The sequence below is a fragment of the Rhinolophus ferrumequinum genome, chromosome 12 (genome assembly GCF_004115265.2).
Source record: "Rhinolophus ferrumequinum isolate MPI-CBG mRhiFer1 chromosome 12, mRhiFer1_v1.p, whole genome shotgun sequence".
In the NCBI taxonomy this organism is placed as follows: Eukaryota; Metazoa; Chordata; class Mammalia; order Chiroptera; family Rhinolophidae; genus Rhinolophus; species Rhinolophus ferrumequinum.
Genome location: NC_046295.1, coordinates 65304728 through 65448230, shown reverse-complemented (window position 1 = coordinate 65448230; position 143503 = coordinate 65304728). Strand labels below are relative to the sequence as shown.

The 143503-nt window shown below is 50.7% G+C and overlaps 1 protein-coding gene across 12 annotated transcripts; it reads right to left on the bottom strand.

Moving 5' to 3' along the window:
• Nucleotides 1-28502: 28502 nt before the first annotated feature.
• On the bottom strand, nucleotides 28503-139329 carry RGS3 (regulator of G protein signaling 3). Of its 12 annotated transcripts, none has more exons than XM_033124068.1 (23): nucleotides 139103-139293; nucleotides 128777-128827; nucleotides 126774-126832; nucleotides 126381-126475; nucleotides 125293-125361; nucleotides 117400-117460; nucleotides 116206-116296; nucleotides 115539-115594; nucleotides 109054-109135; nucleotides 108155-108260; nucleotides 107025-107376; nucleotides 106110-106149; nucleotides 101202-101398; nucleotides 98701-98784; nucleotides 93314-93425; nucleotides 87682-87725; nucleotides 82252-82374; nucleotides 41737-42696; nucleotides 34121-34185; nucleotides 31448-31549; nucleotides 30998-31059; nucleotides 30235-30401; nucleotides 28503-29460 (listed from the first exon to the last, which is right to left on the bottom strand). In XM_033124068.1, the coding sequence occupies exons 1-23, from the start codon at nucleotides 139179-139181 to the stop codon at nucleotides 29275-29277; spliced, it is 3243 nt and encodes a 1080-aa protein (XP_032979959.1). In that variant the 5' UTR covers nucleotides 139182-139293; the 3' UTR covers nucleotides 28503-29274. The 12 variants fall into 12 exon arrangements, with proteins under 12 accessions (XP_032979959.1, XP_032979961.1, XP_032979962.1 ...); XM_033124070.1 differs by having other exon boundaries at nucleotides 107184-107376; nucleotides 139103-139291; XM_033124072.1 differs by lacking the exons at nucleotides 28503-29460; nucleotides 30235-30401; nucleotides 30998-31059; ... (1 more) ...; nucleotides 34121-34185; nucleotides 41737-42696 and adding an exon at nucleotides 77132-77895 and having other exon boundaries at nucleotides 139103-139329.
• Nucleotides 139330-143503: the final 4174 nt, after the last annotated feature.

Genomic DNA, 143503 nt, shown 5'->3' with positions numbered 1-143503 from the left:
GGAGAAAGCTCTGTGGCAAGGCTTTGAACATCCTCAGGCTGAGTGGACGAGCCAGCAACTGAGAACAGGGGTGCTGGGTAGACACGGGGAGGAAGGGGGGCAGCGGGTGGAGCTCAGATCTAGGAGCCAAGAAGCCCAGATCTGACTCCGAATCAATGTAGGACCCAGAATAGATCCTGTGCCCTCTCTTGGGCCTCAGTTTCAACGTCTGTCAAAGTAGCTGATTTCTACTTCTCATCGCAGGGTGAATATTTGGTGTTTCTATGACATGAGGGGTAAAAAGCATCTTAAAAAAAAAAATCTGGAATCTTAAAAATCCAATAAGCCAACAACTATTGTCATCATTTGTTTAAAAAAAAACACCACATTAAAAAATTCAGGTGATCAATACAATTTTATTTTTTAAAATCTGACACAAAAAAACTATACACAAGATCAGGGTATTTGAAATACTGGGCTCTGAGGGCTGGTGGGAGGAGAAGGGTTGGGTCTACTGGTAAATGTCTGTCTCAACACCAAAAGGGCACTCTCTCCTCTGAGATCGGAAGAGCATCAGTTTAAATCTCTCAACATTCCAGAAGGTCAAAAGAGCCCAAGATTCTGAAAGTGCTCCAGATTTTAAGATTCCAAAGGTTCGAAAATTTCCAAGATTTCAAGACTTTGAAAGATCATGAAAGCACTAAAGTTTCCAAAATTCTCAAAGTTTCAAAGATCTCAACTCCCCAAATTCTAAAAGCCACCCTGCCCCCCCGCCCCACCAGGGCCTCGAGGACCGTGAAAGGAGTAGAGTCACCATCTTTATCTTATGCTTTCTCTGTGACCAGGTGCTGGCCACCTGTTTGGGCATGGCTATCCCTGAGGGTCAGGGGATGGGGCAGGGTTTTCTGAGTTCAGAGTAGTCTCCATGACAAGGAGCCCAAGAGGTCCCTGAGCAGAGTAATTTGGATCTTATTCCTTCTCCATTAGGGCCCCTCTGGGCCTAATCCTTCTTTAGGAACAGTGCTGTGGGCCATGAGCTGAAAGTGTCCCCTCCGCATTTATTCCAAAGCATGCTGCCCTCACAGAGCTCACAGTCTCGCTGGGGACAGATGCTCAAGCACTAAGGAGCCCTGGATGGGAGTTAACAGGACAGTGGAATGGCCAGCTTTGACCCCCTTATGGAGGCCTGATTTCCTGCCCTGCCACTGACTGCCTCCCCACCTACCAGCTGCACCCAGGTCACATCCCACAGGTGCCAGTCCTCGGCTCCTGCTGCAGGAGGAAGCCTCTTGGAGACTCCGGTTGGTGGCAGGCCCCCTGAGACTGCTGCCTGCCTTGGCTTCTCATTGGCTGGGCCTGCTGCTGTCCTCCCATCCCAGCCTTGGTCTCCAGCTCTGCTTCAGCTCTGGTTCTGCTGCTCCCTGAGCTGGCCCCTCCTTTCCATCCCTGCTCCTCGTGAGATGACCAACCTCTGAGTTTCAGGGAGAGAAGAAAGTCTGCTCAGGACAGCTTCCCTCCCCACCCCCAAGTCAGCATCCCTTCATAACGGGCTGTCCCATGGCAGCAGCAGGTAGAGGGAAAGACATTTTGGGATGAGACACAGATCCAGAGCCTTAATTTAACTATATACCCCCGGCTGTGAACTCTGGAAACTCCCATTTCTTCCACATGAAGGAGATGTCCATTGCTACCGCGCCAAGTTGTAGGGGAACTGGGGGACATGTTCCTGGCTCCTGATGTGTTAAAGGGGCCAGCAGTGCATTCCACCGCCGCTCAGCCCCTCCACTACCACGCACAATCCCAACCCTGAGTGCGTCTCCCCAAGAAGCAGCACAGAAGGGGTGGTGCTGAGGGACAGGGGTGTACAGCCAGAGATTCGGTTTTAACACAAACACTAATTGTGGGGCCTAGAATAGCCCTGCTGGCTCCATTCATGAAAGTGGTATTTTTAGCCCAGGACCGGCTGCCTCCGGTCACCATGCGGATGGCCAGGCCATGTGTCATGTCTGAGTGATCATGAACTCACTCTACCCAGGAAACAGGCCCACAGGGACCAGCTGCTGGATCCCCGGGCTGCCGCGGCCGCTGGGAGGAGATAGATATTCCGCAGGCCTGGAAGCTTAAACCTCTCACCCCCGAGGGGTACCTCAGGGTGTGGGCGACGGAAGCAATTAACACACATTGCACATTTACTAGTGCTACGCACTGTTCTGACTTTACATGTATTAACTTATTTCATCCTTACCACGGGGTAGATACTATTATTATCCCCATTTTATAGATGAGGAAACCAAGGCTGAAGTCAGTAATTTAACCGACTTGAGCCAACATGGTAGTAGCGAGTAGAGTGGGATTTGAAGCCAGGCAGTCAAGCCCCAGAGTCCCTGCTCTTACTGTCTGTTCCTTGGAATCTGGACCCTGGGTGGACAGTCAGCTACTGCCAGCAGGTCCTCCCGCTTCAGGTTTCAGAGCCCGGTCCCCCTCTCTGTCCACAGAGCTCTCTGGGATTGCAGAGAGCATCCAGTCCAACCCTCCTTTGGAGGTGAAGAAATTGAGGCGGAGAGAGGAGCCCCAAGGTTATGGAGCCAGGTGGCTCTAATTCCCAGGCCAGGCCTCTTCCCACTGAATGATTCTGGGGGACATGTCCATCTTGTATGTGCCTACCTCCTCAGCCTATCCCTGGCTCCAGAACTCAGCACCTGTGCTCTTTAGAACAAGGAGACTCGGCTCTGGAAGCAGGTTGGAGCCCTGCTCCGAACTTGCTGTGTGACCTTGGACAAATCACCTCACCCCTCCGGGCCGCAGTTTCCTCCCCTGTAAACTGGCAGTGATGGGTATAAATTGCCTGGAGAATCAATAAATGTGGGGTTCCTTATCTTGGGCTTTTAAATCATCACTTAATCCGTCCTGTGAACAAGACGTGTGGTGCTCACCTGCCCAGCGCTACTTCTGGAAGTGAAAGTTGGTGGAATTGTAGGCACTGTGACCAGCTATTAGGGAGACATTTGGAGCAAGTCATGCCATGCCACGGCATCTGCCTCATCCTGATTCCCAGCGGAAGAGAACGTGGCAGAAGAGAAAGAGGAGACATGGCCTGTCCATCCTCTGAGCCAGGTACCTGGGTAGGAGAGCAGAACAAGCATGGCAGAATTCTGATTCGGCTTAGCCACATCCTCTCTGGGTGACCCTGGGTCAGTCTCTGCCCCTCCCATAGTCTCAGTCTCCTGAACTAGAGAGAGGCCAGGATTCTTTCGGGGTTCTCCTTGCCCTGATTTTCTGTGACTTGACCAGGGCAAGCCCCTATCCTCAGGTGCCTATGACCCATGTGTTTCCCCACCACACACACACACACCCTGCACACCCCACACACCCTGCCTGCATCTCTGCTCAGGAAAGCTCCACAGCCTGCCTTCTGGGCTCACTCTGGGCTCGCCTATGACATGTGAGGGCAGCTCCCCACAACAGCCTCAGCCCCTGAGTCACATGGCCTGCAGGTTCAGCGCCCCATAGGTAACTTTTTCCAGTTCTGAATTCCAGGGGTAAATTTCCTGGCCAGAGAATCTGATTGGCCCATGTGAGGTCAGGTGGCCAGTGAGCGGAGTCCTGCTCAGGGGCTGAAGGGTGGAGCAGCTTCTCCAAGAACAGGGCGTGGATGAGGAGGAAATGAAGGCATCTCTAATTCAGAAACAAAACAAATCCACCTGGAATGTAAATTAGTTACACGGAAAATTTTACCTATACTAATTCATTTTCCCAGAAAGCTATCAGAGGCATCTGGAACTGGGCTTAAATTTAGAAAGAAAAAAAAAATACCCCTTATTCTCAGATGCCAAAATAACAGTAAAAAGTCCATATCCTTAACTCCTCAGAGAATCTTCTCATTCATTGCTTATTAACTCTTACAATACAAACAATTCTAACGCATATGAGCTATTGGTTTTCCACTAGAGGGCATTGTTGTGATGTTGAAGAGAACTAAATGCTGACATGTGAAGAAAAAATATTTTAAAATATAAAAATAAAAGCAAAACAAAACTTTTAAAAGCAAACAAGGATCTAGCATCTTGGGGGACATTAAATATCTCCCAAGGCACAGTGATCATACAGGTTAGGAGTCCCTAAAAACATCATGTATACAGTAATTGAGGCTCACCATGACAGCCCTCGGGCATCAGTAATGAGTAAAATTGTGTTCTCTGACCTCCATTTAGGATGACATAAATACGTAACACATTGCAAAAGACTTCCATTTAATATAAAAAGAAAGAAAAAATTTTTCTTTTAGTTTTTCACAGAAGGAATAGACCTCATCTGGAAAATGCATTCTTGTGGAATAATGCAGTTATAAATGATGTATGACTACACAAGAGTTTACAAGCCAATCCAATCAAAATAATAAATGGCACAATTTTGAAACCAAACTCTGTAACTAGCAGCTAGAGTTTCATCATTGCAAGAATAAAGTGCTTTAACAGTGACTTCAGCTGGATTGAGGACCCCAGGGACCTTGCCAAGGGCTTGAGAGCAGATAATTTTCAGGAGCAAAGCCTCGACTGGACCCTCCACAGAATTTTACCCTCTCACCTCAGGCAAGACCCTCACACTGGTTACGAGGGGAAAAGGGGGTCCTGTATAACTGTAGTATGTTCAAACTTGAGGCCTGGAGGGGAAATTTTGGATCCTTAAGGCAGTGGGTCCCAAAAGTTAAGCACATCAAAATTACTTGGAAGCTCATAAAAACTTGAGGACACCTGGGGAAGGAATCAAGAATATGCATTTTATACACATCCCTTAAGTGATTCTGATATATGTGGTCCATGGAAACACTATTCCTCCCACTTCACAGATGGGGTAATTGAGGCCCAGAGAGGAAAAGAGCAATGACTCGAAGTCATACAGCAAGTCAGAAGCTGAGCTGGCCTCTGGCCTGCCCAGGGCTTCTTTCCACCAAATTCCACCTACCCACAAATTGCCTCCCAGGGCTGCTTGCATTCCAAGGAAACTTGTAACAGGAAAGGAAATGTCGGCTGTGCCTGTTCCGATGTTTGAGCGCCCATCGTGACTCGAGATTCCGCCAGACACAGCCCTCAGAGCTCGGGCTGCCAAGCTGCGTGAGCCCGGTTTTTCCAGATGGGACTGGGGATGGGATTACAAAAAAACAGCATTTATTTTTATTTCCCTGAGAAAATAAATTGGCAGTTTTGCTCTAAGAAAAGTGGTCAGAGGAAGCAGTGTTCCCAGCCAGGAGGAGGTCCTGGACCCGTGCCAGACCCTTGCAGCCCCCTGCAGGGCTGCCTTGACACCCTGAAGGTACTGGGCATGGATTCGGGTCCTCAGACAAAGCGCCTGTGGGCTTCAGATTCGAGAACTCTCTCCTGCTGACAGCAGTACCTAAAGGCTCTGAAGGTGAGGGTTACTTATTCTGGGGGACAACGGAATTTTTCCTATTGCTCCCACCCCAAAACACGTCTAAAAATGGAGGGTGGTGGGTATGTGATTGCTGCCAGTCTCCACAACTACGGTAGTGGTTCGCAAGGGGGAAGTTTTTGCTCTCTCCTGGGCGCAGAAGGGGGCATTTGGCAATCGGTAGGTGTATTTTTTGGTTGTCCCAATTTGAGGGAGATGGTGCTGGCATCTAAGGGATGGCAGCCAAGGATACTGCTAAACATCCTAAAACGCACAGGACAGCGCCCACTACAAAGCCCCCCTTGCCCAAAATGTCAATAGTGCTGAGGTGGAGAGACACTGAACTACGATATGGGCAAGTGGCCCAGGATGTTAGGAGTCTGGTGTGAGTTCAGGGGTCGCCTCTCGATGCTGTGTAAGCTCGGGCAAGGCCCTGCTCTCTCTGGGCCTCAGACTCCCATCTGCACAAGCAAGAGGACAGGTTCCTCTCTGGGGCCCTCGCAGTTTGGGTCATTCAGGGCCCTTCAGGGTTCAGGAGACCAGGAGGCCTGAGACAGTGGGCCAGCAGTCCGCACCTCAGATGGGGCTGTCGGGTGGGGGTGGGGGGGTGGGTCTATTCAGCTCCATGCCAGGGGGAGGGGAAGACAATCAGCTCTCCTGAGCCCCTCCCCCAAAGCGCAACATCTAGAACTCCTGCTCCACCAGGAACGGAAAAACCATTATCTGCAGATGACCTCACCTTGCAAAAATGCATGTGGGTGGTTGCAGAGTAGAGCTCCAGGGAAGGGGTGGGAAAAAAGGGCTGGATGCTCAGAGTGTGCCAATCACTAGCAGTGCCAGCATCGAGCACCTTCACGAATCTCAGGGCCACCCTGGACTGCAGTCCGTCCTGCCATCTCTGCAATGGGAGTCTGGACATGGGGATGGCTAGGAGCCCTTTCCATTGGGAGAACTCAAGATCCTGTGACTCTTGTAGGTCAAGTCTTAGAGGATCTCAGAGCTGTAGGTGAACAAAGGTGTCCTGCAGGCACCAGGAGCCCAGGGCTGGGGGCTGGAAGGAGAGGAAAGTGGCCACCCTGCTCAAGATGATATACTAATGTCCAACAGTACGTGAAAAGATGCTCCACCTCGCTAATCATTAGAGAAATGCAAATCAAAGCCACACGGAGATAGCACCTCATACTCATCGGGATGGCTACTAGCAAATAAAATATCAAATGAAATAACAAGTCCTGGACAGGATGTGGAGAAATCAGAATCCTTGTGCACTGTTGGTGGGATAAAATGGTGCGGCTGCTATAGAAAACAGTATGGTATTTTCTCAAAAGATTAAAAATAGAACTATGTACTACATAATCCAGCAATCCCACTTCTGAGTATATAGCCAAAAGAATTGAAAACAGGGTCTCGAAGAGATATTTGTACACCCATGTTCATAGCAGCACTATTCACAATAGCAAAGACGTGGAAGCAACCCAAGCATTCGTTAATAGATGGATGGGTAAGCAAGATGTGGTATACACATACAACGGAATACCACTCGGCCTTAAAAAGGAAGGAAATTCTGACACCTGCTGCAACATGGATGAACCTTGAGGACATTACACTAAGTGAAATAAGCCAAACACGAAAAGACAAATTCCCCTACTGGGGTCCATCTTCTTTCCCATCTGTCCATCAGGGCATCCTGACCCTTCTCAGCACCGGTGTTCCAGGGGAAGATAAAGACCTCATCATTCCTTTTTGCAGCGAGGAAAGTAGAGGCCCAGGAAGGACAGTGATTTATTCAAGGCCACGCGAGTCCACAGCAGAGTCAGAACTAGGAGCCAAATCTGACTCCAAGGCCCAGCACCTCTCCACACTCTCCTCCAGAGGGGTTCGTGCCATGGGGATGGACCAGGATACCAGGAAGTCCAGTTAGAAGATGCAGCTCCCTCTTTAAGAGACCCCCCAACAAAACCTCAATGTTTTTTGTGACCAGACTTTCCTTCTAAATATCCTACGAGCAGCCCACCTCTAGACAAGTCCCTCCTCTGCTCAAGCATCTTACATGGCTCCCTGTCACCCAATGAACATCTCATCCAGCATCCAAGGTCCCAACCTACCTCCCTAATCTGATCCCTCTGTGTCTGTGTCCCCCCCTTGCCTTACATTCTGACCACCACACAGCAGTAACCACTGTCCCCACCTCCAAGCCTTCCTTGAAGCTGGCCCCTCCTCCTGGAACACCCTTCCCCGTCTCCTACTTTTAAGGTCATCCCAGTGTCACCTGCTCCAGGAAGCCTTCCTGCTTCCCAAATCAGACATGGCCTCTCTCTCCCTCCTGTAGGCTATCAGAGGCCTCCCTCAGGCTGGCTGTGGGTACCTCGAGTGCTCATCTGTCTCCCCCAGAAGCTGGGAAGATACCTGGGAACAAGGTCCAAGGTACACTCACCTCAAGTCATCTTGTCACCCTCAGCACCAAGAATTAAAAGAGGAAGGCCTAAGTGACCCCTGGTGCCCTGAGCCCACACCAGGACGAACAAATAGGAACTGTTTGGTGGCCATTTAGGACACAATTCCAGGTGGGAGGTGGCTGGAGGCTGGGCCTGGCGCCTAGACAGGCATTGACCCCGCCTCCACGGCTGTTTTTCTTTGCCTGGGCAAAGGCTGTGGGGCCGTTCTGAGCCACAGCTGGTTTTTATTGCATTAAGGCTCAAAAAGGCCTGAGCATATTTTTAGAGAAAAGGGGGAAAAAAAGAATATTTTCTTCCCTGACCCGAGATGAGGGCTTGCTCCAATTTTCCATCTGCTCTCCCTTCGGGGTGGAGAGGGCGGGGAAGTTTCTCTGCAGGAGGATCCTTCAGGACAGCGGTTTATGAGCTCATAGATATGGCGGGGAAGGCTGCTGGCCCAGTGCCCACCGCCCTCTTCCCACACACGCAATTCCAAATGCACACTCCCACTGCAGCCCTCACGCATGCACACGACCTCGGGCCTGCGATTCGGGGAGAGGGAAGCCACGCACTGGATGAAAGACAGTGGAGGAGCAAGAGGGACTGAATGGTAGACTAGGCCCGGGGTCCCCACTCTTGCACCCCAGAGTCCTAGGGTGTGAAGCATTCCCACTAGTGGGGCTGGATCCATAAGACCTGGGCACTGTTTGGAACCAGGATAACGAATGTGTCTGATGCATCTTTGAATGGCTGGTTTTCAATTATCTGAAGATACTGTCGGGATGAACGAAATACCAAATCATTTCAAGCATCACTGAACTCCTAGAGCTTTTGTTGAAACGCATTTTCTCCAAAAGATGCTAAATGTGCCACAGTTACGCCATGGTGTGTGTATAAGTCTATGTGACGTGTGTGAATATGGTCTGCATGTATGACGTGTGGTGGAGTGTGTCTATGTGTATGTGTTGTGTGTTTGCATGCTTATTGTGTGTACGTGTGATGTGTTTGATGTGTGCTCTGTGTAGGGTGCGGTGTGTGTATATTGTGTGTATTTGATGCGTGCTGTGTGGATGCTGTAATCAGGCCAGAAGCACTTCTGGAAGGTAAACTGTGTTGGGGAGGGTGTTCCTTTTTTCACCCAGCACTCTCTCCAGTGTGGTACCTTTCTGAGATCTTTCCAGGGCAATTTGTTAGGGAAATCAAAACAGGTAGAGAAGACAGTAGAAGGGCCTCTGTACGAACTTGCTCCCCACCAGCCCTTGTTCCTAATGTAAGAATTGGACTTTGTCTCTGGTGATACCCAGTCCTAAAATCCCCAGCCCAAAGAACCGCAGGCGACACAGCTGAAGTCCCAAGAAGCCGGGGCCCCATCTTTCTCCCCATGGCCTGATGACCTTCAGTGCCAAAGAACCAGCAAACAAAGAAGTGGCAAGGCTGTGACAACAGTAAGAACCACAGTAGTCCTGTCCACTGTGCCGAGCCGGCACTCAGCATCCTGGACGCTCTACAAACATGGCTGCTCTTCCCTCTCACACCCACTCATCAAGGGCGATCATTGCCCCTTTTATCAAAGGAGGGAACAGGCTCAGCGGGAGCCAGAGGTGAAGGCAGGCTCCTGGCAGCCACACAGAGAGGGCCAGTCCCTGGAGGCTTTGGGGATCAGGCAGGAAAGTCAGGCTTGTAAGTGTGAGCTCCATGAGGGGCACTGGCTTCTTTCCTGTCTTCCGGGATGCAGGCCCTGGTCACGAGAGGCGGGCAGTGGGTGGAGCTGGGCACAGCAGGGATGTAGGCCTTTCCCCCACCCGGCTGTCCATCCTGGCAGCTCAGCCAGGCCAGGTCCCCTCTTCCCCACGTATTCCCTCTATCCTCAGACAGCAAGGGCTGCTAGAGGTTCACCCCCTACTTCTTGGAAACTGAAGGAAGCGGCCCAGCTCAGGACAAGGGGAGCTTCTGGGGAGATGGTCTTTTGCTGTAGAAAGACAGAGATTCAAGACCTTCTCAGCGTGGGGACAGGTTCTTCTTCCCTGAGGCTCCTCAGTAAAATGGGAATAACAACAGCTGCCTCCTGGGATGGTTGAGGCACCACGTGCCCGTGTGTGGAGTACTTGGCACAGGGAGGTACCTGATGGATATGTGTTCTGTTCCCATCCTGGGCTGCCCTGGTCAGAACAAGTGACAAGCGGGGCTTGACTGCCCTAAGGCTGCTCCCCTCCTGGCCCTGGCAGAAGCTGCAGGGCAGAAAGAAAACAGTTCTTGGAAAGCCACCATCAAGCTTTCCCTGGAAAAGGCAGGCCATTCGTCACGATTTTACCTGGCAGCCACACCAACCGCCAGGCCCGGAGTGGCCCTCCATGCTCTCTCAGCTGCCTTCACTGAGTTCCACGGTCCTGTTCATTACTCCGTGTATATCTTACACCAATAAATGCCATCAGGAACTTTCCTCCCTGACATCATCTCACCTGACCCTCCCCTGCTCAAAGCCTCTCCTGGCTCCACACTTGAGACATTAAGTTCTTAATCGGCACCTGAGCTTTCCAGGCCCCTCTCGGTCTGGCCAGCATCCCTATGCTCTCTCCTGTACCTCTTCACCTAGAACCCTTCACACCAGCTATGGCCAGTCCCGCACAGCCACATGCTTTCATTACCTATGGGAAGAGCTTAGTTCAGGGCCTGGCACACAGGGGACTGTTCAGGAAGCTGCGAGCCAGATTCTGCAGAGACACCAGCATCCAGCAGGATCCTTTGCTTGGAATGCCATTGCCCTCCTCTGGTCATCTCTGACTCACACTTAAAGACTTTAATCTTTACCTCCTCCAGGAAGCCTGCCTGGATATCCATCCCCAACCCCAGGCCAGTGTTGGTGACTTCTTCCCAAGTAGGGCTGCCTGGTGTCCCCAAATTTTCTGCCATTGCCATCCTATCTGGATGAGGTAACTCCACTCCCCACCCTCAGACCTGGCACGTCCTTCCCCCAGTTCCTGTGGATTTCCGTGGGGCGTATGTCTGCTTATCAGTCCTCCTTACTCTCAACCCCTACAGCTGCCCTCTGCCCCAGTGGCCCACTGGGCTCCATTCTGGAGACATCCCACCCTCCACCTTATCCCAAAGGCCTTGCACTGAAGAATTAATTTGGATAAGAGTTTGCTGACATTCTGGAGACAGCAGAGACCAATCCCAGTGATGAGCACAAAACAAGTTGAGACAGACAGCGCAATTCTTAGGAATTTGTCAACCATCCTCACCCAGATAATCTCTCACCAGCTGGGGTAGGGGAGACCTGACCTCTGGGAGTGTTCTGGAAACTCCTCCCTCTCCCCTCTCAGAGCCCCTCTCTCTTCTCATGTACTGATGGAGAACTATGTCTGCCTGGCTCTTTGAAGACTCAGGAGGGAGGGGCCTCTGCTGGACAGATTCACTCTCTGCCAACAAGCAAAAGCAGCTGCTGTCAATTATTTTAAATAGCCATTGCTCGGGACTGGATTGTGTCCCCCGCCTCAAATTTATATATTAGGTCCTAAACCCCAGTACCTCAGAATGTGACTATATTTGGAGATGAGCCTCTAAAGAGGTGACTAAGTCAACTGAGGTCATTAGGGTGGGCTCAAATGGAATAGGACTGGTGTCTTTGTATGAAGAGGAAATTGAGACACAGATGAGCACAGAAGGAAGACGATATGAAGACACAGGGTGAAGGGGGCCGTCTGCAAGCCAAGGAGAAAGGCCTCAGGAGAAGCAACCCTGCCGACACCTTGGTCTTGGACTTCCAGCCCCCAGAACTGTTAAGAAAATAAAGTCCTGTTGTTTAAGCTACCCAGTCCGTGGCACCCTGTTATGGCAGCCCAAGGAAGCTAATACAGGTGTTTTGACGCATCTCTCCCATTGCACTGTCGTCACCTGTTTATGGGCCTGTCTCCCTTTCAGACTGTGAACTCCCTGAAGGCACTCAGCCGATCTGACCTGTCCACCCCTTGGAGCCTCGTACCCTCCAACCTCGAACCTCCACACCCCCGAGAGGTTCGGAGAGCATGGCCTGGGTGAACACCTTCCACAATAAACAGAATTCGGTTCATGGGCTCTTTAAATCATCAACTGCTGGTAAGGAAGGAGACCTGACAGTGCACGGCCCCTTCCCCTCTGTGCTCCTCCCCATGTGGCCCCTGGTTCCACCCTCAAAAGCCTTGAGAGAAACGCTCCCCTTCATTTTACAGATGAGTGAACCGAGGCCCAGGGAAGGCAAGTGATGTGCCCAAGGTCATTCACAGATTCAGAGCTGGTAGAGAGGACAGACCAAAGCCCACAGGTCCCAGGGAGGGCCTGAGAGGGGAAGGCTGGAGTTGGAATGTTCTGCAGAGTCCTGCCCCTGGAAGGAGACAGGTCCTGGATTCAAATCCCGATGCTCCTCTTGCTTGTTGTGTGTGAGCAAGTTACTGACGTCTCTGAGCCGGGGCCTCAGTTTCCACATCTGTACAATGAGACTGACAAATATGGGACAGGACATGTAGTGCTTAGCACAGTATCTGGCCCACAGAAAGGGCTCGAGAAATGGTGGTGGTGGTGGTGCTGCTGCTGCCAATGAGGACAGGCTTCTGGAGTCACCCAGCTGGCCTAGCACCTGGCCCCACAGGAAGTCTGACACAAAGCTCATGATAGAAGCTTTTCCTGCTGGTCTACATGGGGGACAACCTCGGTCCCCTGCTTCTGAGCAGTGCTCCAAGCCCTCAGCACATACACTGTCATTGCCTCCACCAGCCTCACAGGGCACAGCGTTGGATAAGGCTCAATGGCCCATTGTCCTCCCTGCCGGCCCAAACCAGGCCAGGCCTGCCGGGAACCAGCAGTTAAAAATAGCCCCAGCGGAGTGTTGGGGTCCAGCTGCTTATCTCACTGCAGGGGTCAGGAGCTGTCCCACTCTTCCTGGTCACTACTCTGGAGGAAGTCCAGCTTGGCCGGCTCACAGACCAGCCTCAGGGGAGAGTCCAAACTCACACCCGCAAAATCTTTCATGGAAAATTCAAGGCCGGCTCTATAATTCCCTGAGGGTAGAGCCTTGGTGTAGACTTTCAGACTTGGTCTGTGATGGGTCGGGAGGAAGGGCCTGAAAGAACAGGCCAAAACTGGCAAAGCAAAGAGAAGCAGGGAAAGGCATTCCAGGTGGTAGGAACAGCAGAAGCAAAGGGACGAGTGGTGAGGCTGAACAGAACAAGGAGAGACTGTGGGACGTCTACTTGGTGGCACAGAAAGTGAGCCTTCGAGGGAGGCTCAGTCAAGCAGGGTCCTGAATGCCAGGCAAGGCTTCCCTGCCCTTCAAGGCAATGCCCTGTCAGCAGTGGGTCCCATGGCCGCCTTTACTTCCAGGGCCTCCTGTGAGTGCTCCTGCCTAAGGAGCAGCCACAGCCTTGAGGGAGGAGCCGAGGGCTGGTGACACTGAGAGAGGTGACTTTAGCTGCCCCTCCAGGCCTCAGGAATGGGGTTGCTCACCAGAGACACATCAGGTGGACTCCGAGACTTTGACGAAGTCAGCCTGCAGACATTTAGGCCTTCAACAGGCAGTTTTCCAGCACCTGCTCTCCACTGGGCCCTGGGCTAGGTGCTGGGGACATAGACGGCCACTCATTTCCTGCCTTGAGGGGCTCACAGTCTAGGGGAGAAGCAGACACGGGAAGAAGCAACTCCAGGCCTGAGTCACCTGAGCACAGTGCTGGGACAACCCAGGCAAGGGCCCTCCTCCAGACTTGGGGTGTCAGCAAAGGGTTCCTGGGGACACAGCCCCTGAGCGGAGTCTCAAAGGTTAAAGAGGAGATGGTCAGGTGAGAAGTGGCAGGAAAGGTGTTCCAGGCAGAGAGCAGTATGCACAAAGGCTCCAGGCTGCAAGTGAGCCTAACTGCTGTGTGTGGGGGGAGGCAGGGGCGGGGGTGGGGACAGAGACAGAGCAGAGATGGAGTGTGGGGAGGCCAGATTCCACCTTTCTCTGAATCCCTCATGAACACAAATACAGTTGTCAGCCACAAAAAGGCTGGTGAATGAAACTGTTGGAAAAATAGGAATCAACCAAATGAAGTAGATTAAATGCTATTTTTTAAACTCAGAGCCTGGGAATTTGATCACTAATAGTTCTATAAGGAAGGCCTTGTGCTATTTGTACATTGGGGGTTTGATTTATAAGCTGTGCTTAAACTGAGGGTTCCTATATTACACAGACAGTGTTCTAAAGCCCCTCTTGGGAAGGTTCAGTCAAGCAGATGGGGTTCCAGGAAGGCCAGATTGCACTGGCCTGTGGGTGCTTGCAGCCCCGAGTGAAAAGGTCCCCTCTGGTGAGTTCCCAAGATCTCTGTGATGTCACTAGTCCCAGTTCTTCAAAACTCCTGCACCTACTTCCCTTTGCCTAGTGAGCTTATAGTTCTGCCTTTCCTGCCCTTGACTTCGGGCAAAACCATGTGAATAGTTTTGGCCAATGGGTTATTAGCAGACAAATTTCAAACAGAAGCTTAAAATACACTTGCATCTGAAAGAAAAATTTACACCAATTCTACATAATCTCTTCCAGAAAATAGAAGAGGAGGGAGCACTTTCCAATTCATTTTGGGAAGCCAGCATTAAAGACAGCACAAAATACAAACAAAATAAAACAACTACAGACCAAAATCCCTCACATAAACAATGCAAAAATCTTTAACAAATTATTAGCAAATAGAATTCAGAAACATACTAAAAAAGTATATACCACTACCAAATTTAGTCTATTCCAGGGATGCAGGACTGGTTCAATACTTGAAAATCAATCAATGTAATCCACCATATTCACTCACCGGCCAAAGAAAAGTCACATGATCATATTAATTGATGAAAAAAATTTAACAAAATTCAACCCCTACTCATGATAAAAAATTGTCAGAAAATTTGGAATCAAGGGCAACTTCCAATAATAAAAATGAAACTTCCCATAAAAATATTTATGTAAATATACAAATAAAATGCTATATAAATAACTACATAAATAAAATAGTTTCCTAAATAAATGAATAACATCTACCAAAAACTGAGAGCTCATATCATACTTATTGATGAAAGACTGAAGCCCAATAAAGCAAAAAAGGGAAATAAATGACATACAGATCAGAAAGGGTAACATAAAGCTATGTACCTATTTGCATATGACATGATTATTTATGTAGAAAAATCCAAAGCATCTACAAAAAAACTCCTAGAATTATTAAATGACTTCAGCAAGGTCACAAGCTATAAGATGAATGTACAAAAACCCAGTGTATTTCTCTGTGCACGTGTTCCAATGAACACGTGGAAAATGAAATTAAAAATAAAATATCATTTACAATCATTAAAAAAAGAATAAACACTTAGGTGTAAATCTAACAAAACAGGAATACACATTTTCGGAGATCCAAGATGGCGAAGTGAATAAACACTGTGCCTGCTTCCTTCCATGAACAAATTAAAATTACAACTAAAATGATAGAATAATCAACCTGGAGAACCATCTTAAGTCTACCTGAACAGAAGTTTTATAGCTAAGGACATAAAGAAGCCATGTTGAGACTGGTCTGAGGGGCGGAGACACAAAACTGGCTGACCCGAAACCTCTGCGTGGCGGCTGAGATCCAGTAGGGATCTCAGGCCTCAGAGGTTCCCCCCAGAGGAGCGAGGGACCCAGCCCCACGCCAGCATCCCCAGCCCAGAGTGATGGTGCTGAGAAGAGGAACGCCCACATCTAGCTGTGAAAAACAGTGGGGATTCTGACCACCTGGCTGGGATGGAAGGCAGCAGGAAACCCAGGTGTCCTCTTACAGGGCCCGCGCACAGACTCTCTCACTGCCAGGCACTCACCTTGGGGTCCAGCGGAGGGACAGTAACTCAGGGGCTGTTGGAGACATGCGAAGTGCAGACTGAGTTGTGTGGCTTCAGGACAACAGCTGGAGGGCAATCGGCATTTTCCCTGTGCGGAGTCCTGCTCCCACGCAGCTGGGCAGGCAGCCGCCATCTTTAATGTGTTAAGCCCGCCCCCTATGCTTGCAGCCAAATCTGAATCTGATTGGTCTGGTGAGCTCCGAAGCTTGGCCTTGCTCACTCACTGGGACCCAACACCTTCAACATCAGAGGCACTTTCTCCAAGAGCTGCCAGCTTCACCCTCATTACACTTTCTTGGAATACTACTGGAGTCTGACAGACCACAGGCAGGCGGCAACTGGCCTCTATGTGCTCTGAGACTTTTGCTGAGTATCTTCAGGCTCAGCACTGGCACCAAACCAGAATTTCCATTAACTTGGTGACCATAACTCTTTTCACTCTAGTGACACCCTGAGACCTGGCCTCACCCAACTCCCATACAGCACGAGGCTCTATCAGCGGCTAAACCTTAAGGGAGCCAGCAGGTGTCAGCGGGCCTCGGGGTGTCCTGGCATTTTGCGGAGCTACCCCAGGCCTTTTACTGGTGGCAGATGTCCTTGGTTCTCAGTGTGGCCTCTCCCATGTGACCCCAGCTACAGCACAGGGAGCAACAAACTGTGGATTGCATTGCAGGTCCTACCACGTAATCCCTGGCTGGACACAGGCAGTGGGTGACCTGGGCCTGCACCAGAACCCCTCCCAAGAGGCCCCAGAACCAACATACTTGGAGGTTAGCTTCAGACCAAAGCAGAGCACTGCTCAATTAGCCCCACAATCGGCACACCCAAAGGGTGGTCCCAACAGGCACCAGAGCCCTCTGGGGTGAATTCCACTCCGTGGGATAGGACCCCCAAACAGCAGTCTGTAAGCTGTAGACATGGCAAAATCCCACAACCAATCAGCCTGAGCGTCAATTCCACCCACTAACATGCCAGTAGCAACCAAATCTCAACTATAACAGGAGGACACATGCAACCCACACAAGGGACACTCCTGGAGCACCCAGTGCAGATGACCCATGGGGTACCGGCTACACAAGGCCACCTGGCTAAGACGGGGGACGTAGCAGATCTACCTAATACATAGAAACACATAGAGAGGCAGCCAAAATGAGGAAACAAAGAAATACATCCCAAATGAAAGAACAGAAGAAAACCCGAAAAAGAACTAAGCAAAATGGAGACAAGCAATCTACCAGATCCAGAGTTCAAAACAATGATTATAAGGATGCTCAAGGAACTTAGAGAGAACATAAACAATGAGATAGCAAGCATAAGAAAGAACATAGAAACCATAAAAAAGAACCAGTCAGAAGTCAAGAATACAATAACTGAAATGAAGAATGCACTAGAAGGAATCACCAGCAGACTAGATGAAGCAGGGGATCGAATCAGTGATTTGGAAGACAAGGTAGCAGAAAACACTCAATTGGAACACCAAAAAGAAAAAAGAATTAAAAAAAAAAAAAGTGAGGATAGTTTAAGAGACCTCCGGGATAACACCAAGCTTAACAACATTCGCATCGTAGGGGTACCAGAAGGAGAAGAGACAAAGCAAGAGACTGAAAATCTATTTGAAGAAATAATGACAGAAAACTTTCCTAACCTGATGAAGGACATCAACATACAAGTCCAGGAAGCGCAGAGAGTCCCAAAGAAGATGAACCCAAACAGGCCCACACCAAGACACATTACAATTAAAATGGCAAAGGTTAAAGACAAAGAGAATCCTAAAAGCAGCAAAAGAAAGGCAACTAGTAACTTGTAAGGGAGCGCTCATGAGATTGTCAGCTGATTTCTCAACAGAAACTTTGCAGGCCAGAAAGGATTGGCACAAAATATTCAACAAATGGAAGCAAGGACCTACAACCAAGATTACCCAGCAAAGCTATCATTTAGAATCAAAGGACAAATAAAGAGCTTCCCAGACAAGAAAAAAGCTAAAGGAGTTCATCATCACCAAACCAGTATTATAATGAATGTTAGAGGGACTTCTTTAAGATTGAAAAAAAAAATCAAAATTATGAAAAATAAAATGTGAGTAGCTACATATCTATCAGCAATTGCTTTCAATGTAAATGGATTAAATTCTTCACTCAAAAGGCATAGGAGGGCTGAATGGATAAGAAAACAAGACCTTTACATATGCTCCCTACAAGAGACTCACTTTAGATTGAAAGACACACACAGACTGAAAGTAAAGGGATGGAAAAAGACATTTCATAAAAATGTTAATGAAAACAGACAAACAAACAAAAAGCTTGGGTAGCAATACTTATAGACAAACAAAATAGACTTTAAAACAAAGGCTATAACAAGGGACAAAGAAGGACCCAGTAATCCCCCTTCAGAGTATTTATCTGAAGAAACCCAAACGCTACTTCGAGGGGACATGTGCATCCATATGTTCATTGCAGCATTGTTTACAATGGCCAAGATGTGGAGGCAGCCTGGGTGTCTGTCGATGGATGAATGGAGGAAGAGGAGGTGGTACATATAGACAATGGAATATTGCTCGGCCAGGGAAGGGAATGGGTTCTTGCCATCTGCGGTGGCATGGATGGACCTGGAGGGAATTGTGCTGAGTGGAGTATGTCAGACAGAGAAAGACAGATGCAATGAGATTCTGTTTGTATGTGGAATCTAAAGAACGAAATAAACAAACAAAACAGAAATAAACTCATAACTACAGAGACCATTTTGATGGTTGCCAGATGGGAGGGGTGTTAGGGATGAGTGAAAAAGGGGAAGGGATTAAGAAGTACAATTTGGTTGTTACACAGTAACATGGGGATGTAGGGTATAGCATAATGAATATAGGCCATAATATTGTAATACCTACATATGGTGTCATATTGGTACTAGATTTGTTGGGGTGATAGATGGGAGGGAGTTGGGGGCAGGGTGTAAAAGGTGAAGGGAGTAAGAAATACAAACTGATAGTTACAAAATAATCATGGGGATGTAAAGTAAAGCATGGGAATATAGTCAATAATATGGTAATCACTATATATAGTGCCAGGTTAACACTAGACTAGTCAAGGAGATCATTTTTTAAATTATACAAATGTCTAATCACTATGCTATACACCTGAAATTAATGTAAAATAATGTTGAGTGTCAATTGTAATTGAAAAACTGAAAAAGGAGGGAAAAGGTGAAGGGGAATAAGAAGTTCAAATCGCCAGGTACAAAACAAATAAGTCATGGGAATGCAATGTACAGCACAGGGAATATAGTCAATAATACTGTGATAGAAACTAGGTGAAGGGTAGTTGCCCACTAGGTGAAGGGCATCTCTGTGCTATCTTTGAAATTTCCTGTGGATACATAATTATTTCAAAAATTAAAAAGAAAACCAATTTAATTTCAGTGAGAATTTTCCCCAGGTGTATGGTGTCAGATGGTTGCTGGACTTATCATGGTGATCACTTCTTTAGGCACATAAATGTTGAATAAGTATGATGTACATTTGAAATTAATATAATGTCATATGTTAGCTATATTTTAAGAAAAATCTTTAAAAACTAATAATAATTTTTAAAAGTCTATCAAAACAGGACTTGTGTACTGAAAACTACAAAGTGCTGATGAAAGAAATCTAAAATCTAAATAAATGGAGAGACACACCGTGCTCATGAATTGAAATATTCAGCATAGTAAAGATACCAGTTCTCCACAAATTGAAACATAGGTTTAACTAAATTATTATCAAGATCTCAGGAAGATATTTGTAGATTAGGCAAGATTATCCTAAAATTTACACCAAAAGGCAAAGGAACTAGAATAGTTAAAACAATTTTGAAAAAAAGAGAATAAAGTGGCAAGAATCATTCTACCTAATTTCAAGACTTATTACATAACTACAGCAACCAAGACTGTGTGGCTTTGGTGGAGGGATAGAAACATAGATCAACGGAACAGAATAGAAAAATCTAGAAATAGACCCATACGAGTATGGCCAACTGATTTTTGACAAAGGTGCAAAAGCAATTCAATGATAACACGTTACACCCACCCACTAGGAGAGCTATAATAAAAAAGACATTACGACAAGTGTTGGTGAAGAGCTGGAGAGATTGGAACACACACACTGCGGGTGGGAATGTCAAATGGTGCAGTTTGGCGATTCCTCAAAAGGTTAAACATCGAGTTTGCTTATGACTCAGCAATTCCACACCTAAGTACAGACCCAAGAGAACTGAAAACATATGACCACATAAAAACTTATACATGAATGTTCATAGCAACCTTATTCATAATAGTCAAAAAGCAGAAACAACTCAAATGTTTATCAACTGATGAATGCATGAATAAAAGGTAGACTATTACGTGGCATTTGAAATGGGATATACACAATGGAGTATTACTATCAGGCAATAAAAAGAAATGAAGTACTGATACATGCTGCAATATGATGAACCTTGAAAACATTAGGCTGATTAAAAGAAGCCAGACACAGAAGACCACGCGTTGTATGATCCCATTTACATGAAATGTCCACAACAGGCAAATCTGTAGAGACACAAAGTAGATTAGTGGTTGCTCAAGCCTGGAAGGTTTGGGTACAGAAAAGGGAGTGACTATTAAAACTTACGGAGCTTCCATAGGGGGTGATGAAAATGTTCTAAAATTGATTGTGGTGATGGTTGTACGACTCTGTGACTATACTAAACACCAACGAGTTGTACACTTTAAACAGGTAAATTATATGATGTGTGGCTACTTCTCAATAAAGCTGGCTTTTTAAAAAAACAATTCAATGGATGAAAGATAGTCTTTTCAACAAATGGTGCCTGAGCAACAGGACTACTTATGTAAAAATACGAACCTCAACCTAAACCTCACGTCTCACCCAAGAATTAACTCAAAAGGAACCATAGATTTAAATGTAAAACTACCAAACTTTTAGAAGAAAACCTTTAGGATCTAGGGATTGATGAAAAGTTCTTGGACATAACACCAAAAGCATGATTCATAAAGGCAAAATATGATAAATTGGACTTGTTCAAAATTAAAAACCATTTAGTTTGCAAAAGACACATTACGAGGATGAAAAGACAAGCTAGAAACTGAGAGAAATTATTTGCAAATCACATACTTGATAAAGGATTCATACATAGATTATATAAAGTGCTTTCAAACTCAACAGTAAAAAAGCAAACACTCTAATACGAAAATGGGCAAAAGACATGAAGAGACATTTCACCAAAGAGGAGATGGCAAATAAGTACATGAAAAAAACGTGCACCATCCCTAGCCATTAGGGAATTGCAAAATAAGACCCGGATGAGCTCTCACCTCATACCTATTAGAACAGCTAAAATAAGACATAGGGACAACGTTAAATGCCGGCAAGGATGCAGAAAAACTGGATCACTCATGGTACAGCTACTCTGGATGATACTTTGGCAGTTTCTTAAAAATGAAACCTAAACTTACCATACAACCCAGCAATTGCACTCCTGGATATTTATCTCAGAGAAATAAAAATTTGTGTCCACTCAAAACTCTCCACACAGTTGTTCATTGTACCTTTATATGTAGTAGCCGAGAATTGGAAACGATCAGAATGTCTCTCAGTAAGGGAATGGTGAAACCAACTGTTTGCCCCCATACCACGGACCACTCACTACCCAGAAATGAAAAGCACTGAACGGCCAATCCACACAACTTGGACGGATCTCAAGGGTGTGATGACGAGTGAAGAAAGACAATCTCATAAGGTCACATACTGTATGATTCTCTTTATATAACATTCTTAAAATGACAAAATTATATAGATGGAGAGAAGATTAGTGGTTGCCAGGGGTTAGGGATGGTGGAGGGCGGGGGTGGGGGTGACTATAAAGAGGTGTTGGGGAAGATCTTTGTGGCGAAATAGTTCTGTATCTTGGTTAAAAGTAGTGGTTCCATAATCTACACATGTGATAAAATGACACCGAACTCTCCACACACATGATACCACTGTCAGATTCTGGTTTTGATATTGTACTATAATTATCTAAGATACAACTATTGGGGGAAACTAGGTGAAGGGTAGTTGCCCACTAGGTGAAGGGCATCTTTGCTATCTTTGAAATTTCCTGCGGATACATAATAATTTATAAATTAAAAAAGAAAACCAATTTAATTTCACTGAGAATTGTCCCCAGGTGGGTGAGACCCTTCTGCCTAAGGGGAAGGGTGACATGGAGCAGATCTGAGACCAGTCCTCGGTGAGGAGCTGAGTCTAGCTGGCTCCCCCGGGACCAGTTGGCTCCCGCTGCCCTGTAGAAGCATAAGGGAAAATACATGATTATTGTGTTAAGCCGCCAAGCCCTACAGAGTTTGTTTTGCAGCACTGGTGTGACAATAGATACCTGTACATGCCCCTTGCCTCACCTCCTCTCCACAGCCCTAACAGAACGGATGTCTGTCACTGGTAACTGTGGCAGGGACAGCCAGCTGTCCTCCAACATCTGTTCTACCCTTCTGTTACCCCAGAGCAACAGCATTTCTGATTTTTATCTAGTCATAGCTAGATTAAGACTACATTTCCAGCCGCTCGTAATTAGTTGCCATGTGGCTAAGTTCTGACCAATGAAATGTAAGGGGATGTGTTGTGTGACAGGTTCCAGGAATCTTCTCTAAGAAAGAACTGATATTCCCTTTTCCCTCTCTTTCTTAGCCCCTCCATTATTCCCACAGATTGGAATGCAGAAGTGATGGTTGGAGCTCAAGCAACTATGTTGGATATAAGGTGGAAGCTACATTTTGAGGATGGCCAAGCAACAAAATACAAGGAATTAGGGTTCCTGTTGATGGAGATGCCACACTAGCCCCAGGCCGCTTATATCTGAGTTTCCTTTCTGTGAGAGACATACATACTTCTATTTTATGTTTTCTGTCACTCACAACAGAACTCAGTCTTTACTTATACAGTGGCTTCTTATCTAGAGTACCCTTTTTCATGAGTTTATGCTGTGCAACCAACTGTGCTAAGCACTATATGCCTTCCATCCACTAAAGCATTTATTAAGCACTTACTACATACCAGGCAATGTGGTAATGCTGGGGAAACAGTAAGGAACAAGACAGATGTGGTCCCAGCTCTCAACGACGTTATAGTTGAGAGGAAGAGACAAACAATAATGAAATGAACACATATGTATATGTACTTGCAACCTATGACAAGTGCCACAAAAGCAAAGCACAAAACACTTTGTGACCAGGCAGCAGGGACCCTTCTCTAGGTAGGGCTATCAGGGAAGGCTTCCCAGAGGAAGTGACATCTCAACCGAGCTCTGGGGAGCAGGGGAAGGAAACATAGCTTAACTCTCAAGAGCATAGTCCTTGAAGCCAGCCAGTCTGGGTTCAAATCCCATCTCCCTCTTGTCACTGTGTAACCTTGCACAAGGCCCAATCTCTCTGTGCCTCAGTTTTCTTGCCTGAGAAATAGAGATTCAGTTAAGAAAACTATTATATCATATTTACAATGTGCTAGGCACTGTTCTAAGCACTCTATAGATATGAACTCTTTTAATTCTCATTATAGCTTCCTTATGATACAGGTACTATTCTAGCCCCATGTACATATGGGTAAACCGAGGCCCAGAAAGTGAAGAAACTTGCCCCAGGTCAAGGGACAAGAGCTAGAAGTTACCTCAAGCAATCTGACTCAATTGTGTATTCTCAGAACACTACGCTGTAGTGGTTCATAAAACCAGCGTTTAACTTGTGGGGTTGTTGTGAGCATAAAGTAAGAACACGTCAGTCAAATACTCAGCATAGTGCCTGGCAAATATTAAGTGTTCAATAAAGGTTAGCTATTATTATCATCATCAGTATTATTAATCACTAAGGGAGCGGGGAAAGAGTGCTCTAGGTGAAGGGAAGTACACATACAAAGACCTTGAGGTGGAAGGTGCATTCAAGGACTTGAAGGCAGACCAGAAGGTCTGCATGTATTTATTCTTCACAACAATTCTATTAGTGGGAACTATTACCCTCTCTTTATAAATGAGGGCACAGTGGCTCAGAGAGGTTAAGTGATTTGCCCAAAGTCACACAGTAAATAATCTGAACCTGAACTCAAACCCAGGTCTGTCAGCCTGCAAAGCCCACGCTCCTAGTCACCATCCTCCACACCCCTGCAGTAGACACACTGCAGGGATAGAGCCAGGTCTTGCTGGGAGAACAGAGGGAGAAGCTCTACAGCCTGAGGTGTCAGAGTCAATGGCTCCTCGACAAAACTTCGAACACCCATCCACACATTTTTCAGATGGGGAAAGTGAGGCCCAGTGAGGGGAAGGACTTACCACAATTGGCAGCAGAACCAGGCCTGGGGCTGGGTTCCTTCCATACCCTAATCCAGGGACCATCAGCTTTGCCTTTTCCATCCCCTACATATTTTTCTATTTTTCCCAGGGTGCAAACTGAGCCCTCCTCTGCTCCCAGGGGCTCCTCTGACCTGGGCTAAGTGTCTCAGCGTGTGTGACCGAGATAGGTTGGGATGAGGACTTTACCTCAGGGGCAGAAGTTTGTAAATAACCAGCAGATCCTTCCTCAGCTGGCCTGGCTAGAGGATATGCAGGGCAATGTCCCCAGGGGCATGAGCCACGAGACATGGGGCAAGTAGTAAATAGACGCTGCATCCAAGCGGGCCCCTCAGTCCTCTGGGGAAGTGGTTAAACTCTGTTTTTAGCCTCCTCACAACTCATGTGTACACACACACACACACACACACACACACACTCCACAAGAAACACAGTTGGCCTGAGTCCCAGCCCTTCACACCACACAAAGCACCATCTGCCCCTTCAAAAGGTCCTCAGACAGGAGGAAAAGCTTAATTCTCCTTGTTTTCCAGAAGAAACCAACAGGAAGGGGGAGGGGCCTCATCCAAGGTCACAGGGGTTTGGGACAGATGGGAGCAGGCCAGCTGCCTGACAGTGTAGGTGCTGTTCTGTTGCCCCTGAAACAGCAGGTAGGACGCTGCTGAGTCCACGTGGGGCCTGGGACCCAACCCCACCCTCTCGGGGCCTGTCCCTGTCATTGAGTCACCAACCATCTCTTTTCAGAAACTGGCCATGAGGCAAATGCGGGGGCAGCTTCCTCCTGTGCAGCTGGTTGGGGTTTGGCCTGACCTGACCTCACCTCATGGATCACTCAGTCACAGCCCAGGCCGCCCTCCTCTGTCCCCATCCTCTATGGCTGACCCTGTGCTGGGGGTTTACACATATTCGTTAGCTCACTGAGTCCACATGAGTCCGATGAGGTGGATGACTCTTCCCATTTTACAGATGAGATGACCAAGGCTCAGAGAGGTAAAGCAACTTATCACACAGCTCTACCTAGAACTGAGATTCAACTCAGGACCGGATACCTCCACACACTTCCGCTCCCACCATTCCTTGGCCTTAGAAAAGCTCTGCCCTCGAGCCAAGGACAACCTGGGTGACAGCCCCTAATCGAAGCCACTAAATGCCTCACCCTCAGACTGGCTGAAGGCGAGGCTGCCTGCAAATTAGGGAGTCCCTGCTTAGCTCTGGCATACGTGTTCACTTTCTCTGATCCTTAACTTCGTTATTTGCCAAATGAACACAATACTCAGAACTTCTCCAGGCCTGTTTTGAGGACTGACAGACAAGGCATGGAACAACACCCTTGGTGTGTGTGGCCCCCGCTATTATCTTGTCTCTGCAACCTGGCAGGTCCTCCCCCACCCCAGCTATTCCCTCACTGAGCAGACGGGGATCAGCCTCACACGTCTTCCTCAACCCCCACCGTCTCCTCCAATCCAAAGAAGGGGCACCTCCGCGGCAGGAGGCCCAGGGTACCCCCTTCCCTCCCTCCAGCCGGCCAGGGAGAGGACAAAGCCAGATGTTTCCCAGATGTTGCCGACTGTCAGCAAAACAAGAGCACAGGAGCAGCGCCTCTGAAGCCCAGTGGCAGTTGCTTGAGGCCTCAGCACTGAGGGAGTCACAGGGGCCTGAGGCAAGCTTGGGGAAGAGAGGGGAATCAGAGAGGCTTGCTAGGGTAGAATGTCAGTGGGAGGGACCCAGAGAGGGGACAGTAAGCATAGGGACCCAGGAGCAAGGCAGGGAGGTGGGGGCAGGGAGCTGGAAGGAGTCTGCTGAGGGGGAAGCGCGGAGGGAGCCGTGAAGTCTGAGAACAGAGCTGACCTGCCTCCATTGCCCCATCCCCACCCCAGGACTCTGACTTCACAGGGAAAGAACTTTAGAATTCCCTGGAGCTTCCCAGGGCTTCCCGAGGTGCCTTGGGGAGATAACGAGCTCCCTGTTACAGGAGAGGTGTAAGCAGAAACCCAAGAAGGGACCCAGGCACCAGGTCGCAGTTTGGACCAAAGGAAGAGTCTAGGAGGCCGTATCTGCCCCCAGCCACGCCAAGAGGCTGAGCGTTAGGAGTCAGCTGAGGTTGGCACAGGCAGGCCAATGCTGAATCCCTTCCCACTGGCACCCAACCAAGCGGCACTGTTGTGCCCTCTCCCCTTTCCACCCTTCACACCCTATTTGCCAGCTGACCCCAACTGTACCCAGCCAGGCCAAGACTGGGCAGTGGCACCGGGACAGGCTGTTCTGACTTACTCCCTGGAACAGGCTTGCTTTGTCCTCCAGCAAAACTGTTCCTGGAAGGCCAAGGATGTGGGGTCTGAGAGTAAAGTCTTCCTGTCCACTCTGACAAGGGTAGAGCCCGGGCTTGGGCAACTGGAGAACGGGCTCTGCCACCGCCCTGTGACGGAACAATGATGTTGGAGGATCATATCCCCGGGCCAGGCACTGGGCCAAATTTGCCTCAGGCCTGACCTCGATCAGTCACCATGACTCTGGGGTAGGTGCCAATATGTACAATTTATAGATGAGAAAACTGAGGCACAGAGAGGTCATGTGATTTATTCAAAGCTTTGCGGCCAGTAGTCAGTGGGGAGCCAGGAGCTGAATCTTAGACCCAACTCCAGGCTCTGGACCTCTCCGCTCACACTGTGCTGCTCCTCTCCCTCCACCTCTGTCTACCCACCTGTGGGGTGGGGAGGGAGCTGGGCACACTGGCCTCACAGCTCTCAGATCCCCCACTGACAGGTCTGGCGTTGCCAGACAGAGACTACAAAGCCTGTTCCTTCCCCTCACCTATGAAAGAAAAACGGCCCAAACAACGCTGCACAGGTGAGGGGACTGAGGCCTAAGGTCCCCAGGGTCGGGGGGGGGGGGGGGGGGGAAGGGCTGTGTCCAAGGCCCCCAGGAGCCCAGGTGGGCCCAGCACAGGAAGATCCAGGCGCCTTTCCAGGCTGTTCTCCAGAGTAGCCAAAGCCCCTCTGAGGCCAAGGGACCAGGGTGTGAGTAATGGAAACCAGGCAATGGGGCCTTCCAAAATGGGAATTCCATCTGCCTGACTTTGTTCTCCTGGACTTTGGTTTCTATGGCAACTTGGGGATGGGAGGCTGGAGGGCCTGGAGGGGGGCTAAATCCCTGGAATAAAGAAAGGGGAAGGTGAGTCTCCCTGTGGGCCGTGTCTCCTCCAAGCAGAACATGCCCTTGCTCCCATCAGGAGCACATCTCTGTTCCCTCCCCTTCCAGCCTCATTGAGGCACTGGTAGCTCCACGGGGCCGTAGGGGGCCAAGGGGATCCCCTTCATTGTTTACACAGCGAAACAGGGCTCATGGGCCAGGTCCGGTGCCTGGAGGTACACCCAGTCCATTCCTGGAGGAGCTCACACTCTGGTGCTAGGCAAAAGAGGCTGTAACATGTATTGAGCACCGACTGTATGCCTGGCCCCCGTTAGGCCTCCAGGAACCACCACTTCTGATGTTCTCCTTATAGAGAAAGCAGGGAGGAGAGGACTGCACAGCCCTGTGTCCTCAGTGGCGGACCTGTACCCAGGACCCCCAAGCAGGGACCAAGATCCAAGGAGATGGGGTCCAACCGCTCTGCACAAACTCAGCCCGGCTTTACCTAAGTCAGCCTATCGGGGCCAGTCCCCACCCCAGGCCCTGCCCTGGCCCCAGAGCCTGGTAGTTTTGGCATCAGCTTGGCCTGGGTTCCAGGCTTCCGCCCGTCCAGGACAGTGCTCCAGAGCCTCCCCTGAACAGCGGCTCTGTAGCAGACCTTCCCTAAATTTGCTTCTCCTATTAGACACAGAGGGAGAAAGCTTCCCCAGAGCACTGGCAGACTCTGTGAACCCTACCCCCGTCACTTCCCCAGCTCTTCCTTCTGTCCTAAAGGCCTCTGTGAGCCTGACCATCTGCAGCCACTGTCCTGCCAGAGGTTCTGGACCCATCCACCTCCACCATCCATTCCTGTGACACCTGAAAGTGCCACTAGAATCTCAAGGTGTGGCAGGGCAGAGAAGTAAAGGAACTAAAGGAAGTAAAGGTCACACAGCCAGTTGGTGGCCAAGTTAGGACTCCATCCTGTTGCTGGTAGAAATCAGAGATCCAGAGTTTTGCAGCCAGTCAGACTCAGGCTGAACCCTGCCTCTGCCACTTGCCGGCTGTGACCTCGGACAAGTCACCTTACCTGCCTGTGCTTCCTTCTCCTCATCTGTAAAATGGTGATAACCCCCACCTCCCAGGCTTGCCAAGAACATGAGGTGACAAATGGAACAAGCACGGCAGAGCGTCTGGCACAGAGGCAGCGGCTGTCAGGGAGCAGCTTTCGCCGGTATTATCATGTCTATGGCTCCAGGATGGGAGGCAGGTGATGGCTGGAGAGGAGAAGCTGGACTAACAGCCCAAATACCAACCCCTGGGAAGCCTCCAAACCAGGAACACACAGAAAGGGTCAAGAACAAGAAATAACACAGGCCTTTTATTTGCTCCAGAACTTGGCTGCTGTGTGGTCTGAGGGTCTCATGCTTTCCCGGAGCCCCTGAGGGACACCTCACTCAGGGGTGCTGGGTTTCTGTGGGAGGCCAGGCTGCAGCACCTACCCCTCTCGGCCTAATCAGTCCACAAGGCCCAGCTACCCATCACTGGTGCCTGGAACCAGCAAAACCCCTGAAACTGGAAAATGATGGCCACCTCCTCTGCAAGGTGGCTTTTCACAAGGCGTTGGTTAAAATATTGCACTTGTAAATTAGGAAAACTGATGAGGCAAAGGTTTCCTATTACAGGATGACGTGCCAAGCATCCTACTACTGTTTAAATAAATAAAACTCAAGGCAGGGATCTGAGCCCTGAGCCCCAGCGGCGCCCCTGGAGAGCCCTGGAGCCTGGGCCTTGCCCCTGCCCCATCAGCCAGTTCTTTAAGGAACTTGGTCAATGCACGGTCTCCACAGCAGGGAGCAGCAGCTCTGATCGGCTCAGCCAGGGCCCCTGACCTGCCGGAGCCCGTGGGCCCCCTCGTACCAGGGCAGTGGAGACCCAACGAGGCCAGTCCTTCTCTCCAGTGGCCTGGGCCTCTCTTGGTCCAGGCCTCTCATCCAAATGTCCATCTGTCTGCCCGGAGATACGGCCTCCGGGGGCTTGGTTGCCCACTCTGTCGCAGGGGAGAGGGAGACATGGGAGGGGGCCCAGCCCGCCTGGTGTGAATGCTGAGCTCTACCCTGAGGCCCCTAAAGTGGGGGACTCATTTTCTTCTGGTTAATGAGGTCTAGGTAGAGGTCAGAGCGGAGGAAGCGTGGGTACGAGTCCTTTTCCATGAGCCCAAAGATGCGCTTTTGTGCCAGATCAAAGCAGCCCCGCGTGACGCTCTGCAGGTTGTCCTTGGTGTGCTCCCGTGTGTATGAGTCCAGGTTTACCTGCAGAGGTAGAGGCGGCATGGTCAGGGCTGTCTGCAGGGGGCTGACCTGAGGGCCAGGGCCGGGGGTGGGACCTAGCCAGCGTTTCACCTCCAAGCCCTTCTGCTCCACATTTTAAGGTTCAGAGTGGAGGCCCTCAGGTCAGCAGATTCAAGTCCAGGCTCGGTCACTTACTCCAGGGCCCGAAAACACCACCTTTAGAGTCAAGCTGCCCAGGTTCAAATCCCAGCAGTGCCACACCTACGTGTGTGGCTTTAAGAAAGTCACTTAAGCGCCCTGAGCCTCAGTTGTCTTATAGATAGATCAGGAATAATAGTAGATTCTTCCAAGAGTTGTGCAAATGACGCAGAATCCTCCGTAATAAACAGATAGGGATTACAGCAATAGATCATCCTTGCTACTTTGCACATAGTGACAGCAAACAGTAAGCACTCAATAGATGTTAGGTACTATGATTAGGCTCTCCAAGGAGGTCCCTCATTTTTAAAATGAAGATAATACTAAAACCCATTTTACAGATGGTCGTGGGGGTTAAATACGAGAGCCCATTCATAAAAGGCTTAGCACCTCAACAGGCCATTTTTGTTATCAACGGAATTCAGTTCTTCCTGAGGCCCCAGCTTGCTTCCTTTCCACGCTGGGCACACAGTCCCTAAGACTCACTCTGGCATCCCCCCTTCCTGAGCTCCTCCCTGAGGCTGCCAGGCAACCCCAGTCATGGCGAGGCCACTGCGCACGAGGACGAGGGCCCGAGGGCCCGGCCTGAGGCCCTACCTCCTTGCACGCCTGGATGGCGATGTACTCGGCGAAGATCTTCTTGGCCTTGGCTGCCATCTTGGACTGGGACTTGACCTTCTTGAAGTCCTCGCATGCCAGCCAAAATTCCAGGTTCTCCTCACTAAATTCAGTGCGAAGGAAGGCCTGGAACACTGCTAACCCATCTGTAAGGAGAAGCCCAGACTCCAGGTGAGAGCAGAACCAGCCCCTCATGCCCTCAGGACCCTAGCTTACTCTGGGGCCTTTAGGGTACAGATGCCAGGAGCCCTGGGATGCGGTCGCACCCCTGCCATTGCCTCTTTGTGGGCCTTGGGCAGGTCTCTCCCCAATTGTGCCTCAGTCTCCTCATCCGTAAAATGGGGACCCTCCCCCTGTCTCCTGGAGCCCTGCGAAGATCAGAGGGGATCCTGCCCATGAGACGGTGGGCACATTCAGCGCAGTGTAAGCCCTCAGTACATGGAAATGTTTGTTAGTATTATTCTGGGAACGTGGGTATTAGCACACAGGTCCCAACGGCCTCTAGCAGGCAGTGCCAGCTCCCACGGACGGGGAGGGGCTGGCCGAAGCCGGCTCCAAGGCCAGACCAGGGCCTCAGCCCGGGCTCAGCCTCTCCCAACGGCAGGGACACTTAACTAAACCCAGCAAAGAGGGAAAGGCGACCTTTCCAGGACCAGTCGCACTCTGGTCTGGGAGAGGAAGACAGGACAGAGGGGAGAGAGAGAACACAGGGAGGGGGAGCAGGCCATTGGCCCCCACTTACATTTGTGAAGCAGCAGCTTCTCCAAGGACTCTCCCCACTTGAGGGCTTCCTCTGAGGTGGGCCTGAGGGCAGAGGGAAGGCGCCGTCAGGGCACAGCGAGGGCACCGTCAGGCCCTGGGGACGTGGGATGGCAGGTCTGGGGAGCCTCTGTTAGCTGCCCTTGGCCCAGGCAGTGGCTGAGCCCAAACAGGGAGCCCAGGGAGGGGTCCACCCCCTTTCTTGGGGCCGGCACCACTTCTAGTCCCTGCCTGGCAGTCCTTCCCAATGCAGCTGTTCCCCCGGAGGGCTGCTGCTGGCAGGTACCAGGCTCTGTCTTTATGAGAGCCTCCATCCAACCCAGAGCAGGATCAAGCCAGCAACACCCCTTCCCCCTGAGCCCCACCACCAGCCTTGCTACCCAGGGGACCAGTGAGTGCCTGAGGGGTCCCAGGGATGCCCAGGAGTACCTACTTGAATGACTTTGTCACTTTGTCTGCCTTGCTTGCTGGCTGAGCCCCGGGGGACTCGTTCCGCCGCCTGAAGATGCCCAGCTTGTTCTTCATGTCCTTGGCTCTGGGGGCAGAAGCAGAGAAGGGGGTCGGTCAGCCTGGCCCACTCGGCCCCTGCACATTCAGGGCGGGGAAGCCGTGGGCTGAGGCGAGGGCACCTACTCCTTCATCGTGTGCCGCCTTTGTAGATTCCCGTTGCGTGTGAGGTACATGCCTCGGAGCATCTCTGTAGAGCCCCCCAACCTTGGGGCCAAGGAAAGTCTGCAGGGAGCACCCCTAGGCTCCTGCCCCCCACCCCGGAGTTCCGGGCGGCAGGCAGGGAGGCGGCAACAGTGCAGGCTGCAGCCTAGTGCTCACTGGGATCCCAGCCGGACTACTGGACACCCAGGCATAGGCTGGGCTGGGACTCAGACAGGAGGAGCCAGGAAATGGGAGGGATCAGGACAGGGAGCAGAAAAAAAGTATCCCTTCTGGCCAACCCTGAGAGGGAGCCTGTGAGAGGGGCATGTGTCTGCAAGGGGCGGCCTCTGGGGCCGGCCCAGGCAGGAAGCCAGAGCCAGTTATTTGTGACTGGCCTCCCCTGTTGCCATGGCAGCATGGGGCGGAGGGGGTGGGGAGAAGGAGAAAACAAGTCAGCAATTTGCTGGGAGGGGAAGAAAGGAAGGAGGGAAGGCTCTGGGCACCAGGGTGGCAGGACTGGCTATTTTTAGCCAAGAACTATTTTTAGTGTTGCCACACACCCCCAAGGTGGCACATTTCAGCACTGGGCAAAGCTGCTGGCAGGAAAGGGGTTAAATGTCCCATGCTCCTGCTCACATCCTCTCTTGTGCCTAGACCCCCTACCCTGGGTACCTCAGAGAAGAACTCCTCAGCTGGCCCCTCAGCTTTAGGTACTTCCGTCCATGAACACGCAGCATGCCCCAAAAGTTTTAGTACAACTTTAAACTTGAATAAATTCAGAAGTACAAATCCTATCAACTTTCAAGAACACCTTTTGAAAGTTTAATTGTTTAAGGTTTAAGACATATTTAGTTTTATGATTTTTGAGTAATAAAAAATAATTTTGGTCTCATCCTTCTGATTAAAGATGAAAAATGCTGACTGAAACCAAAAGTTGAGAATGTATGATCAAAATCACACAGCTAAGTAAGTGTAAAAGAAATTTAAATAATTCAACTTTCAAATGTGTTTTGTAAGTTTGTAGCACTTATATTTCTGAAGTTATTCAAGCTTCAAATGGCACTATGACCTATGGGACACCCTTTGTGACTGAAGGAAGTGGTACCTCGTAAAGGTTAAGTGAGACTCTGGAGCCAGACTACCTCAGTTCAAATCCCAGCTCCAGCAGTTACCAACTGTGTGCCCTTTGTTAAGTTACTTAACCTCGCTGAACGTCAAGTTTTCTCTTCTGTTAAACAGGGATGATAAAATTACCTACCATCTGCTGGGTTGTTTCAAGGCAAGGAGAAAATGCACATAAAGCTTTAGTACAATGCCTGGGGCAAAAGTGCTCAAGCTTACACGCTCCCTGGGGTCTGGAGCAGCTGTCCAGCGATGGGGACCGGGCTCTGTCTAGCAGGTTCTAAGCCAGTGAGATAGGACCAAGGAGTCCAGGGACTGGCAGCCCTCTGGTGAGGCTCGGGGCCCTCAGAGAGCCCTGGGGGGCTGGGAGAGACTGGGCCCTCCCCTGTCCTCCACTGCTCCGTCCCTGAGAGCACCACCCACAGCAGCTCAGGCCTGGACCAGATGGCTGGTACAAAGGACTATTTTTGTTTGTGTGTTTCACCTTTCCTAGAAAGTATGATTGCTCCTGGCTGCAAAGAGAAGCTTGCAATTGCTGTGAGAAACTAGAGAGGGCCCGGGAGGCAGAGTTGCTAGGGCAGTGGACCCCAGATAAGGTCGAGGCCAGGGAAGAAGGACGCAGGAGGCATCTGAGAAGGCTCCCTGTTCTCCTCCCCCAGGCCCAGTTTGTGCAGATTGGTGGGCACGACAGGCCCTGCAGGGGAGAGGGTTCCATGTGCCCTGCTGCTTCCTCCTTGCCATCGCCAGGGCCTCTAGCCGAGGCGTACAAGGAGGCCCGAGGAGATTCCCCACACCTCCTGTTAACTGGCACCTCTAACAAACCTCCAAAACGAAAGCGTAAGGGCTCTGAATGTGGCCAGAAAGGCTTGGGGAGTATGAGATACATACTGTGGGCTAGCGGCGCCCTCTCCTGGCAATGCCCAAGACTGTTAGATTTACGAGCTCAAGAGGAGAAAAAGGAGCCCTATGAACTGTCTGTTGGGGGAGCAAAGAACTTGTTGAGGTCACTCAGCCACTATTTGGCTCAGAGGCTTGGCCCGGGCCAGGGCAACTTGGCTGGTTACTTCTGCTAGGATCCCTGTGGCTTCTAGGTACTGAATCAGCACCCAGCCTCATGCGTGGGTGCGGAGACAGTGGTGACCCGACCCTGAGGCCACTGCTGAGTCTCAAGATCCTGCTGTCCACTGGTGTCTGTCAGGGACAGGACTGCGTGTGGCCCCTTCTCCCCACCTGTACCCCTGGAAGAGAGACAAGCCCAAGGGCAGAGAAAGAAGAGGGGTGAAGGGAGCCTCGCTGATCGCAAGGGTGAGAGCCATGGATCTTTCCAACATACAGATTTTTGCTCTTTCTCTTCCGGGAGCCTTCATCATCATCCCCAACAGTGTCGACCCCGCTCATCTGCAGAGAAAACACAGACACGTTGCAGTCTGGGTATCAGGGGCTGCTGCCTTAGCAAAGAGGCTCAGGGACCCAATAGCTCCTGCCAACCAGCTTCCCGCCCCCAAAGCTCCCACTTCTCACAGAACAGGTGAAGGAAGGAGACCCCACTACTGGGAACAGCCTGTCTATGGAGTGCAGCCGGCTTGGCAGAGCCTCGAGCCCAAGGGGTCTCCTCCTAGTGCACCGAGGACCTGGCTTGCCAGAGACGCAGCACTAAAGGCAAGGCAGTAGGGCAGGCCAGAGAGCAAGGCTTCAGTTGGGGTTCTGCTGTGTGACTTGGCCAATTGCTGTCCCTCTCTGAACCTCTATTTCTTAATTTCAAAATCGGCATCATGACTAGCTAACTCAGGATTCTGAGGTTTGAAAGAACCCTGGGATTGGTCAGCACTGCGTAAAGTAAATTACTACACAGGCCTAAGAACACCTCTTCTGCCTTAAAGCTTTCCATGGCTCCCTAGTGCCCTCAGGGTAAGGTCTGAACTCCACAACATGATGTACAGGGTCTGCCATATTAGGTTCTGGGCAGAAAGTTCTACTTTAACATTAGTCACAACTCCTTCAGTTACCTCCCTAGCCCAACTCCTGCTCCAGTAACCTCCTCAACCCTGCCCTGCAACCAAAGAAAATGTCTTCACCTGCCCTGTCCCCTTACCTCAGGCCTTTGCATGTGCTACTCCTTCCATGGAGAGTGCCTTTGTGATTCTCCTACTTCCCTTTTCTCCTAAGACCCAGCCTCAGGAAAGAACCAGATCTCAGGAAAGCCACTTAAATGCCTCCTCACCTGGGAGGCCCTCCCTGACGCCCAGACCAAGGTTGTGTCCCCTTTACCCCTTTTGAAGTCCCCACTACACCTGAAATGGCTTCTTCCAAATCTGTCTCCTCCACTGTGAGTGCCCAAGAGCAAGACCTCTGTCTGGGTCACCCTCACTGGGCCTGGGACACGGGAGCTCAATATATGTGTCAAACGAATGAATGAATCAAGTGAGAAGGAAAGCAGACTGGGAAAGATGCATCTTGAGACCCTTCCTGCTTGATTCAAAGCCTGTAACTTTATCCGCCAGCACTGCATTGCAGCCCACAGATTCCCCCACCGCCACCCCCATCTCCTTGCCTTTGTGTCTGCTGTGCCCCCTTCCTGGAATGCCCTCTCCTCTCTAGTGTCCACCTCCCCCCAGTCCGCCTCTCCTCCGCTCCTGCAGACCACTCCAGACTCCCACCATCTCTACTGGGGTCACCCTGCCTACTTCGTCCTGCCTGTGCCTGTCTGTCCTCCTCCAGGGGAAACCCAGGGCCCCAACCTTGCCACCACAGAGTGGGAGCCCAGAAAACATCTGAGACAGCAGAGGAGCTAGAGCTCAGAGATGGATGAGCTTGGACACTATGTCCCAAGAGAAGACAGAAGGCCACCAGGTATGGATCTCAGCTCTGACTCCTCATGAGCCCCTGAGCCTCAGTTTCCTCATTTGTAACATAAAGAAGAAGGACTAAGCCTTAAACTACTGTTTTCTTAATTCTGGAAAGAAAAGTAATCCAGGTATAGCCAGAAGGGGGAGCCACTAGCCTCAGTGGAGCACCCACGGATGGATGGATGGATGGATGGATGGATGGATGGATGGACAGATGGATGGATGGACAGATGGACCAACGGATGGACGGATGAAGCATAGCATCATTTACAGAGCTTATGATGCTCCAGACCTCGGAATGGGCATTATCCAGATACTATCTCAGTATATGCAGAGTAAGTCCATAAAGTAAACAGACGCTCAGAGAAGTTAAGTCATTTGCCCAAGGATATCCAGCATTTGACAGCTAGGATGTAGGTCTGTGCGAATTCAAGCTGTGCGTTTCTCCGCCAGAGGATGCTGCTACTCAAATGCAAGGACAGGGCACATCTTGAATGTTTTCAGTGAAAGATTCAGGGGAAATGCCGCCTCCTTCCTGAGAATGCTGCCCCACCAAGGTTGTAAACACATGTGTGTACGTGCACACACAGGCACACGCCCATCTGTGGTGTGTGATTCCCGAGCTCGGTTTGCAGCCAGGCCTGGGCATAGATCCTGCTTCCACTGACTTTGGAGAAGTTTCCCGGCCTCTCAGCTTCAGCTTCTTCAGCTGTGTTAGCTAGAGGGATGTAGGAGAATCACAAACACATCCCCCATGGAAGGAGCAGCACCTGCAAAAGGTTCATGTGACGATAACCACACACCCAACTGTTGGAAGATTCACCAGGAAAGTGTCTGGGCCCCATGGCCCAAGCCTGGCACACAGGGCGCCCTCCGTAACCAGGGGACGCCAGTGTTCACTGCCCAGTGAGTGTCACTGCGGTCACCCCATTGCACATACAGGCTGCGGTCGCACTGGCCTGGCGAGGCAGTGCCCGCAGCCCCCACCCGTGGGAAAGGGCCCCGGTGCTGGGCTTCCTCCCATTCTAACCTCAGCTTCCGCACTTTATCGGACCCACACAATGGGCCTGCGGACCACTCCCACCTGCCATCCCCAGCCTCTGCACTGCTGGGAAATGGGCTCTTCCTTCCACTGCTGGGAGGGGGTCATCTTCGTAGGGACTAGCCCACGCCAATCAGCCTGATAGAGGGGCTGGACAGCTCTGGCTCAGGGAGGAAAACCCAGGCACCAAGGGGAGGTGGGGGTGGCCTGAGGGCCAGAAAGAAAAGAAACTGAGATGGAAAGTCGGGGTTCTGACTTCCAGCCCCCGAGTGGCTCCCAAGGCTCCTGTCTCCAGGAGCTGCAGCAAGACCTGCCCAGAGCCCAGCACACAGAGGAGCTCTCCTTCCCATCTGCTACCGCGTCTCTGCACTATGCGACCCTCCCTGCTGAAAAGCAAATGGAGGCAAGCCCAGACCAGGCAGCCCCCCCACCACGCCCCCACTCCAGGCAGGAATCCCTCGGGTCTGCCCAGCCCTACCCTGCCACCTCCAGGGACTGGGAGCTCACTGCCTCTTGGAATAATAATTATAATTGTAATTGTAATTAGAACTATCATCACAGTAGTGGTTACAAGCGCAGATTCTAAACTGCCTAGATTTGAATCCCAGCTCAGTCATTCATTAGTTAACAGACTTTAGCCAATCTACATTCCCTCTCTGTGCCTTGGTTTCTTTCTGTGTAAAATGAGGGTGATAATTAGACCCACTCACAGGGCTGTGATGAGGTTACTGAACACATGGGAAGTACTCAGCGTAAACCTAGTGCCCGTCCGAGGACCTGCTCAATAACTGTTAGGCTTCGTGCTTATTGCTGTTATTTCTTGAGCACTCACTATGTGCCAGGCCCTGAGCTCAAGTGTCATAACAACTGCCTAATTTAATCTTTGCAACAATTCTAAGAGCTATTTGCTGTTATTTCCCCCAGTTTACAGCTGAGGAGACTGAGGCCCAGAGCAGTTCAGTTACTTGCCTAGACTCTGCAAGCTGGCAAGTAGTAGAGTTTCCAGTTCGGTTCCAGAGCTCACCCATGACTGCGGGCTCTCCTTGAGCCTGGCCTCACCTGTTCCCCTGTTGGTCCTGACCCGACTTCTCTGACCATCCCAGCCTGGCAGGCCCCATGGAACCTTGTGGAAACACTGGCTCTAAACTCTACACTTATTTATTTAGACATAGAAAATAATTTTTCTTTAGGCTTTTCTTAAATAGGAGGCTGGAAGGTATTATCATGCCTTGGAGAGGGAAGGCAACTTAGGGGCCCTCTCGTCTGACCTCCGGCCTAGGTGCGAAGCTGAGTCTGGGAGGGTTGGCACCCTTGCTGATAGCCTGTGCCCAAGCCAGTCCCCTGCAGGAGGGGAGAAGGAAGCATGGCCGAGGGGCCCCAGCCTCTGTCTCCTCACTGGCAAAGAATGCCTGCTGACTCGGCTGAGCCAGGCCAGGCTGGAGTGGAATTCAATGGTAGCATCCTGGGCCCAAACACAGATACTCTGGGGTTTCCCTGGCTCCCAGGAAAAGGGCTGATGGAGGCCTCTGGATCTGCCCTGCATGACCTCCAGGGAGCAGCTGGCAAGGCAGGGGTCTGGCAGCAGAGGGCACTGTGAGACAACTCAACTTAGTACAGGGAGCCAGACCCAGGGCGTGATGCAAAGGTTAACTTTGGAGGGTCTTCTTTCTAGACCTCAAGCAGCCGCACTTGGCCCAGCAGACCATCTCTCAGGTCTGTCTGGTTCGGATACCTATGCTCATAGAAGAAATCGCTCAGTGCATAAGAGGGCAGGATGATAGCTACGGGGAGGGGCACCGTAGGGACTTTCACACTGTCACAGGCAACTTGCGTTCCAGGCAGCCTCAGCTTAGCCACACAGCAGGACAATGACCACCCCAAGGCTACACCAGCTCTGTCTGGCCCTCCTGGGTCTCATCACAGGACCAGTGCCATGTGCACAGAGCTTACTACGTACTACAACCTTCTTAAATCCCTGGAGAACTCCGTGCAGACTGAAGCCTTCCCGTTTTATAAGAGAAAACTGAAGCTCAGAGAAAGATTTAACTTGGCCAAAGTCTCAGGACCAGGAAGGAGGAGGCAGAGCTGAGACGGGGTCTGTCTGACTCCACAGCCTGAAGACTGCACCCCTCTCCTCTTCACCCCTTGCTTGGCACTGCCTGGCAGCATCAGCTGATCCTCCCGGCAAAGCCAGGCTGACGCCAGGAAGATGGAAGTCATGGGGGAACCACTGCCTCCCCAGCTGCCAGCCCCGAGCCCCTGCCCCTCACCAGCATGAGGTGCGCAGGGCCTGGGGGAGAGCCAGAGAGGACTGGACAAGGGTGAGGCCACTGTCCAACTGCACTCGCTGTGCGGCTTGGGACAGAACACTCCACCCTCAGCCGCAGGCTCCCCACTGTAAGACAAGCCCAGCGGGGCCCACCTTGCAGCAGTGTTGTGAAGGCTAGAAAAGGGAGCTGGAGGTGAATGTTGGGATCACTGTTACTCCGCTTGCTGCTGCTATCGTCCTCCTCCTCCCCACCCTTCTCCTTTTCGTCAACATGACTTCCATTTATGGAGCGCCCAGCAGGTGCTGAGTGCCAGGTACTGCCCTAAACACCTTACCCTAGTTGGGCTGTTTAATCTTCCCAGCACCCGTACACAGGGGTTGTTATTATCCTACCCATTTCACTAGTGGGGAAACTGAGGCTCAAAGAGGGGCAGGGACTTGCCCAGGGCCCACTGCTGGTGAGGGATGGGCCGAGACCAGGGTGCTTGTCCAGCCTGGACCTTACTTCCCCTTGACAAGGGTACTTCTTATTGCAGCCAGCTGCCTGGAAGGACTTGCCCAGCTGCCAGTTGCCTGGAGGGAGCAGGATATGAATGATGGTGAAGGACTCGAGGGCTGGTAGCCACCAGAGACCTGGGGGCAGCCTCTGAGGTCTTGCCAGCTTGGTCACTCAAGCCCAAGAAAGGAAGAGCCAGGCCAAAAGAGAGTGGGAACCCTGGGCACCCAAAAAAGGAAGCTGACGCTGGAGAGAGCTGGTCCATGCCTGCTAGACTCCCTGGTGGAAGTATCTGCCCCCAAATAGAAGCTGAGGTCAACTGATTTTGGGAATTAGAATGTGTGTGAATTTATCTACATAAAAATATTTAAATTGGAGCAAGGGGGTTGGGGAGAGAACTTGGAAAGGTCTGGTGGGGGATGAGGGTTGGGAGGCCTAAGGCAGGGGATGGGACCCTGGATCTCAGCCATCGTCCAGAGAAGAACAGTTAGCATGAGGCCTCACCTCGGTAGGACAGAGGTCTGGACTCTCTCCTGTAGCAGCTACATCAAGAAATGGTCTAAGATGGTGATACTCAAACTATGAGGAACTTCACAATCCCGGGGGCGGGGGGCACACCAGAAGTCTGGAGTTGGGGACATTCCAGAAGTCTGGGGTTGGGGACTTAGAAACCTCTATACTATTAACCTCCTGGTGATTTCAGAGCACATCAAAGTTTGAGAACCACACATTTCAGATGAAATCCAGTCCCATTTCCTTTGACATTTGGTTCCAATTCCTGGGCCAAAGTTTTCTCAGGGCCTCCGCCTGCCCTTCCAGCCCCACTACCTTTCCACAGGTGTTCAAGTGCCAAGGCGGCCTTATCGCTCGTGGCTGCAAAGCTAAGGTTTCTAAGGCCATGTGCCAACCAGCCGGGAAGTGTGCTGGAATCCGTTAGTCACGTCTGCCCTGGGTTTGACGGCGGCAGCAGGAGTGCCACGCGTCTGCCATCCCGGCACTTTAGGAATCCCCTGCTCTAGTCAAACTGGCTTCTACAGACAGTTTTGTCCAGGTCATGTCCTCTTTCACAGAATGCCTGTCGCATCCTCGCTGTTTATTCCAAACCTGCTCAAACTTTGAAGTCAAGCGGAGGCGCATCTTTCTCCAGAAGCCTTCCCTGATGGCTCTAGGCCCTGGGGTCTCTCCTCCCTGAACTCCCAGGGCTCTGAGGGTCAGCTGCCCTCCGTGGACACTGACCACCCCCCACCCGCCTAGCCTCACAACAGTTGTCGTAACAACACCTTGCACGGGCCTGGCGGTTAGCACCTCAACTCCACTTGCCATAGCGCCTGCACCAAGGACATGAGGCACCAGACTCTTCCAGTTCATCTTCAACCGCCTTGGGATACTAAGGCTCAGAGGAGCCGAGAGACTCACCCAAGGCCACACAGTAAGTAAAGGTCTGAACCCAGACTCGAGCTGGTTAGTGGGCTTCAAAGGGCATGGTGCAAGCCCTTCCCTGTTAGGCCACCTTCCTGGCCCACACAGATAACTCATTCCTCCCAGGCTGAGATCAGCCTCACACATTTCTGGGGCCCCTGCTGGGGCACACAGCACAGAGCCGAGCACACAGCAAGAAGTCAATAAACACTTTTTCCCTCTATTTATAAATATTTGCAGGAGGCAAATAGCATGATGGTTAAGAGCTCAGCCCTGGAGCCATAGTCTAATTCTGATTCCGACATTTATAAACCATGCAACCTGGGTGCAAGTGAGATAACCTCTCAGTACTTCAGTTTCCTCATCTGTAGGGAACAACAATGCTATCTACTTCATAGAGCTGTTGTGACTTAATGTAAATTGCTTCGAATAATGCCAGCACAAAGTAAATACGTGTTGTCACTGCTGCTGGCTGACGGATTTCTAGTCTAGCTAGGCCTGGACCAAGTCTAAATTGTGACTATTTCTCTAGCTACTATCAGATCTTTTAGATCCAAATACACAATGTCCTGGATTGGCCACACATACTCTAATTCCTGTGGGGAACCCCAGTACAACTTAGCTATTAAGCTATAAGAACACAGCATCTGGAGTCATAAAATCAGGTGTTTAAATCCAGGTTCTGTCTTCTTGGTCCCTCCGGGCCTCAATTTTGTCCTCTGTTAAATGGGTAGAAGGCTCATTGGAAGAGCTCATTAGAAGGCTTAGAAAAGAGCAGGGATGGGACAAAATGACTGCTCCTTCCCTACAGCTCCGGGACCCACTCCCATCCCACTGTCTCATGTAGCCACTCCCCCTCCACCCCTGGCCTTCTTACCTTCCTGTGTCCTGTGAAAAAGAGGGAAAGGTGGTGCATGGAGCCGCCATTGCGGCCCAGTTCCTTCTTGAGGGTGCGGGGCGAAGGCATGGCCCAGGAGGACGCAGTGCCCTCTCCGTCGGAGCAGTGCAAGGTGGTGTCGGAGGCGAAGCAGGGCCCGCGGACCTCCTGCAGCAGGCTGCCCTCGCTGTGCGTCCGGCGCCGCAGCGAGTTCTGTACACGCAGCGAGAGGCCGCCCTCAGCCCCCTGGCCTGTCTCAATCATGCTGCTGCGCTTGACCTCGCTGCGCTCGCCGTAGTTGTCATCACTCGTGTCCTCGTCCTCGTCTTCCTCCCCTGCATCGCCCTCGTCCCTGTCCTCGGCCTCTTCCGTGTCCTCCTCATCGCAGGAACTGCCCCCCTCCGCCCCTGCCTTCTGGCTGAAGGTCCGATCTAGCCGGACCTCAGGGATCACAAAGGCCGGCCTGGAGGCCACGGGCGCGGCCCCAGGGGGTACTGGTGTGTCCCCAGAGATTGTGGTCTCCTCAGAAAGGGCCTCGGCTGGCAGGGGGGCCTCGTTGGGAGGCAGGTCTTGGCATGGTGGAAGGTCCTGGGCAGGGGGTTCCTGGATGGCAGGGAGGTCTTGGCTGGGAGGGGCTTCTTGCCTGGCAGGAAGGTCCTGGCAGGGAGGGAGAGCTGAGGGTACAGAGAGCTCCAGGCATGGTGGGGAATCCTTGCTTGGGGAGGGTTCCTGGTCTGGAAGGGTTTCCTTGCAGGAAGGTGAGTCTTTGCTGGACAGGGATTCTTGACCAGGAGAAGGCTCCTGGGCAGAAAAGGAGTCCTTGTTGGGTGAAAGGTCTTGTCCTGGAGGGGGCTCCTGGCCAGGAGAGGGGTCCTTGCTGTGTGGGGGGTCCTCGGCGCCTGGCCCCTTCCCTTCCTCCAAGGGCATCTCCTTCTTCTCATCCGCCTCTGACTCAAACATCTGGAAAACAAAGAGAAAACAAAAAAGTTTCAGAAGAGGAGGCTATGAGATGCTAGGTACTGTGTACCAGCCAACATCCCAGAGGCTGAAACAAAATCAGGCAGTGGCCAGAACCCCACATCCTGCACCCTGCACCCCACAGTCTGAAAACCGAAGCACCACAGGGAAACCTGAAAGCCCCTTTGGCTTTGCTGTATAAGAGGTCCCAGCCTTATCTCCTTGCTTGAAACTTCTGTCCCATCAAAAACATGGTTGGTCATTTAGGGGAGAAGGAGAGATAACATCATTATGTGGCTTCTATTATGCGCCAGCGCCATGCCAGACGAAACTCCGCTTATATAATCTTCCTAGTGGCCCTCCAAGGCAAGTGTCATTGTCCCTCTGTAGGTCACCCTGTGAGTCAAGGAGAAACCAGGCACTCTGTCCTCATAGACCAGAACCAACCAAAACCCCGAGCGAGAGCAATCACTAAGCAGGAGAATCGTGCACCCAGCAAAAGGACATCTTCTACCTGCAACAAAGTTGTTTTTGTTTGTTTGTTTGTTTGTTTTCAATTCTAATGAGTCATTCAAATAAGAACTTGCTCTGGATGTTTAAATATCTTTCTGAAACTAGTAAACTGGAATGAAATCAGAACTTCAATATTGCCCACCCCTGGACTAAATAGATATCACAGACACATGCAACCTACCTGAGGGATCACCCACCCAGTGACTGCAGTGGGAGGAATCTCAGGAGTTCCACGCATGAAAAAGAAAGCATTTTTCTGCCTTGCACACAACTCTCAGAACCTGAGTTTTTGCTGGGTCTCTACATGTTTCATTTGCAAGAGGAAAAAGAGTGTCTTTGATAAAGTTTGAAAAGCAGCTCTCTCACATGAAGACTGGGGCTCAGAGAAGGTTCAGAATGACCACAGTGCCACAGCCACATGGGGGAAGCAAGTCTCAGGCCTGGGCTGAGCCCCTCATTAGAGTCAAGGACTTAGAATGCTGTTGCGAGAACTGTTTAGAGCCCTGGTTTCATCCATGAAGAGGCCATAACCAACCAGAACTAATGAGAAAAAAAGATGCCACACATAAAGATGCCAGAAACTTACAGATCCTTGAGAATACACACACACACGCCAAGAATTTCAGAGGTACATACCCCCAGAACACAGGGTAAGAGCGCTTGCTGTAGAGACCCTTAACACCCATTTGACAGATGAGAAAACTGAGCCAAAGAGCAGTGACTTATCCACTACTGCACAGCCACCCAGAGACTGAAAGCATCTGCTGGAACCTGAGAAATCCTTTTAGCCCTCGAGAGTCTGTGATGGTGAAGCCCCAGCCAGACCTCCCATCTGGGAGGAAGTGGCCAGCTACCGCTTGGGGCAGCTGCAGGGTGCTGCACACACGTGTCAGGGGTCACGCTGGCATCTGGGAGCACCAGAGTGGATGTGAAAGCACAGTGTGGGTAAAAGCCACCGCCTGGGAGCACGAAAGTGAAAGCCTTCCCCCACCCCAGCGGAGGAGGTGGCTAAACAAAGGAGGGACGCCTCAGAGGACTCTAGGATGATGCCAGGGTCTCGTTCCAGGCACCGCCAAACACAGGTGCCCACTCACCCCATGGACTCCCTGCCCTGGAATTCCTGTCTGCAGCTGGGAGATGATACTACCCGAGGACCCCAGGACCTCACAGTCTCACACCCTGAAACATCAGTGATCCCAAATCCCAGCGCACAGAGGGGGAGAAAGGGGCAGGGGCCAACCTAGAATCACACAGTGGGGCCAGGTAGTCAGTCACTAAACTCTCTGGGCTGCAGCATCCCCACCTAGTCAATGGGACAACCAATATGCGCAAGTGACAAGCAGGAGAACATATCATAAAGTGTAAAGCTCTCAACAGGATCTGGTGGCGGTAGTCATGGTGATTTAAAGAATGGCATTAAAGGGAAATACTGAGATCACAGACCTCAAACAGCAGCACCTCTATCCCATGGACTCCTAGAAGCAAACCCAGTCAGACACCCAGAATCAGAGTTGGTGACTGCGACGCCAGGCTCCCCAGTCCGGAAATCTCATCTGGAAACTAAGGGCTGTATGTCACCCCATGGGGCTGCTCTCAGGTGGCCAGAGAGACCCTGCACTGACCTAACAGGAAGACTGAGAGCCCAGACTGGACAGTAACTAGGGACCTGCCCAAAGGCCCTGATCAGGGCCAGACTAGGGTTAGAGCCCCGGCCTCTCACTCCTTCTTCCCCAGCTGACTTCTAATCTCAGTCCCCAGAGCAGCCCGGCTCTCCTCCCACTGCCCCTCCCACCAAGGAGCATTCTCCTTCAGGAAAAACAAACTGCCCCGAGCCAGCTCCCTGGCGCCCACCTTCTCTCAGCCCCACCTGGAAGGACCATGGAAGGAAGCAGCAACTGGTGCCCTCGGGGCCTGGCACAGAGTGGCCCTGAAAGGAAAGCAGGCCTCATTTCCCCTTTCTTGGGGGGTAGGGGTGGGGCCCAGGCCTGTCCAGGCGGTGACTGCCACCCGTCTGAGCCCGCCCACCCCTCGGGAAAGTGCAGCAACAGACCCAAAACCAGAAATGCAAGTCAGCCTGCCTCTGCCAATCTTGCCCTCAACGGAGGCCAAACCAAACAAAGCCAGGAGGAGAAGTGCCGCTGTCCCCAGAGGGCCCCTGCCGAGGGCAGCTGAGAAACTACCAAGGACTGAAGGGCCCAGCAGTTTGGTGCTCAGATGCCTGAGTCAGACTTGGGTTTTGATCCCTGCCATGTCACTTTCCAGCTGTGCAACTCTGGCCAAGACTCCCAGCTTCTTGGAGACCCAGAGCCATGATATCACACTGGACTCACAGGACTGAGTCTCCACAGGGCCTGACCCAGAAGAAGCATTTGATGAAATGGTGGCTATTATCCGTCTAGTCTTATTTTAAAGATGGGGAAACTGAGGTCCCAGAGGCTAAGGGAATTGCCTAAGAAATTGGAGGGTGATTCAGTATTAGAAGTCATGTCTCCTGGCTGAGGCTCTCTCCCTGCTTCCTTGGACCCTTATACACAAGTGTTTGGGGCCCCCAAGGGTCTAGAGGGAAGGGGAGCAGGCTGAGCACTGCCAACCCTGGGCCCATCACACACAAGCAGATACCAGCAAACAAGGACCAGGACTCGGTTCTGTCCTGTGCTCCTGGGCGGGCTGCTCAGGCAGGTTTGGTCAGGCTCGTGTTCCTGGGAAAGCTGGGGTGCGCTGCTTAGGGGGAGGGGGCCTCTGAAGCAAATACAGGGAAACCTCAGAAATCTGGTCAGAGGGGTGGCAACAGAGAATCAGAACAGGGGAAAAGATAAAGATGAGAGCATGTCACAGAATACATGCCAGGCGTGGGATTGTCCTGTGAGCAAGGGACTGACACTTGCAGAGTGGTGCTACATGAAACGCTCTGGGCAGTGTGAGCAGGGGGTTGGGGGTGGGGACTGGGACACACATGCATTCATACATGCATGCATACACGCTCGTGTTCATTCATTCTCCAGGCAGAGTGAGGCCCTGGGGGGAGGGGAGGTAGCAGAGGGCAAGTCAGACACAATCCTTGCCCTCCATTAAGCAGAAAAAAATTGAGGTTAGACAACTGGTCTTAACAAGTGTGATGAGTGTTCGGATGGAGGAAGTCCAGGTAGCTGGGGACAGGCAGCTGATTGGGGTGACAAGAATCCAGCCAAGGCACCCCAGAGAGACCAGCCAGTTTGCCCAGGGCCTTGGGTCCAGAATCATGTGTGTGGCTGCCTCCTTCCTATGGGAAGTCTCTCTCTTGCATCCATCACTTCTTTGGCTTGGCTGGACCAGGGTTAATTCTGTCCATGCCTCGCCTGCTAGAAGCACACAGGAAATGAACCGGCCATCTAAATGGAGCTGCTGTTTAGGAACTAATCAAATCCTCTCCCCAGTCCAATCCAGGGCTCAGAACAAGCTGGGGAAGGGTGGCAGGTGTGACATCAGAGCGCCTCCTCACACCAGCTCTGTCTCCTCGGCTCCAAACCCCCACCTGCTATTGGGGTTGGGGAGGGCAGTGGGGGTGGAAGTGACTTGCCCAATGTCACACAGCTACTAAATGTGGAGCCAGGTCTGCTGACCCCAGAGTCAACCTGCAGCTGTCACTCTGAGATGACTCACGACATCCGCCACACATGCTGGATTCCGCGTGTGCCCTCAAAAACCACTTCCTGCGTTTGGTGCAGGGGACGGCCAGAGAGGTGAGGGGAGTGTGCACCGGGGTTCGCCTCCATTTCAGGGTGGCCCCTACACAGTTAGGATTTTACAGAAAGAGCGTGGACATACAGCCGGAAGCCCTGGGCTATAATCCTCGCCCCATCATTTGCTTCTGGTTTTCTCTGCCATAAAATGGGGTGAGGAGGCCTCCTGACCCCTGTCCCAGAAAGAAAGTGTTCTGTGAACTGGCAAGTCCTTGGAGAAAGGAAGAGGCTGTTAGATTCCAGCCCAGCATCTGACCTCCAGGCGTGACTTTTGAGATGGGTTGCTGCTTCAAGTCTGGCATGCTCTGAGTCTGGCTTCTCGGTCCCTGGCTCGATGCTGGCTTCCAGGAATCCAGCTGCTCTGCTAATACTCAACTCGCCATCCTAGGCCCGGTCCAGCGGCTCTGGCCTGGGTTCCTGACACCCAGAGACTGGAGCCACCACCCTGCTCCAGGCTGCCGGCTCTGGATACTGACCCTGACTTCACACCTACTGGCTGGGTGCCCCGGGTGTAATCTCTCTGGGCCTCAGTTTCCTTAGCCACATCGGGGGAGTAATATAGCTCCTCACAGTGCTGTGGGAGGAGTGGCCGGGCTGATGGACACCATACTGTCACACGAGGCACTCAGAAGTGGCAGCCAAACCATCGCAGTACAGCTCAGCTTTCTATTGCCCTCCCGGGGTTTCTTCCGCCAGATCCGATGACCCCTTCTCCACGCCGTCACAGCCTTTTTATTGGAACCCGTCCCTGGCCCCTTCTCATGTCCGTCCTACGCTCTCTCAGTCACCCATCCTTTCCCCAGGCTATAATCACCGGCTGCACCACCTGGCCGCTGCCGAAGCTCAGGCCTCACTGCCGGCCCAGACCTGCCTCCTGAGTCCAGTCCCATCGACAAGTGTTTGCCCAGCACCCGTGGGACAGTGCTGCTCCCAAACACTGTTCCAGGCTCTGTGCACACACAGGGGAAGGAGAAAGGCACAATCCCTGTCCTGGAGGTGCTCACAGGCTGGGGAGGAAGGGCTGACATGAACCAAGTCATTGCCCACAGAAGCAGGTAATGAATACAAACTGTGGGCATCACATGAGGGGAACCTATGAGGTGCTGTGAGGGAGAAGAAAGGGGCCCGTGCGAAAGGCCACCCTGAGGAATGACACAGCACAGGTCTGCTCACTGGGCCGGGAGGGGCGCACTAGGGAGGGAAAGACGAATGCCAAGGCCCCGAGCCAGGAAGTCCAGCACCTGGTAGAACAGAGAGGACACCTGTGTAACTGGAGCCCAGGCATAGAGACTGAGACCTCCCCTTGGATGTCCCTTCGGTGCCCCCAACTCAATGTGCCCCACACTCAATGAATGCATGGTCTTCCCCAGAGTCCCTTTCTCCTCTCGGAGTCTCTGTATCAGTGATGCCACCACTAAATGCCCAAACCAGGCATCTGAGTATTCTCGTCCCTTCCTTTTCCTTCACTATCACCGCCCTGGCCAATCATCAAATTCTCCCAACTGTCCCTTGTAAAATCTTAAGAATTATTCCACTGGGGCTGGGGGGTGGTCATGCATGTGTGGGGATAGGGAGTTTACAGGAACTCTGTACTTTTCTCTCAATTCCTAAAACTGCTCTAAAAAGATAAAGATTAGTAATTATAAACAATAATAATAATCGTTCCACCTTCTCCGTCTCCACGACCGCCACCTCCCTCCAGACCACCATCATCTCCCACCAGGATTGATGCCAACCTCCCAGCAGCGATCCAGACCCCTCTGGTCATTCTCTGCACCAGGCCAGGGGAGACTTCTAAGGGCAGATCTGACCCTGTCACTCCTCTGCTTAAAACTTGACGTGAGTCCCCAGTGCCCGCCAGATAAAGTCCGAGTTCTGTAGCTCTGGGAGAGTCTGGGCTCTCTTCTCCCTCTAGCCTCACCTCTCACCACTCCCCATCTTAAGTGTTTGATGATAAATGAATAGGTGGGTGGATGGATGGATGGATGGATGGATGGGAATCCAATGAACTTCACAGGACCGTCTAGACTCCTCCTTCTCTAAGTGTGGCCGGTGACCCAGGAGCAGTTGTACCAGGAGCTCACATGAAATAGAGAATGTTAGGCCTCAGTCCACACCTCCTGGATCAGAATCTGCACCTCACCAAGGTACCAGGTGATTAATTTTCGCATTTAAGTTTGAAAAGCACCGATACAGACTACTGGTTCTCAACAGAGAGAAACATTGTAGAAACACCTGTGGAGCATTTAAAAAATACTTCTATCTGGGCTCCATTCCAGACCCACTAGGTAAGATTCCCTAAAAGCAGGGCCCAGGCATCTTGACTTTTTTCTGACAATTCTGGGGAGCAGCCCCAGTTAACAGATGAGGTAAGGCCCAGAGAAGGGAGGTGACATGCCCAACGTCACACCACAGAATTGGGACAGAATCCAGAACAGAACCTAGTGCGGGACCAGTTCCAACACACACTGCTCCCTCTGTAACGGGAAGCCCATGAGAAGAGACATGACCTCAGCAGCGCTTGTCCCAGGATGGGGAGCTGGCAAGCCCGCCGGAGCCAGCTACCCATTCATGTTCCCTAGAAACAGAGGCCCAACTGCAGTAGGAAGGAGAGGAAGGAGGGATTGGACTGCAGACTGAAAATTCTCTGTCTCTAAAGGATCTCATGACAACTCACGGGTCCCACAGGGGCTCAGGAGAGAGCACAACCATTCTATGGGAAGCAATACTGAGGCTCAGAGGAGAAGTAGCTCATGCAGTTCAGAAACTCTCAGGACAAAGCCGATACGCAGGGAAGAGGAACCCCTGAGGTGTGAGAAGAGAAGAAACTCCTCTTAGAAGCCTGCCATACTCTTGGCACTGCCACCTGGCTAAACCAGAAGGACAGACTCCCGGGCCTGGCCTTTGGAGCTGCTGGGATGCCCCACCAACCCCCTGGATGCCCAGCCTCTCACTAGGCAGGAGGAGGCAGCTCCCAGTGTCTGGGTTTCCAGTCCTGTGCTCTGTCACCACCTTGCCAAGCCGCTCCTCCTCTGGAGACTCAGACACCATTGCTTCAGTCTTACCCCACAGCCCTGGCTCTCTTCTCATCCAAAAGGCATGAGAGGTGAAAGCAGGGGCTTCCCCGCCTCTTCCTGTCCCTGTGGTGACTGATGCTTCCGTCAGGGGAGCACCTGGCCCTTTGGGCCTCTCCTGCCCCACCCCTGAGCTCTCTGCTCGGGAACCAGTCCACCTGTGGGCTCCACCACTCCCCTCCTCACCTGGCACCCTCTTTCTCTGCCCGAGAAAACATTTCCCTATTACCTCTATCTCCTCAAGCCAATTTCCTGCCCACCCCTTGGAGCCCAGCTAAATGCTCCCTGGCATGGCCTGGCTAGAGGGCTCTCTGCCCTCCTGCCAAAGCTTGGCCTGCCCTTCTCTCGTGGCCCTGGGCAGGCCCTGCTGCAGCTCCTCAGGACTGAGTCTCTGGCTTCCTCACCCCCACCCCCAGAGTTACTCAGCAAATACCTACCGAGCTCCAGCCATGAGCCAGAGCCTGTGCAGGGAGCCAAACAGTAGCGAGACACATTCCCTTCCCTGAAAGCACTAGGCCTGTGGGAGAGGACCAGGTCAGGGGTCAAGGCAATATCCACCCACCCACTACCACCCCGGGAAGACATGGAAGCACAAAGGCAGCAGGAAAGACTGGGATGGCTCTTGGAGGAGGTAATTGGAGGGGAAAGGGATGGGAGAGGCTATCCAGGCCGAAGCCAGAGACAGCATAGAACATTCAAGGAAGTACAGGTGGCTCCATGGAGCAGAAACATGGATGTGCGAAGGGATTCGGACTTTGCCCCTCCCCCTTGCCCCCCCTCCGTGCAAGATCAAAAGCATGGAAGTAGAGAAATCAGAATTGAAACCATGATCTGCCCGGCTCCAAAACCCTGCTCTTTCTACCGTGATCTCCTTTCCTGTCCCCTTCCCTACCTTTCCTCACTCCCTCCCTCCCTCCCTTCCATCAAAAGACTTTACCAAGCGCCTAACTGGGCCGCACACTGCGCTAGGCATGGTGAACAGTTCCAGATGCAGGCTCCCTACTCTTACCCCAAATCAGTGGGGAACAAGGGGCGGATGCCCGACTCACCTGGCACGGGGAGGGTCACCATACACCTTGTGACCCTCCCAACCTGTTTCCCTCCCGGGGACCACTTCATGGGCAGAGCCGGAAGTGTGTGGTTTTTCTGTGATGTCTACACTAGGTTGGTCAAACAAAAAAGCTCTGCCCAGCTTGGAGGACCCCAGGTAAAGGCACAAATAGCTCTGTGATCATGAGCCCAGGATTTGGAGTCAGGCAGGCCTGGGGCTGAATCCTAATGTGTGGCCGAGTCACTGATGCCTCCTTCTTAGGGCTGCCAGGGGCGGGAGGCAGGGCCTGGTACACACTGAGCTCAGCTCACTGTGCCCTTCTTCTCCACTGCCTGGCTCTCCGTCACGGTGGGCACCAGGCATCAACCCAAAATCTACGGCTAAACTCCAAGCAACAGCTGAAAGAACAGGGAGTACTTTCAGAGCCCGGTTGGTGGAGGGAAGCCTATTGCTGGTGAAAAACTGGGGTGTGGAGACAGAAAAATCTGGGTTCACATCCTGGCTCTGCCACCTCCCAGCTCCGGGCACCTTGGCCAAGCTGCTTAACCTCTTCAAGCCTCCATGTCCTCATTTATAAAAGAGCCATACAAGTAGCAAGTACCTACGTCACAGTGTGGTAAGGAAACAATACTGTACTCACTGTGCTGCCTGCCTAGCACACCACGTAGAGGTGCCGGCACATAGTAGGTGTTCAATGAACATTCACAATTCCTGCAGTCATAATTACCAGCCTCCTCGTCATCATCAATCAGCCTCTCCCCGGTGTCCCACTGGGAGAGGGCACTTGACCCATCCTGACGCTAACAACAGCCTGAGCCGGGGGCACTATTATCTCTGCACATGTCAGGGGAGGAAACCGAGTCCCATCCCAAAGGCCCTGGAAGGACTTGGCTTCCCCTAGGCTGGGGCAGTCTAGCTCACCGTGTGGACTGGGCCAAGTTACTCCCCTCTCCAGGCCGCACTCTTCCAGAGCAGGTCTGTGCAGCTCTGAATCTCAGCCAGCCTGCAGGGCCCAAGGTGTGGCCAGGTCTCCTTGTGGATGCATCAAGGGCAGGAAAAGCAGAAAGCACCCCCTTTCCAGAAATCCCTTGGCCTTGCCTGTCTGTCCCACTTCCTAAATATCTCCTCCTTTCAGGGCACGCAGTGCTGGGGGCACTGGCGCGGGAGGGCAGGCTCTTCCATTGGGGACAATGGAGTGAACATCTGGCCACTGGACTTAGCTGCAGTCCTGTAATGGAAGGTCACCCTCCAAGGCCCCAGGCACGACGCTGCCTCCACCGCTGTCCCCCCGAAGCAGACATGCTCTGTCTCTGCAGAGTGCGGGGGCAGAGGCTGGTTTGGCTGGGTTTATAGTCTGCTCCAAACTCATCCTCCCGTCCTCCTGCTGTCATGGGACTTTCTCCCATGTCCCCGACATTGACCTGCCTGTGCTCCTCTCCAGCTTACGACCCCTCCATGCCTCTGGGATGGTCCCAGATCACTACCTGCTAGTTCTGCCTCTGCTGACGGACCTCTCTGCCAGCCCGTTCCTCCTCTCCTTCCCCCAACCAATCTGAACTACAGGTGCCCCCTGAACACCATGGGCTGTGCAGTCCATGTCCATGTGACTTGTGTTCAATAAATAGTCTAAATGTATTTTCTCTTCCTTATGATTTTCTTAACAACATGCTCTTTTCCCCACCTTACTTTATTGCGAGAATACAGTATATAATATATATAACATACAAAACAAGTGTTATTGACTTTATGTTTTGGTAAGGTTTCCAGTCCACAGTAAGCTATTAGTCGTTAACTTTTGGGGGAGTCAAAAGTTATACATGGATTTTCGACTGTGCAGAGGTGTCGGCGTCCCTAACCCTCGTGTTGTTCAAGGGCATCCGTATTTGTATTTCCCCAAACACACTCTATCCTCAGGTAGCCTGTACTCACTATACCCTCTAAACCTGTACTCACTGTACTTCCTGCCTGGCACCCCCTGCCCTCCCCTGTCTACTTGGCATACTCCTACTCATCCTTCAGAACAGCTCACCGACACATGTATCACCCCTTGAGTGTTGACAAAGGTGATACTGCCCTACAGTGAGAAAGAATAACCTTTTTTAAAAATTGGATATCCACTCAGGGAAAAGAAGTCTTTACCTCTATATTATGCCGTGCATAAGAATCTATTTCAAGTGGATTTTAGATCTAAATATGAAAAATAAAACAATTAAACTTCTAGACCATAACAGAGGAGAATATATCCATAACCTTGTAATAGACAAAGAAACAGGATTCTAAAAGCGTCCTCCATAAAGAAAAAGGTTGATGAGTTGGACTGCATTAAATTAAGAATTTCTTCCAAAGATATCCTTACAAGTATGAGAATGCAAGCCACAGAGTGGGAGGGGTTATATACAGTACGTATATCCAACAATGAACACTATCCAGAATATTTTGAAGCTCCCACAAATCAATAAGAAAAAGATCAGACAATCCAGTAGAAAACTGGGAGAAAGACTTGAACAGACACACCACAAACAGCTTATCCAAATGGCCAATCAGCATATGCAAAGGACCTCATTAGTCATCAAGGAAATGCAAATGAAACCACAATTAGATATCACCATATCTAACACCAATAACATTGGTGAAGAAAAGGAGCAGCAAGCACTCTCAGACATTGCTCCAGGAGGCCATACTGACGGCACATTTTGGGAAATTACATGACGGTCTCTACTAAAGCTAATTATATTCAGTGTTATGACTCAGAGATTGCAAACCTTAGGTATTTGCCCAACAGGAAAGTATATACAGTGCATCAAAAGACACGTGCAAGAATATTCATAGTACCACTACTCATTATAACCTCCAACTGGCAACAACCCAAATATCCATCAACAGTAGAACGGATAAATTGTGGTATAGCCACACAATGAAATACTATGCAGCAATGAGAATGAATAAAATAAATACTTCATATAACACGGATGAATCTCACCATTGAAATGCTGATTGAAAGAAGTCAGCAAAAAAGAATACATCCTTGATGAGTCCATGTGTACAAATTTCAAGAACAGGCAACACTAATCAATGAGAGAAGTCAGGAAAAGGGTTACCTTTGAGGCAGTAGTGACCGAAAGGGGACACAAAGGTAGGGGTTCCCGGGGTACTAGAATGTTCTATTTCTTGACCTGAAGGGTATGTCCACTTTGTGAAAACTCAGGGTCTATAAAATTCTAATCTTTCAGTACCTACATTTTACTTCAATTTAAAAGTTTACTTTAACAGACAAAAGCCCTCATCCCAGTGTCTCCCCTGCTCCACGGGCTGAGGCTGTGGCTCCTTCCGCCATGAGCCCCTTTCCTTCGTACACGTCTCTGACGGTACATTCCAACTGACCCCCTTTGCAACAAGCTGCTGCACAACCTCCTGTGTGCTGAATGCCCACTGTGTGCCAGACCCCACGCCAAGCCTCCCCGTCTCACTCAATAACACCCCCGTGAGGTAAGGTGCTACTGCACTCCCGCCGCCAGCATGACGCATTTCCAGCATCTCTGCTACACGCATCATCTCATTCAACCCCATGAGGTTGGGCCAGTGCCTGAGGAAGCGGAGGCTCGGAAATGTTCAGTGTCTTGCCCAAGGGCATGCAGCTGTACAGTAGGAGAGCCTGTCCTCATGCCCTGAACCTACGCACCTACACGCAACACACCACATGGCCTCGCAGGGATCAGAAGGTTCATGTGGCTGGATACACACACAGGCGATTTCTATGGCTGGGCAAGAACCATGTGTATACCTCAGAGGGGTGGACAGACCGGGAAGGAGACCTGTTCCTTCAATGGACAAGTGTCTATGCAGCCAGATTCAGCCTCACCTCCTGTAGGAAGCTTCACTGAGGCTCCCAAGCCTGGGATGGAGGCTTCCTCAAGGTTCCCACCCGCCTCCCCAAGCCTCCCCATCAAAGAAAGCTGTGTGGTTACCATCATTACATGCCTATCCAGGCACTAGATTAAAGATTGGCCTTTTATGTCTATACTTCCAATACCTGGCAATGCATGGTACACAGTAGGTATTAAACACATAAGGCAGGAAGCAGGGGAAGGAGAGAGACAGGCAGAGGACAAGTGCAGAGCAGCTCTTTGGATCAACTGGGAACTTCATTAACTGAAGTCTGAGCAGTGAAGGTTTCCACGTCCTGGATGGACATCAGTTCCAACCCTCGGCTTGAGGAGCAGCAGGAGCACGCCACCTTCCACCCCACGGTCTATCCCCCTCGCTGCCTCCAGTCTTTTCTCAACGTTGCAACCAGCCATTTGGCTCCCAGAGGCTCTGCCCAGCTCTTCTCTGCCTCTCACCCAAGTGTCTGAGTTCTGCCCTTAGCCTGAGGCTAACCCCACCAAGAGGTAAGGAGGATACCACAGAGGGCCCTGGCTATGTGGGGGAAAGCGTGCCCGGCTCCAAATACACACACACACACACACACACACACACACACACACACACACACACACACACACACACACACACCCTTCTAAGTTGGGAGCCGCTGACAGTTCTCTGGCAGCAGCCTGAGCCACGGTGTCAGGTGCAAACAGGCTGGCCCATGGCAGGCAGGGAGAGGGAAGAACCCAGAGCATCTGGAGCAGAGGCACAGCTGGCAGCTACCCGTATATCTGGAGTGATAATCGCGGCCCATTGCCCACGGAAAAGGGTATCCTGGGACCCTTTCCCCTCTCCGCTGTGCCTGGAAGCTTGGATTTCACAAGTGGTTTGTGTCCCCAACATCCTTCTCCCTAGTCCTGTCCCACCCCCACCCCAATCTCCATGCTTGGGTGCAGCTGGTTGTGCAGGGGAAGGTGGCGGCTCCCTGGGGCTGGGCCTGGCTTGCCCACTGTGAGTGGCTCCAGCCTCTCTGGGCTGAGCGGGCTGAGCCATAAGCAGCCTTGTTTATCCCTGGGAGGAATGATGGCTCTCCCTGAGCAATGACATCTTGGAAACGGCCTGGCTCCACAAACAACAACAAACCTCCCAGCCTCAGCCTGGGCTCCAGCCTGCATGAGAAGGCTTCTGACCAGAAGCGCCTGTGTAACAGGTTGGGGGCTGCTTCCCTGCTGAGCCAGACCCTAGCAGCGACCAATGACTCAGAAGCCAGGAAAGGGAGAGGGTCTGCAGAACACTGAAGCATCCAGTGGCTGAAAGGGTCTTGGCAATATCCGGTCCAGTCCCTGGTTGCTCCAAAGGGGAAACTGAGCCAGAGGAGGAAAAAGCATATTTGCCTGAGCTCCTCCAGTGAGCAAGGACTAGAATATGCCTCCACCTCCAGCCCACTAGCCAACCAGGGGCTTTCTCTACTGCACACACTGCTTTTCCAGAGGACAGCCGGGCTCTAGCCCATAAGCCCAGACATCCTGGGAAGGAACATGTCCCTGGGGAGTCCAAAAGAAAGGGAGCACCAAGACGAAAGCCAGGTACTCTGAGTAATCTAGTTGGTGTGACGGAGAGACCTGGGCTGGGGAGCTGAGACCTGGGTCTTGTCCCCACTGTCCCACAGCTCCTCCCTTCCAGGAGATATACCCACTCCAGCCATCTTGAGAGGGGAACCAGATAGCCCCAGCCATAAAGCCTGAGGATGTGGAAACTTTTCACTGTGCTGCTGAGTCACAGGTGACCTTAATCAAGTCCTTTCTCTCCTGCCTCAGTCCCCTACCTGTCCAGGGACAAAGGGGCTCAACTATCCCCAGGGCCTTGGACACCAAATGGAAAAGTGCTCTTAGGACCCCCAGGAACCCAGCTGGGTACGAACACTGCCTTCCTCAGCTGTGCCTCTGCTGGGGTCGCCAGGGAGACTCAGGCTGAGATCTTCCTCTCTGGTTGGCATCATCCAAAGGGGGCCCAAGCTGAGCTCCAAGCCATTGTGGTCTGCAAAGGACCGTGAGCACTGCATTCAAACCAACCAGGGCTGCCCCTCCACCACGGCAGCCCAGCAGGACCCGAGTGGGCTCTCCCTGTGGCCTCATCCAGGCCAAAGCCAAGATTCTCCCTTCCTCACCTCCTGTCAGTTCTACCCTCCAACCCCTTGGCCCTATGGAAGCAAGCCAGACACGCAGAAAGTAGGGCCTCCGAAGGGACTCCTCGCTAGGCCGTGAAGCTGATGGTGCTCACTCTCTTCCACGCAGAGCTAGGAGATGAGCAGAAAGCTGACTTGGACCTCAGTGCTGATCCTCAAGGAAAAGCCATCCTAGGTCTTTCTTGCCATGCGCTGGGCCCCAGCCTAGGCCCTTGGAACCAAGGGGAGAATAAGGCGTAGATCTCACATAAATAGGACATGAAGCAACCGCTATGGGTACCACCACCAATAAACTGATTCTAACCGGACTGTTTGCTCTAGTTGTGGGAGTTTGGGTGGGATTAAGACCTGAAGAGGAGATGGGCTTTCCAGGCAGCAGGAACACATGTGAAGGAAAGGAAGCTGAAGGTGGGTGGTTTCATTGCTACCAAGTACTTATAATCAGAAGCCCCCTCCACGATTTCTGGTTCCGAGTCCTGGAGACTTCCCCAGGGGGTCAGGTCACTTGCCTCAGCTGCCTCCCTCTTCACCATCCCTCTGCTGCTTCAGATGCCAGGCAGGGCCTGGAGTGAGCCCTGCTGTGGAACTTGGCTCCCTGAAAGGTCCGCCCTGGGCTAAGCCATGCCACGTGCTAGGGCTAGGAAGAGGGGAAGTGTCCCTTGGCTGGGCATGGAGGACTCCAGGGGCCCTGGTGGAAACTCTGACTATGGTGGCAGTGCCCTGGCGGGGATCCCACAGGCATTGGTGGGGCAGGCACTGCAGCTCCTCCCTTCCAGGAGATATATCCACTCAAGCCATCTTGAGAGGGGAACCATATGGCCCCAGCCATAAAGCCTGAGGATGTGGAAACTTTTCAGTGAGGGGCCTGGTGGCCCTGTACTGAGCTAGGCATCTCAAGCCAGGAGTGCCAGGTTCACAGCTGAATTACACATCTCAGGTTGGGGTAATGGCACCCACATATCCTGTTCCAGAAGGCAGAAGTCCTCCATCTTGTTCCTGGCCATAGACCTGCTAGGTGAACTTGGACAGGCGCCCCACCCCCGAGCCAAGCTCTTCCACAGCCCTTAGGTCCCAGGGCACAGTGGCTCTTCCTGGACACTTCAGGACAAGAGTAGAGATGTGGGGCCTGTACACCAAGAAAAGAATTGGCCTCTGCCCACTCCCAGGAGCTGGCTCTGTGGGGTGAGTGGGTCCCTAGCCATTACCTCGTCATTATGAGTCTCAGCTGGAGCCAAGGAGCAGGTGCAGGGCCTTTCCCAAGGGGCTCAGGAGACAGAGTGTCCCTGCTGTGCTTCCAGTGGACATTTTAGCAGAAGTCTCAGGGACTCAGAGGCAATCCCCCGGGACCACATCGTTCCCCGACATGGAGCTAGGAGGCAAGAGCAGCCATCCCTGGTATCTGCTGTGCGGTCAGCATCCCTGACATGAGCACCAACACGGCTCGCTGAGCGCTCCCTCCCCAGGCAGTGTCCCGACTTCTGGTCACCAAACATTCCTTTCTTCCAGAAAGAAAAGCCACTGACCATCCTAGAAGTGGAGAGCAGCCTGGAAGCATGCCCCTTCCTTGCAGGGCCCCCACCCCCTGAAACACACACACACATACACACATACACACACGCACACACACACACACACACAGCTATCTCAGAGCAGAACACACGGTTTGGTTGCAACATGCTCATCAATGGCTGCCCTGGGGAAGAAACAATAGGAACAGGGGCATGGGGTAGCCTGGACAAGAGACCCCCTGCCCACCACATACACACCCTGTCAACGAAGCACCTACCCAGCACACTCCTGCAGAGACCCAGGCGACTCAGGGCTGCCGCTCCTGCCAGCCCGCCCGCCCGGGTCTCTGCCCAGCTCCTCCTGCAGGCGGGCGGGCGGGCGGGCGGGCAGCCGTGTCGGTGGCAGCTCCTGGCGGCCGTGTCAAGCGGCTGCCTTCCAGACAGCGCTCCTTTGTGTCAGCAGAGCTATTTATGGACTTACCCAAGTTCCCTAGGGGAGCGATACCTGCTGGGAAAAGCAGAACCGAATGACCAGGTTCCACCTCCCACGTCTAGGTAGCGTTTTCAAAACCCTTGCATCACCCGTCCCTCCTCCTCTTCCTCCTTGCCCTCCTGCTTTCCCTCCTCCTCCTCCAGCGCCCTTCCCAAACACACACCCTGTCCAGCTGGCGGATGCCACTCTGGAGAGAGGCTGGATTTCTTTCTTCCATCAAAGAGAAAACTCTGTGATTTCCTAAGCCACTTTCACCAAGCAAGAGTCCAGGATGTCTCAAGGAAGAGTCCTCAGCCAGCCCGTTCTTCAGCCTTTGAGGGTGCCCACCAGCTCCTGGGTTACTCGCTCACACTCGTGGGCCCTGGCTCCCCTGCTGCCCGTCCCCAGGGCACAGGCTAGCCCCAGAAGTGCTGCTCGGGAGGGAGAGGCATCCATTGCTCACAGCCGCACCCCCTGGCACTGGAATCCTGAGCTGGCTGCACCCCACTCACATCCTGAGGGCTCTTCCTGCGGGGGCAGTGAGTGCAAAGCCACTGGCCACCGCTCCCAGCAGGACAGAGCCAATCACCGATGCTTCCCTGTCACACCCCCACCCCCACGCTGCTCTCATCCCAGTGGGTGGCTGCAATTCAAGCCAGGGTCCTGCAGCCAACACAGGCTGACTCTGAGAATGCCACCACCCCCAGGGTGGGGGAGTGGCTGCTTCAGCCACCTCTCAGCAGCGGCGCCATCCAGTGCAGCCGGACACACGGTTTTCTTTAGCACTTTTGTGTACCAAACTCTGGGGAATCAGAGATAAGACAGGGAGCTTGGGGCTTCCTGCCCCCAATCTGATGGCACATTACAACAGCCCAAGAGTGAGTGCTACAGTGAAAGAGACATTCCCCAACAAGAGACCATGGGGAGCAGAGGAAAGAGCACAGGGCTGGGAGGCAAGGGTCCCCAATTCCAATTCCAGCTGCAGCACTTATTAGCTGGGTATCACGGAACAAGTTCCTGCCCACCTCTAACCCTTAGCTTCCTTATCTGCAAATTGGGGCTGACAACCTTTGACCTGCCCACCTGTGGGATTAATAGAGGATTCAATGATCCGGTGCCAGTCACTATTCTGAGAGCTTGGCCTTCATTATTTCCTTTAATCCCCATCAGCACCTTGTCAGGCAGAGACTATTATTACCCTATTTATAGATGCAGAACCTGAGGTATGGAATGGCGGAGGAAGTTGCCCACAGTCACACAGCTAGTTGGCTGTGGAGCCAGGATTGAAGCAGTGGGTCCTGCTCCAGGGTGCCCAGTCCTGGCCACTGTGCAGCTCCACCACTGCAGCAAGCTGCTTTGCCAGGACAAAGCTGTCCAGTGCTCTGACTATGGCTGTTGCAGTTGGTTGCCTGAGGTCAACAAACACACCCCGGGCTGTGTCTGGGGCCCAGGTTGGGGGTGCCCATCCCATAGCCAGCTCCAACCTGAATATGCTTGCTATTGGAGTGGGAGGCACCCTGGGATGGATGTAGGCACAGAAAACATGAGGCAGGGGAGCCCCGTGCTCCTTTCCCGCTCTACCCCACCTTGGCCACCCTGGGCTGAAGCGCTGTCCCTCTGCCTGCCTGCCCCCCTCCCCCACATATTAGTCTCAATGTCTCTGAATGTCTGTTTCTGCCTATCTTCCAGCCCCCGTCTGTCTGACTCTGTATTCCCGTCTCTCTCACACATATAAGTGCACACATGCATGCTAGTATAAGAAAAAAATCCTTTATCACTGGAACAGCCCTTATCAAGTCAGGCACTTACAAACTCCAATCAAGGCTTTGTCTTGTCCCTGGGGGCAGAGCCAAGGCAGTCCTTGCAGGAAGCTTCCAGAATGGAAGGCTGTCATCCTGCAGGCTCCTGGGAAGCGGGGGCCCCGCTCGGTCCTGGGAAACTAAGGAAGTGAGTGTCAGGAGATAGCCAATTCCACCAGGGCTGACCAATTCCAGGGGGGGTGACTGGTTCCCAGGAAGGAATTTCTGGTACTTGGGATAAGATTTCTTAGGGTGGAGCTCCTGAATACAGGATTCCTTGACATGAGAGGAGCCCTTGAGTTGCAGTTCCGTCTTTACCTTCTTTCATTCAACAAACAGTGTTGCCAGGCTCTGTGTGCCAGGCTCTGGTGCTAGGCCCTAAGGACTGGGTCCTGCACTCAAGGCTGACAGTCCAGTGAGGGAGACAGACGTCAGCCACATAGTCAGACTAATGAGTCCATAATTAGACATTGTGCCACGATGGGCAGAGCAGCTCTGACAGCCCAGGGCACTGGGTCCAGAACAGGTCTAGAATGCATTCATCAATGCCCTGGACCACAAGAGCACAGCAGTCAGTGCCCCGAGGCACAGGCACCTCCAGGCCTGGCTAGGAGAGCATGTAGCCCCGGGGAGCTCAGGCAGCCACTGCCCTCTGCCTCCCCATAGTTCCAGACACAAATGAAAGGAGCAGGTGGGCCCTCCAGATACACAGCCTGGGGCAGACTGGGGCAGTGACTGACAGCCAGTGGGCTCTGGAGAGTTTTCACTCCTATTCCCCCATTTATAGCCAGTGAGACTGAGGCCCAAAGACAGACAGTGACTTTACCAAAGAAACAGGGCGACTGAGGGGCAGGGCTGGGAGCAGTGCCGTGCTCCTTCCATCTCATCCCAGTGTTTCTCAGAACTACATAAATGCCGGCACTGTTCAGTATTGGAGGAATGGCGATCTAGGGAGCAGCAAGCTCTAGGTGGCCCATGGGCCACAGGGATTGGCCCCTAGGCACTCAGCGCCTGGGCCCTATTTACTGATTCACACATTTTATTTCCCAAACACTGATTTGACACTTACTGAGTGTCAGCACCGTTCAAAGCAATTCCTGGCTGTTAACTCATTAAATCTGCATAACCCTATCAGATCTGATGTCTAATGTCCCCATTTTATAGATGGGTACACGGAGCATAGAAAGATTAGGAAACCTGCTTAAGGTCATACATCAGCAAGTGCACTGGTACAGACCACGCCCAAGCCACTTTCCACTGTGCCATGCAGTACTGCACAGGGCGGCCCACAGAACAGACGAGTTCCTCAGCTATACTGAGAAGCTGGCTGGCTGGACCGCCCAATTACGCAGACAAACTTCCCACTGTCCAGACACGCTGACAGCAGTTTCTAGGGCTGGGACCATAGAGGGTCAGAGGGAGCTAATGTGTGTACACCTCCTGTTTGGCGGGCAAAGCACCCCCAGGCTCCAGACGGGCCCTAGGGAGATGTGGCAGCAGCAGGATGCAACCCAGACACCCTGGACAGGCAGCTCTCCAGCAGCCCGCACCACAGCAGGGTTTCCACCATCCTCCTTACTGCCTCCACTTTATTAAGCCTGGTACACACAGGCCTGTGTTTCCAAGATGTCGTTGTGAGCCCTGCACAGACGAAAACCCACCCACCTTTCCCCTGCACATTCCACCTGGGGGTGGCCGAGCCTTGGCAATGCCCTCCTCAAAAAAAGGAGGGCACCTGCCAAGGACTCGAATGAACTTCCTCATCCTGGCTTCTGATCCAAAGTCCACTGGGATTTTGTGCCAAGGTGGGGAGGAGGAGGATGCTGCTATGGCAGAAACTGGGCACAAGCCAGGGAGAGGTGTGGTCCTAGGAATTCCAGAGCGTTTGACAGACTACGACTACCAGCCCTACCCGCAGCTGCTCGGGCTTTCCTTACACCTGGACAATGAAAGGGCCAGGCCTGTGCTTGGGTGGCCGCGGTCATGGAAGCCTGAGCCGGGACACACCAGCCCCTCCTTCCGCAGAGCTCTGCCCCTGCCCCAACCTGCTACAGAAGAGGGTGATGACCCTGTGCTGCCCTGTAAAATTACTGCATTCGCCCACTCAGCCCAAGCTCTGAATCTGCCAATCCACTAACCCACTGAGGAAGTTCTGGGCTTTTACTCAATGGGTCTTACAGCCTTGGTGTGGAGGTCTGCGGACTCCATGCTGAAAGGCTCTCCCCCCGAAGAGTCAGCCAAGAAACATTTATTAGTTATGTTAATACCCACTGGATCCCTACGATGTGCTGAAGGCTGTGATCAGAACCATAGACGCAGACCGACAGGAAGCAGCCTGCTCCTGGAACTGCCTTGGAAGGTGGGCATGGCTGACCCTGGCATTGACGCTACAAGCAGGGACTGTCCTGCCAAGTCTGGCCTCTATGACCCTAACACCACGGCAGGGGACACATTCTCTCATTGCCTGCTAAGGGCATGCAGCTGGCTCTTCCTGGTGGCACTTGCCTTGGTCTTGAGGAACATGCTGCAAGTGGTGAGGTGGGGTGGGGCAGAGCTGGCATCCTCAGGTTCAAACTCACAAGGAATTCTGGTCTGTATCTGCAGAACCCAGGGTATGTCCCTTCCCCTTCCCAGCCGCAGAGTTATAGCTCTAAAATGAGACCACACAGGGGTGTCCAGTGATCCAAGTCCGACTTCTTCCCTTCAATTACCATCTGCCTCACTGGGCCCTGTGGGGACTCAATGAGGTGGTGTGTGGTATGCCTGGCTCGTGTTAAGTGCTCAATAAATAAGAGCATTGTTGTTGGGCTGTCGTTGTTGCTATCATCTGTAAAAGGACAAAATTTACCTTGAGAGGGTTGATGTAAAAAGTAAAGTTAAATGCGATAATCTGTCAAGGGTCTAACTGATGAGGGCCTAACGGGGTGCCTGGCACGTACTGATAGCTGATAATCATGAATAGTTATTAAGCAACAGGCTACTAGCATTCTCCCCACCTTACAGATGGGGAAACTAAGGTACAGGAAGGTTACATAGCAAAAGTAATGGCAAACAGGCAGTACAGCTCCAATGCCTGTGCTCCGGATGCTCTGACCCCAACTCATGTTCCCAAAATGTCACTCCCCTTGCCATCTCCCTCTTCCTCGGCAACTTTAGGCAGCAAGGACAATCCCAACCTGCACATGGGGACTGCATCTCCCAGCCATAGCAAGCAGCCCACATGCAGTGAGAGCCAGGAGACAGTGTCCCCCTGGGAAGCTGGCCCTGAGAGCGGTCACTGGCTGGATTCTGCCTCCAGCCTGGGGCACACATCACAGTCACCTCAGCAGCCTCAGCTTGACCTTGGGCAGCTGCAGCAGCACAGAATGGCCAACAGCCGTGACCATCTCCCTTCCTGGCTCCAGCCCAACCAGCCACATACTGGCCTGAGATTCCAGGTTTTTGGGAACAATCCTCGACCCACCATGCTTGTGCCAGCACCAAGGACAAGCAGTGTCTTGACTACCCGAGTTCCTGGGAAGTGTTCAGCAAATAGCAACTGACTCAGATATGTGGAGGCCAGCCCTGTGACCTTGGCTGCTAGACGCAGGTCATTCACATACTCCCCCAAGTCCACCCCCTGCTTAGACTGTTGGGCCTAAGCCCAGGCCACCAAATCAAAGGCCATAACCTTGCTACTTCTGGCAGCTATACTGCCACCACTAAGGGAGTGAGCCAACACATAAGTAGGCAGAACCAAGAGATGGAGGGGGTGAGGCCAATTCTTGGTGATATTACTCAAGGCCCTGAACCCAGCTATGCCTGAAGGCTACCCTCCATAATCCCATAAATTCCATTTCCTGGCTGAAGCTAATTTGAGTTGGGTTCTTGTCACTCGCAACTGGAAGAATCCTGACTGATGCGTACCATATCACCAGCACTTAGCACAGTGTCTGACATACAATAGACACTCTGAAATTATTGGTTCGCTCCTGCAGTCATTCAACAAACATTCCTCAGTGAGAAGGTGACCAGGTTTGCTCCTTAGAAAGAGTCATCTTGGCTGCTGTTTAGAGAGGTGACGAAAGGGACAAGACAAGGAGACACACAGGACTCCCAGGCACAGAGGCTGGAGCGGGTGGCTGAACAGAGGGGAAGGGAGGAGGGGAAGATTCCCAACTCTAAATTCACTGGGGAATATCTGAGGATCCCGTCTCCTCTCTGGTCCTTAGTCTCCCCATCGGTTTCACCTCCATCATTTTAGTATCCCCACGTTTTCTCCCACTGTCAACACTCAGATTTTTACTGAAGGGTATCGTGATCATGGTTGGGGTTGGATCTGAGGGTTAGTTTGACAAGCAGGGAGTATAGTATAGTAGCTAAGAATGTGGGCTCTGGAGCCAGACGCCTAGTCCTGTTCCTTGGTTTCTTAACCTCGCTGCTCCTTTGTTTTGTCATCCATAAAATAATAACAATAGTGTTGGGCAGATTACATATTTATAGAAGAAGGATAAAGCACATTCAATAAGTATTAGGTGCCATTATTACTAAGGAATTGAACACAGAGAAAACAAACAACTCCAAAACTTAATAGAAAATTTCTCTGAACTAAGGGAAGACTTGAGTCTTCAGAAAGTTAGTACCAGGAAAAAAAAATATCAAAAGAGAACAAACAACTAGAAATAATCTGGTGAAATTTCTCAATTCCAAAGATCAGAAAGAGAAATGCTGCTCGTTTCCATCAAGAAATTTTAGATCAAATATATGGTGATGGAAGGAGAACTGACTCTGGATGATGAACACACAATGGGATTTATAGATGATGTAATACAGAATTGTACACCTGAACTCTATGTAATTTTACTAACAATTGTCACCCCAATAAATTTAAAAAAAAAAGAAAAGAAATTTTAGAGCATCGAGTGAGTATTGCACTTGTTACAACACTGGATGCTGGGACGACAGAGCACAGCTCCCAGGTTCCTGGGGGAGAAAGACTGTTAGAATTCTCTACTCAGGAAAAGGGCAAATGTTGTCAGACTTACCAAGACGAAGAAAGCATGCCACCCACAGACCTTTTGGGGCACATTTACTCAAGAAAGCTCTCCAGACAAAAATGAATCAAAATCAAGAAGTCAAGAGTGAGATGATGTGGTGTAACAAAAGACTCACAAGCAATGAAGCCAGAAATATTTATACACTTAACTCCTGATAATATAATTGAGAAGTTAAGTGCAATAAATGATTCTTACAACATAAGAGAACTAATGTTTTAAAACGGTAACAATCAGAAACTAAAATGCTAGCTGATTTACCAATATCAGGGAGGCCTGGAGGAAAGCAAGGAGAAGTATGGGCCAGCCAACGTGCTCATCATGGGTAGTAGGAGGTGAGGACAAACTATTCTAGATCTGGTGTCATTTCTGATATTGAAATATGTGTGTGAAAAAGGTAAGGATGAAACACTGGCAGACTAGAATTAGGGTGTATAACTTCAGAGGAAATTTTGCAAAATAATGGGGATTGGCCTTGGGTGTTTACTACTACTAAAACATATTATGAAGCTACAGCAATCAAGTCTCAACCTGATGTAGGATTAGACAGATTAATGAGGGAGACAAGGGCATTCAAACACCCACCCACCTATGCATGGTCTGTAAGTGAGAAAAGGAAGGACGATTCAAAACATAGGTTTGGAAAAACTGGTTAACTGTTCAGGGAAGAAAATTCATGTGAGTTCCATCTGACACCAGGCACTAAATTAATTGCAGATACGTTGAAAATGTGCATGTAAAAAGTAAAAGAATAAAATATAGAAGAATATTCTATATAATCTTGGAATGGGACAGGCCTTCGGAAGTATAGCCCTCTCCCCTGCCAAAAAAATGATTACAAACAAAAAAAAGTTAATTTCTCAATGATAAAAGATACCATAAATAAAATTAAAAGTCAAATGGCAAACTGGAAAATATTTTTGTAACCTACATAATAAGCAAATGGTTAATATTCTAACCATATAAAGGACTCTTACAAATAAGACAAAAGCCCCAGCTGAAAACTGCGTAATTGATATGAACTGATGAGCCAAAGAAGAAATATAAATGACTCATAAATGTAAACAGAAGCTCAACCTCACTAATAATCCAATAATTGCAAATTAAAATGAAATATAATTTTCATTTCTCATGTAACATCTAATATTAGGTAGGGAAACAGGCACTCTCATTCACTGTAAATAGGAACGTAAATTGTACATCTACTTAACTCTTCTGTTCCACTCTTTTCTCATCTGTAAAATGGGGATAAGAAGAGTGTTGGGCAGATGACATGTTTAAACAGAAGGAAAACATTTGTAGAGCACTTTGGTAGTGTGTGGCACATTCTGTCCTACAGAAAAAATGCAGCAAAATGGAATATACAGGACATTCTTAGGACGTTTATTGCAGCATTCCTCATAATATCTAAACATTGGAAATGACCTGACAGCGCACCATCATCAGAGCGGTTAAGTAAACATGGTCCACTGGTAACAAAAGAAAGGAGAACTTTAGGTACTTATGTGAAAGATTTACATAATATATTAAGTTTTAAAAAATGAATTACAAAAACTTTTATATGTTATGATACTATTTAGTAAAATAAAACATAGTATCTACATATGTGCAGGGATGCACCAAACTTACAGGTAACAGTGGCTATCAATGGGGAAAGGGCTTAGGGAGTGGGGGATTTTCTTGTCCTTTTTTTTTTTTATTTTTATTTTTATTGGGGAATATTGGGGAACAATGTGTTTTTCCAGGACTCATCAGCTCCATGTCAAGTCGTTGTTTTCAATCTAGTTGTGGAGGGCGCAGCTCACCGGCCCATGTGGGAATCGAACCAGCGACCTTGGTGTTATGAGCACTGCCCTCTAACCACTGAGACAACCAGCCACCTCGGATTGTCTTTATTTTTTTTATTCAGTTCAGTAATGTTTCAGATTTTTTTGTACAAGTGTATTATCAAAGAACATATATAATGCTAAATATGTAAATATTTCCATTTGTAATATAAATAACAAATTTCAATTTCCTCAAATTCAACAAAAAATGTGCCAGACCTATATGAAAAAAATTTTTTTTCAAAACTTTACTTGGGAAATCTTTAAAGATTTGCATAAATGAAGAGACATAATCTTATTCCTGGATGGAAAAACAATGTTGTATAAACTTCAATACTCCCCTTTTTGATGAATATTTGTAAAATAAGTATAATCAAAATCCAGTGAGATTTTGGGGAAGGGGCAGAGAGGAGGTGGGGACCGAATAAAATTATACTAAATTTCATTTAAAAGAATAAATGAAATTTATTTTCTCGGTATCAACCCAAAAAATCTGAAAACATGTATCCATAAAGATATATGTACCCCTACGTTCACTGTAGCATTATTTACAGTGGCCAAGACATGGAAACAACCAAAGTGTCCTTCAATAGATAATTGGATAAAGAAGACGTGGTATATATACACAATGGAATACTACTCAGCCATAAGAAAAGATAACATACTGCCATTTGCAACAACATGGATGGATCTTGAGATTATCATGCTAAATGAAATAAGCCAGATGGAAAAAGTCATGAGCCATATGACCTCCCTCATATGTGGGATGTAAAACTGAAAGCAACAAAGGAATAAGACAAACAAACAAAAACTCATAGACACAGAGAACAGTTTAGTGGTTACCAGAGGGTAAGGTGGGGGTGGTAGAAGAAGGAAAAGGCAGTCAAATATATGGTGATGGATTATAGAAATGTACACTTGAAACCTATATAATTTTACTAACCAAAGTCACCCCAATAAATCTAATAAAAACTAAATTTAAAAAAGAATAAATATGTGAGAATAGAAAATAACTTTTTTTAAGAAGAATAATGAGAGGGTACTGATGCTAATACAATGTAAAAGCATTGGAGCAAATAACTGGGAAAAATGAAAAGCATTCTGCCTCATACCATATGCCAAAGTAAATTCCACATAGACTGAAATGTTAAAAGTTGAAAAATAAAACCATAAAGTTCAAGGGAAGGGCAGTGAATATTATGTAATCCTGGGGTGACTACCACAACACCAAAGGAAAAAAATATTTTAAAAAATTTATAGATATGATAGTCGTCATCAGAAAATGCAATTCACAACCACAATGAGATACTACTTCACACCCACTAGCATGGCTATAATTTAAGAAATAGGAAAATAACAAGTGTTAGAGAGGACAGGGAGAAATTGGAATCCTCATACACTGAGGTTGGGAATGTAAAATTGTGCTGCCACTTTGGAAAACAGTCTAGCAGTTCCTCAAAAAGTTAAACAGAGTTATCATTTGACCCAGCAATTCCACTCTTAGGTGTGTGTATATATATATATATATATATATATATATATATATATATATATACACACACACACACACACACACACACACATATATATATACATATATATATGTATGTATATGTATATATATACATTTATATCCAAGATAAATGAAAACCTATGTGCACATTAAAACTTTCACACAAACATTTATGGCAGCATCGTTCATAATAGCCAAAAGGTAGAAACAACCCAAATGTTCATCAACAGATGAATATATAAATAAAATGTGATAGATCTATACAAATGTGGTAGAGCCATAAAAAGGAATGATCCATGCTACAACGTGGATGAACCTTGAAAACATTATGTTAAGTGAAAGAAGTCCAGAAAAAAAAAAAATGGAAGAAGTCCGTCACAAAAGATCAAATATTAGTTAATATGGTATGTCCAGACGAGGTACATCTATACAGATAGAAAGTGGATTAGTGGTTGCTTCTGGATGGAGGAAATGGGGGAATTAATGGATGACAACTAAAGGATATGGTTTCTTTTGGAGATAATGAAAATATTGTAAAATTGATTGTGGTGATGGTTGCATGCGTCTGTGAAGATACTAAAAAACCATTGAATTGTACACTTTAAATGGATTAATTGTATTATATGTGAATAACATCTCAATAAAGCTACACCAAAACAATCTGACTTACAGATATCACTATAAATCAGAAACGTCTGTAGTTTAAAAAATAATAAATAAAAGGCTAACACAAATATCTTTTTTATATAAAGAGCTCCTGTGAATTAATAATCAAACTATAAACAACCCAATAAAAAATGAGCAAAAGAATTGAACAGGCTACTCATAAAAGAGGCGACATAAGTGACCGAAAGGCGTATAAATAAATATTCAACATCTCCAGTGATGAGAGAAATGGACACACTAAAAAATGTAACAATGCACAGTGTTGGTGATGATGTGGGGAAACGGGCATTCGCTTACCCAGACTGTCTCAGTTTGCTCGGGACTAAGGGATTTCCCAGGAAGCGGGACTTTCCATGCCAAGAACAGAAAGGTCTGGGCAAAGCCAGATGCAACGGTCAATCTAAAGTACCGATTATACGGTACAACCGTTTTGGAGAGTCGTTTGGCAATAGGTATCAAGAACCTCTTTTATAAATATCTTATCTTTGACGCAGAACATCTATTACCGGGAATTTCTTCTAACAAAATATTCATTCGTTCAACAAATATTTGTGGAGGGCCAAAGGGCTGGAGATACCAAGACATACCTACAAGGATTGTTTAATATCAGGCATTCGTAACAAGGAAAACTTGGAAACAACCTAAATGCTGAACTTCTGGAGATTATTTCAATAAAGCCTGTTTCATCGACACGATGAAATAATGTGCTGGCACTAAAAACGATGCTGTAGGAGGACATCTAGTGACCTGGAAACATGGGAACACGACATTGTTAAACGAAAACAAATGGGTTACGCAATTGTGTGCACCAGTAACCCTAATATGCAAAGAAGATATATGTGTATATAAACAAATGCCTGACCGCATACACCCCAAAATGTTAACAGTGGTTATCTCTGTGTGTTGGGATCGAGAGTGAACCTCATTTCCTTCTCCTGATTTATCTGTATTAAATGTTTTGTTCATCATAAACATGAATAAGTTTTGCAACAACACAACAAAACAGTCAACTGCATTAAAAACAAACAAATGAATGCCTGACATGCCCCATGGGTGGAGGCCCCAGGAAGGAGGTGCAGAGAGTCAAGCACGTTCATGCTTGATCTGGTGATGACAGCTACCTTTACTAAGTACTTTCTACATGCCAGGCACTCTGCACAAACCGTCCCTTTAACCCTCACAAGAACCCAATGAGATGGGTGCCCTCGTTTCATTTGACAGATGCTAGGTGACCAGCCAGTAATCCCACAGCTAGTGAGAGACAGCTGGGATTTGAACCCTGGCCTGCCTTCGTCTAAACCCAGGCCCTTGCCTCTACCTTAGCTGCTTCTGTTTGTGCCTGGGGCAGGGCAGAAAAAGGTCCCAGGCCACTGGGCCCTCTGTCCTGTAGGCCAGTTTTATGTTGGCCCTTGTCCTCACCTCCCTGAAGACAGCCCAGTGGGCGACTGAAGGACAAGTCAGCAAGGGTGAGGACACCAGCAAACGAAGGTGTGGCGCTAGAAGGCCAGCTGGCCGAGGTCAGGTCTCAGGGCAGACAAGCTGGGGACTCCTCGCCTGCTGGGCGACTCTCAGGAAGCTGGAGTACATCCGGCCCCAGGAATTCCCAGGCTCTGTGCTCGCCCAGTGGCAGTAGCGAGAGAAAAACCTACAGAGCCTGCAGTCACCCTGCTGAAACAGCAGGAGGAAGACAGCCTGCCATCTGGGACCTCCTCCCTGGGCTCCGTGGCTGCAGGCCAGTCCTTTCTCTTCTCCCAGCCTCCAGAGCCTCCCCTTCTGCATGAGGATGGGGTGTGAGAAATGATGGCTCCAGGACACTCCCAGATCCAAATTCTCTGAATCTATGGCACTTCCTCACATAGGGCCTGGCAGGAAGAGGAAGGGGATAAGGCGTCCCACCCAGCCCCTGAAAGAGCCCCCTCCCCTTCCCCTCAGTTCTGTTCCCACTGCTATTTTTAGAGCAGACCACAGGGAGCGTCTCCACCAGCCCCACTATGCTCAGAGCTCCAGATGAAACACAGCGGCCCCATTCATTCTGCTCCAGCAAGAACACGCCGGAATTTACAGACAAGCCAGCCAACGTGACAACGTCTCTCCAAGCCTTTAGCCAGGCTGTTTCTCATATTTCCATTACAGCCCAAAGTGGTGGCGAGAGCATCTCTAAGACAATCCGTATCCCTCCCCATTCCCAACCTGGCAAACTCTTCAAAACTCACTAAAGAGTAGCACCGGCCTAGAAGGTATGGGGTCAGAATCCTACTTCCAGCTCTAGCACCAACCATGTGCTCTCAGCCAAGTTCTTGCCTCTCTCTTGGAAATCAGCTTAGTAATCGATTTCAGTGGGGGAGGAGGGAGATTTTCAGATCTTCATTCGAAGATTATGGTTCTATCAAATTTCTAATCGCTCATAAAATAAACACTATATTCCCTGATTTGGGGCTTATGTTGAAGAGAGGGGAAGTAATTTGCCCAAAGTCACACAATGAGTTACCAACAAAACCAGGATTTCAACCAAGGGCTTCAGAGCCCTACTCTAGTTTTCTCTGAGGGCAAGGGGCTCAGTGAGAGGGGAAGAGAACCACAGAAGCAGTTCTGATCGGGTCTCCTTTCCCTTCAAGGATGCACAGGAGTCAGCATGGAATATGGTGGAATCCAGGACCCTGAAGTGAACTTGGCCCGACCGCTTACTAAACCAAGTGGGGACCCAGCCCCTGGTCTCACAAAGCTGAGGTGCAACAGAAAAAGCTCTGAGCAAAGAGAGTCGGGAGACCTGCATTCTAGTCCTGTCTCTGCCACTAACTTGTCCCATGACCCTGGCCAGGTCAATTTCCCTTTTGAGCGTCAGTTTCCTCATCTAGATTCTAGAACATGAGAGATTTGAACCACGTGACCCAATTCAATTCTACAACATCTACTGAGCACTTACTAAGGACCAGGCGGGAACAGAATCAGAAATAAATAAGAAATAACCTCCACTGGCTCCCAAGGAACTCACAGTCTTACGGGTGAGACGCGACTGCCCACCACCCTGCACTGAGGATGAACAAAATGCTACAGGGACGCAGAGGAGGGAGCCATGACTTCCGGTGCATGCCTGAGAAAGGTGTCTCCGGGAGGGACCACGCCTTGAAGGTTGAGGGCTGTACCCAGCAGCGACAGCAGAGGAGGACAGGCACCATGACACAGAAGAAACAGCCCAAATATGAACGTGCATGGGGAGTTTGGAGGAGGGGAATAATCTAGTGCAAAGAGGAGTGCGGGAGAGCCTTGAGAGCCAAGCTGAGACCTGGGCTTGATTCTGAACACAATGGCCTCCCACAATGGTCTTGACGCAGGACTGTGACTGCTCAGCCTCCCCGACCCCTCCCAACGTGGATGGTCTGAGATTGCTGGAAAGCAGTAGAACAGAGTGATAGAAAGCAGGTGCTCTGGAACTGGGCCACCCAGCTTCCAATCTCAGGTGCCCACTAGCTGTGTGACCTTGGGCAAGTTTCTTAACTTCTCTGAGATGTAGCATCTTTTTTTTTTTAATCAATTGGGTATAATGAGAGTAAAGGTGTAGGGGGATAATGGACCCCGTGAGGCTATAGTGAGCAGTGAAGAGACAACGTAGATCAAAAGCTTGACACTGTGCCAGGCTCACCAAATTACCATCTTATTTTTCTACCTTTAACCCAAGGATCTGGGAACAATTTGGAGGATGGTGGCCTTAGCCAGAGAAAAGCTTGCAAAAAGATAAAGTCAAGGCAGGATAGATGGTAAGGTTGCACTGCCTTTTTTAAGAGCTAAAAAGAGAATAGCAAGATGGCTGAGTCCAAGGGCAGATGCTAAAGAAGGCAGTCTATCCACAGCCAGAGTTGTAGCTAGGAGGGGAAGAAGGGAAGGAGAGACTGGAAAAGAGCTGAGCATTTTAGGGAAAAGTCTGCTTCCTTGGGGGGAGTCTCTGAAATCCAGTCCAGCTGATTCCGTTACTTAGCGTTGAGATTCTAAACCAGTCAATTAGCAAAATCTGGGTCCAGAACCTGGAGCAGGCTCTCCCCACCCTTGAGGGGGCTCGGGTCAAGGGCCTCCTTCCAGACTCATGCTCAGCGCACCCCGGCCTGAGCCTGAAGCCATGCATTGTTGCCTTTGGCCAAAGTCCTGTTGCTGCCAGGTACCCCAAGGCTGTGTCTGCTGGTCCTCTTGAATGACAGACTCAAAAGGGGAAAAAGGGTCCCCTGACCGTCCCCGTGCCTCTCAACAGCCTGTCTTAAGGAACTCCACCTTGTCTTTCATATCAGACTTTTCAAATCTGGTGTGAAGCTACTGGTCTTTTCAGCCTGGGCCACCCCTCAGGAATATGAACTACGCAAATTCATTCTCTACTATGTGGAGCATATGCTATCTCATGTATTTGCCCTAAAGGGTCCTCTCTAGATCTTAAAGGGCCACAACTTCTAAGTGGGAGAACGTCTCTTTCCGCCTCTTCCTGGAAGAGGGGACTGATCACTTCCACCCTAAAAGGCAAACCTTTGCATTGGAAAGAGCAATGGATTAGGTTCAAAGGCCGTGGCTTGAGAACTAGCTGGGCCTCTTACCAGGTGTGTGACCTTGGGTAAATCACTTAACTTCTCTGAGTCCTAGTCTCTTTCATCTGTAAACCAAGGCTGCTAGGAGGCCTAGAGGAGATAATGTCTCCCCTAGAGGGACCCCAGTTGCCATCTTCAAAGCTCATACTCTCACTGGGGGGACCCCTCCCACACCGTGAAATGGCCTGTACCTTCACTTTACAGAACCTTCTTGGCAACATGTGTGAGAAATGAGGACTTGGGTGGCAGAATTAAAAATAAAGACTGAAAAACCTAGACATACGTAAATAAATGTCATCATTATTTCTAGCAGGTCCCAACTCCCAAAGGGCCAAAAGACCCAGCGCCTGCAGAGACCCGGGCAGGACTACAGACAGGAAAGACCAACAGTTTCAAAAGACCCAGAGGCTGAGACACAAGAAAACATGAAAAATGGGATCAGGGGGTGTGAGAGGAAGTAAAAGGATCACTTTGTATTCAAATCACACTAATGGCCTTTTCAACAATATCTGGTTGTGCTCCCATCCTCCCAACTCCTAGGCCCTGAGACACCAAACCAAGACAATTGACCCATCAGGAAAGAGACCATTGTGTGTGCTTCTTAGGGTGATTTATGCGGAGGGAGGGGCTCGGCTGTGTTTCCCGTGATTATAACTCGCAAATGCAGTTTTGATCGCTTGTTCGTCATGCTGGATGGCTGAGATGGACAGGGGTGCTGAAGAGCAGCAGTGGCCACCGGTCATATTTCATCTTCTCAAGCCCATGGAGCCAAATTAATTGTGTCATCGATTGGAGAGAGAGTAGCAATGGCGCTCTGGCTCAGCAGTCACTGGGAAGACCCAGCCCTTCAGGAGCTGACGTCCGCTTCCCCCACAGCCAGTCAGGACGAGGACCCCGAGTGAGCGTCCACCCAACTCAGCAGCTTCCTGAGACAAGCTGGGAAGAAAGCCCTGTCCCCAGGGCTGAATGCTCGTTCCGATTCTCCATTTCCCGGTGGCTAGACCACCTGTCCTCTGCACCTGTCTGGTGGACAGGTAGGTCACCGAGTCCCAGAGAGTCAAGCTGCTGCCTTCCCAGACAGGCGATTCTCCAGTGTCCCACATTCCCCTTAATGTCATTTGTAAGGGAGTCAAATGAAATCAACATGCAGCTTGCTGTCTGTGCAGACCCAGCTGCTCAGCCTCTCAGAATTAACCCTGCCGCTGAGTCCTGGCTAACAGACACTGTGTCACTTGTCCCACTTCAGGCGAGTCTATCCCCCGGTTGGGCGGGGGCACTGGCCTGGCCATGGGCAGGTACCTCCTACCCCGTTAGACTGCTGACGCCACATGCTTGATCTTTCCTAGGCTGGGAGGAGGGTAAGTGGGAGGTAAGGGATGAATTCTCTTCTGGGCCACCCTTCTTGGGATTCAAGTGGTCACAGCAGCAGAGCAAACTCACCAGAGCACAAGACCTCTCTCTACAGACACTTGGGAGTAGCCAGGGTCTGGGGCTCCTCTGGCCTGAGCCACCCTCCGGCCTTTCTTAACCCCTCTTCCTCCGCAAGTGACCCTGACCCTACACACCCGCTTTGCGCTGAGCTGTACCACTCCACTCGCACCTGTGGCCTTGGGCTCCCTGCCTGTAGGTCTCCGCAGTTAGGAAATGGTGTGAGTGCTGCCCGACCCTGGGCTCCAACGGGGGTACAGAGGGCAGGGAGTAGACTGAGCTCTAATCACTGTCCCCTCGGGAGGTCTTTCTTTAGCCTTGTGGCAGGACAGTCTCCTCTGGAGTGCTTAGCCACACCAAGCCCGGGGCCCCTGACCTTAGGAGCTCTGCAGGAAGCAAACCAAGTCAGTTTCCAGAGAGCCTGTCCCAGCTTCCGGTCAGACCACACTGCACAGGATGGAGGGACAGCACAAGGCCACCCCTGCTGAGGCTGGGCCTGTGACCTTTCCCACCTTGGCCAGGAGAAGCACCCACTGCTCCCAACTCCCAGGGCCATTCCCACAACTCGGCACTGGTCCCTATCCAGGCCTGGCCAGGAGCAGGCTCTGGGAGGAAGGCCCCAGTCCTCATTGCTTCCACCAAGACCACGACACAGCGAAGGATAAGCACACAGGGTTGGGGGCGGGGATGTGGTGAAGGGCCAGGGAATTGACTCTCTCTCCTCATCCCAGAGCCCCCGACATCCCAAGGACTGGGCATTCACATCCTCACCTCCCGAGACACCATCCCGGACAGGCCGCCATCACCCCTCACCTGGAAAACTAAAGGGTCCTCTAACTGATCTCACACCCACTTGGGCCCCTCCTGCCTCTGATCTAGAAATGTACCTGAAACTCTGTGACTCCCTCTCTCAGAAGCCTTCAGGGGCTTCCCATTGTATCTAGAATGAAATCAGTAAAATATTAACCACCACAGTCCAGTGTGATCTGACCCTGGCAGCCTTATCTGCCTCCTCACTGAGCTCCAGCCACACTGGCCTGACCGCCATTCCTCCAGCACGCCAAGTTTCTTCCCATCTCAGGTAACTTCCACCTGGAGCTCTCTTTCCAAAGTCCTTGACAGGCTAACTCCTTTCTGGCCGGCAGGTCCCAGCTTAAAAGTTACAATCTCCCCTACCCCACCCCATCCCCCCACACACAGCAACCTAAATAATATTCTTTCTTAAAGGACTCTGTTCTTCTCCTTCGTGGGGTATCGCAGGTTGTGATCACGTGAGTGCATGTGTGTATCTATGTGTATGCTGATTTATTTAATGCTCGCTCTCCTACTACGACTGAAAGGTAAGAATGACAAGAGCAGAGAGCATATCCATCTCATTCTCCACAGTATCCCCAGCTCCTAGCACAGAGCCTGGCACAAAGTAGATGCTCCCCAAACATCCACTGAATGAAGGAATGAAGGAGTGCCGATGAGCGAATGGGTGAAGATGTCTTCTGGCAGCGGAGGGTCATGGCATTATCCTCCACCAGGCTGACCTCTCTCAACCTCTCCTGCTGCCTCCAAGGCAGGTGCTGGAGCCACTGGACGCTCAGGTGCTACTTCACCTCCTTCTTCCTCACAGGGAATAAGTTTCTGAGTCTTCTCCATTTGGGACTTCCTGATGCCAGTCTGAACGTGCCCACAGGGCCTCTCACACCACGGTGGTCCTTCTGATGCCAGTCCACACACACCTGTGGGGCCACTCCCTTCAGATGACCTTAGGCCCACCATCTTGGTCCTCTCTTTTGGGTCCAGTTGAGGTGAGGTTACTGTGTGGTAGGGGATGCCCAAGAAAGGGTTAAGTTGCCAGAAGCAGAGTCCCGCCCTTGGGTTTGCTCAGCCAATCAGAGTCTGTCCTGATGAGGTAAAGCTTCTATCCTGGGTAGCATTGGTTGAGTTGGCTGGCCCCATCTCCTGCTGGAGAGAGCCGTAAGGGTGGAGTTTCTGTGGAACCAGACAGAACTGGAATTAGCTCACTGTCTACTTAGGGCAGGGCTGCCTGACTCCAAGACCTGCCCCTGCTCCTTTCTAAGTTGCTCAGACAGACCCTGGCATCTCCAGGGCCCCATCTCTAGCTGCCCAGTGGAGATGACAAGGTAGAACGCACCTCAGCGTCACATCTGGGAGAAGTCTTACAGCCAGAGTAGACCCAGGAGGCCTCAGTGTCCCTGCCTGGGCCCTGGAATATAGCAGGTGGTACCAGCAAGTTACATGGAGCAGTCGTCACATGTGCCCAGGGCAGCAGCGTTCAGCTTCAATAAACAAAGCCACTAGAGGAATCTTCCTATATAGACATAACTTTAATAATTCACAGAATTCTTCTTGTGTGCCACTTTCCTAAGCACATAACATGAGTTTAATCCCTCACGAGAACCCTGTTCATCCATGTACTTTACTGATGAAAAAACTGAGCCTCCGAGCAGCTCGGTGCGTCACCTGAGGTCACAGAGTGGTAAGAGTTTACACCTCCCATATCACTTACTATGTGATTTTTGAATGATCTGTTGGCATGTCTGTCTCCACCGCTGGACTGTGGTCTCCCAAAGAAAGAGTGCAATGGATGCGTCCATGCGTTGCCATCATGGAGCCCAGGGCGTCCCTGAGAACAGGGTAGTACAGGCTACACTGCACCCTCTTCTCGTCCCTGATGGCTCGGTCACAAGCCTACTGTCCTCAGAGGCGTCCCAGGGCCCAGCCCAGTGCTGTGCAGGTGCTGGGGGCTCAGTAGAGGTTCACTGAGAGGGTGACAAATGTGCAGCCAAGACCCCTGGTCTACGCTTAGGACCCGTCAGGTACAGCCTTTAATGTCTGGATTGCCACTCTGGTGCCTTTGTCACCTCTGTCTAATTAGAGGAGAATTCCATAAGGACAATGACAAGGTCTCATTCATCTCTGCAAACCCAGAGGAGGCATTTGTGATGTATGTTTGATGGAATAATCAAAGTAATATGTGTCTGTCTGTCCCTACTGGCTGAGAACCTCAGTGGCCACAGGTAGGCCCACCTGTGAGTTAGTCTATACAAGACGCATCGCCGCGCTCCCGTGCAGGGAGTTTAGTGAAAGTTATCCCAGGCAGAAGAAGAAAAGTAGGTTCCCTCTGGGGATAGATAATGAAGCAAGAGAAGGGCAGATAATGAGGAGGAAGGGGGTGGTGAAGCAGGAGAAGGAGACTGGGAGAGCAGAGGGAGCAGGCCATTTATTTGTTCAGAAAGGGAAAGCACACAGGCCAGCCCAGAGCGGCCCCCCACCTCCGTGGTCAGCTACTAGTGAGCGAACAGGCAATGGATTTAGTCTGCCTGCTGCCTGCCTCCCTGTGTCCACCCTCACAGCCAGGACCCACCCTGCAACCCCCAGGCCACAGGCACCTCAGAGACAGCGCAGAAAGCCTGTGCCTTCCCCTTCACACCCCAAAGAGAGGAACCGAGGTCGTCGCCTGGCAACAGATTTCACAAGCACTCAAGTTACACCGACATCTTCAAGGTATAGTTCCCACATGGAAACTGGATGACCCCAGGCCCTCAGCTTTCATGATAATGGCAAAGTTTGAAGAGCTGGAAAGAGCCACCAGACCAATGTGCAGATGGGACCACTGAGGCCACGGCAGAAGGTCACACAGCAGGTGGCGGCACACTTGTCTCTATTGTTCTTTGAATCCATCTTCCTCCAATTCCCTCCATCTTTCCCAACAATCATTTCATGTTCAGGGCCTATCACATTTAGTATGTTTTGCAAATTTGGAAAGCACGTTGCATTCCTTGAGATGTTTGAAGAATCCCCACTCCAAGGTGTCAGCAAACACTGTTGAAAGGAACAGGGTTGAGAAGGGGCAGCATGGGGATTTGGGGAGTTGCCTTGCAAAGCCCTCTTTCCCCAGAGAGACATTTGAGGGAGGAGGGAGTGACTTGGGCAGCGGTTTCCATTGTGCAGCAGAAGGCAGAACACTCACAGAAAGAACAAAGAAAAGGCGTTTGAAAAAGGCAAGCTAACCAGTCAGGACAAGTTGATCAAGCAGGACTCTTTCTGCCTGAAAAGCAAAAAGCTGGTGTCTGCGTTCTGCTTGGCCTTCCCTCTTCTTCTTCCCTGGGGGACAGCAACCCTAGTGGAAAGGCTGGGGTCCAGCCCTTGCTTAGCAAGAGGTTCAGGTCACTCCAGAGGCTGCCAGGACCTGACAGAGCCGAATACATGTGGATGTCCTGTGGCCGGCTGGACAGCCACCTGGGCCGAGTCGCTAAGATTTCTAAAGCATTCCTGCAGCTATATGGGGCTGGAGAAAAATCATATTTACCAAACTTCTGGCAGTGAGTAGAGGGATCAGTTGCTAAGACTCTGTAAGTGCATGTGGTGGGGGTGGGGAAAGTTGGGCAGTGAGACCCCCAAGGGGTCTGCCTAATAAAAGATGATTGTATAATGGCCTTCTAAGGAGGGGGAGGCACGTGGGGTGTGCGTGGCTGGCACAGGACCCAGGTCTCAGGCGAGGAGGCACTTCTGAGACTGTCCCAGTGGTCAGCCTGCCCTTCACTTCGCACGCCCAGCACACAGCTTCACCATTAAACACACATTTAAAGAGTTTTAATTTGAAGAGGCATCCGTCTGTTGCCTCCCCAGGATGTCCATATATCTTGGTGTGGCCCTGAAGCCAGGCCCCACACCCTGGAGCCCTTCCAGGGTCCGTCAGCCAAGCCCACAGCCCTGCAGGGATCAGAGCCTGTCTCAGAAACCCAGCCGACCTTTAGTTGACCGATGACAGACTCCCCAAGGTACTGAGAAGGCTGTTGCCAACACACTCTAAGCCCGCACACCTTGAAGCTGAGACAGAAAGAACTCTTTCCTCCAGACCAGAAGGAGCTAAGCCCAAGCCACAGGAATGCTAGGGGCACGCGTTTGGCCATGTGACATCCAGTGAAGAGGGAGTGGCCTGGTTTCAGACTGTAACCAACTGACAGGATCAAGAGCGCATGACAGCCTCCAGCCTCCACAGGTCTCTGGTGGGAGAACCTGACAGTGGGAACAGCCAGTGTAGCAACAAGCAGCCTTGATGGAGGTAGGGACAGTGCACTGCCCACAGCTACTGAGTGCCTATTGTATACCAAGCACTGTGCTATGAACTGTATATGCACCATCCCATTGATTTGTCACAAGAACCCTTTGGGGGAGGAACTGTTGCCCCCAGATGAGGACACCAAAGCTCCACGTTCATATAGCGACTTGCCTAAGGTCACACCGCCAGTCAGCAGCAGAGTGAGACTCAACATTCCCACTGTGCTCCCTCATCAATGTTATTCTTGCCCCCGGCTAGTGCACAACAAGATAACTGTCAAATCTGAAATTATACAATTCTCAGATGATTACTCCCTTAGGGAATAGCTGGGGAGCTACCATCCACCACTGCCCAGCCACCTGCTCCCCACCTCCTGCCCTCAGCGGCCCTGACCCCGCTGCCCCCACCAAGTGCACGCTGCCCATGGCACGGTGGGCCTGAACGCATCAGGAAGAAGCAACAAGGCCAACGAGGGTACAGGCTGCCACTCACTTTCACTGATCCTCTTCCCCCCAGTCTGGCAGACCAAACACCTTGGCTCCTTTTGCAGCCAACCAGACCGAATCCCAAAACACTTTTAGCAAGAGAAGGGACCTGAGTGACTCACAATGGGGAAATACAACTGTGCCTTGTGGCTGGCACCCGGGTGACAAAGGGGAAGGCTATGGTCCAGCTCCCATCCCCTCCCCCGCACGGCGTGGGCCCAGCTGAAGGGGCCTGTCCCAGATCAGCCTCAGCTGGGACCTTCTAATCTTCCCTGACCCTCCGGCAGGCCAGCCCCCAGGCCCCAGCAAACTCCACTTGGCTCCAGTGGGCTGTGACCTGCATCAAGTTAAAACAGCTTCTGCCACAAACATCCCCTCCCAATTAAGCCTGCCTTGGGCCAGTGTTAAACACAAGTGTGCTGCCCCTGGCACGATCCCCCCAATGGCAGAGGGGGACCACATGCCTGGCAGCAGCAGGGAAGCCAGCCCAAATTAGCCCCTGCCATAGGCAAATGAAAGAAAAGAGCTAAGAATTGATGGGTCATGCTCAATTTGGCTCTGTGGCTCTACCGAAGCGATGCGAACCCCACTGAACAGACCCAGAGAAATGCCAAGGGGGAGGGACATTCGGGCACAGGCCTCCTTGCCAGGAGTTCATTGTCCAGATCCAAGTCCTGAGCTCGGGCTGGTCCCAAACTCAATTCGGAGGCTCGAGGGTCCAGGCTGGCCCAGGGGAAGCCATGCAGCCAGGGCTGTAGCCACTGGCAAGGCCCTTACCTTGCTCTGTGGAGGGGAGGCCGCCAGCTGTTGCTGCTTTGCGATGTTCTCTGACAGACACCAGCACACTCTCTTCTTCTGCTCCTGTGAGTGCGCCTCCAAAGTGAATAAGCACTCTGCCTTCTGACGTCAGGGAAAACAGAGAAAGGGATGGTCAGCGCTGCTCCCTGGTTCAGGGGGCTCCCGGGCCCAAACCCATCCCTGAGCTCCAGAGGACGCGGCTGCAGCAGGGAAGGGAGTGCCTGCTAAAAGCCACAAATGCACATTAATCCCTGGTGACATTGAGGCAGCTAGAGGAGCAAGGAAGTTGGTTCAGGGGGCCAGCTGGAGAGCCTTGTGCCCACAGGTCGGGGGAAGGGAGGAAGGCGGTGGTTCCCAGCACAGTGGAGGCCTGTGGAGACCACAGAACAGAAATGGTGAGGTCACCCCCGGGGACAGGCAGCGCAAGGCAGCAGCTGGGAGAGCACGTGGGGAACACAGAGGGCCAAGGTCTCCGCCCCTCAATGCTCTCTGGAGCCAGGGCCCCCAGCCCCCACCCAGGACACAGGCATCTGATCACCAGGCCGAGGTTAGACAGGTGATGGGATGCACAAACCAACAGAACCTTTTAGAAAGTCTGTGGTGGGCTGTCCCGTGTCTGTGGTGGGCAGTCCCGTGTCTGTGGTGGGCAGTCCCGTGTCTGTGGTGGGCAGTCCCGTGTCTGTGGTGGGCAGTCCCGTGTCTGTGGTGGGCAGTCCTGTGGTCTGTCAAAGCCCCACTGCTGCCTGGCACATGAGCTGGGGCTGATCGACGACTGTTCAGCTCCATTGAGTACAACAGTCTGCGCTGCTGTCATTTAAGTATTGCTTTTCTATTTAATCTTATTAAGTGCTGCAGTCTTGTCTCCCCAACGAGACTAGAAACTCCTTCTTGGAAGGCCTTTTTAATCTGGACGTAGCAAGGTGCTTGGCAAGCAATGCCTGGGTAAGCTCTGGCTCCCTGGAGGGACTTCCGGGATGAGGTCAAAGCCAGGTCAGCTTGGCCTGAGCACCAGGGAGCTGCCGGGACCCAGGGAGTTGGCCCAAAACAGTCAGAATGTGCTGGGGGCGGAGAGGGGCAGTAAAGCTCGCCCAATGTTATCATCCACTACAGGACACTCTGATCAGGGGATTAGGCGCTCCTTCTGACTCCGCTGGAATTTGATTATAACCTCACAGGGCTGTGATTAGATGAACTCAGCAGGGAGCTGAGCATGAGTTGCATGGCTTGGAACAGAGAAGATAGTGTTTGTATGCACTCCTTCCTCATTTTGCACTTGGACAGGCCTAGTCTGAATCCCAGCTTTGCCATTTCCTAGCTGACGACCTCAGGAAAGTCTCTAAAACGGGAATGATAATGCCATCGCCCACCTCTCAGAGCTTCACGAGGCAAGAACGAGGGCCATCTGTGGCCTCAACAATCAGCCACTGCTGTTATTACTCAGGAGTTCATTCGTTTAATACATAGTCATTGAGTACCTGCTCTGTGTCAGGGACTGTACTAGGCCCTGGAGGTAAAGGGGGAAATAAGAGAGACAGGGTTCTTGCCCTCAGGTTGAGGGCAGACAGTAAACCAATAAACAATTAAACAATAGCAGTATAAAGATGAGAAGCCTACAAAGGGAGAGGTCCTACTTGAGCCTGGCGGTCAGAGAAGGCCTCTCTGAAGGGGCAGCACTCCAGCAAAGGCTTGAACAACAAGAGGCCAGCAAGGAAAGTGCTTGGGAGAAATTGTTCCAGGCAGAAAGAACAGCAAATGCAAAGGCTCTGAGCTTGGTGGTAATAGGCATCATTTAATAGCATTTGGGGACATTTTCTATCCTGCTATCCAACCCAAGCTTCAGGGACGCCCCCCTCCAGGGCAGGGCCACCTCCCATGCTAAGTGTTTCCTGGGTGCAGCCATTCCTCTCCCGCCCAAAAGTGTTCAGACGCTGATCTTCCTAATAGCCTCAGAGGAGAGAGTGAAGAAAGCCTTGCCCCTGGGCTTCTGGGAACGAGGTGGATGAATGAGGCAATCCTACCGCTTATCAACAGGTTCCCTCCACTTCCCAGAACTCCCAGCCCACTGCAGGGCAGGACACACTCAGTAAAAGACCCCAAGATTCCCCAGGGAGGAGTCGGGTTCGGTAAGAGATGACCAACGACGAGCCCTCTGCTCCCTGTCTTATCGTGCTCCCCCTGCAAGGGGAGGGGGGAGGCAGGGACTATAGTCCCTTCCAGCTTGGAAAAGGCCATCACTCCACAAAGCTGGCCCTCGCTGGAGCCTCTACCGAGCTGTTTGGGTTTCAGCAAATCCCTTAACCTCCCTTAGCCCCGAATCCTCCTCTCTTTCAGTTCTGAATTCTGCCATAATAATAATTCCTTTTATCTAATTGTCAGTTTTAAAAAGAGCTTTCCCAACCATGATCTCAAGACAGGCTTCTACGCTCAAAGACCTAAACCCGGCCTGGCCCGGGGCTGGCTGTCTTAGATAAGCACACGTTATTGGAAAGCCCCGGCTCCCAAGGCTCTTCTCTAGGTACTGCCTGGAGCTTTGGAGACCGGCCTGGCCAAGAGGCAACATGGAGCCAGCTCCCTCCGGGGCGGGCGGCTGAATTCCCATCTGCCTAAATCTGTCTAAAGCAGGGCCCCAGTGCCCTCCCGGTTGCCCCGGCATGTGAATCCTCATTCTTAATCCACTGTGTGATCCAACTCATCAGTTGTAACACTTTTGCACAGCCTGCCCTCAACACCAGGCTCCAGAGGCAAGGGTGTAAGCTACCCTGAAGGCATTCTCACGTCACTCACCGAGAGGCAGGGCCTCTTGGCTGCAGGGGAGTTAGCCCTGCACAGAGGTCTCCAGGTGGGCCCGGACCTCTGCAGTCAAACATGAGCATCCCCAAATCCAACCAGAACCCCAGCTCTTCTTGGCTTCTTTAAAACCCCCATCTTGCCTCACCTCCTTGTTCCTGAATTAATATTATATTTGTACAAACTAAAACCTCTTCTTCTACAATTTACATTTGTTCGCTTGCTTTGACAAACGTTCTCTCTTTTAATTGAATTCTCTCAATGACCCTATGACATAGAGAGGAAGGAAAGGCACAGACGCTACCATTTTTCAGATATCATTTTTCAGATGAGAAAACTAAGGTTAAGTGGGCAGCTCCAGGAGGTCTCAGGAGAGGAGACATTAAAAGTCTGTCTTCTGTCTCCTCCAGAGGCTACGATCTTGCCACATTTCTGTTACTGCTTATGTACATTACAAAGAAAGTGAGATATTCCTCTTAGCTTTCTTTTTAAAAGATCGATAACTCATTGATGATGTCTCTAATGGAGAGGAAATGCATATGAAAAGCTCTCCCCGTGTTATGCAGCTGCCCATAAGAACAGCTACCATTTATTGAGCGCTCACTGTGTGCCAGGCTCTGAGCTAAGTGCAGTGGACACAGTACCTTATTGAATCTCATTTAATCATTACAACCTCCTTGCAAGGTAGGCCCCATCGGCCTGGTGTCAGAGATGAGTATGTGACTTGTCCAGATCACTCAGTTAGGACATGGCAGAGCCAAGATTCAAGTCTAGGTTTTCTTAACCCCAAAGCATAGGCTGAACTTATGGGAGCCGGGATCAGATTCTAGGTTACAGAATGGTCCCTGGCCATCGTGCTCTATGACCCAATGCCCCTGGCGCTTTGAAGCCAGGAGTAGGCTGCATCTGTCCCATGGATTTGCAGGGGCTGAGGGAAACCTGTCCAGAGCAATAGAGACCCCAGAGCCAAGGACTGCTTAGGGCACCTTCACCCAGGACCTACTGCTGGGGCACAGTCAGAGCAGCTGCCACCCAAGCAATTGGGACGTTCTCAGTGCAGTGGAAGACCTTCTCCCAATCCTGACTCTCTTGCCCTGGTTTCTTCTCTGGGTGCCACCTGTCTGTTAGGCAATCAAGAGGAACCACTTGTCGCAAGTTCTAAGATATGAGTTCGGGGTTCTCTGTGGGATCCCAAACCACCTCGGCAAGCCTGTCCCAGGCTCCTTGTCTTCCTTCATTACAGACATGCCTCTTATAAATAGTTGCCCATTAAGAGAAAAGGGAGGCTTCTGGCTGCCTGTGAGCTTCAATTCCCCGGCCCCTGGGGGGTCAGATCACCTGGTACTTTACTGAAATAAAAGGCCCCAGATCAATATCCCTTCATCAATCTTTGGAGGGCTAGGAGGTCACAACTCCCAGGAAACCAATAAGCAGAAGTGCTTCTCTCTGGGAAAAACAAATCCAGCCTGGCAGGAAGCTCTCTTGGCATTAAAGAACCTGGAGCTTTATGTCAGGCCCTGCCAGAGAGAATCGGAATCCAGAGGGGTGGGGATGGAGGGGCAAACGTTGTACCGTGTTTTCCCGAAAATAAGACCCAGCCGGACAATCAGCTCGAATGCGTCTTTTGGAGCCAAAATTAATATAAGACCCAGTCTTATATTATATTATATTATATTATATTATATTATATTTATATTACATTACATTATATTATACCCAGTCTTATAGTAAAATAAAATCAGCTCTTATATTAAGTTTTACTCCAAAAGACACATTAGAGCTGATTGTCCAGCTAGGTCTTATTTTCAAGGAAACACACTAGAAAATTCCCCAAAAAGCTAAAAGAATTTGATGGCTCAACAGCTCTCAACGTTTTCATCACCGAGAAACTCTTTGATTAAACCTCTGGTTTAATGATGTTTCATCTCCCAACCATATCAAGCAATAAGCTGTTTGCCCAATTTTGCTCGACAAAGGCAGAGCACGGCCCATCCGAGCTCTGATCAGACTGAGATACCCAGGAACACCAATCACACTGAGCGGGGATCACTCCAGCCCAAAACACAGGCATTTGGTGTGTTTTTTAGTCTGTACTGTCTGGCCTAGGTAAAGGTAGCAGATTGGTGCAAAAGTAATTGTGGTTTTCGCTACTATGTTTAACATTTTAAACCGCAATCACTTTTGCACCAACCTAATACCATCAAGTTCAGACCGTTTGAAACACTGGCGAGACCCTTAGGAGGAGTCATGGTGGCACTTCCTGGAAAAAGAGGAAGAAGCAGGAATAGGAATCAGGGCACTCTCCAGAGGAAGGGCCCCCAGATCAATAAATATGGAGATGCACAGCTCAGACCACACCTTCACTGTGGAGAGACCAGGAAGTCCTAAGCGGGAGATCGGTGTCCTCTGGCCCCTCGAAGCACTCTCATGTCCGCTGCTCTTCTACACAGAGGTGAGAGCTACAGGGGCAGGGAGGCAACTGCCATGCAGGCCCTGCCTAGGACCCCTGCACAAGGTGGGGTGGGGGAAGCATCAGAACCCTGGACAAGAACCCTGCTTAAAACCTCCCCTTAAACACCAGGTCACAGATCTCTCTCCTCAAATTCAGAGGGAAGGACTCACCTCCGCTAGATACAGCACGCAGAATTTCAGGTCTTCTGATGAACCTTTGGGGAAAAAAGTAAGATTTGCATCAGAATTGGCTATAGTCTCAGTAGTTTGCTGGTGCATAGAGCACTGTCACACACAGAGGGCTGTGTGTGTGGTACTTCCTGGAAAAAGACAAAGAAAGAAGCAGGCACAGGGGACAGGGAACTCCCTGGAGGAAATGCCACTTACTAACTAACCAAGCTGAGGCACAGCTATAAGGTCTTTGCCTGCATGTCAGCCGGACTCAAGGAATGCTGCGATCTCACCCCATGAGAGGCAGCCAGGAGTCCCCTTTGGGCATGAAACTGCCAGGTACAGGGCACACCAGGAGGTGGGAACAGCATGGGCAAAGGGATGGAGATGGAGAAACACAAGTTGTGCTCAAGGGCTAGCAGGTGTGGCGAAGAAGCCTCACCCCTCCTCCGGGATACCTGCCCTGACTGCTGCCATCTGCCCACGACCTGGCAGCACTCTCCCATGGGCACTCATCTGGGTACAGATCGGGGATGGTTAGTACGAATAACTTCCTGTATTTCAAGCAACAGACCTCTGCAGGCAGACTGTCATGTTGCAGGGAAGCAACCATACAGCACAGCAAACACAAAGCGCCATAGAACTTGAGAGTGCCAACCACTGTGCCAGAAGCTTTATCTGTAAGAGCTCAACCCTCACTACTCCCCCTGTGGAGCAGGGCTTGTTATCACCTATGATTCCAGTGAGAGAACTGAGGCACAAAGAGCTGGAGGAACAAGCCTCAGGTAGAAAGGGGGAGAACCAAGATGTATACCCAGGAAGCCTGGCTCCAGAGCCCACACTCCGAACCCCTATACACCCTCCTCTCAAATGCGTCTACCTCCTCAAGGACGCAGGCCCAGTGCTGGGCTCAAAGTAGCCCTCTCCATACGTACCTGGATCAAATCAATCACCAAAGAAGTTGTAAGATGTGTTATGAAGTAAAGGTGGCTAGGTACAAACAGAGACAGTGGGTCCAGCCTATTCCTAAGAAAAGCAGAGTGAGGGCCCTCGTGTGAGTGAAGTCCAGGCCCCCTCAGAGAAGGCATGTGGGCAGTTCCCTGGGCAAAATCATGCCTAGGGCCAGGGGTGCCAAGCAGAGCCAGATTTTAAAAAGCGCATTAAGTAAATGGGGTTCATTTTGGACTTAGAATGAATCCTACTTGTCCCCACCTAGAGGTGGGTAGGGAGGGAGGGAGCCCTGCCTAAGAAATCTGTCATGTTTAAGGAACCTGTCATTTCAAAGCTCCTGCCAGTTCCTTCTGTTGCTGAGGATGGAAACAAACGGAGGTGGTTTCTTTTAAGAAAATACACTGGGACTTTCCTTGACTTTCCAGAAGAAGACCCTAGTGCCAAGGGAGATACAAAAAGATCTATGTAAGAAAATAGAAATTTGGAGTTTAGAAGCTGGCAGTGATAGAAGAGAAGGCTCTCAGAGGTGGGGAAAAGCCAAGACAGGAGGCGAGGTTGGGGAAATGCAGCCCGGAACACGTTCCCGAGGGTGAGGGATGGATGACAACTGCCTTAAATTTTCTGTGCTGTAACACTGCCCTCCACTGCCCTCCTGCATTACCCCAAACCTTCACGGAAGTCCCCTCCACCTCACGGCTCTGTGCTGGCAGCACTTGGAGGGAACAACGGGATGGGGACAGTGCTCAGCATGGCTCAGAGGCTCGTGAAAGGATGACAAACCTCCGGAGGTGCCAGGGGGGAGCCAGAGCTGTGGGAATGCAGGCTGCAAGGGAGCTGACCCCGGAGAGAGACCTCAGCCCCACCAGAAAACCTTGTGGAACATTAAATCAAGCTCTGGACTCTCCAGGGTGTGGAAAAGGGGTGAGTGTCAAGGAAAAGGGACAGGGAGGCAGCACACATTTGGGTTTCCATCCAACACTCCAAATGCTTTGGCCATTTTAAAATGTAAGAAGTAGCCATTTGGTTCCTGGGTGGGCCTTGCTTCCCACCAAAGAACGTGTGGGTCGTGCAGGGGTCCCCCAGTCATGGGCTGGGTAGGGCCCAGAAAGGGCTTTCCTGCCCAGGTCTGACCCCTCTGTCATTTTCTCAGAGCCCTCGCCAGCCTGGTCTGAGATCCCAAACTCAGCCATTCACCAAGCCCTCTCTACCCTGTGAGACAAGCCAACAGGGTTGTTGTCTCCATTTTCCAGATGCAGAAACTGAGGCCCAGGGAGGGAAACAACTATATACAAAGCAGACAGTGAGAAAGCGGCAGAGCTGAGGTTTGAACCCAGGACTGCCTGCCTCCAAAGCCTGTGTTCTGACCATTATGTCACACTTCTGCCCCCACCACCAGTTTACGTCTCTGTCATTGTGCCAGGCCATGCGCCGGCCCTGAGGTAGGCTCTGAGGATGTGCTCAAAAAATGTCACCCAAATTTAACGCCAAGCATTCCAGCGGCTGCGACCTAAACAGCTTAGTTTCCAAGACTGGGCCCCCTGACTCCCCAGGGTAGATGGAGAGCCCAAGAATCAGCTGGACATTTCCAGGCCATCCTGACAGACCACAGCAGGCCAGGAAGACACACTGTGGGCAGGATACTGGCCGCCTGGGAGGCAGAAACACAAAGAGCAGCAAAGCCAGTGGGCGGCAGAGGCAGGAAGAGACCACAATGGGCCTCGGCTGACCGGAGATGTCCCAATTGTTAGCGCCAGCTCTCCGCCTGTTCCCATTACACAGCCAGGCAGCCCCGCTGAAGCTTTGGGGAAGCGAAGCTGGGCAGGAGGAGGGCAGGTGAGGTTTAAGGGGCCACCAGCAGGAGCCCAGCTGGAAGAGTGTACTTCCGGCCCCCGAGCTGAAGCAGTGCTTCTGTTCTCCTTTCAGTCATTCAGTCATTCACCCAACAAACATTCCTTGTGCCCCACGATGTTCTGGGCCCCATGCTAGACCCTGGGAGTATGCTTCTCCAGAGGAGCTAAGCACCATTCAGACAAGTCACCCGAGGGACTCCGTGGTCCCTGGGTGGGGCAGATTCTCCAGGCCAGGGAACAACCCTCACCAGTCCCAGCCCGCAGGAAAGGCTGGGCGTGTTCCTTGTTTACCATCTTCTTTGCCCCAAAGAAACCTAGGAGTGTGAGCCACGTTAACAAGAGACCATTCGGCCACCAGAAGCTGCAGCTGAGCCCGAAATGAATCTCTTAAAAGCCTTATTCAGGCCTTTGCTGCCGCAGCGGGTGTCTGAGGGCACAAGGGAATCAGGCAGGAAATTGGGCGCCTGGACTCAGGACACTGGGCTCTGCGGCTCCAAATCCAACTGCAGAAGTCATTGGACTCCTGCGAACCCCCGCGACCCACAAGCCCAGCATCTCAGGGGAGCAGGAAGGGGAGGAGGCGAGGGCTCCGCCAATGCCTGGAAAGAATTCTAAGCGGTGGAATGTGCACCTTGCGTGCTCAGTGTCACAGAGCCATTTCCTTTGCTCTCCGCAGCTCATGGGCTCCCTGGAGAGCCATGTTCACTGTATTTGCTCACCAGCACTCTGGAGAAGGGCAAAGCAATATGTGTGCACGCGATCACCTGCCCAGCAAGCCCAGGACAGACTTACACACACGAACACGCACACACACGAACACGCACACATACACACACCTCTCTCATGCCAACCCACAGGGCTCTAATGGCATGGTCATCTCTCCTGAGGAGTGCTGGTCTTGACTACCCTGAGCCTGCCAGCTGTGGGGAGAGGCTGTGGTCTCCAGCCTGAGGAAGCCATGCCTGCAAGGCTGTCACTCACATGGGCTCAACACCTCAAGGCCCCACAGCACCTACCACGACCATCCACCACCCAGTGGAGGATGGAGCTCACCCTGCTTCTAATTTCAAACCTTGGGTCTGGGGGCTCCAGGAGGGGAGGGAGGACATACATATGGGCACTGTCCAGCTTCTCACAGCCACCTCAAGGTCTGTCTGGGGACATCAGGACTGGGAGGGAACACAAAAGACTGGCCCAACCCTTGTTTCACAGCAGAGAAATTGAAGTTCAGAAAAGGGAAAGAGCCAGCTGAAGTCACATAGCACGTTAGCGGCAAACCTGAGCCCAGACCCCAGACTCCCAGCTGCTACCCTCAGCTCTTCCACTGCCCTGGTCGCTTCCATGCCAACCCCTCCCCAAAGCACAGCCATTTTGAGCTTCCCTTTCTTCTCCCTCCCTCCCTTTAGCAGGAGGCTGAGCACTGCCCACCGGTAAGGTTTGGTTCTATAATCTACCAGCCTGTTACCAAGCACGGCCCGCCAGTGTCCCCCTCACAGCTGACTGGGTCCCAGACTGTCTGAGCTGGAGATGAGCAGATGCACAGAGGAAGGGACTATACAGTGTGAGGGCATACGTGTGTGTGATCGCAGTGGGTGGAAGGGACACGATAGTGGGCATGTAGAGGAAGCAAGGAAAGGGCACAGCAGCAGGACACCAAGGGCAGCAGCTCTCACCTGCCCCCCTCCCATGGCAGCTCCCTGCAATGCCAGGGTCTGAGCTGAACATGCACAGAGGGCTGCTCCTCACCACTGACCCGGGGGAGGGGCTGGCCTCGAATGAGGTGACTTGCTTTTTCCCCTCAGTGGCAGCCCTGGTCAGCGGGCAGGAGAAAGCCAAAGGCGGAGAAGAAGTTGTAAGTGACTTCCCGCGGGGCAGTGCGAGTGGAGGTTCTCACACTGCCCGGTGTCTAAGGAGGAAGGCCAGCAAGGGCCAAGCACACACGTCGGGTTTGCAAACAGGCAGGAAGTTTTCCTGGAGCAAAACCCGTCAAAACAGAATTCTTTCGCTGGGTCATATTTTCCTCCCTGCCCCTGTCACCCGTGCTCAAACAGGTCTGTTGTTGTTTTCATAATCTGGGAGAGGAAATGGAGCCCCTTCAGCAGAGACCTCAGGCGCCAAACCAAACCGCTCAGCAGATACTCCCAGCTGGCTTCCCGTCCCCAAGTGGAGGAGGGCACGATGGAAAGTTTGGGGTAGAGGTTCACTCCATGCTCCCACGTGTTCCTGCTCAGCAGCCCCCAGCCACACGTGCTGCAGCTTCCTCCGGCTCTGGTCAAAGCAACGCAGCTGAGTGCAGAAGGAGAGTGGTCTCTTGTCCCAGATATATGTGGTGAGTGTGGTGGCAATTAGCATTTATTGGGCACCTGGTGTGGGTCAGGCACTTTGCATATATGACCTAATTTAATCTTCACAACAACCTTCTGAGATACTGTTGGTATCCCACATTTTCACGAGGAAACAGGCTCAGAGAAGTTGAGCACTTTGCCCAAAGTCACACAGGCACGGAGGGACAGGGCCAAAATCTGAGCACAGGTCTAAATCCAAAGCTCTTCCCACTCTACTCCACAGCCTCCCTGAACGTCCCCGGAACAGAAACATCCCAGCAAAACTCAGAGTGTACAGGGAGGCTTGCCAGCCTAGAATGGAACGTCAGTGTCTGAGACCCCCCCCGGCCCAGGGGCAGGACCTGGCCGCACGTGCTCAGATGCCTCATGGACAGCTGGCAGCTCAGCACCCCAGGGACTGGACCCAAACTGAGCATCCAGGCTGCCCAGAGCAGTGGACTCAGCGCGAGTGAGGAGGAGGCCCAAGGCATCTTGGCACCCACTTACCTTCCTGCAGCTTCACACTCTGGAGGTAGAGGGGATTCCTCAGGACGTTGCAGCGGCCAGGCTCGTCCTCCTTGGTGAAGAGCAGCAGGTCCGAATAGGCAAACAGCGTCACCTGCGTCAGGTGAGAGCACATAGAACTGGCTCTTCAGCTGTCCCAGAGGCCAAGGGCCACAACCTCCCTTAGAGACCCAGGTAAGGAGTCATCATCTCAGGCAGAACCAGGAGCAGACTTCGTGTGGCCTCAGCCAAGGACAGAGACCTGACCTGCAGTCAAGACCGCCCCCATGCCCTACGGTTTTCTACAGATCCACTCCGCACAGCAGGAAAAAATAAACAGAACAGAAAATGACCCTCACTCTCTGTGGCAGATGGCCCCTGAAAGCCTCTCCACAGCCTGACACCCCACAGGCTCACCTCTCTGGCCAAAAGCCCCTGGAATCTCCAGCCCCACACCCTTGGCTTGGAGCCACACATGAGCTGCAGAATGTCCCACATCTGCTTGCATTATCCTCTAAACATCTGGCTGAAAGAGCATTGGGCTTGGAATCAGAAGTCATGAGGCTCCTATCCTACTAAATAGCCATGAAAACTTGGTTAAGTCCCCTGAGTTTTCTCCTCTGTGCAAACAGGCGGAGAGACCCTGCCTGGTTCCCTCACAGGCTCCTTTCACAAGCTCTGTGCAGGCTATGAATTGAGGCACCCTGCGAAGTGAGGTTACCAAATTCCTTGCGGGTAATTTTAACCACAGTAATGCGCCATCAGTTTGAGAAAAAGCCAGTTACTTACGCTCCAATACAGACATGTACATAACTTTCATCTCTTTTATGCACTAGCTGCTCCAAAAATAAGTGAGAAAGCTATTTTTAGGCATTATAGGTAAACCAACAGGCATGCTTAGCATACTTTTGTGCTACAAAAATTCACTTGATCCTCTAATGCCACTAAAGATTACACTGTTCTTTGCTTTGTAAATCCTGCAGTGGCCTGTAGTCCAGGGCAATAAAATCCAATTTTAGACTCTCCGAAGAAAACCAAACATGATTAATTAGGTGAACTTCTCTTTGAGGTGTCAAAATCTGACACTTCGTCTCTTCTGAAGTAAGAAGCACCAGCCAGGAGGGCTTGGCACACACTAGCAAGGGCCACAGTGCGTGTGTGTTGGACTGTCGTTGAAGTTTAAAAAGCCAACACGTTGACATTTAGCTATCTGACTGATAAAGATGACCTAACAACTCCACCTCTGAGACTATCCTACAGACATATTTACAAGGCTATATAAATATGAACCTATAAGGATGTTCTCAGCAACATTTTTGTAATAAAAATACATAAACTAATGAGAGTGGGGGGGTGAGAATGACACAGAAAAAAGAATATAGTAAAATAAACAAGAGAAGGGCAAGAGAAAAAAAACGGAATAAACGCCCGTCAAGAGAGGATGGAGAAGATAAATTATGCCATCTTCATATGATGGGGTTCGATGAGACTACTAAAAGAATAAAGTAGAGCTATGCGAGCAGAAGCCGAAACCTGTCCATCATAAGTCACAATAGTGCAATGCGCAAAAATACCTACAAGTATAATCCAATTTTGTGAAACAAAACTATAAATCTATCTATATGTTAACATTTTTTAAAATGTCTAAGATACCACACTCTTCACTCTAGGCAGTGGATTTTACTTCAAACATTTCTGCTTAATTTGCATTATTTTGCAATGAGAATCTGTTACTTTTGTAATTTAATATATAAATATTTTTCAAAGGACCGCTTGGCTTCTTGTGAGTAACACAAACACAGAGGTGTGAGGGATTCTGGGCCACAGAGATAATAAGAGTCATCCTTAAGCAGAGGCTCTCCCTCAGGGGCTCTGGCTCCTCTAAGAGGACCAAACAGGAGGGCTCTGGAAGGGACCCCGGACTGGAAGGGATCCCGGTGATGACTCTATCCAAACCCCTTCCCACCACAGCCCTGTCCCAACTGAGTCCAACAGAAGTCTCCGCTGGCTGAGCACTTACTTTCTGTTCAGTGGGTCCTCAGCATTGCCCTCCCTCATTTATAGATGAGGACCCTGCTACTCAGAGAGGTTAAGTGACCTGTCCAAGGCCACACAGCCAGGGACCATTGCCTAGGTCTGGCTGACCCTACAGTGCTCACTATACAGAGAAACAGCAATATGTCTACAGTTGTCCTGTCCCTGAATGTGAAAGAATCCGAGCAGGGACCAAAAAAAGTAGAGCAAAGGAGACCAAAAAATAAATGAAGTTAAGGGAAAGAAAAAAATGATCCAAGAGTTCAGAAGGATTTGAGGGGTTAGTTGCCTAAGGAGAGGTCTTTGAAGTCCACGTCGTGGAAAGGACAAGGCTCGAAAGCAGCCAAACATAGGCAAACCCTCAAGGTCCCCGACCCACTCAAGGGTCACGTGTGGACCCACAGGGAAGCTGGCAGGGGAACGGTTGGACGAGACAGTCTATCAGGAGCCTAAAAAACATCAAAACATATCCCAGGCCCAGAGAGGCCTGGAGGGACGACAAGTGCCCAACTGCAAGGTGAGAAAAGCCCTAGGCTGCTGCTCTGGCCCCAGTTCCCAGAACTGGAAATGTGGTCTAGACAGGAAGTGATTAAGGCATGAACGAAGAATTTCCCCAAAGGTCAGGTCAGGGAAAGGGCAGAGCTGGCACACAGCTGGAAGAAAGGCCAGGGGGCAAGCGTGCCAGGGGAGAGCAGGTGGGCCCCTCTCCCATCTCACCAGCATCCTGCTGACCTTGCTCCAGCAGGAGCCACAGTGGCCCATCTCCATGGCCCAGTTACCTGCTGCCCACTAGGTGTCTTCCCCACACTTGCTCCAAGGACACATCTGTTTGGCCAGAGTCAAGGGTTGAGGGATAGCGTGATTAGGGAATCCTTGCAACTTGGAGGGTGTCTTCTCCCAAGTAGCCCTAACCAAGCTTCCTCCAGGAATCTGGCCTAAGGCAGGGTTTGCAAAAAAGACCTTGAGGCCTTAGTTAATGGTAAACTCAATGAGTCAGTGTGTGAAGTGAGGGTGTGTCTGTCTTGGGCCCATAGTAGCCCTGGAAACTCTCACACAGGGCCTGGCTACATTGTGATGCCCAGTAACTAGTGTTTGAATATAGAAATGAGGCTCCTCTGTTACTCCGATTTGATCTCAGGGCACATTAATGAAGCCTGTGACTTCTGGGAGGGTGTGTAATGAAGGCAGTTCCTGGTGTGGGTCTGGATCAGCTCAGAGACATTAGCAAACCGGAGCGCGCTCAGAGCAGAGACGGGACCAAGGACCAAGGGCGAACATTCCAAAAATAAAGATTCCTGTTGAATGTAAGAGAGAACTTTCTACAAGTTAGCACTCTCTGGTAACCAAACCAATGCCTGGAGGGGGCTGTCTCTTCAGACTCAAGAGTTGGCTGGAAAACCATCAGCTGGAAGTTCCAGAGTTGCACTCAGAACAGACAGCTCCTGAGGACTAAGCAACACTGCAATTCTACAAATTTATCCAAGCCTCTCTTGGACTGGTTTATATTTTTGGCCTGCATAACATGACAGGATACTAAGATAAACATACTTCCTAGCATACTTGAAGAAAAAGAAATATATTTATCTTGCTTGTCTTCAAATCACTTCTTTCAATCTTCAAAAGAGGGTCTCTTTGTTCTAAGGCTCCAAGCTCCACAAGGCAAAGAGTTTGGGGACAGACTGTAATCAGGCTATGGCTTCAGCTTGCATTTGCTAGTTTGTTTGTAAACAAACTGGCCAGAGGCAGCATGGGACCATGGAAAGCCCGGCTGAGCCAGAGCCAGCGATATGAGTACTAATCCTGGCTCCGTCCCTTACAAGCCTTGAGAACTTCAGGTCCCAGTTAATCTCCCTGGAGCCTCAGTTTCCTCATCTATAGAGTGGGGACAACGGTGCCTGTCCTGGGGATGCTACAAGAGCTGATATCTAGTATGTAAAATGCATGCGCAGAGAGGGTAACAGAGCACGTGCTCACGGTTTGCAGACTCAATGGTGAGCAGACAAACAAAAGAGCAAATTTAGACATATGTATGGATTTCAGGGTGGCTGTCATTTCTCAGTGCCCGCTTCCCAATCTTCTGACTGTGTAGCCCCACCTCGCTTTCTGACCCTTGGCCACCTTAGGTTCACCACACCCTTACTCACTAAGGAGCTGTGGCTCCCAGTGACTTCTTGTTCCTAAAACTCAAATCCCCCTCAGCAAATGAAGATTTACTCCCACGGAGGCAATTCAGAAAATATGCCAAGGTTCTTAAGAAAGTTTCCCAAGAGAAGGTCCAGAGCTGCAGTGAGCAAGGCCCATGTGGTAGAAATCGGCACGCAGGCTCCCTTCAAAGAGCTCACTGGGAATACTATATGAGTTCTGGTCTGCTTGTTCATAAAACAAAACAAAAGCAGCCTCCTGCTTTAACCACAATTACACATAATGTCCCAGAATGCTGAGGCTGAACGGGCCCTTAGAGATCAGCCGATCTCAGCTGCCTCCAACATACAACACACCCACCGTTCCGATGAGAAGACTGAGGAAGAAGGGAGAAGTCACAAGTGAGCCAGCAGCTGAGCAGGAGCTGGCTACACGCTTCCTGCCTTCGCGTTTCCTGATCTTTCCACACTACCTCAAGCGGACCCTCAATACAGTCCAAGACACACTGCCCGTGTTCAGTCAGGACCTGATCTGCAGCAAGGCCCTGCCCCTCTCTGCAAGGCCCCTAGGTAGCCTTGACGATCCCAGCGCTCCAACTTCTGTGCTCCCGTAGATGTAAGCTCACGGGACTGCGCTGGAGCGTGGTCAGCTCTGGGGATTGTGTGGGTGAGTGCAATTCCCCCGTCAGACATCAGCCAGGGCCAGCTCCCCGGAAGAGGGGCCTGATCTCCACACCCAGGCCTCTGTTGGCAGAGCTAAAGCCCAGGAGAAATAACAGACTTACCCCTTAGAAAAGGAGTTAGGACGTGAGTTAATGCAGACCCAGAAAACCTGCTAAGTGATGCTCCTCTAAAATTCTCACCTACAAAGGCACTCACCAGCTGGAGGGAAGGGCCATCTCTCCGCTCCTTGGAGGAAGTTGGGATAAACAACGGGAAGTCTTTAGTGGCTGGGAAAACTTTCTAACTATCTAAGATGGACTCAACAGCTTTGAGAGGGGGTGAGTTCCTCATCACTGGAAATGTACAAGAAAAAGTGGGGTCACCATTTGGTAAGGAGGGCATGAAGGGGGATGGAAGACTTTTCAGGGCTTTTTTCCTACCCCAAGCTTATATAATTCTAAGACCATTAGGAAGAGAGAAAAGTTAGGGGCCTGAAGGATGGCCGATGCAGCCCACCAGGAAACGCCACCAGGAACGGTGTGTAAGCCTTACCTCGGCAGCCTTGTTCCGCCCCTCGTACAACAGCAGCTCCTCTGACAACAGGAGGGTCCGGGCAGGGTTACAGAGATCTAAAGGCTGAAAAAAAAAAAAAGTGGGCCGTTCAAAGAGGCCTCGTGGAGATGGTTGTGGGTCGGGGGAGATGGCTTGGCAAAGCAAGACACAGAAAAGACTGCCAGTCCTCCTCACAACCCAAGAAACCACACACCCCCTCAGACGCAGATGGAAACAGAAAGACAGACGCTTTTGTCCTGGGCGGAACTGTTGCTGCCACCTTCACCACCAGCCCTCACCGTGAGAGCTACGCTCTGGCAGGAAGTCCAACCACATGTAGCAGTCCTCCTCCCCTCGGCTCTCCCACTATACTGGGCTCTTGGGGCTTCCCAGGCCCATACTCCCCCATCTGTCCTCACGAGCTGGTCCCTGCTGTTAGGTCCAGGCTCTCAGGATATCCCCAGAGAGGTCTCAGGATATCAAAATATGCCGGATTCCCTTCAAAGCCAGGCCCGTCCCTGCTCTACATTCATACACACTCCTCAGCTATCAATTCCCAGGAACCAGTTCTCACCCAGACCCCTCCCCCTACCCCATCACCCTGCCCCATACCTACTGAGGAGCCCCCACCTCCTGCCCAGCGCAGAGAAAGCTCCCTAAGCTCTGGACTACCCAGCAAAGCTTATCCTCATGAAAGCACATTTATAAATAACATGGCTTCCAGGCACCTGACATCAAGCAAGGTTCTGGAGAAAAGATAATGAAATAAATGTCAACTACACACAGCAACCTGGGTGGATCTTACAAATAATGTGAAGCAAAGGAAGTAGGGCCCAAAAGAATATATGCGGTATGGTTTCATTCAGTAACATTCAAAAAGAGGCCAAACCAAACATGGTGAGGAAAGCACACATAGACGGTAAAACTAAAGAAAAGCAAAGAAATGAGTACCATAAAGTCAGGCTAGTGCGCATGTCTGCTGGGGAGAAGGGCCTTCCAATCAAGAAGAGACATACGCAGTCTCTGGCATGGGTGGTGGCCATGGTCTATTTCTTTACCTTAGTGGATATCCACTTTATAATTTTTTGTTAAATTGTACATTTAAGTGTGATGCCGTTTTGGGTTTATATATTTTACAATTTTAAAGTTTTTATCACTTTTTCAAAATTTTAATTTTTTTGTAAAAAATTTAACAATGAAAGCAAAAAATAATCCCCGTGAATGCCAAGACCTTTGTGGTTACATCCCAAGAAAGAGACTAAGAGAAAGGCAAAGGGCAGGCCCTACTGAGGGAGTTGTCCGGGGAAGGTGTGTCACCGGCCAGAGGGGCACTGGGTCCTAAAAACTGCGAGTTCTAAGGCCCACTAGACAGTGACAGGTCTAGAATGGGATGCCAGGAATAGCAGAGAAGGAAATAATGGTCAGAAATGAAGCCCTTGGGACCACGTCACCTCTACGTTGCTGATGAGGGGATGAACTAATCAAGTCTTTATGGAAAGCAATTTGTCAGCATGCATAAAGAGCCTTTAAAATGTTTATGACCCATGACTCAGTCATTTCACTTCTAGGAATCTCTTCCAAGGAAAATAAGCAGAGAGGCAATTCATGCACAAGGATTTTCATCACAGAATTATTTACAATAATAGTAAAAGAAGTAGACATAGCAGAAGTGTCTGAACAGAGCACTGGTTAAGTAAATATGGTACATCCATATAACAGGATAGTGTGCAATCACTACAAAACACAGGCTCAAAGAGTATTTGGTAATGTGGGAAATGTTCGTGCTGAAATTTTCATATTCAAAAAAAGCGACAGGATAGAAAATGTATAATAAGACGTGTTTTTCTTTTACTGTATATAAGCACACACACAAAGGCACCTAAATGCTCACACGGGTTATATCCGGGTGATGGAATAAATGAAGGTTTGGAAATGGGGAGGCAGAGAGGGAAGAAGAGGGAAAAGCAGGAGAAGGGAGATCTAAGTGAATCTCAGGCTAGTAGCTACTACTAGCCAGACATGTTTGCCAAGACCCAGGAGGCCAGAGGAGATGCCAGATCTCCAGTCTCTCCCTTGATCATTTCCAAACAACAAACCACTGGATGCGCCAGAAAGCAGGAGCTTCAACTCAGAGGTCCTGTAACAACACAGCAGCTATAGTGAGCCTGCCCTGTCCACAGAGAAAGGGGAGGTTCAGGGGGGCAGGGAGGGGACCCCCTTATTGCTGGGCTTCCCTGCCCCCACTCTCCTGTTTCCCCTCCTGGAGACCTGTGCTCCCTCAGTATAACCCCCCGAATCCTGAGCACCTGAAGCTATTTGTCTTTCCATAAAGGAGGCCCCCAATCCTGGAACGAGGCACCATCCCTGAGTCCCGGGGTGAAGAACACCCCTCTTTTTCCCCTTCTACCTGAAGGACCCCCCTCTTCCTCCCCTCCTACCTGAGTCCTGGGGGGAAGGACCCCCCTCTTTCTCACCTCCCGTGAAGCCAGCCACCAGCTCACCTGAACAAAGACGGGGAACACCAGGACCTTGGGGGCCAGGGTGACGTAGGTGCCATAGCTCGAGTGTGGGGTGTGTGGCCTCATGGCCGGGCAGTTCTGGTAGTTCCCGTGACCCTTCATGGTCTGCACCGTCTTCATCAGCCGGGACTTCTTCCCCAGGCCTGTGTAGGACTTCCCTTTACTGGGATTCCCTGATTCTGTGCAACAGAGATGGGAGGAACCATGAGGCATTTCCGTCACCCCTGCAAAGGCATCCCCTCCACAGAAACGGGGAACAGACTCGGTCGACAGCCATTTACTGTGAGCATCTGCTATGTGCCATGCCTTGTGCAAGGTGCAGAGAACCCCGGGAGGCTGCAGCAGGCTCTCGGACCTCAAGGAATTCCCTCCCAATCTATGAGAGATACTGACACGTAAACAAGCAACCCCAGGGCTTGGATGGAGCTGGGAACCACCAACTGTGATGCAGGCTGCCGTCCCCATCTGGTGACCCAGGAACCAAATCAGACCCATCAATCTGGCCTCATACTTTTAAAAATCAGGAATTCTCTCACATTTGAAAAATCAGAAGATCTGACCACATGGGGCTTACCTAGAATAATCAATTGGAGCAGAGCAGCGACTGCCCGGTGGCAGAAGCCAGATGCCTGTGCCCAAATGGCACTGCTCTGCTTATTAGCTTGGTGACTTCGGCAACTCACTTCCCTGCCCAGAGCCTTGATTTCCTCAATAACAGTACCAAGCTCACTGGGTTGCTGTGAGGATTAATTGATGCTCTAAGTAAAACCCTTAGAACAGGGCCTGCAACCTCTACGTGCACAATGAAAGTTAGCTGCTAACAGGTGGTGCTTCTTGTTGTTGTAATTCCTCCCTTTGAAAAAGCAAGTTCATCAGGTGCCTCAGGGAGTCTGGGAATCCTAGGTTTGATCATAGCTAAGAGGTCCTCCTGCCTTGGCCACCAACCCACAAATTATTCTAATCAGAAAAAGGAGAGGAAGAGGGGCGTGGGAGCCGCTCCAGGAAAGAGAGCAGAAAGCTGCAGGGGATTCCTCTTTAAGGAGATACTGCTGGACACACACCCTCACACTGAACAGGGGTGGCCTACAAGTCTGCCAACAGAGTCTGATGGGCAGAGGAGCAAAACAGAGGGTAGCAAAAAGTCCGGGATTCTTGGGTGTGAGCAGGCAAATTCTGGAGCACTCATGCTCCACACACCCCTGTCCCCTCTGAGAGCTCCTGCTGCCAGGTGGGCAGCTGACCTGCCCTCCCGGACCTGCATGGCCAGCCCATGTCCTAGGGCCCAGGCTTCCTCCCACTACCCCCAGTCCTGGCCCTGCATGGCCAGCCCACGTCCTAGGGCCCAGGCTTCCTCCCACCACCCCCAGTCCTGGCCCTGCATGGCCAGCCCACGTCCTGGGGCCTAGGCTTCCTTCCGCCACCCCCAGTCCTGGCCCTGCATGGCCAGCCCACGTCCTGGGACCCAGGCTTCCTCCTGCCACCCCCCGTCCTGGCTGCCAGGGGCTGAACAGGTGGCTTGACCCCAGCTATGTCTCGGGGAAGCTCCCCACCAACGCCAAGTCCACAGCCTCAGAGGAAAAACTCAGCTCAGAAGGTTTCACACTTGCTTCCTCCGCCTACCTTGTGCCCCTTCTCACTGAGCAGGGTGAGAAAAACAAGTCGACGTCCCCCATAAGTGACCACCCATCCCAGTGTATCTCTTGGGGCAACACTCAAACCATAATCATTTAAACCACTTCCTGCCTCTTCAGGAAGGTGCATCGAGAAGAGTAGAAAGAGCCTGAGACCAGAACGGGGGTAGGGCTGGGGGAAGGTGGAGAGATGCATGGATGTAATTACACAGCTCCTCGTCTGATCTGGTCCTGAGGGAGTGGGGGGTGGTCTTTGCTGCCAGGCCCTGGCCCCTTTGCTGAAAGAACCCATCCCCATCCTCGGTCTCTCAGGATTTGAGCTGGGTAACACGCCTGAACTTGAGCAATAGCTTCCCCAGGGACTGGCTGTGCAACCCTGAACAGGCTCCTTCCCGCTCTGAGCCAGTGTTCTCCACTGCAGAGTGGAGAAGATAGAGATTGCTGCCTTGCCTGTCCCAGGGCTGCTGTGGGGGGCACGCACCAGAGACCTGAGTGACTTGGTAAATGGTACCAGAGTATGAGTCTTGAGGGATTATTGCAAACCCCAAGCTGACAAATGATCCAATCATCAGGGCTGGCCTTAGGACAGGGATGCTAGGCCCCAACCCATACGGTGACTGGGGTCACAGGGGTAGCCTGGAACTAGCGCCTCTAATTCCACATCGGCAAGCCCAGGCAACACCACAGGACTGCCCAGCGGGGACTGAGCCAAAACTAGAGAAAGTTACTGTTTGCTGATGCCAAACTCTGGGCCCTGTGCCCCCCAGGTTCAGACTTTAAAAAGAATCCATTTGTCCCCTTCCCTAGCCCAGCTGCACAGAGCTGTCACAGAATCTTCACCTTGGGCCTGGATAGTCACAAATAAACCACTTGAAACACACCTCTGCCTTCAGGTGGGAAAGGTCTACTCAGCCTCATTTGATAGACAAGACCACTGAGGTCTGGGGTAGTTGGGTGACTTGCCCAAGGTCATTTGGCCAGTAAATGGTGTGAGATGGGATCAGCCTAACCTATGTGGATGTCATGCCCTCGTGCCCCATCTCCACACACTCCTGGGTAATGCGTGCACGTGGCTCTCCAAAACTGATTTGTGTGAAGTATCTTTCTTTACAACAGTCGAGGTAGAACCCAGCTACTGAGCTCTGTAAAGGCAAATCCCTCGACTTCCCACCTGCTACCTCTTACCCCCTTTGCTTCAAACCCCCATATCACCCTTTTTGTTCTAACACCTGTTTCACTGACCAAACACAGTAATTACTCGGCTTTGCTCCAGCTTCCGAGGTGAGCCCTGGCAGCCATCCTGCCCCAGCAGTGGCGAATTTGAGGCCAGGCCGTCCTCACAGGGGACAAGACAATGCCGAGGATACCAGCAGCCTCAGGGAACATGCCAACCACAGGCAGGGAGGCGCCCCAGGCCCTGGAAGGGCACCAGACCCCCATTCAACTCAGGATAGCCCAACCCACCCTCCTGAAAGAAGGCCAGACAGCCCAGTCAGAGGAGGGGGCAGAAGCGGGCACCCTGGTGCCAGCCTCAGCCTCTGGAGAGCCCCAAGTGTTTTTCAGGGAAGCTTGTGCCCGGAACTCCACCCCTTCCTCTGAACCCCAGGACTGGGAGCTATGAAGCCTTGATCCCTGATAAAGAGCAACGACGTTCTTGGATACCAGCAGGATTACTGTTATGAAGGAAGGTCATGTGCTTCACACGATGCATTCAGAAAGTCACTGTCATTATTAACGTCGTCATCACTGCCGTCCTTGTCCCTGTCCCCTCGCTTAGATGACGGTGCACTTCTTAGGTCACTAAGTTCTGTATTCTCAGAAGGGAATCGCAATGCGGACACAGGTGGGGAGGACAGCAGGGAAACTCAGAGGCATCTCTCAGGCTGAGAGGGAACCAATTCCCGCCCCCTGGCCACCACAGGTGACACAGGTGACACACCGCTCCAGCTCCCTCACACCGTCACCAGTCTGCAAACCCGAGAGGCAACCGCAGTCGTTCTCGTTCAGTCATCTGAGGAACAGAGATTCTCCTGAGTACCTGCTGCCTGCCACACATCCAGCACTGGACACAGAAATGAGCCAGCCCAGGCCCTGCCTTTAATGAAGTCGCCATTTAGCAGAGGCCTTTCCACTCTACCCTAATGTGCCAACTAAAAGCTTTGTAAAAACTCAGGGTCAAATCACTATCAGACTCCTCTCCAACAGGGACACAGATTCGTTTTCAACAGAAGAGGCCCAAGCACCCAAACAACCCAGCCTGGAGAGAATGAAGGTGCTCGGTCAGCGGCACTGAGCCTGACGGGAGCCCTTTTCCCCCAAAAGGCACAGGCATTCTTCCAAGTACCCGCTCTAAGAAGCGTGATCTTCACAGGACTGATAGAGGGGACCAGCCTGGGAGAAGGCCTCTCCCAAGGAAGGAGGTCAAGGGCATTCTGCAGGCACTAGAGGAAGGGCTCAGGCATACCCACGTAGGCATTACAGACCACACGGCAAGACTGGTCTCAACTTTCCAGATACTCGGGTCAGAGGTCTCCAGTAGGCACATAGGGGTCCTAAAGGGATGCCCCGCCGGCTCCAGCATCAAGGCTGATATCTCAGGCTTCCTGAGAGAAGGAATTGGTTTTGAGCCCAGCCTCTTTCCCTGGCCCTTCAAAAATAGGGCCAGGATTTGAAGGCCAAAGGAGAAGAATCATTCAAACAGCAGAGACATCTGTGCACTTCAAAGACAACTACCCTCAGTATAGACTACTTCTCACAGCCACTATCTCCTTTCATCTTCCCACAACCCCCTGAGGTGAGAATTGTCAGTCCCATTTTATAGATGAAGAAACTGAGGTTCAGTGAGGGGCCATGAGCTGATCAAAGTCACACAGCTAGAACTCCAACTTGAGACTTCCCAGCTTCAAATTCCATGCCTCCCTTCTGTGCAGGCCCAATCACGTTGCCTACAGCACCTAACACATATTGGTTGTTTGGTAAAATTGGATAAATGTTAGTTGAATGCCTGAGTCTTGAACACCATCTCTTAGACTGCTCTGGTAAGATCCCCTCTCTTCCTCCTTAGGCAGGCTCCAAGGAGAAAAACACTGGTTTGGTGAGGGAGAAAATGGACCAAGAGGAAATGTCTGTGTCAACATGTGGGAGGACCTTGCCTCTGTAGAGAAGGCCACCAACCTTGGAGGAGGCAGGGCCTGGCCTCCCAGCTGACCTCACAGTCTCTCTGGGACGTGGAGGGCACAGCAGCAGAGGACAGACTCACCTTCAGGGATGGGATCCTCCTGGTACACGGGCCGCAGCAGCTGCAAGGGAAACACAGGAGAACCACCTCAGCCCCAGGAACGGGTCAGGACAGCCAGGCAGGCTGCTCATCCCCAGTCTGGGGATGGGAGGGCAGCATCTCAGGGCACACGGGAAAAACAGCTGTCCTGCCACTAAGCGGAGAGGGGGCGTGGAGGGAACAGAACCCAGAATCCTCCAGAATGTTAGAGTTGAACAAGACGTTAGCTGTCATCAAGTCTAACCCCTTGGCCAAGTTCCCAACTTCCTTGACGGTAGTTTGTTCCAAAGTGCATTCCACGGAACACTGGCACTGTGAGACGCTAACAACGCTGCCACAAAGGGGACACCATCAGGGGAGTCTGGGAAATGCTGAGTAAAACAAGGTTAAACCACCCTCTGCACTGCAGGAGGCCCTCAGAGCTCATTTACATTGGGAATCTCCAGAAGAGGGAGAGGAGGGTTCTCAAACTTATTTGACCGCAGAACAGTTTTTTCGCGGAGTATCTCCTGGGACTAATGCTTTGGAGCGTGCACTCCATCACCCCACCGTGCCATCATGCAGCATCTGCTTTGCTTTCACACTTCTTATGATAGGGGGCTCACCACCTGCCACACACAGCAGCCCGTTCGACTGTGGGAAAGTGCAGACTGGCACAAAGCTTTCCCTTCTTTCAAGGTGCAATCTTCCACCCTGTGACACCCCCCGGGGCCTGGATCTGTGCCCTGAGGCCACAAAGACCGCCCTGCTCTCTCTACCCAGGAGCTAACACACACCCCGCCTCCTTGCCCAACACTCTTAGCCGCTTGCAGGGTCCTCCTGACACAATTTTGAGTCTTTTCCTGGCCTCACACAGGGACCCATGCCCTTCATCTTCCCCAAACCAGCTGTCCATACCTGGCTCCCCGGGTTCAGTGGGGCCAGAATGATGTAGTTGGGGTCGGTGGGGGCAGTGGCACGGGACAGTGCAGGCAGGGTGTGCTGGCCCCCGCGCTTGGCCACCTCGGTGTAGCGCTCCCAGCCGCCGAGCAGCAGTCCATCAGAGTTGTCACATACCAGGTGGCAGCTGTGGCGCTGCTCAGGACGTGCCTGGGCCCCATGGGTGCAGTTCTTCTCCCGCTTATTGGGGGGCGACTGGAGGTCATGGGTCGACTTGCAGGAGGCCCGCCGCAGGACCCCACCGTCTGGCCCGGGCTTGATCTGAGGGACCATGCGCCACACAAGCAAGATGATCTCACTGGGGCAGCTCCTGGAAGTTGGGGGTGGGGTGGGGGGGTCACATAGAGAAGTTGAGTCTGGGAGAGACCAATGTCAGCCAGGGTAGAGACCCGCAGGGGCAGGAGGAGGAGTGTGGGAGGGGGAGAAGCCCCTAATGTCAGGGCAGGAAGGGAGGTAAGAGGCCATGTAAAGCAGAGACAGCACAGGGGTCCCTTAGGTCAACTCTTAATTGAGTGGCAGAGGCTGAGAAGGATGCTGAGCCAAGCCCAGGTTCAACAAGAAAGAGTACCAAACTCAACTAGTCACACCTGTCACGGGCAAAGTGTAAGCAAGGAGGAGCAAGCAAACCTCTTACACGCAACTCCTCCTCCGGTCATTCTAGAAGCAAACCTACAATGGGCCATGAGGGTTCTACCCCAACAGGTCAAAACTGAGAGGATCCAAACATTTTAAAGAACACTTTTTGTAACTGCGCAATTGAAAGAATTTCAACATTGACACAGTCTTTAAAAACTATGGGCTTAGCTCCAGGTATCAGAAATAATTAGCTAAAGTAGAAAGCTACCCCCTGGAGCTGCATCGGAAACCACAAGGTCTGTTTGAGAGCTTCTTCCTACTATTTGCTGGGGATCCAAAATTGCTCTGAGCCTGAACCTTCCATTTTCAAGCCAAGAGACTGATTCCCTGAGGAGCAAAGTGAATTGCTGACAGCTGGGCAAAGAAGGGGCGGGTAAGGCCGCGTGCCCAGGGTTGGGGAGGGAAGATGTGCCATCAGTCTGAGGCCTCAGGCCACGCCCAGCCCCTCTCACCGGATCTCGTGGGCCAGCTCTACGCATTTCCAATGCTCCACAGGCCTCTCGTTCAGCTGTAGCACCGTGTCCAGCTGCTGCAGCCCTGCCCGCTCTGCCGGGCCCCCTGCGGGGCGGGGAGAGGAAAGAAAAGGCGCTCAAGGGCTCCTAAAGCCCAAGACCCCTTCAAACAGCCTGGGGTCCCCTGCTTCCCCAGTGACCTCAGACAACGACTGCCCCTGTTTCTTCATCTGGGAAGTGAGGGGCTGACCTTGTTGGCTTTCATGGGCCTTAAAGGAACCCCTTCACCCTCATCCCTTCCCCGCCTACTCACACCTCTCTGCTGTCCTGGCTCCCAGCCAGGCCCCCTCCCCCGCCAGGGCCTCTCACCCCACTCAGAACCCTTTCTTGTTGCCTTCAACACCATTCACTGAGTGCCAACCTCACGCTGGCACCGGGGGTCACCCAAATCACCGAGTCCTGGCTTCTCCTCTTACGATACTCTGTGACTAGAAGGAGTCTTTTCTTTGTGAAAAATAGGGGAGGAATGCCTATTTTTAAGTGTTAATCAAGCTTGGAATAGGACAAAATACCGATTCCAAACAGAGTTCAGAAATGGTTCATTTTCCCATGCAGTCATTATTGAAAATATAGGTTTAGTTCCTGTTTGAAATGCTTGGGAAACAAAATATAAAAATCTATTTTCATTTTGATAAAAACAAGCAAAAAAAGAGTGGGTATATTTTCATAAACCTCAGTTTTATCTGTGGTCGTTTAAAAATATTATTATTTTCATTTTGAAAAACGAGGAGACACTTTGCTCCAGTTCGAGGCTCCCCTTTTAGTCCCAAGGTCTTGTTCGCAAAGCCCAGGTACATGTTGGGTGAGCGGGGCGGGCCTCATCCAAGACACTCACTCACCAGAATCCACGGCCTGCACTCGGACTGGAGAGTCACAGCAGATGGTGAAGCCAAAGCCGTCCTTGCCCCTCGGGATGGTGATCTAGGACACAACCCCGCCCAGTTACTCCCAGAAGCCACTCCAAGGTCAGAAGCCCACAGGCCCCACCCCAGAGCCATTTTTAAGGGAACTAGAGCCAAAAAGGAGGCTTGTTAGCCCCGCACTGTCCCTACCTAAGCCCGGGCATCGTGAGCACTGGGTTGTGGGCCAAGCAGGAGGCAAACCCAGGCCGATGCGGGAAGCTGGGACAGACAGAGACTTGGAAGGATGACACTCGCCTTCCTCAGCCCTGCTACCATACAGTCCTTTACTGAAGGATCCACTGGACCTGCACATCTCCACTTTGCCTGTGATCCACTGCCTACTCTGCCCCTTCCTCCTTTACCCCAGGGGCTCCCAGAGCATCGGCCCAGGGCTGGTCCTGTGCTGAGGGCTCAGAGATGAAGCTGACCCCGTTGCTACCTTCCCAGAAAACAGGAGAGGGAAGACAGGGACACATACACTCACAACCTCAAGCCAAGCGTCAGGGGGCAAGTGCTGGGGTTCTCCGGGCAGCCCATCACCAGAACCTCAAGGCACCCAGTGAGGGCTCCCAAGTGAGAGGGCAGGTGAGGACACAGTCAGGCCTCCCTGCTGACCCTGAGCTCGCCACTGACCTCACTGTGCCTGAGGCCCATGTGTATGGCAGCTCCGCAACGCCTACTTTCAGAAGTCCTCTAAAAGGGCTCCACCATCTGGATGCTCTTTACAAAGCAGTGGGCAATTATCAAGCTCCTGTTGCATGCCAGGTTCTGCTGAGGTACCAAAGCAGGAGGCCTTGGTCTCTGGCTCTGGGTGTACAGATCTCTCCAAAGCAAAGCAGGACATGACAAGCGTTAGAGCAAAACATGAGGATAGTGTTGGAAACGGGCCCTTGTGCCTGGTTTCGTGCACAGCAGGAACTCAGCAAGTGCTAAGTTAATGAGGACAGCCTGCAGCATCCCACAGGCAGCAGGAAGCTGTGGGAGTGCAGTGCTATCTGCTGGCGCAGTTCAGTTCAGGCTTGCTACACTCCCCCTCTGTGCACCCCCGAATCAGGCTTTGGGTGGGGTGCAAAAGGCCCAGCCCTGCCCATCCCAAGAGCAATTCCAGGCTGCTGGGAGCAGGTATATGAGAGCAACAGACCTAACGGAGCAAAAGTGAGAAAAGGGGTTCAGTGAAGTCCCGAGAGACTCCCTGGAAGTGGATGTGAAGTGGGCCCTGGTGAGGCACAGGCAGGGAGTCTCAGGCAGGCTGAGAAAGAGGCCAGCTCAGCAAGCCTGGAAAAGGTCAAGAGCTGCTGGCCTGCTCAGGAGATTCTGTCCCCTTCCTGCAGGGGTTCTCTCTTTAAGGCTGGGTGCCTGGCATTCACCTGCCAGCTGTTCCAAAGGCCAGGCATAAGGATGGGGAAGGATGGGGGCGCAGGGTGACCAAGGTCCTTGGAAGCTGCCAGGAGGCCCCTGAGGCTCTGCTTCCCACCAGCCCTGGGCCTGGATTCAAAGCGAGTTTGTAAAACAGGAAATCTGACAGACAAGGGGAAGGGGGAGGGGGCAGGAAAATACCCGTTCCCATAAGAATTCTGGGAAAACACGCAGCTAAGACAGGAAGAGAAAAAAATGGAAAGAAAGAAAAACAAACTCTGGAGTGAGTGCAGAAAGTCCAGGCTGAGGCTGAGGGAAGCTGAGGACCAGTAGCCGCACCACTCCATGAGACTAGCAGGGATTTTAGGGGCCTGCCTAGCGACCCACCCTCCATCCAAACAGAGGCTGGAATTCCAGTCTTACTAGCACCTCCGCAGTCCTACCCCACAAGGGCCATAGCTCCTCTGGCTGGGGGCCGGCTCTGGAAACAGGTTCTAGCACCCGTGGACTCAGTGCTAACAGTTTTGGGGCTGGCCCCAGAGCTGACTCTAGAGAGAAGGCATGTGTTTCAGCAAAACCACCTCCCGCAGCCACTCCCTGGGCCCCTCATCCAGGGGGGACGATGGACTGTCGCTCCCTCCGACTTCCTGGGCACCAGCTAAGAAGAACTAGCCCAGCCAATCGTCCAGATCAGCTGAGAGAGGGGAAGGGCGGGAGGAGGAGAAGGGGTCAGGAAGCAAGGCCCTCTCCTGGCTCAGTGTGAGGGGGTGGGATCGCGTGAAGGAAGCAGAATTATGCTCCGGCCATTGTGAGCACTGGCCATGTTGAGAAGACAGTGTCCAAAGATCCTGGTCATTACTGCAGCCCTGAGCGGGTACTAGTTTAGTACACCCATTTTACAGAGAAAGAAGCTGAGGCTTAAAGTGAGTAAGTGGCAGCCTCCAGCTCTCTGACCTCGGGACTCAGCGTCAGGAGGTGAAGGGAGCGGCCCTGCCCTGACTCTGGGACGTTGGTGGCTCCGGGCAGAGGCTATCCTTCCCAGGGGTGGTTCTTGCTCTTTCCTGTCCGGGGAAGGAACTGCCACTGCTCCCGGCTCTCACCCATGTCAGCACCTCACTTCTGCCCTCCTACCTGGTTTCTGGTTCTCTGTCATGCCTAGACTTCCACCTGCAACTGCCACCATTTATTGAACACCTCCTATAGGTATGTCCCAGGTGCTGCACCAGGCACTGTGCACACAACATTCCATTTACTCTCCCAGCATTGTCACTGGACATTGTCAGCCCCATTCCACTGACAAGGAGACTGAGTCTCAGGGAGGTAAAGCGACACTCTCAGGAGCCACAGCTGAAGGACAGAGCTGGATGTGAGCCCGGGTCTGACAAAAAGCTAGTGCTCTCAACCCTGCACTGTTACTAGCGTAGGACCTGTTTTGAACTTGAGTCCCAGAGCCCCAGGCCTGGTCCCTCTCTGACTGCGGCGAGCCCCCGTCTTCTGGCCTGTAGACCCAAGTGACCAAGGACACATCCACCTCCCACTCAGCGCCATCTCTGCCTCGCAACTCTACCACCTGGATGCTGGTGTGGCAGGGACGGCTCTGCCCTGCTCAAGGAGGGCAGGAGGCAGGGTGGGGCCATCCAGGGCAGGGGCTGAAAGCTGCACAGGACGAAAGGGAGAACATGTGGGTCCCATGGCTGTGGGTCACAGTACAGGAGGCCCCTCTGGGCATCTCCGTGGGATCGAACGCCGCCCGTCTGAAGGAGGCAGGACCCAGATTGCAGTCCGGTCATTAAAACACACAGGTCCTTTTCTATATGTATAAAGCAGAACTATTCCTTCCAGCTGGGACATTCCCCAAATCTGGACATCCCTTGCCTTCATCCTCCCTGATTCTCTGCCTTTTTGATGAGAAGAAAATGTCTATCACAGTTCCAGAAGAGGCTCAGAGGCTAACAGATCAGCACTCCCACTCTGCTCCACATCCTAAGACGAGAAGCTGAAAGGCCAGACTTTCTCAGTGAAGTTGAGCTCCAGAGCCGGAGGACTCTGGATCTGCAGCGAGGTATCACTAGGGAGAATGTGTGCATATTCATGTGTAATCATGCACCCAGAAAGTTCCATGTGCGTACATACACACACAGACATCCTATCTCACATACAAGCACACACCAACACAGGCAGAAACACTCACACACACACACACACACACACACACACACACAATGCAGAACAGGCACTGTTGTCCCATCGGAAGTAGGGAAAGTGAGCAAAAATACAAAGTTAGCAAAAAAAACAAAACCCAGCTGCTTAGCAACCTAGTCATTTCCATTCACAGCCTTGGGATGCTTTTTTCACATGCATTCCCCAAAAATAAAAATAACAGAAAAATCAATAATCACACCAGGGACACCACCCAGCCAGAGGTTAGGATAACGCAAAGCCGGACCTCGTCTGCCCCTGGAGAGGGGTGGCGGGTAAAGGCTGGACCTCTGGTCTAGCTCCTGCCTCTATCCTCCCCCTGGATCAAAATGAACCTGCAAGGAGCAGGAGAGGGAAAGGAAGGCCTGTGGGGAGAGAAGTCCGCTAGGGTGAGCCCCTAACCCAGACCCCCAACGACACCCCATGGGGGCCAAGCACCCACCTGGCGATAGCGGCGCTCCGAGCACACCTTGCAGAGTCCATGGAAGCGATTCATGGCTGCAGGTCCTGCCTCATCTGCCGCCCCATGAAAACCCAGCTCTCCCCCCCAGCAGTGGGAGCCCGCACTGCGCCCCGTCAGCCTGGCATGACCGCCCTGGGAAGCCCGCCCCGCAGAAGAATGGCAGGAAATCACCTCTCACCTCCCCAAGCCCTGTCTGTGCCGTGTGCCTCTGCACGATAAGCCCGAAGGCTTCCTGAAACCTCAGAATGACAAGGAAGAGGGAGAGTTTTATATTAAAATTCCTGTCAACTAGTTAGTATTCCCCGGGCCTGGCGGGGAGAGGACGCCTTTGTTCTGGCTGCATTCTCCGCCATGGGCCACTTTGTCATTCCAATGTTCTCACAAACACCCCTGGCCAGAAGAGAACCCAGGCAGAAAACACGGCCACTCTATAACAATGCCGCCTCCCCCTGCAAATCCCAGGGTCCCCACAGCAAACCCAGGGGCCCAACCCAGACTGAAGAAACCAAGGATGCCTTAAGGGGTTGCACGGAGACATCCCACATCAGGGCAAGGAACATGAAACATTGGGATTCTGAGGCCCAGCCGGCTGCTCAGCCGCCACTTAAATCAGGTTCCTCACTCCTGTCCGTCAGTGGGCTGCTTTAGGCTCTGATGATACCTGGCCCACAAAGGCACATCAGGAAGGGATGATCCAGACCCCGCACTGTACCCAAGAAGAAGCGGGCGCCACGACCTGTTGCAGTCACAGAGCAGGGTAGGGTGGAGCTGAGACCGGACCCCATTCTTGTCCCTTGCTTTGGAGACCAGTACCTGGTGAGCCTGGACCCCCTTTCACCCACCTCAGAGTCCCTGGGGTAACCCCCCACCCACATTCTTGATACCAGAGAGTGTCCCTTGGTCCAGCCCAGCTTTGGCTCTGGGCCTCTATCTCCCCGTCCACAGTACGGGGGAGTTGAACAGGTGACCTCTGGGGGCTCTCCTCTTACCCCAACCAAGCCTCTGACAATCACCCCACTTGGCTGAGTGCTCCAGAAAACCCCGGAAAATCAAATGCGCCTCACAACAGTGTCCCTGGGCTGAGGGCCTGTGTGCAGAGGCAGGACTTCCCAGGCCACCTAGAAACCTGTGGTGCTGCCGTCCCTGTAATTTCCGCCAATCACCAGCTAGGCTCCCTGCTCACCACCCTCTAGAAGACAGTTTTAAACTCCTAATGAAGCCACAGAAAACAGCAACTGGCAAGTTACTCGAATACTGTGTGCTATGCAATTCAGTAACAACTAGGCACACATACAAGATAAATTTAAATGAATTAAAATTAAGTAAATGGTAGGTCATACTTGCCACATTTCAAGTGCTCAATAGCCACAGGTGGCCAGTAGCTAGCATATTGGACAGCACGGCTCTAGATTGCACCCTCCTTGAGGGCAGGGCCTTTGACTTGTTTATGGCTATATCCCAGCACCCAGCACAGGACCTGGCCTGTGTAGACAGTCAATAAATACCAAATTAATGAGTGAATGAGTGAATGAATGGAGTAAATGAACGTTGTAGATTATAATACAGATAAAAAATTAAATAAAATATCGTCATAGCCTCCCAACTAGGCCACACGTAGGAAGCAGTGTGACACTATACCCTTAGCAGCCAACCAGACCTTGCTTCACATCCTGCCTCCACAACTTGCGGGCTGTGTGACCACAAAAAGTGACCTAAAGCCTCTGAACCTTACGTGGGATGGGAAAGTAACAACTACCTCAGAGGTGACAGTGAGGATTAAATTCAATAACCACAGCACCCGGCACAGAGGGGCTACTCAGTCTCTGGGAGTTTGTTTCTGCCTGCCTTAGCTGCTGGAGAAAATCATGAATCACCTCCCATGTCCTACAAAGAGTCGGAATGAATTTTGGGAAATTCTCCAATCTCTATGTGAAGGTTCCTCGCTAGATTCAAAGCCCTAATGCAGTTAGAACCTTCATTCTCAGGTTCAGACTCACATCTGCTCCCTGACATGAAGCGGGCTTAACTTGGGAGGGTAATTTGGCCCCAGTGCCAGGGGAAGCAAGGAGTCTGAGAGAGCCTGTGGGAAAAGGAGGACTTGGCTTCAAGAGACTGAAAGACAGGAAGATCCAGAATCCTCCATTTCCAGGGCCAGGGCCTGGCTTTCCCTACCCCTGGCTTTTTCTAGCCCTGCCCCAAGCATGAGTAACCCGAGTAAAGCACAAGAAATAATCCCTTAAAACTACACAGCTTGCTAAGTTTCTAAGCACCAAGTGAACCTGAGTCTCGGGCACCAAACGCTACCCTGTTATGGGTCTGCTGGGCCAGGGGACTAACCGAAGCAGGTTAGAGCCGGGAGCAGTGCTCAGTCCCATGAGTCCCGTCCGGGCTTGTCCCCACCTACCTTGAGTTTCTCCCCGTTCTCAGTGTCCTCACCTCCTGGAATTCTCAGCAGTGGGTCTGGAAGGTGACAGAGCAGCATCAGAAACTGTCTGCTAGCATGTAAGGGTCCTTTCCACAGACCACCCAGAGGATGAGACCAGGGTGCCAGGCCCATTATGGCTGCCCGGGTCACTCCTGGCCTCCAGCATGTGGGATGGGACTGTATGTGGGAAGGACAGAACAGAGGGATACAAAATCCAAGTTCTGAGCCTCAGGACTCATAGCAGGGCCCACATGACCTGCCCTTGAGGTAGGCGCCCCAAGGTCAGCAAGGAGGCAGGAAGGGATCCTGAGACCACTGACCCTGGGAAGGGGTCATGCAGGAAGCTCCTGAAGCCCAGCCCTCCATGAGCTAGGGGTGGGGGAAGCTGAACCACATGGGGTCAGGCCCATAACCCTCTTCAAGGAAAGTCCAACCAGATAAATACAGGTGTGTTGGTCAAGAGGCCGCCTGCAGGCTGCATTCTAGCAGGTCTCGTGAGAAGTCCCTGCACCCATGGTCTGATCGCAGCCCGGGGTGACGGGTGCTATAAAACACAGGGGTTGATGCTACTACACAGGAAGGGGCGGGGGCGGAAGCCATAGGGGACAGTGTGTCTGGGCAGAGGCTGAAGGCGGTATGCACGCACCTCTCAGGGGCCGCAGTCGCCGCCTGGCCACCTTCAGGTGCTTGGTCCGACCCAGGTCCTGCCCCAGAAGATAGTACCAGCCGCTGATCTCCTGTCACAAGAGAAGACATGACATGCTCAGAGGAGGCAGAGGGCACAGGTCAGGCAGCCATCAATGCCCCTCAAAAAGCAGCAACTGGAGAGCCTCCCTCAGAAGCAGTATCTCTGCGAGACAGACATTCCAACCTCCCTACCCCAAAGGGAGCTGCTGTGCCTGCACCTCCAGGAAGCCTTCCCTGATATGCCAGGCAGAACTGATCTCTTCTGCCAAATTCCCACAGTTTCTTGTCCCTGGAGAATACTTATACGTGCATGCCTGCCTCCCACTAGGCTGTATACAGCCTAGCATTGTGCCTGGGCCTAGCATTTATGGGCCTAGCATTGTGCCTGGTATACAGAAGGAACCCAATACGTGTTGATAGAAGGGAGTGAGGGGAGATGGAGAGGCCGGGGGTGTGGGGGGAGCACGGGCATCTTCTCCCAGGAAGGAATACAGCAGAGGCTGCAGTCAAGACACTTGGGACCCACATGCAGGATATAAGGTCCTCAGCCACCTACCCCAGACTTCACTTCCAGGGGGCACCTGGCAACTCCACGAAGCAGGCACCAGGACATCTCCAGGGATATGCAAAAGGAACACATCCCTTCCCTGCTCAAAAGCCTTCAGTCTGGGGGTGCAGTGAATAGAAAGGGAGGGGTCTCTCGACCCCAAAGAGTCCTCAACCAGCCCGAAGGAAAGCTCCATAGAGGATGCTCACTCCACTGCTGGGCGTCTGCTAAGCCCAGGAACATGAGACCTGGAACGATGTGAAGATGACCCCTGGAGCAGACCACAAGGAGCACCTGGCCCTCCTCCTCCAGAGCAGGCCCAGCAGTGCTCTGAGCTCCAAGGTGTCTGTAACAGCACGGTCCAGACCCAGAGCTTCCTGGGAGGACTCAGGGCCACCTTACAACTGCTCTCTGCCATCAAACCAAGAAGGGGACCCAACCCCTTGGTCACATAGGTGACAAATACAGTACTGTTATTCAGGCCACAGAGCACCTGTCTCAGTGGGGCACCATCTCACAGACAGAAGTCCCACCCAGGACTTCCTCTGCCTGTAGCAGCCCTGGCTGAGGCGGGAGGACCTTGCCAGAAGCTTCCTTAGGACCCACCTTGTCCGGAGTCAGGAGGGACTTCACCCCGAAGCTCATGCAGCCGATGAGTCCAGTCTGTCTGGGAGAACAACAGAGGCTTGAGTCAGCACCTTTCCACGGGGCTATATTGGGAGGCCAATCACGAAGTGTAATATGGGTTTGCCCGATGCACTGCGGCTTACAGTGTTTTTACCTGCCTCGTCTCATGTGACTTTTCCAACTTTGTCAGTTAGGCCGGAGAGGAGCTATTTCTCCATTTCACATAGGAAAACACTGGGGTTCAGAGTTGGTCCCCCTTCCCAGGTCACCAGACTAGTTAGTAGCAGAGTCCCGTGGGAAACCCAGGTGTCCTAGGTCACGGGGCAGCACTCCCTCCAACAACCACAGAAGCTCAGAGCTACCCCGCAGGTTTCAATTGTTCTGGTGCCAGGTAGATCCGAAGAGCTGGTCCCCACAGGGAATTTCTGCTCCCACATTAGTTGGTGATGCTGAGTTGGGGAGAAAAGCTATGGGACCTGAAGCTCAAGAAGCTTTGTCTCGGGTCCACGTAGAACCTGGGCAGTCCTTGCACAGTTTCAGGTCAAGGTCCAAACCAACACAAAAGTCTCCAAGACCAACCTGACCTGGGGGCCAGCTGGACAAGGAGACATGTACCAGGGTCAGGCCTTGTCAGGATGTCCCACTAGGGCGACAGGCTGAGTCCAGTCGGGTCCTTCTTGGCTAAGAATAATTCAAAGTTCCTGAAGACTGTCCTCCATTGAGTCCCACCCTCCCATAGGCAGGGACGGATTGACACCTGGCAGCTTTCAATAATGATGGCAGAGATGAGTATTAATGAAACGCAAAAAATAATCTCGCTACTGTGAGAGAAAAGGAAATTTACAAATCTGTAGTTTAATGAGAAAGATGCCCACAAAAATATTCACAATGGTTGTTAATGAGAAAGACAGACACAAAAATATTAACAATAGTTGTATCTGGGAGGGGGGATTAGAGGGGGTTTTGTTTTCTTCTTTGGGTTTTTCAGTGCTTTCAAATTTTCACAGGGAACAAGCAGTACTTTTGTAACCAGAAAAAAAACAAAAAACAGTATAAATGTATCTGAAAGTACTTCTACCACATTTTTCTCTATCCTAACATTAGATTCAGCTTTTTTTTTTTTTTTAATTTTCTGTTCTCTCTCCTAGCACATCCCCAACTCAGAGACAGGTTTACTATTAATCAAAAAACAACAAGGTATTTAGACTGGGCCATAACCCTGATGTTTGTTGACTTCAACATCTGAGGGACCCACCTAGTTCTGGCACGTTCTGTGGAAGGCACGACAGCAGAGCCAAAGATGCAGTGAGCTCCTGGATGGGTAGTGAACTCCCCGGAGATGTGCCTCCCCAGAACCTGGTCTACGGGGGTCTGAGCGAAGCCAGCAGCTCTAGCCAGGGGTACACCACAGAACCCCCTGAAGAGCCTGTCCAACTCCTGTGCCCCAGACCCAGCAGGCCCAGAGCGGGGTCCAGGCAAGTCTAGAGAAAGCACGTGCCTGCTCCAGTCAGAGACCAGTTGCCTAGAAGGTCTCTATAAATACATATTGTTTGGATTCTCCAGGAAGGGTGGCAGCTCACCACCTGGCAGTACTCAGCAAAACAAAAGTGGCTTTTCATGGGCAGCCAAGCCAACCTAGTGAGGGGTGGGGGTGCAGAATACTGGGGCCTGATCCTCAGAACGGGTGCCCCTGCCCTGCAGATGCACACTCTGTACCTGGCCGGGTCCCACCAGCTATTCTCACTCCACTACTCCCCCTGCTCCCTCTCCAGGCCCCGTCTCCTGCAGCCTGGGCTCCACCTGCTCCCCGTTCCCTTCCCCCTCCCATCATACAAGGCCATATTAATAATCTACCCAAAGAGGACAGTGATGTCACCCCAGCAAAGCCATCCTTCCACATCCACCTCCCCAGCCCACCACCAAAAACAGATACTCCTCCTGGCAAGCGGCCAGGTCAGCACTAACGGGAGGGGCAGCTGCAGGGACCGTTAGGAGTGCAGACACTGACTTGAGCTGCCATTCCAGAAAAGCCTCCTCAAGACTTTGCCAAAGTCGTCATCGCCGATTTAACTGTGTTTGCCAACACATTCGAGAGCAAGCGGCTGGTATCTAGGTGCCCACACTGCCTTGCTATACCCTTTTCTTCCACACGGGTTATGGCTGCAACTTTCTAGATCTCCAGGCATAATGCTTTAGCTGTAATAAAGGCGGCCTCTCCCAGCTCCTCAGTACGTAGAATTTCCATTCCTCAGTACTTAAAGAATGCTCAATGGTTAACACCTCTCATGAGCTTTACTTCCTGCTAAGGAGCCTCCAATGATTTTAGGATAATTCAGGCCAAGTAAATTGTCACAATTGATGTCCAGAAGCGGGACCCTCTCTCTGTTTCTTCAATTAGCTACTTCCTAAGCCTGCCTTTGAAAAATCTTTGGAGGAAGAAAGACTTCTTTTACATGCAAACCTGAGTACACACAATATACAGGCCAGCTTATAACCTTGGGAACTAGCCCTCCCCTGGGGAAGGCCTGATATTTCCCTAGGCACCAAGTCTCAGGGGCCAGGCCTTGGTTACTTCTGAATGCCAAACCCTGAGCTCCATGCTTGGTGCACTCAGTGAAGGCTTGACAAATGGATGAATCCATCACGCCCACAGTTGGCAGGCCCTGGGCAAGGAGCCCCAGCATTAAGGAAACAAGACAAACATGCAGGGATTTCAATAGCAGTTCAAGACAGCAATACAAGGGATGTCACTAGACAAGGCGAGATTGACAGATGAACAGGACAGGCAACAAATGCTGAAAGCTGGGAGAAGCAAGAGGCACGTTAGGGCCAAGACGTTTGGAGAAGGCCCAAAAAGTTAAGCTAGAGAGAACGCGAGGAAGAGCATTTCAGGCAGAGGGAACAGCAAGTACAAAGGCTCCGAGGTAAGACTTCATGGGGAAACGTACTTGGCTCAGTTTACTTTTGAGCATAAGGTAGGAGACCCACTGCAAAATGAAAAGGTATTATTTTGAGGGAATGCACTTTAATTCTTTCTGTCAGGGGCCTTAAACTCCTCTTACAGGGTTACTCCATTTCGTCTCAATTTATTTTTAATTTGATGGCTTAAATTGAACATATTTTTCCATTCATTTTTTTTCTTTCCTTAGGTTCAGTTGCCATCTCTGGTCACAAACTTTCTAACATCACGGCACTGTACTTGGCCCTGAAGTCCTAGTTATAAAATAGATTATAAGAGACAGTACACTGAGAGCACCCAAGATAGTGCATGACACACAGCAAGCAGAATCTCCATAAACGTAGGTGTTGGTAGTATAAAATAATTATGTTCTTCCAACACATGTGTGTGTTATTATTCTTTAACTTGGTACATAACACTACACTCCTAAGATTGTTCACTGGCCACAAGTTCTGAAAATGCTGTGACTGATACTAAAAGCTTCAGTTTAGCTTTCACTAGATCATCAAACAAAACTTTAAAATAGCTCAGTTCCATAGTCAATATTAAGAAATTACTGTTAATTTTTAAACATGATAATGGCATTGTGGGTTTTTTTAAAGCTATATATAGAGATGTTATCTGGGATTTGCTTTAAAATAATCCACTGAAGGAGGGGAAAGTGGTTGGGGGCAAAGATGAAATAAGATTAGCCATATATCGATAATTGATGAAGCTGGGCTATGAGTACATGAGGATTTATTATACACCAGGGGAGCCAAAAAAATGTCTACAAGTGGACACTTTGGTCAACGTGGCTCAAGCAGTAGTTCACCGCAATCAGAAGTGTCTGGACGCTGATGGTAACCACTTTGACCACCTCTTGTAATTGCAGAAGTCAAACGTGACTTGTATTCATCTTTTGTTATCGGCATATATTGAGTATTACAATTTTAATACAGTTTTTTCCTTCCTTAAAATGTGTATACATTTTTTGACACCCTCTATATTTGCTCCCTTTCTATATATTTGAAAATGTCTATAATTTCTTAGAAACTCATAAAACCTGAAAGCTGAAGGTAACCTTAGAGATCAGTACATTTTACAGATGGGGAAACTGAGGCCCAGAGCAGGGAAGGGACTTACCCATGGTCTGTCAGAGAGTTACAGCTAAGCCAAAACCTACTGCTTGGAGCCCTGTTCTCCTCAGCTCCCACTGGGATCACCAGGATGAGTTGAAATCATCCAGCCCTTCCCCAGAACTTCTTCGCAATCATCTTGTTTTCCTAATACAAGTTTATAGCCATCACTGGAAGGATCATGAGAATTCAAGAAACAGGGGCTTCCTTTTTATCTCCTACCAGTTTCAAAATGTAACTGCCACATATTCAGCTGGATGACTTATATAAAACTACAATTATAAATGCTATGGGAAGTAGTCCGAGGCCTGAGGAACACGTGTACTGACACAGAAAGAATATGGCTTTGGAGTCATTTATCACCTGTGTGAGACGGTCAAGTGTACTATGATGTGATTACGAGTACACAAGTTTGGTGCCAGACTGCCTGGATTTGCACATTGTTTTCACTGCATACTGCTGTGTCACCTTGGGCAAGTTACTTAACCTCTCTGTGCCTGTTTCCTCACCTGTAAAAGAGCAACAATAGTAATACCAACCTTATATGGTGTTGTGAGGATTAAATTCGATAATGCATGGAATATGCTTAGATTAATGTCCATGCATAGTGGACATTAAGTGCTTAATAAATATGAGCTGTTATATGACCCCAGGCAAGTTCCTGAGCCTTCATAAAGCCTCTGTTCCCTCTTCTCTGAAGAGAGGGACAATAATAATTCCTACCTCTCAGGGTAGTTATGAGAATTAACTGAGATAATGTATGTAAAGTGCTTGGCACGGAGAATAGTTCAATAAATGTTTGTTTCCTTCCTTCCGTAATAGTCTTTCATGTTGATAAGTTGAATGTCCGTCCTTCAGAGAAGCACAATTTGATTTGAGAGCGTTGATCAGGGCAGAAGTTTCCTGCAATTGCTCCGTCGGCCTCCGCCAGCTCAGAGGCTTGCTGGGTCAGAGATAATGGATCCACACTGCGCCTCCTACTGGCTGCGCTGGTGTCCGCAGTGCTGGCCGCTTATGCAGGGCCCTCTGTTCCGAAAGCAGGCCTGTCAGAGCCTGCTCTGTCCCTCTTGAGCTTTGGGTTGGGACTGTGACCACGAGTTCGACTGTGTTTTGTTTAATAAGGAATCTCACTTTCCCAAAATAGGCAACAAGTAGAGACACTCACTGCCTCTGTCACACTGCCTCCCGGGGCGCTGACTCACTCTCCCTGGCCTCACTTTCTTTTCACAAAACCCTGAACTGCATCACTGGCTTCTTCTCCAGCAGCTCTCTCCAGCTCGCTCTGGTCTGGAAGTGGAGGGAGCGGCAGCTCCCAGTTTGGTGTCTGCCTCCAGCACCTGCTCCACTCCCTGCCTCCACCCAGTGGGCTGGCCAGATGTTTCTCTGACACTCTGGCTCTTTCAGGGCTTTCCCTTCAAGACAGTATTCTGAGCCTTGGTCCTTGGCACTCACCTGACCAGATTTCACCCACCGCCTTCCTGGTCATGGCTCCCACACCCCTACTGTGGGCACAGACCTCTCTCTCCCCTGAGCTCCAGGTCGCCCTCCTCACAGCTCTCCCCTGGCTGCGCTCCGGGTACCTGCATCTCACAGTATCCAAAGCGGGTTCCCCTTCCCCTCCCAGACACTCTGGCTTTGTGGGGGACACCACCCGATACCCAGGAGTCATCTTTGACTTCTCCCACTACTCTCACAGCCAAATCACTGCTAAGCACTTCTGATTTAACCTCCTAACTGTGCCCTGGATCTCTTTCCCTCCTCTCTATCCCTAAATCACCTCTCCACAGATCACCAAGTCTCCCAGCTCCTCCCCAACCTTCCAAACACCTACCAGGATGATAGGTCTAGAACACACGTCTGTCATCGCCTTGCTCAACACCCTTCAGCATCTCCCCACTGCCAGATTCCCAAACACCAAGTTGGCTGCATGACATTCATCCTGAGAATGTGTGTGAATGCAGATTCCTAGGCCCTGCACATGAACATTCAGATGTGGGAACTTGTGTTGCTCACAGCATCCCAGGTGATTCTGAGGTACATCCAGGATTGAGAACCACTGGCCCTCAGGAGAAAACCCACAGTCCAAAGAAAACCTACAGAATCAGACGGAGTTTATGCCAACTTCTTCCTCTTCTCTCTAGTCAGTCCCTACTTTGCACTTGACCCTCCAGCAACACCTGTAAGTTTGCAGTTCCCTCCCCATTCCTGCCCTGCCCTGCCCCGCCCAGCTTTCTTCATGATACTGGCTCTTTCTTCTGTCCTTTTACCTGCACATCCAGGAGGCAATACAGTGTGAAGAGGGAGGACCCTGGGGTCTAACTGCCTGGGTCCCCATCCTGGCTCTACCGTTCACTGGCTGTGTGACCCTGGGCAAGTTATTCCTTTCTTAGCTTCAGTCTCCTCCTCTGAAAACTTAAGACAAAAATTGTTTTAAGTCGAGTTGTTTTAAGAATTGAATGAGAGGCTGTACCGTTAACCCCTGGCTTGTGGTCAACACTAGCTAAATGGCTGCTCCTGTTATCAGTGTGATGTTCTCCTCACCCACACCCCCAAGTCTCTATCAGGGATCCTCTCGAGAGCAGGATGGTCTCTGATTGATCCCATGTGTCCCCAGCACTTACAATAATGTTGCCAAATTGGTACCCTGGAAATGGCAGCCCAATGAATGAGGTATACAGAACCATAAGCACCATTCCATGATTAAAAAGTAGATCCTCTGCTTCATTATGAAGGTTGAATAAGGCTCAACTTTAAAAGCATGCTAGCTATAAAATTAGGGTACTAAAAAGCTTTCAACGCAAAAATATTTTCTGGGCCTAAGCTGGTGAGTTGAGCTGATTTGCATTCACCTCGACCCTTTTTCGGTCACCATTTGGTCTATGATTGCTTGACACATGTTACTGGCCAAAGGGTCTCCCCAGATTTCTTGGGCTCCTCCAGGTGAAGGAGCCCCTGCTGCTCACAGGTGGCATGGCCATCGGCCACGGGCACTCACCCCCTCGGGGTAGCAGCGAATCCTCACCCTCACCTACCTAGCTCTCCTCCTCTGCTCTGCACAAAACGTCATGACTAATGACCACAGCTGACCTCCAAGTGTTCCGGGCTGCCTGCAAGATCAGCCTGTTCGGATTCTCCCACCCAAAACTTCTGCGCCTCTTAAACCGGCCCCCTCATGGCAGCCTGAGCACACCAGGCACATTCCTGCCCCTAGCTCGTGCTATGCCCCTGCCTGGAACACCCTTTCCAATCTCTGTCCTTGTCTTATTCTAGATCTCTGCCCCATGTTGAAAATCCCCTTTCTGCACGAAGGAGTCCTTGATCACCTCAGCCCACGATGAACTCTCCCTCCTCCCACACTTACTGTCCTATTACTCATTTCACTCTTGTATTCATTGAACCAATATTCACTAAACCTCTATGCGCTAGGCACTGGGTACAGTGGTGACTACGAGAGAAAAGGGCCCACTTTCCACGAAGCTTCTACTCCTATGGGATTGGGCCTGTGCCTGTTATGACTGTCACTTGTCTCCATTCAGCATCTCGAGTCCCTTGAAAGCAGAAGCCACATGGACACTGCCCAACAGTGTCTTACTGACACCAAGGGCACAGCGAACGCACCTTGACAACACGGTGCTGGCATCAGCGGGAGTGGTGGAGACTCAGGAGGCGGCAAATTTAGCGTTGCCACTAGTGCTCATTTGTCCAACAAGCACTAACTGAGCCCCTGCTGGCCTCCTGGCTGCCACCCACAGGCCCAGAGCAGGATCCCTCTGCCAGCTCAGCACATCCGCTCACCTGGAATCACCTGCCCTGTTCCACACAGAGACCAGGAGGCGCTTGTGTTCATCTTCCTCTTGGACAGGACTGCAAAGCAAACCGGACAGTCAGAGCACTCACAGGGCGGAGCTCCAGGCCAGACCCACAGAATGCCACATAATTGCAAAAGGTGGAAAGAACCTACACATCCAACCATTAGGAGCTGATTACAAAACTCAAGTACAAATAATGTGGGAGGTAGTAAGTATTGACATACATGAAAGAGTATACATTACGTTGCTAAGGACAAAAGGGAGGTTACCATACAATATTACAGAACAATTCCATTTTTTATAAACACACACACACACACACACACACACACACACACACACACATTCAAAAATCTGAAAAGAAACAAACCAAGGCGTATCAGTGAGCAATAGAGCTAAGGGTGTTTTCTCTTTTCTTCTTCTACATATCTGTATTTTCCATTCTTCTACAATAAGCAAAATTATCTTGTAGAGTTTGAAAAACAACAAAATAGTATTAATTTTCCACTAATAGGAAAATACAAAATGTCCATTACCTTCCCACTGGCCCCAGAGTTCAAGGATGGAGGAAAGAAATAACAACAATAACAACCACCGCAGCTGACTTTTGGTGTTACTCTGTCTCCTTACGTCTCAGCTCTCTCAGGTTGGCACTATTATTAGCCCTATTTACAAATAAGGAAGCCAGGGCTCAGAGAGGTTAGCAAGTTTTAAAAAGGGGAGGGGGAACCGGGTGGGGAGGCAAAACATCTCTGGCTTGGAAAATTCCTTCTGCTAAAGGAGATTGCTTGGCCCGAAGCACAGTGGGAAACTGCCTCCTCTTCAGGGACTGCCAGCCTCAGGCTGGGCATTTTAGTTATGAGAACAAGCCAAGTGAGTCCTTATCACTGTGGACCTCACTGCTGGGCCGGGTGCCAGGGATGCAAGGACACAAGTGAATGAGAAAACAAAGACACCCTTTAGAAGTCACTGTTTTTCTGCTTAGATCTAGTTCTAGATTTGGCAAACAGAGCTGTTTCCAGATAAACACTCCTTCCCTCTCCTCTCCAGGGCCCGGCTGCACCAGACTCTTACAAGAAGAAGTGCTCATGGAAGACTGGGTCTCTGCAGTCTGGAATGGTCTGCGTCTTCTGGCGGCGTAGTCGATTATCTTCAGGGCTCAAAGAAATCTTGAAGTGGAGAAAAGTAAGCATTAGATAACCCCTCGTGGCTATGTAGCTACCTAAGCCCGGAGCTCACTCTGCACATCTCCAAAGTGAAGGCTTCCCAGGTATCCTTCACACCAGCCTCTGCAGAGGACAGGGTGGCATCTGCAGTCAGATGCTGGGGAAGCATGAGGAGCCCCAGGCCACTAGAGTCAGATGCCAGGACAGGGCCCCACAAAGGGTGGCACCAAGAAGGGGTTTGGTGACATGGCCCCTCACCAGCCCCCACCCCACCCAGCCCCACCTCCAGCTCATCACGTACCTTCACATAGGGGTCACAGATGCCAGGCTCTTTGCTCATCAGGCCTTTGCCTTCAATGACTAAACAGAGAATTAAAATGTTGGGGTGGGTTGGGTGGGAAAGATTATTACCAGGCCCTTACTCTGCATAACCACCATTGGATAGTAACCCGCTCTGGTCTACTCCACTCCCACCAGCGCCCTCACTGAGGCATTAGAAGGTGTGTTCAATCCCCCGAATCTTACAGCTGGAAGGAAACATAACATTTATTGAGTCCAACCCCTCATTTAATGGGGAAGATGTGGCAAAGACAGGAAGAAACTTATCCAAAGTCACAAAGCACGGGGATGACAGAGCTGGGTTTATATCCACGTCTCCGGTCTCCCCGGCCGGTGTTCTTTCCTCCACACAAGACTTCCTCCTGGGAATGGAGGGGCCAGGCGGAGAACGTGCCCTGCACAGGGAGCTGTGCTGCGGCTGACGGGCAGTAGAGCACCGCAGGCCAAGCGGGGGCCCAGAGGTAGACAGACACAGCATGAATCCCGGCCACTTACTGGCCAGGTGAGCCAGAGCAAGCGCCTCACCCCCCGAGACGGAGTCTGCCATTTTTGTAAGTGAGTTTATGAAAATAATACCCACTTCACAGGGTGGTTGTGCTGATCAAATGAGGTAATGTGTCTAACGTGGTTAGTACGGAGCCTGGCAAATAAGTCACTGCTCAACCAAAGTTTGTTAAGGAAAAGAATAATAAATAAAGGCAAGGGATAGGTGGCGGTGGGCTGCAGGTCTGGTCACGAAAGCAAGCGTGGCCCATTTGCCTGAGAGCTGCAGAAATCAGACAGCAGACCTGACAGAAGCTGGGCCTCTTCTCTATTTTCTTTCATGTTCAGTTTGATAGAGCCCTGGGGTTTGGCTTGGACGGAGCTCTGTAGTCTGAGGCATGAGGCCTGGGGAGCCAAAGGAGAGAGGGGAACAGGCTGGACGGGATGAAGCCCTGAGACTGGGCTGAAGCCAAACCAAACTGTGCAGGACAAATGGAGCACTGAGGCCAACATGAGCGCTGCAAAAACTGTTTGCACAGCTGGAGTCGGGCTCTGGCGGGCAAAGAACCCCGTTCTGCTGGTCCTTGGGAACTTCACCTTGGGCCCCCCAAGGCCAGGACCGGAGGACCCCAGGCGCCTGCTGGTCTACGCTGCCTGGTACCCTAGTTACTGTTCCTGTGTGCGTGCTTCCCCTCAAGGGCGTGGGCCCGGAGGGCAGGATCCGGTCCTGATGAGCCCGGGGGTCTCCCTGGCTCTCAGGGGATGTACCCCCATTCTGGTGAGAAGAAAGACCCTGGATAAACCAGGGGAACACAATGTAGTCAGGGCTGTATGAGGACATGGGGGAGGAAACAAACAGCACATGCAGGTAGATCAGGGAGTGATTCCTGGAGGGGAAAACATGAGGCAGAAGGAGCCTTCCTTCCTGAGTCTTAATGATGATGAAGGCAGGCATAGTTCTTGCAACTCAGAGGGAGGGAGGGTTATTTTTCAGAAGGAGTTCAAAAAGAAGGCAGGCTATTCCAGATACAAGGAACAGAGGATGCAAAGGCACAGAGGCATGAGCAAGCATGACACATTCAAGGGGCGGGAGGTGCACGTAACTGGACAGAATGGGGGTGAAGGGTGCCTTTAGCAGCAATAGCCAAGGAGCCTAGAGAGATAGGCCTTCTGGGCCGAATCGAAGAGTTCAGGCAGCGGGAACCATAACCAAAGCTCAATAACTATTTGTGTGCTGAATGGAAGGGTGAACAAATGGATAAATGGAGAGGTGGATTCCATCGCATCCGGAACAGGACCAGGGAAAGGTCCCTAGTAAGAGTCCCAAGTGAATACACTCTTTTTTTTCCAATGGACACGTGGCAGGACACTATACAAAGATGAGAAAAGAAGCCTTGGCCCATGTAACACCCCCTGTACCTCCAGGTGGGGGCTGAGTGGCCCACCCTGCCCCTGGTGGGCCTGGCACACAGCCATACTCACTGTGCAGCAGCAGAACCCGGTCCTGGGCATCAATCGACAGCTTCAGCTGACCTGAGGAAACAACGACAGAAACAACTGCACCTCGACCCCGTGCTGGATGAAACGTGGAGTAACAGTGACAGGAATGCTCTTTTGTTCATGTGGAGTGATTCTAAGGTTCGTTCAGTCTCTGAGTTGGAAGGGAGCTCAGAAGCCATCCAGCTCTGCCTCCTCAACACACCAGAAGTCCCTTCTGCTACACCGCCAGCAGTGGTTCTCCAGCCTAGGCTTACACTCCTCTGGGGATGAGGAGCTCGTTACTTTGCAAGGCAACGTAAAACAAAACATCAGCTCCTCCTCACAGAAACCCAGTGGACCTCCAGCCAGGACAGAGGAGAGAGAGGACTCCTCTTCCTCAATGACATGTTGAAAAATCTTGTCAGTCCAACAGACTCTTCCTGGAACCTCAAGAAGCCACTGAACTTGATCTTGAACTTGAGCTTAAGCACACACACTGGGGAGGCAAGGAGGACAGGAAGGGCCTCCCAGCCTGCAGCGACCCCACACATCAACTGGAAAGCCCTTGCATCTGCTCCGTCCATGACAACCATGTCGAGCAGTCATCTGCTTCTACTTGATCACCTCCAACGCTGGGGAACTCACTTCCTAAAGTGGGAAACCTTTCGTTTTTGAGATAGCTCTGATTGTTCAACGCTCCATCTTTATTGAGTCAAAAGTGGCCTCTCAGTAACTTTTGTTGAGTGGACCTCATTCTGCAGTCTGGGCTCTCTCCTCTAGACCAAAGTCTACAGCCCTTCCCACTGTCCCTCATGGCACAGTATGACATGCCTCAACATCCCAAGTGTTCACCTCTGGACATGTCCCATGGAACTGGGACTTGTGCTTTGTTGCTGGTTAGAGGAAGGCTAGGCAGGATTTGGAGAACAGAAAGGAGGGAAGCTTTGCAGCAGGCCACCCACCACTGTGACCTGGCAACCACTTGCTCCTCGCACTTCCGGGTGTTTAAGCTACAAGCCCAGGCATTCCAGGCTCCAGCAAACCCTGGTCCAGTTCTCTACCCATCAGAAATCCCTGCTGCTCTCCTGCCCAGGACACTGATTTCAGAAGCCCAGGAGGCCTGTTCCGGTTCCACATCTGACCCATCTCCTCTTTCAGAGCCTCAATGTCCAAGGCTGTGAGGTGGAGCTAATAATAGGGGTTATCGCACTCTCTGAGCTGTGTGGGGATCAGATAACGCTGGAGGGTGAGGAAGTCCTTGGATGAAAGACACCAGGAAAATCCATGGTATTATTAGCTCAAGGCCCGAGCAATTACCACTTTGGGGCTCCCCAGAGCTGAGAACCTGCTACAAAAACTGTGCCTGATCCAATGTGAGATGGGAGAAGGAGGACAGAAACAGACAAACAGGGCCAAGCAGCCATGATTGGATCTCATCAACACAAAGGCGTCTATGCTTAACATGAAACATTTCTTCTGAAACTTACCAGTGCAGCAACCCCGCAGGTCAACCAGAAAGCCAGCCCCGGTCGGAACACATGTGGTTTCCAAAGCCGTGGAAACCACTGTGCTACACATCACTTATCACCTACCAATGGCCCTTTCCCAGAAATCAGGATGGAGAAACCTCCCAACACAAATGTCCCTAATTCCGTTTGACAAACATCTGCTGGACACCTGAGTGAGGAAGGCGAGACCTGAACAGCCTGGTGCCTGTCCTCCGGGAGCTCACAACCCAGGGGCCCAGACAGGGACACCGTCAAGGCGAAGGGTGGAAGTGAAGACTGGCTCAGAAGTCAGGTTAGTCTACACAGCTCCACGCAGTTCCCCTCCAGCCCTGCCAAGCACGTGTCCTTAGGGAGGGCCAGGGTGCCCTATACGCTGTTACAGCAGAGGAACCGGACCCAGCAGACCAGGTTCCCGGCCCCAGTGCAAGGCATACCTTACCACAGCCATGCCTGTCCCGTGCTCCCCACTTAGCACATTCCGTCTGAGGCCCCTGAAGCCGTCTTGTCCTACCTCCTCATTTGGTAGCCGAAACAGTCATGCCCATTGATGGAAGGTGACTTGCCCCAGGCCCAGAGTGACTAACATAGGCTGAACCAGAACTGAAGACCAGAGTTTGGCCTCAAGTCCAGCACTGTCTCCTGTGCACCGAGCCCGTCTTCTAGAACACTCACAGCCTTCTAGTGTGCACCATTGCATCTGCCCATGCAGCCCCACGATTCAGGAGCAGAGAGCGCCATCAGGCACAGGACAAGGAACCACAGCTTTTCTTGAGAAGCCAAGAGGTAGCCAAAGAGAGGGCAGGCTCCAAAAAATGGCCCCAAGTATAGAGAAAGAAACCTCCTGAAGGGAAGTCAGCTGAATCCCTGGAGCCTTCAGCTGGTCTAAGTACCAGCTAATCTAGCTCCTCACAAGCCCCCCAAATCTCTGGCCCTGTCAATATCCCCAGTTTCTTCCCAGTCTGAGGGTGTGTCCTGTGAGAGTACCCAGGAATGTTCAGGCTAAAGGGCCTGAAGTCACCCTCATCAGGGTATTCAGGGGCCTGGGGGTGGGGGGCACATCCCCAATTCCCACTTGGGGACTGCCCCTGGGCACCAACTCTGTCTGCAAAGGGTGATGGTAATGGGTGGCCATAGAGACTGCAGGAGTGCACCAGGGAGCCAGGGCCCAGAGGCAAAGGGAAAACAGATGGGGCCCCAGGTGGCAGGAAAAATACTGGATGAGAGTGAGCTTCAGGAAGCGCAAAGAAGACAACGAACCCAATTTCTGCTGTGCACAGGACTTGAGGAGTGCAGACTCACTGGGCACTGAGGAGAAAAGGGTACGGAAGCCAACTGAAAAAATTCAACCTGGCAGGCCTTCCTCACTAGAGGACTGTAGGAAGATGAACTCTGACTCTTAGGACACAGTAAGGAAGAGACATCCTCGGAAAAAGAAGCAAGAAGATGGGGGCTACACATTACTGAACTCGGAGGGCAGCAAGATGTGTCCTAGAGGGAGCCTTTGCCAACCCGGGGTGTACAGACAATATATCTATGAGGGGGCTTGCCTGACTAGCATAAAGCAAAAGTCATCTCAAAACCCAATTCACCCCAAAAGTAATCCCCGTTTAAGAAATGTCATGTGTTGAAAGCCACAGGAAGGGGGATAATATCAGGACACATGTACAAAGGAGTTTGGGGTCTATGTGGAGCCCAGCCAGCCACTAACACAGATTTTTCCCTCCAATTGTGGGGACAAGTCTGTCCTTCAAGCAGCATGTGCAGAAAGGAGGGAGGGAGCCAAGCCAGCTGCCAGGCACCCCCTCTCTCTGTGGTCCCCAGCTGCCTCACCAACACAGCAGCTTTGATTAAGGCTCAGAGAGGGTTATGCATGCTTCTCGATTTCACTCTCTGCCCTCAAAGGCAGAAATGGTAGGTAGGCTGCAGGGTGCTGGGGAACTGGGAGCCACATGGCTGTTGGGATACAGCCCTGGAGAATTTCAAGTGTCTGTTGTTTTGAAGAAGGAAAATCTTGAGAAGCATGCAGAGAAGCAGCCCTGGCTTTTAATGATGCCTACTGGCAAAAAGAGAGCTGAAGAGCAAAAGGGAGCAGGGAGGGGGCTGCCGCAGCAGGATAAAAATTATGATGGGACAATTCGACCCCTTTCATTTGACTCTCTCCTTCCTGTGAAACCTGATATTACTGTGGTTTCCCAAGCTGCTTTTCCTTCCAGGAATAGATTGTTCTAGCCAGCAATCTGTAGCACAGCTAACATCCTGACTGAACCCCTGTGAGAGCCCTGAGCAAAAACTGCCCAGCTAAGTCATTCTCAAATTCCTGACTCACAGAAACAGTGAGATGATAAATGTGTGTTTTCTTAAGCCAACAGAGATTGGGATAATTTGTTATGAAGCAATATGTAACTAACACAAAGCCATATTGCCTCCACAGTTGGATGACATCAAACTGATCAATTCTGAAGCAATTTTAAAATTGTTAAGAAAATGCAATTTTAAGATAAATCAGTTTTATGACTAAGGAAACAGAAGACCTCCTGTTTTTGAGAACCTTGGGTTTCTTAATACAGACTTTTTTTTTTTACAGACTTTCGATAGATGCACTCTGATAGATACTATTTGCACTTTTAGATACTCTGATGCACATTTGATAGATACTATTTACCGCTAAACTGCAGAATCTGGAATTGTCCCGCATTAACCCAAGGGCAGCCCAGCACATTCATGAAAACGCTTCACCTGCAGAGCACTTTTCTTTTCCACACATTTGTGTACAATACTATAATATATAAAAATTCCTATTACTCTGCCTTTCATGATTTCCTTCAGATTTTATTGTAATGATTTTTAAGTCATAGATAAAGTCATATAACTTTAATTCCAAATTATGAGTTTTCCCCCATAGTATAAGTTACTCGGCATCCTTATCTATTTCATATCATAGACTTTTTCTCCGTAGTTAAATAGGTTATTTTATAATGATGAAGGTCTGTTAAGTGCTTGTGTGTAGCTTTAAGCCACACACACACACACGCACACACAATGGAATCGATAATGTATTTTCAATATGTTTTATATCTATGTTATTTTTTTCACTATCAAAGAAAGTTTTCCAGAAGGACAAGTTTAATATGGGAAACACAAGCGAGGAAGCATAGAACTATGAGCAGAGAGTGGGTTTGGGACTCAGTAAGACTTGGTTTGGATCCTGGTTCTACCACAGATGATCCTTAATCACCATATCTTCAGTTTCTTCATCAGTACCATGGAAAGAATAATAACAATACAGTTCTCAGAGGGCTGTTGCAAAGTTTTAGCTCTCAAAACTAAGTTTTAGTTCTCAGTGCTGCACCTGGCAAAGAGAAGGCACCCCCCCCCCCCCCGCCCCGAACGAGGGAGGGAAGGAAGGAAGAAAAAAACTCAGAAGAATTAGGAAACATATGTAGGGAACTTTTATTTCTGGAATGACAGACCCACTGAGGAAATCTAGAAATGCTAGACAAAATATTTAAAAGCAGCTTCTTGGAGATGTAACAAGATAGAGAGGAATTATAAAGCAGGATCTGGGGGAATGGAGGTCTGCGGAATTAAGCTTAATGTTTTCCTGGGCTAGTTTTCTCCTGGGGGTGTTTTCAAGTTCCAGAGAGGTGACTGAAAGGCTGAGAGGCTGAGCAGTTTCTCTCTGCCTCTCAGGGCTAGAGGAACAGGAGTTGGAGATTAGGGCTGCCCAGAAGTGGGGTCCTTCTGAGCCCCTACCTTTTGGGGTGGAACCCTAAAGGGTTGATCCTTAAAAACAGAGTGAACCGTGATCAGACACTGTTCCTCGGGGACTGGAGCTCAACTTCAAACAATCTCAATCTCTAACATTTAATTAGTATTATCCCAGCTTGTTAGTGACCTCAAGCACCTGGCAGAAGCAAATAAAGATCTTTTTGAAGGAAGATATCATCCTAGGCCTGAATTAAAAAGAAAAACAACAACTCTGTGCCTACCATTTGTAATAGGCACAGCACACTGAAAACGTAAAGAAACAGAAAGATTGAAAGAAATAGGTTGGAAAAAGTTATGCCAGGCAATTATTAACCGAAAGAAGGCTACGTAGCTATGTTCACATCAGTATAAGTAGAATTAATCTCCACTAAAATAAAATAGAAAACTTCATAACAATAAAAAAGACTTCATAATAATAAAAGAAGACTTCATTATAATAAAAGTCTCAATTCACCAGAAAATTAATAATTCTAAATTTGTGTGCTTTTAATATTGCTTCAAAATATATAAAGAACTGACAGAATTATAATGAGAAATAGACAAATTCACAATCATAATAAGAATTTTAACATACCTCTCTGGATAATGGACAGAACAAATGGGGGAAAAGTCAGCAAGAATATAGACTCAGAAGTGGGGTCCTTCTGAACAGCATAATTAGCAAACTTGACCTAAACCTGATATATACAAAGAACACTACACCCAACCACTGCAGATCTTTCCAAGTACACACAGAACATTTATAAAAACTGTGTGCTGAGCCATCAAAGGACCAACAGGATGCAGAGCATGTATTCTGAGCAAAATGTAAGATAAAGAATAAAACTAGTACCTGAAAATGCCCAATATTTGGAAATTAAGAAATATACGTCTAAATATCCCATGGATACAAGAAGAAATGACTAAAAAACTGGAAAATATTTTGAACTGAATGATTAAAAAGAGAAAAAAAAAAAGCTACGTATCTTCAAATATGAGGCTTCTGAATACTGGCAATGCTCTACTTTTGACCCAAGCGAAAGTTAAACTTTGTGATAAATAACTGAACTGCACATTATTTGGGGGAACACTTTTCTGTATACATGTTATATTTCATAATAAAAAGGTTTTCAAAAAGACTATATAGAGCAGAATTAGAAAAGTGAACAAAGGGCTATCACTAGGCCAGAAACTGAGAATTTCTGAACGCTCCCAAGCAGATGGACTCCAAAGTGCAGAAAAGCCAGTAATGGCTCAGCGCTCTGACCAGTAAATGAGCTCCTGAAAGACAGTTGGATGGGTGTCCCAGCCAAGCCTAGGGGATGTCTCAGACTCAGAGCAGCAAGTGAGCCAGGGGCAGTGGGCAGGGGCATCCAGTTCAGGATCTGCCTTCCCACTGCCCAATACACCAAGCAGGTGGCTGGCATCTGTTCCCAAGCTACATTGTCACTACACAAAATGGATTTTTTAACAACTCTCTGTGGCCTCTAATGAGAGGCACAGAAAAGAGTGGGACAGGACCCCAGTGTACTGCCACAGAAAAACAGAAAGCGCCCAGCAAGTGGATGCCATTCTTTAGTCTACTCTGCCTTCATCTTCCTGACTTCCCTCTGGCAAACCAAAGATCCCAGACACTCCTCTAGAGCCTACACACAGAGACGCTCCCCACAGCTTTCACCTTGCAGGTTCATTTGGGAATAACAATTCTAAAAAGAGTGGGGTTATATCATCCAATGTCCACAGCTATCTGTTACTTGAACATTCCCCTTATTGGGGGGCAAGGGGTTGTGCTCATGTGTGCACACACACATAACACATAAACCACAACTCATACCGTGTAGTACTCTCCCTGAAAGAAATTCTGGTCAAAATAATTTTGTCTCTATAGTTACAGAGATGCTGGAAATTTAGCTCCCCTTTAAATGTTTGTAGTCAGCAATACTTCTATCAGACAAAATGGACTTTAAAACAAAAGCTATAAGGAGACAAAGAAGGACATTTCATATACAATAGCCAAGATACAGAAGCAAGCTAAGTGTCCACCAATAGACGATTGGACAAAGAAGAGGTGGCACATATATACAATGGAATATTACTCAGCCATAAAAAAGAATGAAATCTTACCATTTGCAGAAACACAGATAGATCTAGAAAGTATCATGCTAAGTGAAATAAGTCAGACAGAGAAAGACAAATACCATATGATTTCAATTATATGTGGCAACTAAAACACAAAATAAATGAACAATCAAAACAGGCACAAACTCATAGATACAGAGAACAAACTGATGGTTGCCAGATGGGGCTGGGTAAAAAAGATGAAGAGATTAAGAAGTACAAACTAGCACTTACAAAACAGTCATGAGGATGTAAATAAACTACAGCATAGGGAATACAGTCAAGAAGATTCCAGTACATAAGTGTGGTGCCAGGTGGGTACTAGACTTATCAGGGATCACTTCGTAAGCTGTATAAATGTCTAACCACTCTACTGTACACCTGAAACTAATATAATATTATCAACTGTAATTGAAACAAAGTAAAAATAAAATTAATTAAATAGAAAACTTTTTAAATGTTTGTGCTCAGGAAACTACCAGCTAGGCAGCACCTTCATCTGGTTCTACCAGGGCAAAGCCCCATGCTGAAGGCCAGGTACCTGCCATGCTGGGGAAAGGCCAGGGAACAGAGGAAAACTTAGCAAAGACCTTCCTGGTGAGGAGTTCATGGCTAACAAAACTGACTGACTCTATAGCTTCCAAAACCGACTCTATAGCTCCCAAACCTGCCTGAATCGCTGAAATACTTCTGTGGCTTCTTAAAATTAGATTCTCAGGCTCCGCCCCAGACCTATTAAAACATGATCTCTGGGAGAAGATCCTAGAAATCTGTTTTTAACAGGCTCCCCAGGTGCTTTTGATAACTGGCCAGGCTGGTAACCACTGATATGAATCTTCACTCATGATCAGACAGGCAAAGATCCCTCGCTGTACGAAGAAAAGTCAGCAGCCTGGAAGAGGGGTGGCATTTGTCAAGAAAACAGTTAATGAAGGAAACAGGCGAGAACTTTTCCAGTGTCCATCAGTGTCCTCGGGGACATTGAGAGGAGACTGCACACATTAGGGCAGGAGGAGACGTTAGAGCAGGAGGCTCTCGACCCCACCAGGTTCCTGCCGCCCACTGCACACTCAGGTCAGGCACTGACTGGTTCAAGCAGCCACCTTCCCTGCTCCCCATCCGACCCAGCCCTGAGGCCATGGCTGGGCAGGGCATCCACTCCCTGCTGCACTGGACACGCCTCAACTTCCCAGATCTGGCAGGGAGATTCATTCAACAGAAGACATGTGGACGGATGCGAGGGAATAGTCACCTCATCCCAGTAAGGAAAAGAAGCGGGTTACAAAACTGTACTTACAATATGATCCGAATTTTGTTAAAATTAGATCCGAGAGAGAGAGAGAGAGAGAGAAGTCTGAGGATTTTGGTTTATAAACCAAAAAATGTTAACAATGGTCTTTTCTGGGGAGTCAGATTTCAGATTACAGGTGATTCTTACTTTCTTCTTGTCACTAAGTTTTCAACAATGAATACATCTCACCATGAGAATAAAGAGGAGAAAACAGTGAAACATAGTTTTACATTTGAATCAGGAAACAGCTAAGGTAGCAGGGTCTCCAGCTCCCAACACTCGTTCTGACCACTCCAGCGCCACCAACTCAGACCATCCCAGAGACCTCCTTTGTCTAGTACAGTCCCAAATCCCACGGGGGGGTGATGGGGGGGTTCACAGGAATTGCCTCCGAGGGTTGGGAGGATTAAATGAGATAATGTAGGTAAAGCACGTCGCACAAGGCACGACACACGGAAAGGTCTCAATAGTGGTGGCTAGTCAATTACTCTCATTACTATCCTCCACCAACTGGACCAGTGAATTCCAGGATGCCAGACCACAGCCACTTCTAGGGGCCAAGCCACTGCTTTTCCATCACTTCCTTTGCCACTAGAGGAAAAGACAGGTTGTGAAGAGCCAAGTGTGTCAACAGAGGTAGCCTGAGAGTAGGGACCCGGACCCAGGAAGGGCCTAACTCCCCAGGTGCTCTGTCTTTGAAATCTGGGCAAAGTCCACTTATGTTGCAGTAACTTCCCCAACCTTCATAAAAAAAATTGTATACAAGTTCAAAACAAATGTGCCTTACAGGTCGTCTCAGAAGGCTTGAGCTCAGGTACCAACTCCTGTCACTGGCTCACTGGGAGGCCTTCCTCTCTCTGGATCTCAAGTCTTCACAGAGGAAACACAACTCCCTCTCCACAAGGTGTTGCAGAACCAGTGAGGAAAGGAATGGAGAACTGTAAAGGGCTGTATTCTAGGACCCGGCTATTAGCTTTACTATGGCTACTTGGAAGGCTGGGTTTGCCTGGACCCTTGGGGAGCTGCTACCCAGCTGTTATTTCGGGGAACTCAGTCCTGCTACCTAGGGGCTTGGGAGCAGGCACCCACTGCCCATTCCTTTCAAGTCCCCAGAGCAGCCCTGTGACCCTCCTGAGAGCCTGCTCACTCCTGGAGAAGAGAATTCTCCCATCTCTCTTACAGGTCAGATGTCCACTGGAGCAGTCACACTGCTTCCAAGGTTAGCCCACAAGGAAACAAGGCCACTTGGGCTAACCTGGCACCTGCCCTGTCCCTGCACCAAAGGAAAGAGAACTGAGGAGAGGTTGAGACGTAGCAACAAGACCTTGATTTAACCCTGAGCTGCTTGCTAATGGGAAACTCAGCGGTGACAAACCGGGTCTCTGAAAGATTAACTGGGGCGTGATTATTCCAGCCCAGTGAGGCAGAACCAACTGCACTTGGCACCAGTGGCCAGGGAGCAGGTGGTGCCCAGCAGCTTGAACGGTCTGAGCCTGTGTCCTGAGCCCCACCTGGGCAACCACAGGAGGAAGAGGCCAGAGAAGGTGTGCCCCCAAACAGAAGGCTCATCTGCTCCCAGCCTCATCTATCACCACGGGGGCGCCCTTTCTGGGCGCTGAGAGCAGGGTGCCGCAGTCCCGGCAGCGGGCCGCAGAGGGCACTTACCAAAGGTGGTGAGGTAGAAGGACAAGCCCGGGTGGGCACGCCGGCTCCCGAGGGAGACGCGGTGCAGGGAGTGCTCCATGGCCGCCCGCTCCGGGTCGGGAGGGTGAGCCTGTAACCCGAAGCGTCTGTGTTGCTCCACAGTAACCGAGGCAGCAGGTTCACCCGCACCCCACCTCCCCGCCCCGCACCGGTCTCCCAGGCGGGAGCCGGAGGCCGGGCTGAATCGCGCGTTTGAACAGGCGGGCGCGCCAGTCCCTGATTGGCCCGCGCTGGTTTGAATGGGAAGGTTTCCACCTGACAGAGCAGACGCTGGCCAGAGGCGGAATGGCGCTGGCGTCCCAACTGCGAGGGCAGCCACCGCGGCTAGGACCGCAGTCCTCCCCAGGAGCGCGCAGGACCCGGCGGCCACACCAGGTCTCCTGGCTCCAAGACCGCTCGAGGCTGGAAGTGCCATCCCCACGAGAGGCCCGCAGTCCCTGGGCTGCCCATTCAGGCGCGCTTGGCCTGCTCGTCCAGTTCTCCCAGGCTAGCAATTAGCCCGGTTTGTAACATGCTTTGAAGCTCAGACCTGTAATCACCGGACCAGAGCAAAAGCAAAGGAGCACCCTCCTGGCCCAGGGGCTTTGGAAAAGTGTTCTCCACATTTGGACGGGCCCACCCACCAGGCTGCAGCCCCTTCCCAAACCCTGCCCTCTCTATCTCCCTCGTGGGCCCCTCTTGGATGAGAGAAGCCTAGCGTAAGTCCAGACCACAGCAGCGTGCTCCAGCCAGCCTCACAGACCTCCATCTGCAGCCTGGTGCCATGGGGCACCCCAGCATATGAGGGGACCGAAAAGTATACTATGCAGAGGAGGTAGATGCTTTCAGTCTCCAGAGCCTGGTGCGAGGAGGCAGTGCTGGAAGGAAGGTCAGCCCCTGAGCTCTTTGTCAGCAAACTTTCATGGGACGCCTCCTGGGAGCAGTTTCACACCAAGACATCTGCTCTGCAAATCTCTGACTGTTGCTGCTGTGGGAGGGAAAGTTGCTAGTCTTATGTAAGTCTGAAAATGGGAAATATCTGAAGTTGCCAAATGGATATTTGTGACTGAGTGATCCACGCAAGACAGAGTTGGGGGATGCAATAGAGAAAGTGGGGAGAAAAGTTATATGTATTGAGTACCAGGTGAAAGGGGCTGAGCTGGGAAATTTACACACATCATCTCATTAAATATTCACAGTAACCCTAGAAAGCATTAGCCCCAATTTACCAGGGATAAATCTGAACCTCAGGCAGGCAGAGTAGGTAACTTATCTAAGGTTGGGAGAGCTGAAATTTGAACCCAGTCCTGTCTGCTCCAAAGGCTATCCTCCTTCTGTTCCTCCTTGGCGTCCAGACCTGCCTCATGGCCAATAGCAAGTGGAAGTAGCAGACCTGCCTTCTTGAGGCAGGTAAGAAAACTAGATCCCACAGGGCCAGCTGGCCACCAGCAGGGAGCTGAAACTAGAGAAGGTGCCCTGAAATCAGCAAACTAGTGGTCAGGTGCAAATGAGTCTCATAAAAGGTAGGTGGATTGTTTGAATCCTGGCACTTTGGGAGGCCCTGCTCTGCTTTCCCTCAGCCCCACACCATGAGCACTGCCCTCAGCAGGGGACAAGCGTACCTCCCTGGCCCCAACCCGGTGGCAGATGGACTTACCTGCACCCTGGACTTGAGTGTGCCTGATCCTCCTAGCTGGGGAAGTTTGAGTCCAGGCATCCTTTCTGGGCAGGGAGGTATCCCGGCCCTGCCATTCCATCTATCCAAGGAAAATGGGCCACCTCAGGCTCCAGCCACAGGATACAGACAGGACACTGAGGCTGGAGGTGCTGTAGACCTGCAGGAGCAAGCTGGGAGCATGGGTAGGCACGGCCTGAGGATGCCCCCTGAGAGGGATGTTCTCTCCCAGGAGGAATTAGGAGGTCCACAGGGAAGGGGAGAGTGATGTGCCCAAGAGGATAGTGGCCCCTTCACAGCTCTGCCAGAGGCTCTGCTCTGCTCTCTAGGGAATACTAGAGAAAATTTCCCATACTAGGGAAAATCACCTTGGACTCAGGAAGCTGTGAGCAACCTGCAAATGCACCCTCACGAGGTTGGGGTCCAGCAGGAGAGCTGGGCAGAGTTGCGCTATCTGTATGTGGTCTGGGGTAAAAAGACTGAGGACCACACTTCAGCTTACTCAGGACAAAGAGTCCCACTTCACCCCACTCAGGACAAAAGTCCCACTGCCTTGTACGTTCCCTCCCAGCTCCTGCCCTACTCAGCAGCTAACCTATTTAGTTGGGAGACCCCAATGCCACTCTGATCCTGATCCGACTCCTGTGGTGGCACCACCTCCACCACCTTTACCACCAACCATAAGGCCCCTTACTTAGTAGAGCACTGGAAACATCCTTCTCTTAAAGGGGCAGGTCACTCTTTTCTCAAGTGAAGGAGAACAAGAGTGAGTGGGAGCCCGGGCAGTACCACTGTAGGAGAGACTGGTCCTACTAATCTATTTCTACTGTCCACAGGGGACATCCAGAAGGGGTCGTGGTTATGGCCCTGCTTTCCCCAAGAAGGCAGGGGAGTTTGAGGAGCAAGCCCAGCTTTCTGACATGCCCTGGCCATTGGCCTCAGTATCTTTCTTACACCTCACACACACCCCACACACTACACACACACACATACCATAACACTTCCCATGTATAAACACTAACACTCCACATACACATACCATATACTAGTACATACACACACATAAACATACTGCATACATCATATATATATACACACACAAACCCCACACACTATACATGCATCCTATATACAAGCACATAGACACACACCACACAGACACACACACACAAAAAAAAACCACTTAAATACACTACATACATATACCACATTCAGATACAAAGATCGATTGTAGGCATTTTTTAAGACTGACTCTGTATCTAGAAGAATAAGGACTACCTGGGTTTGGAGGGAAGGGACTAAATGGACTTGGGTGCATTTTCACCTTAGCTATTAAAGAATCGTAGTTCCTTTAGATATCATCTGGCCCAATAGCCAAATAATTATTGAAAAATAATAATAAAGGGGTCTAGGACTACCAAATGTAAATAATATTATAATAATGTAGTACCAGAAAGAAGACAAACAGATCAATGGAATAGAATAGAAAGTTCAAGGAGAAAAATGATTTTTTTTAGAATATAAGAAAGATTTTCAAAAGTTTTTAAAGATTCATTTCAAACAGTTAGAAGGGGAACAAGCTAATTAAGATGAAAATCTTAAAAGGAAATAATATAGGGGCGGCCAGTTAGCTCAGTTGGTTAGAGCGTGGTGTTCTTAACAACAAGGTTGCCAGTTCGATCCCCTCATGGGCCACTGTGAGCTGCGCCTCCACAACTAGACTGAAACAACTACTTGACTTGGAGTTAATGGGTCCTGGAAAAACACACTTAAATAAATATAAGTGTTGTTTTTTTTAAAAAAAGGAAATAATATAGTTAAAGTTTAAATTTATTTTGTTTTACAATAGGCTTCAACAATAAAACCAAAGCCTTGTTCTTTAAATAAATAAATAAATAAAATAGAACTCTGGCAAAACAAAGAAAACTACAAGTAAACAGGTTTAGGAAAGAGAAAGATACCCAAAATACAAAGGTAATTCTTTCTATTATAAGAGGAAACCATTGCAACCTTATTTATAAATTTGAAAATCTGAGGAGAAAATGGATGATTTTCTAGAAAGCATTACTTACTAAAATTGATACAAGAGTTTGAAATTTTTAATAGCTCACTAACCATAGATAAAATAGACAAGGAAATCAAAATTCTACCTGACAAAATTATAGAAGACCCAGATAGTTTTAGAGGCCAATTCTATAAGACCTTCAAGAAACACATAATGCCAATGTCATTTAAACTGTTTCAGCACTAGAAAAAAACTGAAAGATTTTTCATGCTAGGTACAAGCCTAGGCAAAGACAACAATCAGACAAGGTTAGCAACAGAAAACTACAGACGAAAGGTCAAAGATAAAAATAAGAGTAGAAATTAATGAAATAGAAAACATACACTGAGAAGATCTATTAAAATTATGACGATACTGGGCCCACATTCTCTCAGTTTTGACACATTCCTGTTTTTAAGGAAAAGCCAGAAACATCTAATTTTTAATATAGTATCTCCCAAATTTTTAATATTGGCTATTCAGTCAGAAATTTTGAAATATTATGTAGGCCAAATAAAATAAATTTCTGTGCTATAACGAGTTTGAAATCTCTGCTAGAACAATCTGACCTATGAATATAAACACTAAAATCCTAAACATTAGCATATTAAAACCAGCAGTATATTTACGATCATTACATTCATTCCAGGATTGCAAAAGTGGT

Excerpts from the sequence above, each read along its gene's own strand:
- RGS3 (XM_033124068.1), bottom strand. The coding sequence starts at position 139,181 with ATGGAGCACTCCCTGCACCGCGTCTCCCTCGGGAGCCGGCGTGCCCAC. Across the intron at positions 107,377-108,154 it reads GAGCTGGCCCACGAGATCCG|GAGCTGCCCCAGTGAGATCA; the intron begins GTGAGAGGGGCT and ends CCCAACTTCCAG. Across the intron at positions 34,186-41,736 it reads TTTTCACAGGACACAGGAAG|ATGAGCGGGGTCGACACTGT; the intron begins GTAAGAAGGCCA and ends TTTTCTCTGCAG.